General features: G+C 39.3%; 4 protein-coding genes, 3 long non-coding RNA genes and 3 other non-coding genes across 10 annotated transcripts; 5 read left to right on the forward strand and 5 right to left on the reverse strand.

Annotated features, from left to right (window-relative positions):
* Positions 1 to 10771: 10771 nt before the first annotated feature.
* Positions 10772 to 13041, reverse strand: LOC112845615 (zinc finger protein 782-like). The gene is made up of 2 exons (XM_025905036.1): positions 12547 to 13041; positions 10772 to 11709 (listed from the first exon to the last, which is right to left on the reverse strand). Exons 1-2 carry the CDS (start codon positions 12676 to 12678, stop codon positions 11029 to 11031), a joined length of 813 nt encoding a protein of 270 aa, XP_025760821.1. The 5' UTR covers positions 12679 to 13041; the 3' UTR covers positions 10772 to 11028.
* A 3390-nt stretch (positions 13042 to 16431) lies between these two features.
* On the reverse strand, positions 16432 to 23212 carry LOC109200568 (sterile alpha motif domain-containing protein 3-like). Its single transcript, XM_019356162.1, has 7 exons — positions 23179 to 23212; positions 21907 to 21963; positions 20899 to 20993; positions 18403 to 19466; positions 18148 to 18303; positions 17152 to 17241; positions 16432 to 17063 (listed from the first exon to the last, which is right to left on the reverse strand). The coding sequence occupies exons 4-7, from the start codon at positions 19456 to 19458 to the stop codon at positions 16773 to 16775; spliced, it is 1593 nt and encodes a 530-aa protein (XP_019211707.1). The 5' UTR covers positions 19459 to 19466; positions 20899 to 20993; positions 21907 to 21963; positions 23179 to 23212; the 3' UTR covers positions 16432 to 16772.
* Positions 23213 to 29688: 6476 nt separating this feature from the next.
* On the forward strand, positions 29689 to 29777 carry trnat-agu (transfer RNA threonine (anticodon AGU)). Its single transcript is given in 2 exon segments — positions 29689 to 29726; positions 29742 to 29777. It is a non-coding gene; the product is annotated as a tRNA-Thr (tRNA).
* A 7843-nt stretch (positions 29778 to 37620) lies between these two features.
* Positions 37621 to 42706, forward strand: LOC102078083 (uncharacterized). Its single transcript, XR_002060726.2, has 3 exons — positions 37621 to 37709; positions 38956 to 39060; positions 42652 to 42706. It is a non-coding gene; the product is annotated as an uncharacterized LOC102078083 (long non-coding RNA).
* Positions 42707 to 50142: 7436 nt separating this feature from the next.
* On the reverse strand, positions 50143 to 50767 carry LOC112845617 (uncharacterized). The gene is made up of 3 exons (XR_003218476.1): positions 50670 to 50767; positions 50493 to 50592; positions 50143 to 50392 (listed from the first exon to the last, which is right to left on the reverse strand). It is a non-coding gene; the product is annotated as an uncharacterized LOC112845617 (long non-coding RNA).
* Positions 50768 to 54256: 3489 nt separating this feature from the next.
* LOC112845616 (oocyte zinc finger protein XlCOF19-like) lies at positions 54257 to 55762 on the reverse strand. Its single transcript, XM_025905037.1, has 2 exons — positions 55482 to 55762; positions 54257 to 55130 (listed from the first exon to the last, which is right to left on the reverse strand). Exons 1-2 carry the CDS (start codon positions 55611 to 55613, stop codon positions 54450 to 54452), a joined length of 813 nt encoding a protein of 270 aa, XP_025760822.1. The 5' UTR covers positions 55614 to 55762; the 3' UTR covers positions 54257 to 54449.
* An 8731-nt stretch (positions 55763 to 64493) lies between these two features.
* Positions 64494 to 64565, forward strand: trnap-ugg (transfer RNA proline (anticodon UGG)). Its single transcript has one exon. It is a non-coding gene; the product is annotated as a tRNA-Pro (tRNA).
* Positions 64566 to 68537: 3972 nt separating this feature from the next.
* Positions 68538 to 68626, forward strand: trnat-agu (transfer RNA threonine (anticodon AGU)). The gene is given in 2 exon segments: positions 68538 to 68575; positions 68591 to 68626. It is a non-coding gene; the product is annotated as a tRNA-Thr (tRNA).
* Positions 68627 to 73226: 4600 nt separating this feature from the next.
* On the forward strand, positions 73227 to 87638 carry LOC106097637 (zinc finger protein 271-like). Its single transcript, XM_025905035.1, has 4 exons — positions 73227 to 73312; positions 74342 to 74446; positions 77986 to 78582; positions 86761 to 87638. The coding sequence occupies exons 2-4, from the start codon at positions 74429 to 74431 to the stop codon at positions 87394 to 87396; spliced, it is 1251 nt and encodes a 416-aa protein (XP_025760820.1). The 5' UTR covers positions 73227 to 73312; positions 74342 to 74428; the 3' UTR covers positions 87397 to 87638.
* Positions 87639 to 93713: 6075 nt separating this feature from the next.
* On the reverse strand, positions 93714 to 94968 carry LOC109200567 (uncharacterized). The gene is made up of 2 exons (XR_002060724.2): positions 94382 to 94968; positions 93714 to 94261 (listed from the first exon to the last, which is right to left on the reverse strand). It is a non-coding gene; the product is annotated as an uncharacterized LOC109200567 (long non-coding RNA).
* Between the last annotated feature and the right edge of the window lie 11720 nt (positions 94969 to 106688).

Here is a 106688-nt window from a genome sequence, read left to right on the forward strand (position 1 = left end):
TTGACCCCTTCCAGTTTGCCTATAGAGCAGGAAGAGGTGGGGGATGCCTTGGAGGATGCTGTGTCACACTCCTGCATTTCTTGTATAAGCATCTTGAGGGTCCGAACACCCATACAAGATTATTATTTGCTGACTTTTCGTCAGCATTAAACACAATTCAACCCTTCTTACTTGCGGAAAGGCTTTATAAGCATATTAAACTTGATACTAGTTGGATCAGTTCGTTGCTTGACTTTTTGACTAATAGGTCACAGTGCAAGATGGTGAATCGTGTACTTTCTGATGTGCATCCCCTCTTCTACTGGATCTCCCAGGGTTGCTGCCTCTCACCCTTCTGTTCCTTCTGAAAACAAATGAGTGTTGCAGTAATTTCACGAACAGACACATCCTGAAATTTGCTGATGACACAGTGATCGTCAGACCTCTTGTGGGCAATGTGTTAGGCCATAGGCAGGTTGTAGAAGATTTTGTGGCTTGGTGTAATGAGTCCTTCCTTTCACTGAATGTTTCAAAATTAAAGACAAGATTGTTGTTTTTGGGAAGTCCTCTTATAGCTCATCATCTACTATTATTAAAACTGCTGATGTTGGGTTTGTGGAGAGTTATAAGTATTTAGATGTGGTGCTTGACCATGAACTGTGCATGAACCTAATGTGATTCCACTACTAAAAAGTTCAGCAAAGGCTGTTATTTTTAAGAAAATTAGATCCTTAATGTCTCATCTGAGATGTGTTCTTTGTTTTATAGAAGTTTTATTGAATCTGTGATGTCTTTTTGTATTGTTGCCTGTAGAGTTGGATGTCGTCTCAAGACCACTTTTACATGGTCTTGGTCTCGTCTTGGTCTCGACGGACTTTTGTCTTGGTCTCGTCTTGGTCTCGACGGACTTTTGTCTTGGTCTTGTCTTGGTCTCGACTGACTTTGGTCTCGGTCTTGCGTTCTCAATCGACATAGTGTTCGGAGATTTGGAGTCAACCATCAGCGGAGCGGGGGGTGGCTTACTGTAGTGATGTTCGATTCGTGAACGAATCATACAATACTCAAGAATCACTTTACTGACTCGTGAATCATGATTCACAAGCGCAACTGACTCACTGGCTCATCCCTGTTGCTGTTAGCAAACTAATTCCATTAGTAGAAATATATCTAGCTTATAATTAAAATTGTGGGGAAAAAAACAACAGCCAGTATCTTAACAAAAACATTTCTGCTCTGAACTGGAAAAAAAACCCTGAGTAGAAGCTCACATCAAGACAATAGCTCCTCAGTTCACAGTAGCATCGCTCAGCTAGCATGCTAACAGCACATTTGAGTTACTCACCCCCTCCCTTGCTGTGCTGAATCATAGCATAAGCGAATCACTCAGGACTCACTAACCCCCTCCCTCCTGGATCACAGCTCAAACGAGTTGAACGAATCACTCACTCACTCACTCACCCCCTCCCTCCTGGATCGCAGCTCAAACGAGTTGAACGAATCACTGACTCACTCACTCACCCCCTCCCTCCTGGCTCACAGATTCTTCTTCTTCTTCTTGGTTGGCAACCAATGTTAAGGCGCTTTACCGCCCCCTGGCTCACAGCTCAGTGGACATTTAGATGAGAAAATATATATTTGACACATTTAAGGAAAATACCAATAAAATGAAATAATAATAAATAAATGTTCCCTTTAGAATTTTTTTGCTCTTTTTTGCTCTAAAGAAAATAGTTGTTTCTTTTACAATCATTCATCTTAGCAATAGGATTTACATTAAAGAGAAACAAATTAAGTTGAGTGAAAATATACACTTTGCACTCTAGTCAACTGACTCAGTGACTCAAATGACTCAAGAAACCCGATTCATTTTGGTGAGTGACTCATTAAAACTCGATTCAGTAAAAATAATCGAATTTACCATCGCTAGCTTACTGGGCTTACGCCTGGGTCATTTTTTCAGAAGCATGGGGTCTTTTGGAGTGTAATTTGCTAGTTAGATGCCTGACTGACAACTGTATAAAACAAAAACAACACACGAAGCACAGAGTGCACCGTCGTAAATTCCCCCTAATTTTGGTACGATCCGAGCTCAGGCACTAGGCGACTGAGCACAGCACCCATGCAGTAGTGGTTTTTGATACGGGCGACACGGGCAGTTGCCCGGGGCGGCATCGTGGTGGGGGGCGGCATCAGGGGCATCGGCAAAAAAAAAAAAAAAAAAAAATTGCTCGTGCTCATGCTGCTCCAACATCAGCCAGCGCATATTGGAATGCATAGGCACCGATCGGTTTTCTATCGCCCATTTGCTGGGAGTAAGGGTTTGCGAGGTGCGCCTGCTGCTTGCGGCACAGGGAGGAGAGGGCGGGGCGGTGGGGGATTCTCTGGCTGGCTGGAGCGGCATCCAATAACCAACTCGCAAAATAAAACAAAATAAAAACAAAACAACAAACACGAAAATACCAGACATTATGATACAGATTTATAATTTGCACCGATGTTTTTTCGAAATTCTATACGCGAAAAGTGAGCGCGGGAGCCCTCGGTGCGCCTGCTTGCTGCTGAAATCAAAGTAAACTTTATTGGCATCTCCGCTACATACAGTCCAGTATATAGAGAGATGAGACGACGAGGCTCCAGTTACAGCAGTGCAAGTAAACAAACAATAAATATAAGAAGAGTAAGAAAATAAATATACACTTTAGGACTCGGGGTAAAGGGATCAATGACAATTTATAATTTATAATTTACAGTTTGATGATTTAAAGTCTCACACACAACCTGTTGACAGGGGAGGAGGGCCGGCTGCTTCCAAATAGAGCACATTTCATTCATAATGTTGTAAATCCAAGCCCATTATGTATTCATGATTTGAATCCTGGGTTGTGTGAAATCCCAGAAATACACCTTAGACAAAGTGAATCTGTGAACTAAGGTGTAGGTCTGTTAGGTTATGTTGTGGCGATCCTTGAGTTGGGGGATTTGTGTTCATACTGGAGTGCAAAATTAAAACCAATGGAAGATGGACAAGAAAAGTTCAAAGCCATCAGGTGCTCAGTTTAGAAAAAATAGAAAAGAAGAGGAGGAGAAACGAGCAAAAGATACAGGTAAGCAGATGTGTCATTGGATAATGGCAGGTCATCCTGAAACAATCAGAATCAGAATACTTTATTAATCCCTAAGGAAATAATGTGGGTTACAGTTGCTCCAAAAAGAAATGGTAAAAATAGTAACAGTAACAGACTAAACTCCAAAGAATACATTATGTTACAGATTTTAATATTAATTAGTCAGTGTCAATTGTTGATTTGTCCTGTTCTCATTGTATGACGAATTATGATGGCTGTTTGGTAGCCGTTTGCATACAATGCATACTCTCTCTCTCTTCATGTGTGTCTGTGTGTGTTTCTCTGGTGAAATTCAGCATGGTTCCAACAACAGTTTTATGTTAATGTACAATCCTTAATATGTTTTATGTGTGTGTGTGTGCCAGAGGGGCGCCAGAGGGAGTGTTCGCCCGGGCACCAAACAGGCTAGGACCGCCACTGCATTCATGACTACCTAATGAGATAATCCATCCACCATATCTAGTCCTCCACTTATCATCGTCAGTCTTCCCCGTGTGCCCTCTGACAGCTGAGGTGAGCAGCAGTCTTTCACATCACAGCGTTTTCAGCTGTAAAGAGGAAAAAACATTCCAACTGCAAGTTTCAATCCTGCTGCTGTAGGACACAAACACAGGACGTGTAGCATCACACCGGGCACACTGTGTGCGCTGTCCTGTACACTTATCATCTTGGCCACATCGAGGTATTTGACAAGCAAGCACTTATATGTTATTGAGCCATGAGGTCACAGAGGAGTTTTTCTGCCAGCGAGGCACCATCTGGTTCAGTCATTTGTGACTGTTATAGACAGTGTTGTTGTTAATGTACGTTTGGGGGCGTTGCACCCCGGAACCTTCAGAGGTTTTTCAGGGTTCTCCCTGCCGGAATGTTTGTGTGGGACAGTTTCCTGTATGTGTTGCTACTAGCTGTGGTTGTTTTGAAAAGTGGTCAGTAAACGTCCTTAAATTGGCACCTGAGTTTCCGAGCATTTTTATCCTGGGGTTATAACAGTGACCTTCAGACATTTCAGTCATTTCTATATGCAGCATGTTTCTACAGGATATGCAGAATCTGAAAGAGAGAGACTGATCTGTGGGCTACTTATTTTCTCAGTGGCTCGTCATCGTATGACAAGGAAGAGAAGTCCAATCCTTTGAGATGCAAAGAATAAGTAACATTTTATTTAAGTGTTTAAAGAGCTAAAATTTAACATAGCAGTTACAAATTGTATAAAAGTGGAGTTAAAAATATACTACTAATAACACCACTCATTCCAAACTGCAACACTCTCTGTCTAAACACCTGAAAATATAATCATATAAGCAATAAATGTGAATCACATGAGCAGGATAACATTTTAAAAAATATCCTTAAAAATACTGAATTTCCAAGCATAAAAACATGAAACATTGTTTTGTTTTGTTTTATAAAATAAGGCTCATGTTAATTAAAAGTCATTCACATAAAACTGAATTTGTGTTCACATGAGCTGAGTCTCTACTGGGTTTTAGCTGGATGCTGCAGGTGTGTTCAGGCAGCCATCGTGAGCTTAGCAGAGCTTATGGTGATGCTGCTTTAGGGCTCAGTTTGATGTACGGTCACCTGACCAGCAAACAGGAGCTCTGTTGAAAGGAAGTGTCACAGAATAAAATCATTAAACATGTTAAAGATACCACGCTCTGCGACAGCCTTTGTTACTGTACAATGCGGGGAAGTTTGTCAAAGGTCAGCTGTAATGACACATTCAATTTCAATTTCAATTCAATTCAGGGTCACCTGGTCCAGCCCTAACTATATGCCCTAACTAAAAGGAAAGTTTTAAGCCTAATCTTAAAAGTAGAGATAGTGTCTGTCTCTCGAATCCAAACTGGAAGCTGGTTCCACAGAAGAGGGGCCTGAAAACTGAAGGCTCTCCCTCCCATTCTACTTTTAAATACTCTAGGAACAGCAAGTAGGCCTGCAGTGCGAGAGTGAAGTGCTCTAATAGGGTGATATGGTACTACAAGGTCATTAAGAAAAGACCGGGCCTGATTATTTAAGACCTTGTATGTGAGGAGCAGGATTTTGAAATTAATTCTGGATTTAACAGGAAGCCAATGAAGGGAAGCCAATACAGGAGAAATCTGCTCTCTCTTTCTAGTCCCTGTCAGTACTCTTGCTGCAGCATTTTGGATTAACTGAAGGCTTTTCAGGGTGTTTTTAGGACATCCTGATAATAAAGAATTACAGTAGTCCAGCCTGGAAGTAATAAATACATGAACTAGTTTTTCAGCATAACTCTGAGACAGGATATTTCTAATTTTAGAGATGTTGCGCAAATGGAAGAAAGCAGTCTTACATATTTGTTTAATATGTGCATTGAAGGACATGTCCTGGTCAAAAATCCCTCCAAGGTTCCTCGCAGTGTTACTGGAGGCCAAGGTAATGCCATCCAGAGTAAGAATCTGGTTAGATCTCTAATATTTTCAGGGCCGAGTACAATAACCTCAGTTTTATCTGAATTAAGAAGCAGAAAGTTAGCGGCCATCCAGGTCTTTATGTCTTTAAGACATTCCTGCAGTTTGACTAATTGGTGTGTGATACCTGGCTTCATGGATAGATAGAGCTGAGTGTCATCTGCATAGCAGTGAAAATGTATACTATGTCTTCTAATGATACTGCCTATAAGGCAGGCATGTCCAAAGTCCGGCCCGCGGGCCGTCAGATTTCACATTGCCCGCAGCTTCAGTCTAATTATGTATTATTTATGGCTCACTTTCTAAGTCTGAATAAATAAATCTTGACTTTAAAAGTGTAATTCCTTTTTTCACCACATCGTGGCAGCACATTTTTCTCTGCTACCTGCACCTGTGCTGCGAGCCCGCCTTTCTCTGCTCATTTCTGAAATGGCGACTGTACAAAAAAACCCCCACCAGGACCATCTCTGAATTGTGGCCACCCCTTACATCTTATATACAGAGAAACAGACAAAGAACATTCCTCAAACTCTTACACGCTGGCCCCTCTCACGGGGGCGCTATACCTCTTCCCTCACAGAGAGAATTATGACCTTGTTTTCTGCTTGGCCGTCACCTAAGGATTTACATCCCTGATAAGCAGAAGGAGTCCAACTATCTGTTTAACGTCTCCCATTACTATGGCCTCACTGTGTTAACATTCCACATGCAACTGGTGACAGGAGTGCTCTTACTATAATGAAGTGATATTACTATAACTAATGTGATATGATTAAATATGTGATTAATACATGAGAAAAGAAATCTGCCACCACAGTGCGCTGAAAAAGTGAAGCAACTCCGAGCTGCTCTGGCTTTGAAACAGCGATTTTCACGCGGGCCTGTGAGACACATGAAATATCACGAAAGCCAGCTACGAAGTGGCTATGTTAATTGCTAAACATGGCAAACCTTTCACTGAAGGTACGTTTGTCAAAGACATGTGTCATGAAAATGGTGGAGAACATTTGCCCCGAGAGGAAGCAAGAATTTCTGAATGTTTGCTTGGCACGCAACACTGTGGCACGAAGAGTTGAGGATATATCGTCAGACATTCACAGACAGCTGGGGGACAGAGGAGTGGATTTTGATTATTTCTCATTAGCCTGTGATGAAAGCACCGATGCATCTGACACCGCGCAACTGCTGATTTTTTTTACGAGGAGTCGACAACAAGATGAACGTGACAGAAGAGCTGCTGGAGCTCAAAAGCCTTAAGGGTCAAACCAGAGGAATGGATTTATTCATTTCTGTTTGTGAAGCTGTTGATGATATGAAGCTACCATGGAGTAAAGTTTCTGGGATCATTACTGATGGTGCACCTGCCATGGCTGGTGAGCGAAGCGGATTGTCCACACTGATCTGAAATAAAGTCAGCGAAGAAACAGGTAACGCTGTTAAACTTCACTGTATCATTCATCAGCAGGCTTTCTGTGCCAAACATCTCAAATTTGATGATGTTATGAAACCAGTAGCAAAGACAATCAACTGTATTCGCTCTAAAGCTCTGTACCACCGACAGTTTCAGCAGTTTCTGCATGACATCCAGGCTGAATATGGGGACGTAATTTATTACAATGATGTGAGGTGGCTAAGTCGGGGGTCTGCACTACAGCGATTTTTCTCTCTGAGAGAGGAAATCAGACAGTTGGGGACAACCAATGGAAGAACTGTCTGATCCTGTATGGCTGGCAAATCTGGCTTTTTTGGTTGACATTATGAAGCATCAGAATGCGCTGAATGTTAATCTTCAAGGAAAAGACACAGTGGTGAGCCAACTATACGCTCACATCAAGGCCTTTGGAGCCAAACTGCAACTTTTCCAAAGACACTTGTCCCTAACAGAGCCCTGTACCGCACACTTCCCAGCTTTGAAAGAGGTTATTGACAGTTTCCCAGTGGACATTAATGTCCAAATGAAGAGTTACGCAACAGCTATCGCGTCTCTTTCTGGGGAATTTAACAAACGCTTTCAGGACTTTGCAGCTATTGAAAAAGACATGTTGCTTTTCTCATCTCCCTTCTCCGCGGACCCTGATGATGCTCCTCCGCAGCTTCAGCTGGAGCTCATTGAGCTGCAGTGTGACGATGAGTGCTGCGGAAAACACCAGCAGTGTTCTGTTGTTGACTTTTATCGGCAGCTAGACAAAGACAGGTTTCCTAAAGTGCGGTAACTTGTCTGTCCCGTATTCAGCAAGTGAAAATAAAATAAACAATAAAAAGTTGAATCAAATGGACCATTACGGCAAGGCTGGGATGGTCCATTTGGTAAAGTAAATCCGTTGGGCATCTTTCTTCGCCTTTAGACAATAATTCTGATGGCAAAAGAACCAAACGGGACAGGTTAAAAAAGAAAAAAAAAAAAAAAAAAAAAAAAGTGCGGTCACTTGCTAAGAAAATGCTGAGCTTATTTGGTTCCACATATTTGTGTGAGCAAACGTTCTCTGTCATGAACTTAAACAAGAACCAATTGAGATCAAGGATGAGTGACTCCCACTTGCGTGATATTTTACACATCTCAACCACTGGCCTCAAACCAGACCTGATTGGTTTACTAAAATCTAGATCTCAGTATCACCCCTCTCATTAGTCCAGGGATGTCCAAATTCTGTACTGGAGAGCTGCTATGCATGTTTTAGTTCTTTCTGGTTTAGCACAGTTGAATCAAATGAAGAGCAGCCCTCCAGGAGTGACATCCCTCCATTAGTCATGTGTTCCTGAACAGTAAAAAGCATAAAGCACACTAATGCAATCCACAAAAGGATGCGTATTTTGTTAAACTCTTATGATTTGGTTTTAACTGTTGATGTTATGCTCTTAATTCATAGTTGAGTGTGTTGTGTACATATTGTGTATATTTAGAAATGTGTTTATTTCTTGTGGCAAGTGAACTTCCAGTTGTGCAATCTTCCTGTAGATGTGAAAAACTTTGGCTTCCTGAAAGATCTTGTAAATGTCAAGGGCAAAATTCACTTTTTGTAAAAAAAAAAAAAACTTTATTGAAAACAGAACACTTTTCATTACTTATAACTCCTGTTTAAAATGTTCATTAGGCAAAGATATTGCAAACTCATGGAAATTTAGGGTATTCTATACAGTTTGTTCAATGTTGTCTGACTCTTCAGATATAAATGAAAGGCAGAATTGTGTCTTTAGAGTTGTAAATGCTTGCCTGAGTGTCTTTTATTTAGGTACATTTCCATTTTAAAAATAAAGGTTATTGTGACTATTAAAATTGTTCTTCATTATATTTTCATGTAACTTTGTTATGGAAAGAAATGTCAAAAGGAACCATTGGCCCCCGGGTATCTTCACTTTATAAAATTTGGCCCTCTTTGCAAAAAGTTTGGACACCCCTGGCCTAAGGGAAGCATGTATAATGTAAACAGAATTGGTCCTAGCACTGAAGCCTGTGGAACACCATAGTTGACCTTAGTGTGTGAAGACGACTCTCCATTTACATGAACAAATTGGAGTCTATTAGATAGATATGATACAAACCACTGCAGCGCAATACCTGTGATGCCTACAGCATGTTGTAAATCAGCTCAGCTACTTTGAAAATAGCTTCTAACTGGTTCCTCCTTTAACAGGAAGGCTTCTCGGGGGTAAGGCCGTCAAGCACTCCAGCAACCTTTATGGTTCTTCTTTGATTCAACAGGAACTGTTAGAAAAGCCTTTCAGTGCCTCCAGCCTCCTCTGAAAGACACAGGCATAAACACAAACATGAAGCTGAAAGCTGCCTTACCTTTTCTTCAATGGCCGCTCCAGATGGTTATGGTCCGTTCTGTCGCATCCCAAGGCGTCTCCTGGATCCTGTTTTCTTCTGTCTGGTTCCTGTTGTGGGCTGAAGTGTCCATAACCCGGTTCGCCACTGTTTTTTGCATCTTGGGGGTCGTGGAATAAACTTTTTGAAGTTGCACCAATTAACGTGGGCTACACAGACAACGTCTACCCAGGCTCCACCTCCAACAAGGATGACTCTCATAAATGTGTGGTTTTATAAATGATTTTTTTTCTTCCAGTGGATTGGATCTCCTGTTTGTGACTGAGACACAGATGAGAGTTGGTGAGCCTAGCATTATTTCTGAACCGTTACCCTCTGACTGCTCATTTCTTAATGCTCCAAGGAGATCAGGTAGAGGAGGAGGAATACTGACTGTTTTTAAGAAAAAACTTTCACTACAAACAACTCCATGTACTGGTTTCCCCTCCAGCTTTGAACTTCTCATATTTGAACTGGGACGCTCTCAACTGGTTGTGTGTGCAGTAATCTATCGGCGCCTAAGTTTAACAAAGATTTTTTAAATGACTTTTCATGTTTTTTGGCTGAAATTGTGCCTAAACAGGATCAGATTATAATAGTTGGTGATTTTAATATTCATGTCTGTTGCCCTGATGGACTGCTTGATCAGGAGTTTTTAAATCTTATTCAGTGTTTTGACCTTGTACAGTCTGTAGAAGGCCCTACACATCAGCAGGAGCACACTCTTGACCTGGTGTTATCATATGGTTTATCTGTTTTATATTTGGAAATGCGGGATTCAGTGTTCTCTCCTCACAAACCTGTTTCTCTTGTGCATGAATTTAAAGCTCGAGCTCCACCCCGCCGCTGCTCTCTTCTCCTCCACTTTTATAAAGAAAATCTTTACCGACTCTGACATTACTTATTGGGCCCACCCCAGATGAGCTGTTTTTGCAGTTCCATTAAACCTGTACTCAGACCCTAAACACTGTGAACACATTAAAAACCAGGCGCCCAAAACGTATTCCACAGCCCTGGTTAAATGAATCCACCCGAGCAGTCAGGCGTCAGTGTAGGAGAGCAGAGTGAAAGTGGAAGAAAGACAAATTGCAGATTTCTTTGAAAGAATTAAAAGAATGTTGGAAATTTGATCAGAATACAGTGAAAATGAGAGAAACAGATATTTTTCTCAGATCATTGTGTTAAATTGTCATAATCCCCGTGTTCTCTTTAACACTATCAGCTCTACTCTAAACAACCCTGAAAGCCTCTGCTGACACATGTAATCAGTTCCTTTCTTTCTTTGTAAACAAGGTCGAGTCTATCAGGTCAGCAATAGTACTTCCTACATGTGACCCATCGGTGTTTATTCCATGACTGTAAACATGTTTCCATTTGTCACTTCAGTCTTTACTCTGAAATACAGGAAATGACATCATGGCTCAAAATCTTTGTCGTTAAACCAATTCTTTATTTAACATTTTTTTTTAACTTTATTTAAGAACTTAAACAAAAAGAACTCAAAAAGAACTTTAAGAACTTTAATAAAATACATTCAATAAAATCTTGAACAACAGGAAACTGATTTTTCATCCAACCACTGAAAAAAAAAGGTAACCACTGAACACAAACACTACAGAAGAACAGTTTATAAAGATTAAAATGGAACTACAGGAACATTTTGATTTATAGCCTCATTAGAACTTTAAGGAGAGCCGATCTGAACTCTGTGGAGCCTGATCTCCAGGGTTTTAAGTTGGACCCTGAAACCAGAAGAGGATGTTTCTCTCTCTTCAGATTCGCTGTCATCCTGTGATGGGAACGATTTCAGCCCTGCGTGATCACGCTGATGTTTGCACAGAGCAGATAATGAAGTGAATGTTTTGGCACATTGGTAACAGTGAAACAGTTTATTAGTAACGTGGGATCGTTTGTGTGCGGAGTATGAACTGAGATTACTGAAGCTCTTGTCACACTGCTCACAGCTGTAGTTTCCTTCCATGTGTGTACGTTCATGCTCGTTACGACTACTTGAACGTGAGAAGCTTTTGTCACAGTGCCTGCACTTGTATGGTTTCTCTCCTGTGTGGACTCGTTTGTGTGTTTTAAGGTCACTTGCAGTGGTGAAGGATGACCCACACTGATCACAGAGGTGCTTTTTGACCCCACTGTGAGAGAGTTCATGTCGTTTTAAGTCACGTGATGTGGGGAAGCTTCTCCCACATTCTTTGCAGTATTTCAGTTTGTCTCCAGTGTGTTTACGTTGATGTATTTTTAGGCCGGCTTGCTGACTGAAAGTTTTTCCACAGATGTCACAACGGAAGTCTTTCCCACCACCACAGCGATGACAGGGTTGAGAAGTGGATCCATCTGTGTCGCTCTGCTTCTAAACAAAGACACAAAGACAGTGTAAGTCAGTCCTTCAACACTTTTATCCTGAACATCGCCTGAAATAAAGAGCATCTCTGCAGACGTCCAATTACATTTTACTGTTTCAATTAACACTCAGTTTACTGGGCTACAATAACTACAATACTACCACCATAATACTACAGGAATACTTATTTAATATTACAGTAACATCTGACTTACACTTAAGTACTACCACGCTACTGTTTTTAGGGTACCCATGCTAAACTACTGTAACACTGCAATAATAGTAATTTAACAGTGCATTAATAACACTGTAATTGTGCAGTTATAACACTCAGCTGAAAAACACTACTACCCCCAATGACACTGCAATTATAACATTAAATGGGTATTTTAACACTAATGTTTAAAAGTACTAAAACTATTAAGAAGCACTGATTCTACAGCTACAATACTACAATACCATTACGTAATGATACAACTTTGTTAACCATAAGAGAAGATTACTGAATGGTTTGGTTTTGTACTTATTTTATGTTTTATTTTATTCCATTTACACCTGACAGAGGAATGAGCCGCTGTAAACCAAAGGCCATTTATGCAGGAATAATAACAACATGATATACCACGAAGCTGCCTGAAGATTAAATAACAGCAACATATCAATTTTCGGCATTTTTAGTTTTTCATGATCGTGTAAACAAAAATCATAACTGAAATGAAAATCTGAATAATGGCTCAGAGCTACTCTTCGGTGCAGTAGAAGTGCTAACATGCTAACACAATTTAATGAGCAGACTTGTTCCAAACAGTCAGACTGAACTTACAAGATAAAAATAAAAATGCATACCTCACAGTAACTGCACTTGTAGAGTCTCTTTCTGGTGTGGATCTGTTGGTGTCGTCTCAGGTGACTCGGAGCTTTAAAAGTCTTCTCACACAGGTCACATTGATAAGGTCTCTCCTCAGTGTGGGTAAACATGTGGCTTTGTAAATGTGCGTCTGTTGTAAAGTATTTGCCACACTGATCACACCAGTACACATTTTCTCCGGAGTGAATGCGTAGGTGTGTATTTCGGCTCCATAGCCGGCTGAAAGTTTTTCCACAGATGTCACAGCTGTATGCCTTAATTCCAGAGTGGGTAACTAGATGTCTCTGTAAGTGGCTACTTCGAGTAAAAGCTTTACCACACTGATCACAGCTGTAAGCTTTAACTCCACTGTGGAGGATTTGGTGTCTTTTTAGGACATGCTTCCTGGAAAACGACTTTCCACACAAGTCACAGCTGAACGGTCTCTCTCCAGTGTGGATGAGCTGATGTTGTTTTAGTTTAGACTTCAAAGTAAAATCCTTCCCACACTTGTCACAGGTGTATTTTTTCTCTCTCTTTCTCCTGTGAGGTTTGTCGGCCTCCTGAGAGCGCTGACTTCTTGGTCCATGTTGGTCCTGCAGTGACAGAGATACAAACAGAGGCAGTGAGTGAAATGCATTCATTAAACAAACTGAAGCTTCAAACTCCCTCCATTAACACTAGTTTTAAACCTGAAGGTGGAGTGTGGCACCAAACACCTTAAAGGGCTCTTATCCCCACCTACTGGTAGTAGTAACACATTACATCCAACCTGGTGTTAAAGATAATTAATCATTGTTCAAACACTCTAAAATCATGCCCATCCCTCCTGCTTGTACACAAATATTAAAGCTAACAAACTCAGAATAGTAATAAATGTTTACCAGGTCTGCACTTTTTTATATTTCCTGTTGCTGTTTCCTATTATATATTTCTATAATTGTCTAATTTATTCAACGATAATAAATCAAATGTAACAGTTACTAGCTTGGTTCAGTGAAGGATGATGTCAGAGTCTGACTGTAACCTGAGGGATTTTTTAACTTTTACTCCCTACATAAAAAAAATACAAAAAGTTTGATTTAAAGCCTGCAGTAAAATCCTCTGCAGGTTAGTGCAGGACAAGCAGGTAAGTTTACTGTACTGTGATGGATTTAAAGTAAAGAACAGTGTGTGACTGGTGCACAGAGACTGTGGTGCTCATGTCAGAGTTAGGTTACATCAAGTGTAGCAGAAATTAACTTAAACTTAAGCTCATGATGCTGACATTCATTCACTGAGCTCCACCTTCATACCAACAGTTTAGTGTCTAACATAAAGACAGTGTACTGTCAGTGTAGAGAATGGAAATCAGCCAGGACAACTCATGAAACATCTGCTGACATCTGGTTGAATTCACAGAGAGCAGCAGGTCAGCTGATCACAGCCTGTACATTAAAAACATCTACTGGAGCTCTCAATAGAAATTATTGTGAGCTGTGATTCTTTTCCCCACACTGAGCCACTACAGCTGAGTTTAGGGTTGAATCCTACTGAATCCCACTTTAACATCTTCCCTGCTCATTTTGATGTTTAGAGGCAAAGTCATGTAGGCACTGTATACCTTACTTTTACATTACATTAATATAGCACAAGGTTCCGTGTAGTTTAGCATAAAACATATATCAGTACTTCAGCTTTTAATGGAGTATTTCTTAACACTAGTATCTGTCACCTTCTGTGTTGAGCTCATTGTTTTCTCCACAGTGGCTGAGCTGAGTCCAAGTAGCTGAAATTTCCTCTGCTGCTCCGTCAGACTCTTCTCCTCCTGCTGATCAGCTGGGACACAAAACAGAACTTTGTTAGGCTCCACACTGCACCGAATATACTCCTCTTATATGTTATTTATTCTTGCTTACTCACTATTTCTATTGTTTTCCACACAATAGAAATTTTGTGGAAAACACAATTGAGCACCCACAATTTAGTTGAATATGTACAATGACAATAAAAGACTATTCTTTTAAAAATTAGCAGTACTTTTAAACGTGATAAAATTAGAACACAGATCCCCTCTTCATCATTATTATTTTGATAACAGTTAATCAGGCTCACTTACTGAATACTGATCAGAATATATCAAATCATCTTTGAAATGATTCTAATAACAGGCCTCTCAGAGTGAGGCCAGTTTTTACAATCACATGCCCTGTGGGCCGAAACAACTTGCAATAGAACAACTGAGCTGATAGAGGCAGCTGTGTTTCAGCCTGGAATACATTTATTTTTACCTTTCTCATAAATGGATTTCATTATAGCACTTTTAATGCCAACATGTTGGGTCTTTTGGAGCCGGAAGTGACCTTATATGGATGAAAGGTGGTGCTAGAATTACTGAGCCTTTTTTCCCCTGGTGCAAGTCCCTACTACTAGATTTACTAGCCCTGCGCAAATTTGCGTAAATTCCCCCGACCCTAACACCTCTTGGCACCCCGCTGAGATTTTCACAGGTCTTCAGCACCATTGTTCTCCTGCTTTTGTTGTGCAAACACACCCTCCCCCAACCCCCAAACATGAGAGATTCAGGTCTTTCCTTCCCTGCAAGGCTACTTTCCTTCCTTACCTGCAGCGTACAATACACCATGGTAGTTTCTATGTGCAATATTTCTCTTCTCATATGAAATATTATTTCTTGTCAATCCTTGTCACTACATTGCATGCCTGTCCATAAACATATATACACAGAGTTGTACATATATTTATATAGCCACACCTTATATAATATGCATAAAGTCTAGTTATACACACACACACACACATATATATATATATATATACATACATACATGCACACACACACACACAGATAGACAGATAGATAGATAGATAGATAGATAGATAGATAGATAGATAGATAGATAGATAGGTATATATATGTGTGTGTGTGTGTGTATACACACACCAATATTTTTGAATACATGTGTCCATATTTATGTTTCCAGATTGTTTGTATAGTGCACTTTCTATACCGTGCTCTTTGTACAGTTTTTATTTAGCTGCTTTTGTCTTGCACTGTCCACTTTTTTGCAATGACAATGCAGATTTTCCACTTGTGGGACAAATAAACGCAGATTTGCTGTGTGTGTGTGTTTGTGCAACATTGGCATTTGTTTACTCAGATCCAAGGCAGGCCAAACCTCTGTGTTACAACCTACATACAAAAGAGAAACATTCACGATATATGGGTACACAAGTCTGTTTTATTTCAAAGTGTTTCAAACTTTACAGCGTTTGCAGACCCAGTGTCCATCATCCCTGCATTTGGCGCAGGTGAATTTCTGACATGTTGCACAGGTAAACCTGCTGCGATTCCTGTTGCAGCTCTCTTGCACCTGGCACTGCGTTGTCTGTACAGTCCCTGGCACAGCAGCTGCAGCAGCTTCAGCAGCCTGCCTCTGTGCTAATATTTCCTTGTACTGCTTGGTTGCAATATACTGTGTGAATGGACAACGAACCTTGGTACACTCTAAAAAATATTTTGTTGCCTCAACTTAAAAAATTGAGGCAGCAATTTCCACTCAGCTTTTTAAGTTACAAATTTTGCATATTATTAAGTAAATCCAGCAAGTAATTTTTAGGTTTGGCTAACTCAATTTGTTTAACAAACCAACATGATTTACTTTGACCTCCAAAAGCATAATTAAGTTTATACAACCTAATATTTTACGTTTATACAACCTAATATTTTAAGTTTATACAACCTTAAAATTTCTGGTAATATTAAGTTGAGAAATTACATTAGTTGAGTTACACCAACTAACTTTTTTACAAATATCATACTCACAATTATCCATGCCAATTAGTTTAGGTTTCTATAGTAACTTTTCTAAAATCACACAAAGCCATTTCACTTATTCCAATTTATTATTTTATTACAAAACTTTTTCAAAGTAATACACTTCTGTGTCAATACAACATAAATGAAACATTACGCAGCCCTTTAATTATAAATGACTAAGCAAAAAAAAGTTCTTCATGTACATTAACATTAACTTAAATTGGTATCAACTTAGTCAACTTGTCACAGAATCAAGGAAATGAAAAAAGATTTTAATGTTCAACAATGGAACAATCCAAAGCTAAGGTTATATGTAATACGAACTTCTCTCAAAACTACATTCATGTAGGACTGCATACAAAAACGTAAGAGGCACATCGGAATGCTACACTCCAATTCACATTCGTTTCACAACAGAAGTTTGCACTTAAGAGACATTACCCGTGGACTGGCTTTAAGCCCATCAAGTTCCAGAAATACCTTCTGGAATACCTCTAGAGTGTTCTTTACTTGTTTTGGGTAGCTCAGATTGAGAGCGTATATAAGCCCCATCATTAAGGCACACGCTCTGGGCACATCAAGGTCTTCCAGGACTGCTGTTCCTTCAATCACAATTTTAGCGATGGCTGGGAGAGACACTGCTGCACGTCTGGTGACTACAATCTTTACCACTTCTTCTGGGAACTGTTCTTCACCATCCTGGCAAGTAAGTAGGTTAAATGGAAACATGTCAGTATTTTATGTGCCATTTAAAAATAAAACACAAAAGAATGCGAGATTCACCTACCAGCTGTTCTCTGAAGAGATCCTCTTCTTTCTCTTTCAGATACACCATCAGGCAACGGATTGCGACCTCTCTCTTTATTTCCACTGAACTCTGGAGAATAAAAAAAGCAAAACAAAACTTAAACTTACAGTTTATTAGGTGAAAAGTCAAAACTGTTACATTTATGTGACTTGCATTGTGCCAAATATTGATTTTAAATATGTTTTTAAAAGAATTAAAGATTTCATCTTTGTAACTACAATTTAAACTGTTTTAAATGCTGCTTTAAATGCACCCTTTGCTAGCAGTAGGATAAGGTGAGTAAAGTAAATGTAACCTAAATGTAGAGACTATTTTAAACTGTTTTTGTTGAGTTGTGTTCTAAGGATTAAACTATAATTGTTAGATGTAAAATATGTGCAAAAGTACCTGTGGACGAGTCTTGCAATGATGTGATAAACCAATAAAAGCTCCTATCCACCCTCTTTAATGTGTTTGTGTAACTTGTCTTCCTCATAAACATTCATTGTGCAGTTGATGAAGATACTTGTAACACTCCAAATTATTAACTCAGGTTAGTCTCCTCAGGTTATCTGCAACATGACCAATACTTACATTAATGTATTCTCAAGTTACCAAGTCACCTTACATGAAAAGTACCTATTTAAATTTACCAACCTCAGTTTGCAATAATGTGACCAAAAGTTATATTAAAGGCCTTTTAACACACTTATGAGGTGCAAGTTTTATTTTTTCTCTCAAAGCTCAGTTAACCATTAAGTTACAAGTACATCACTGTAATCTTGACTTGGACAACCCAAAAAACAACAAAAATAAAAAATAAAAAGCATGTTTTGAGTGATGTGCATTTTAGCAAATTTTTACTCTGTCCACCTCCGATTTTCACTTATTCACTCTTCAATAAAAGATAGCCAACAATGCTCCTAAGATAATGAATTAGATAATTAACTTTTGTTGTGTAAGATTATCAGTTATATTCACTTTTTTGATTCTTACCTCTTGCAGCATGTTCCTGATGCGCTCGATCTTAATTTTTGCAGCACCTGCTTTTGAAGAGGCCAGGGACATTATTCTTGCGGAATACTGGTCCAGTTTTGCCATGAATGTTGTTTCCAAGTTAACAGTGGTGATCCTTTGGAACTCGTCATTTATCTAAAAAAAAAAAATTCACGAGACAATCAGTACAACATGATAATGTAATACACAATTTCCCAATTACAAGTTATACTCTAAATTATTTAATAAAATCACCTGTGTTGCATCAAAAAGTGCAGGCCATCTACTTTTGAAGTCACTGACAGGTGGTGCCAGATTAACAACTTCCTGTCTGCGACTCGAGAATGTTTTGGCCATTTTTTCACTGATGATCCGATAGTTGTTCCTCTTCTTCACTTCATCAAGAAGTTGCAATCTTTCCTTTTCCAAACTTTCCTCTGTTTCTCCTTGTGGGTTAGGTGGCAAATAGTTCACCTCAGCCTTTCTTGGCTTTTTAAGATTCTTTGAAGGTGTCTTCTCATGTGCTTGCTTTCTTTTGAGAGAGTTCACATCCAGCTCAGGGCACCCAAGCCCTCTGAGTTTACTTCTGTAATTGCCCATTTTATATTTTAGTCTTTGTTGCCATCCATAGCATCCATTATAGGATCCTGGTTCTTTAAGGCATGGATGCTGTCGAACAAGTGCTTCAGCTACATCTGCTAACTGTGCAGATGTTGGGTAGGCAACATACTGAAAGATCGTTTCAGCCAATTTCTCAAGGATATCTGGAAGAACTGGAATAAAGTTGAGTTTAGTTCCATCCTTTTTGAAAGTTTCATTTCCTGAAGCAAGTAAAAGCTCAGTGTCATAAGCAAAGCGAGGAACAGAAAAACTGGTAGGCCAGCGCTGTAAACGCTGACTCAGATGTTCAGGTGAGGAAAGAATTACTGTATCCTGAGATCCAGATGAGCAACTGGTGCCACAGGACACACTGGAAGTCTCTGACATTGCTGAAGCATTGACCAAGGTCTCTGATGCAGATATAAAGGAACTGTCTACATCACTAAATGTCAGAGTAACTGTGGGGGGTTCAATAATCTGAACCACCTTGAGTGTGTCCTTGTCCTTGATATCACCTGTTGATGTCAGAGAAAAATATTCTTCTCCAAAGTCAGCATCCTTATAGTGCAAAGTAAACTTTCCATCAACCTCAAAAGTGTCTTTCACAATAGATTCAAGTTCCTCCACTGTTCCAGGGATTCCATGTGGTAAGTCCAATTTTCGAATGTTATGGTCTTTGAGTATGATCCGAAGTTTAGCAGGATGAGACATTGAGATACCTACATAAAAAAGGAAAACAAAAAACGAAACAGAATTTGAGACTTCAGGCAGAGCAACAGACTTGAGGCAGAGCAAGGTAGTTGTACTACTAAATGTCTAATTATTGATTGAACATTACTATCCACAAAATTATACCATTTGAGCTATAGTGAAAAACTAAAATAAGGAAGACAAAGCAGCTTTGACAATACTGTATTGAAATGGCTACTGTGCCTTCTACGGCACATAGATGTGGTGCTTTAGGGTCACCATACGCTTCCCTGCTACAGTGTATGCTGCCAGTGGGATGATATCAGACAGATCACTGGGCTCAATAACTTTAACACTTCTTGTGTTTTCAAGCTCAAAGCTCCTGAAATGTTCAGAATACCATGCATTTAAGCATTTCACAATGAAGCCAACATTTCCATTAACTACAACCATCTGAGTCAGTTCCACAAAATCTGGCAGACCACCTGTTGATCCATGTGCCAGGATCATTCCAGTGGTGTAACTGGTGCCACTGTAAGACACAGTATTTGCCATCTGGACATTTGACTCCCCAGGGAACTTATTTTCCACTGCTTTCCTAATGTCTTCTCTTAGCACAGTCAAATTCACAGTTAATAGTTTTGTTGCCTGTAAAGAGGGCTGGGCTGTTTGATTTCCATGTAGATGGTAGGCAATCATTAACTGATGCTTCACTGATAAAGACAACAGAATGTTTCGAAAACAGTGGGTATGCCTCACCACACGCTTAAAAAAGCTGTGCTTGGCTTCAAAACGCATAGTCCACAGAAAAACAAGTGGACCAAAAGCTTTTATGAGTTGTGGATAGTGCTCTAGGAAATGATGTTTTGGTATCAGTCTTTCCTGTGGGAAAACTTCCTGAAATCTTTGCCGATGCTCAAAAATCTTGCTGTCAAGAAAACAAATTGTTGAATCTGTATGAACAGATGAAAGGACAAGTTCAACTATATCCTTAAGGTTGAGAAGCAGCAGCCATGCTGGCTCACTCTCTGGTATTCTTTCCCCAACTATAAGGGGAAGGAGGCGAAGCAAAGCCCAGTTTTCATGCGCATTCCCTCCAACTGTTTTTTTTGTTGCAAAATTCAATGGAACTGGTTGTGGTGCATCAGTTTTATCAGCCCATCTGTATGGAAACTGTTTAATTGATTTGTTGAGCTCGTCTAGAGTAAAACACTTTCCCTTGATTAAGGTACTAAGGCAAAGTGCTAATTCCAAAGGTACAATACCTTCAAAGAGATCATGTAGCAAATCCGGTGGATAGCCAGATAAAACATCAAAATGTTTTAGGTTTTCGGTCAGTGGGCACAGTTTTTTTACTCCATAACAGTGAGACTCATTTTTATCTCCTTTTACAGTGTCAACATGTACCCTGTGTTCTTGTACTGTTCTTTGACTAAATGCTCCACTTCGAACATCACTTACTTGGATTTGGGACCGTTCTCCAAGACAAAACCTGCAGACATACGCACTTGAGAAACTCTCCACAAATCCTCCAAGAGAGTGTGCACCAAGGTTGTCTGCAACAACACAAAACACAGTTCCTTTGACACATATGCCTAATGAGGGAATGTAAAGTCCTTCTTCTTCTAGGCATGCAAGATCTTTCAACAGTGGCTCAAAGACAGCACTGTAACCAAATTGTTTTATATCATCAGATTTGCATAGAATGGCTAGGTAGATTGATGTCAGTGAGGACCTGAGCAATGGTGGTACATTAGCTAAAACCCAATATACTGCTGTAATTTTGTGCTTTTTTCTTGAGGTGCCAAGTGGATTACACACTTCAAACTCATCCACATACAAAATGAGGGAAATGGCTGGACTCTCTTCTGATAACAATTTATACGAAATGAGGTGTATTGTGTTTCAGAGCTAGTATCTGTTTCAGAGGCCTGTGTGAGGAAATCTTGGATCTCCTTTTTTTTCAAGACTTCATTCAGGGACTTTAAAACAGGTACATACTGGAAACTTCTCCGGTCCCCAACACTAAGCAAATACTCAGTGGGTTCCACCAAACAAAAATGCTCCTTGAAATATTTGCTTCTTTTGTAAGAGGTAGAAAGAGGACCTTTATTTCCAAAAGCCAATGTGATTGGGTTGCACTGACAGAGGTCTGCCACCATATCTGAAATCACTAAATCATCAACAGCACAATTATGCTTTTTTAGGCTTAACTGTAAAATCTGTTTTAGAATAGGACCTGAAGCAGAGGAAGAAATGAATTGTAACTGTTCAACTAATTCATCAATACACCTGCGAGGTACATTGTATATACTTTCCAATTTTAGTAGTAGGTGGGCTAAATGTTTCTCAATTAAATTAGGCAATTCACCAATTTCTTCATCCTCTGCATTTGCTTCATCTTCACTCAATGGATTTTCAATATGTTCCTCAAGAGGATCATCTCCTGTATTCAAACGATTGACACACCTCTGTATCAGCTCAGGCTTGAAGTCATCCAATGAGTGAGGAGTGTGTTTTCGGTTCCTATGAGAAGCATATGTTCCATGAACATTTGCTCTGAAGTTACAGTTTTCAAAAACACAAGCAACAGTTTCCAGTTTTTTTAAATGGTGCCCAATATGCTTAAAATATTCCCTTTCAGTCGAAAATGTCCTTAAAGAGCAACATGGACATTTGAAAGATAAGACCTCTGAAAATGTCACTATATCAGAGGATGAATGGCTTCTTGATAAATGGCTTCGGAGGCTACTCCATGTTTTAAATGAGCAGTAACAATCCCAGTATAGGCAAGGCATAAACAGTCCACCATGGCTATGTCTAAGCCTGTAATGCTTTAAGAGCTCACTCCTTCTTGATGTTTCAAATTTGCAAATTTTGCAAGTCCAATGCATTTTGAAATTTACTGCAAGCTTTTGTAATGCAAAGAATTATTGAAGCTTTTGAGTTAACAAGCTATTTTAAGTATAAACCTTCTCTAAAACACTACAATGCAACACTGAAAAAAAATTAATCATAAAGACTGAACAAAATTGAATTTTAAAATGTACATCTACAGACTTCAGTTTAAACTTGTAATAAGGTGTCAAATCCAAATGTGTAAGAGAAATTTCTTTTAAACTATTTAAATACCACTGTGGACATGCCACAATCCCACACTTTACATTATGCTTACAATTACAGAAAGCAAATGCAAGTCGTATGCACACAAACGCAAAATATTATTTTGGGGGGTTTTTTGCTAGGTCAACCAACTTTAACCTCAGGCAGAGTTCCCAGTCGAGCTTAGAACATCAGCACAATTGATATAAATACTTTTAGTCAAGGATAAATTCACCACATTTTACTCTGTCAGTAATTAGTTACTTCACCTGAGACCATCTTGTGGAAACACGAATTTACTCTGACACCATGATAAAAATGCAGACAGCTGCTGACTGGTTAATTTGAACATATACGGGTTCAAATTGAACATGCTCTGCTGTCGGCATGGTCTATCAGCTAACCAAATGTACCCTGACAAGTCACATATTTTAATTGTATCTGTACTCTTTTATTTGTGAGGAACGTTTGCTAGCTAAAAGAAACGGCTAGCTAAACTTAAAAAAAAACAACAACAACTCTACTCTGCTAAATTATGATTAAAACCATCAAATTTCAGTTTTTTAAAGATGACATTTTAAAGTGTACAAATATAACTTGTAATTCATCCATTTAAAATTCAGTACTTACTTAACTCACCGAACACAGTCAAGGGCAAACACACCTCTTCTCCCACGAGGCCACAAGAATCCGGAAACTGTTGTGCACGATACGAACATATGCTACGGGGTTGCCCTCTGCGGTCTGAACGGTCTCAATTCAAACAGGAAGGATGTTGAAACTCATTTTTACATGTTACACAAACTTAATATTTTCTGTTGTTGATTGATGACAAAAGTATTTTATTCAATATACTCAAACATTTAAGTTAAGGAGCTGTTTTTTAATTTTTGTGTTGCACTGACTTTTAACATTGATTAGTCAACTCACTGAAACGTGTACATGTAGACAACTTACTTTTTTTAGCAGAAAAGTGGTTTTTTGTTAAGTTCTACCGACAAACACAAAGAATATTTTTTAGAGTGTAGGGAACAGCTGTTCATCTATGGTCATGTGTTCTCCTGGAGTGAAACTCTTAGCACAGTTCTCGTTGAAGCGTGTCCAGATGTCGGAGATCGCCGCAAATTTGTCTGTTTTCACCCGTTCTGCCCGCGTGTCCCTGTCATCAAATCGAAGGTGTTGCATAATTGAAATGAATCTATCTTGGGGCATTGTCTCTTTGATTACTGGTACCAGAAATCTTTCTGACAAGCAATCCACAATGGCACCAACAGGACACATGATTGCTCTTACAAACAGGATTGAAATGAATGCCATCAGTTCATGAACTGACAAATTCCAGTGCGGCTCGGTTCTGTGGGATTGATGTACCGTGCACTCTCTGATGGTCTGCAGCATTCCCACGTCTAACAGGCAAAGGAAGCTTTGGAGCACACTTGTAATCTTATGCTGTCGGAAGATAAACAAATAGAGAATGGTAAATTTACATGAACCTCACTCTAAATGGGTTTATATAAATATCATATCTACTATGGCAGTGACAAACCTTAGCAGACTCTGTGGGTCCAGCTTGCGCAGTGAAGCACGAACGATTTGCTACTGCACTGGGCATTCCAATGTCCTCCTCAACCCACACAGTGTCGTCTTTTGCCGTGTGGCTCTGGCTGGGCTTCCCAGTACCACGGGGCCTCTTCCGTGGAGGCAAGTTGGGTTCTTGTTCCGTCTCCTTTTCAGATTCTTCTGATGAGGTATCAGTGGCCTGCTGGACAAATGAAACCTCTCCTCCATCAGAATCTGCTTCGTCCATTTCCTCAAGCAAGGCCAAAGCCTGTTGCGCGGAGAGGTTCTTCCTGCGTGGCAGTGATACGGAGGCCATCCTGATGTGCGTTCTCAGAAATGCGAACAAGAAATGATTCTCCCGCCTGGGTCGGTCTGCTTTTATGCACAGCACTGTGCTGTAGTCAAGCAATGCCACTTCCTCACATACACAGTCACAATGGAACAATGGAAGATCTGTGCTGAGAGTCAAGGAAGGTGTGAATGTGTGTCTTTCATATTTGCAGGTCAGTCAATGTGTGGGATATTTTGTATAGGTATGGCAGGCATTTCTGAAAGTTGTAACACAGAGGTTTGGCCTGACTTGGATCTGAACAACTCTGATTGAGCAAATGCAAATGTGCCAGGCCTCAAGGATAATGGGTGGTTTGCACAAGAAAAGCTGGAGGAGAAACGAGCTGACGACCTGTGAAAATCTCAGCAGGGGTGCTTAACACCTCGGGACTTGCACCAGAAAATAAAAAACCCAGTAATTCTAGGGGGTGTTGGGTTTAGGGAAGTTACGCAAATTTGCGCAGGTTTAGTAAACCTAGTGTTAATGCCAACATGTTGGGTCTTTTGGAGCCAGAAGTGACCTTATATGGATGAAGGGTGGCGCTAGCTAGCTTGGTTAGCAGGCTACATTCATAAACTGTGCAGGTCCCACAGAGATGCTAAGTAGCGCTTAATAACAGACTAATAAAATAACAGAAACTCTGATTACAATGAGCTCATTTAAAAGCTTTCTTCTAATAAAATTATTTTCTTCTCTGTGTTTCATAATCTTTTGCTGATATCTTTCTGTGAATTAGTTTAAAGCAGCTTGAGTCAATTTAGTCAGATTTTTTTTTCAACTGGTTCACAAAAACTTGAGAACAGACACCGAGGAGAGCAACAGAAAGCCTCATTCAGGAGCTAAACTCAAGATTAACTAAACTCAGATTAACATTAGCTCGTGCTTACCTTTAAATCAGTCTTGACAATAAACTGAGAGAAAAACACCATAAAGCGGGAACTCGGCTTCTTCTTCTTCTGCTTTTGGATTTTTGGGCGGTTAAAGCTTTAAGGCGCATTACCGCCACCTGCTGGACTGGACTGTTCATATCCTAAACGTTATCAATTGGCCACAAATTTGTTGGAGTTTCTGTTAATAAAAAAGATGGAATTCAGGGATCTTGTGATTTGGTTTCTTTGTTTTCACCATTTACTCTACAATTTTCTGCCAGTGTATAGCAAACAACACAGCTCAAATCAATGAAGAATTTAGTATTTTTAAAATATTGCTTAAGCTGGAACCAGCAGCTATGTAGGCCTAATTTTTAATCCAAACATGTGATAGAGGTTTACCACCAGGAGAAGCCAACCCGTTCTCACTCCCGACGCGTAAAATACTGACGACCCACTTGTTGTCTATAGAGCCTCTCCGCTGCCACATGTTCCCATAGTACCTCATACAGGGACAGCTAACAGATCTGATATGAATGATGTCATTGTCCTTGTTTTTATCTTTTACCATTTGAATTCTCCAACAAGTTTTTCTAAGATAATTATTTGTTATTCATGTTGGCCTAACAAGATAACACAGAGTTTTATTTTAGATTGAATAAGCGGATTCAATTCAAACTTGTACACAGAACTACTACAATACACAGTTATGTATCATATATTATAAATGTGTAACTCTCTGACACGACATTAACAAAATGCATGTAGAAAAACGCACATCAGTTTTTACTGATACACAAAAGGGCCAAAAATAAACATCAGTAAACATTAGTACTTCAGTACCACAAAGAAATCTCTTTCAGTGCATTATACACACATGTAACTTATGTACCAAGTGAAATAAAATATTACAAATAAAAATTATGTGATGATTTCCACTGCAAAATTCAGATTTTAGGGTCAAAATTTGACTCAATTTGTGGTGTAAGGTTTCTGGTTATAAAGCTTGACGCTGTCATGCTCATCTGTATGACTATATGCTCATGCCACTGTGTTGATTGCAGGTGGGTGCATGCTCCATGTTGCAGGGTTTTTCTTCAGGTACTCTTTTTTGTCCGCCATGATCTAAACACAGGCACCTCATTGGAAGCTCTAAATAACCCACCTAAATTGGTTCTTAATTTAAAATTAAAAGTGATCATCTGAAAATTAGACGGAAGCTTATTTGTGACAATCTCTGAAACATGTGTAGTTGAAGCTGCTCCTCTTTGCTGTGGGCAGGTTTGAGAGCAGCCACCTGGGGTTCGCTGGAGAGCAGCAGGAGCAGCCTCAGCACCTCACTCCTCCTCGGCCTGCGAGCACACCTCCGCCGTGACCTGGAAAATGCCTAAGGAAGCTTTTCCCTTTTTACTTTGGGTGTAAGCGGTCCTGGGTTCAAATCCCTGATGAGCCTGTTTGGTTTTGGGGGCTTTGCTGTTGAACTGTTCATGGAAGTCCTGGGCAACTGTAATTTGCTATTTTTCAGATGTCATAAAAACTCCCTCAAAAGCCTTCAGCTGATCCAAAATGCTGGAGCGAGAGTACAGGCAGGGCCTAGAAAGAGACAGCATAACGTTCAAGACTCAAGATTTTTTTATTTGTCACATGCATAGTCATTAAATTACAAAAAAACACAGTGAAATATCTCCTGAACTGCTCCTTTGACTGTGCAAAAAAAGACATTATATACAATAAGTAAATTAATTTTAAAAGTCTGGAAATTTTAAATCAAAAATCTGAAAATGTACATTGTGCAAATGGAATGTTTAAGTGTCTTGTGCCATATTAGCACAGCAACATATTGACAGAGCAGTGCAAGTAAACAAGTGACCAGAGTAATATAAACAGAGCAATTCAACAGAGTGACCAGTGAAGTGTAAACGGTAATGCGACCAGGGTAGTGTGAACAGACTGATATAAGGTCCTGTTTCAGTCACTTATGGATGCTGTGAGGGGAGTGGGGGCATGTTCTGATTTAGGACTCGGATGGCCTGAGGATAGAAGCTCCTCCTTGAGTCTCTCTCTTTTTGCCCCGATGGTGTGGAACCTTCTGCTTGATTGCAGAAGGTGAAACATTTTGTTACTGGGATGGGACGAGTCCTTTAATATCTGAGCTGTACTGGACCAACATCTCCTGGTGTAAATGTCCTGTAGGGAAGTTATATTTGTGGATCATACTGTATGCATATGTAACGCAGCAGTGTTCTGAGGCACGGATCACTCTGCTTTTCAATCCTGGAGACAGCTATTCCCACACCAGGATGTTATGTTCTGTGTGAGGATGCTCTCCACAGCGCCTGAATAGAAAGTTCTGAGGACCACTGGAAAAACCTGCTAACTTCCTGAGTTGTCGGAGACGGTACAGGCGCTTGCCTAGCCTTTTTGGACTGGACGTGAATGTGAGCAGACCATTTCAGGACTGAGGAGATGTGAACACTGAGAAAAAAAAGGAAGCAGAAACTGCTAGAAGTGGATTCAAACCCAGACCTCGACCTAAACACAAGACATTAGACCACTCAGCCATGCTGAAACAGATTGAATGGTACTGATTTTCTGATAAATCCAGAATCCAGTTTAAAATCCTTCCCTTCACATAAAAAGTCTTGAATGAACCTTTGGTCTAACTGTTCTTCACACCTGACTGGTAACAAGATGGCGCCGGTGTGTGTGGTTGCTCGTCTGTCACTCCCAAGTTTGTTTCTGTTTCTATTATTTCTGACCTGTGTCATTCAGCAAACAAAGTCTCTGCTGAGGTATGATCGCCAGACATGATGATCGCCTTTTATTGAAAAGGTCGGCACCACCAGGGCTCTTATCACAGCTCCTGACTCTGAGCCCTCTGTCTCTGTGCCTTGCACTGCTGATGTTGCTCAGTTTGAGCTTGTGACTCTCTCCATTTCAGAGGATGTGGGGCGCCATATTAACCCCGCAGGTTCCCCCCAGGATCCTTTCCCTCCACGATTGTTAAAAGAAATCTTTCCTAGTATAGGCCAGTCTGTCCTTGACATTATTAACAGCAGTCTGTCTTCTGGTGTGTTTCCTGCAATTTTCAAACATGCAGTAGTGCAGCCACTGCTTAAGAAACCTGGGCTTGAACACACAGTTTTAGCTAATTATAGACTGATTTCAAAGCTGCTTTTTCTTTCCAAGTTTTAGAGAAAATAGTTTTTTGTCAACTGAAATATTTTAGAGAAGTTGCCTGAAGTTTAGAGTGTCGTGGAGAGTTAGCAAAACAAAACCACCGTCCCACTTTTAACCCCTGACTTTGATTGATTGATTGATTGATCATACTTTATTCATCCCGAGGGAAGTTGGGTTAAGGCTGCCAGCCGTCCCAGCGCCATCTTACCCTTCAGACCATACATACATTACACAAACATCACATGGGGAAGACAGGTCAGAGAGGTATAACAGTGGAAAATATGCAACATGAGGAAAGACGAGGAGAAAAAAGAACTCCCCCCAGACTGAGCTCCAACAGGGAGAACAGTTTGATAACAGAAAAAACACCTCAGCACAAAAAGCACATGACTGTCAACACACCATAGAAACACAAGACAAGCAACAGGGGCGGGTAAAGGGTAATAGAGAGCCGGAGTAGACAGCGCATCCGGTCCTGCAGCATGTCTGCGCTGGTCCAGTCGACCGCCATCTTCCCCGGGAGGGGACAAGCATGGAAGGCGTTTGGAAAGGGAGGGGGATGAGTGTGTATCAGTGTATGTGTATGAGTGTGTGTGTCCAGAGTTCAGCTGAGACAGTGTCCTTCGCCCTGCCAGGCTAAGTAAACAGTCTTCCAGCCAACCCAGGCGGCCTTAGAATAGGAAGAAACAGTCTAAGCACAGTCTGTTATCAGGGTGTTTTTGTTCAGCTCCAGCCTTGAGACCACAGCTGGTGCCGAAGTGGTAGCCGCATGAAGTGATGGTGCTTTTTACTTTAGTGCGAACAACTCATATGAATTTCAAAGCTCTTCTAACAGTCTGACACTGGTCTCTCAATCTCCTGTTGGAGAGCCGTGAGCTTCTCCATGATGTTATCAAACTTACGCTCAGTGATGTTGTCCTTCTTGTGCTCAAAGAGCAGATTCTGAGAACTCACGACCGCAGTGAGCTTCTCCAAGATGTAATCCAATTTTCGCTCAGAGGTCTTATTCTGAGTGTTCACGGCAGCCGTAAGCTTCTCCAAGATCTTATCCGTGCTGACAGGTGTCGTCTCTTTTGATGCAACAACCTCTGGTGATTAATATAAGAAACAAGATTACCTTTCATGTGTTTCTGTTTCGGCTCAAATTGGTTTGATGTTTGGAGGTTTTCTCAGTGTTCATCAGGTACTCATCCGTGTGGTAGTGTATGTGGCACTGTGGCTTAGTTGGTTAAAGTGCCTGTCTAGTAAATGTAAATCTAGAAAACAGGAGATCCTGGGTTCAACTCCCAGCAGTGCCTAAAAGTTAATAGTTTTGTCTGTTCTCAGTCATCCAGGGCCTGTTAGTCTAAGGAGCTTTGAAAGATGAGTGTCTGGATTCCTTTAAGGGACACATCCCACTGGTGTTTAAATACCTGGGACTCTCCGCTTACCTCGCTCCTACTTGCAGCCCGTATATTGACCTGAAGAAATATAATGCTATTTGACCGTTGAAGTTACTTTTGTTGTTAGGCAGGATTTGTTTGTTGTTGAGTGCAATGTTAAAATAAGTTCTTTAAAAAGCACAAAATTATTTAATATGAAGGCAATATGAGCAGAGAGCACAAACCTGTTGAGTGATTGGCTGTTAGTTCAGTGAGAGAGTTATTTGTAAAGAAAACAATTTTCACTAGCAGTCAAAACTAATGTGCACACTTATGTCTGCATTTTTATTGTGTTAAATATGAACAAAAGAACTGAAAGTATAGAGCCACGTGATGTGGATCGGCGCGAGCACATCACGATAATGACTGGGTAACAGACGTCTCCGAAAACGTCGGAGCACTTTTGCAAATATGCGATGTCTTGATAAACAAAATAGATATTTGAAGTTTATACGGCTACTTTCTCACCTGAAAATATGTTAAAAGTTTATTTTGTGACGCAGAAAGATAAATAAGAGTAATATTTAAACTTAGTAGAGGCCGCCATTGTTGGAAACTGTTGCACTGAAATGTGAGATTTTAAAAAGGAGAATGTGGCTATTTCCTGTGACTTGTTGGTTTTTGGGGATGATCCTCAGTTTGAGTTTCTTATGTTCAAATCCCAGATGAGCCCATTTGCTGTTTAAGACTTTGCCGCCTCCCTGTTACTGTAATTTGTTACTATCAGGATGTCCTAAAAACTCCATGGAAAGCATTTAGCTTCAGAGAAAAACTGGCAGGAAACAGAAAGACAGAGCATTTTTCTCTTATATTGACTTTTCTCCACTGGATTCCTGTTAAATCCAGAATTGAATATAAAATACTATTTTTATATGACTACTTTTACTTTTAGCTTCTACTTTTTTACATCACACTGTGCACAATCTCTATGGAATTAATCCTAGAATAAAAACCAGAATCAAACACAGAAACTTGACTTTCTGAGCTTTCAAAACAATCTTTCATACATGCTTCTTCATTTTTTTTTACTCTGATGTGTGACTTTGGGAAAATGACACAAAGAATTGTTTGGCTTGTTGGTCTAGTTTCAATGGGAGAAATGTCCCTGTCTCCCTTGAAGGGAGTCGTCCCTTGGAAGAACTCGCGACACGGGTGGAGAGTGCTCTTGAAAAGGAGCTGAGCAACAAAACCGGTGATACTTCTGAGGCTGTTTCCAGCTCTGTGTCAGAGCAGAAACAGGTTTTTGCTGTCCCAAGAAGCCAATATGGTAACATCACTGCCACTCTGCACAATCCCAGCACTGCTCCAGAGAAACCTACAGGAAAGGCCCGGGTGGTGTTCACAGAGAGACAGTTAAATATTCTTGTCTTTAATTTGAAACATTACCATGAGCAAAGAGAGATTAAATAGTTGGAAGAGATGACAGGACTGACCTACAAACAGGTGAGTGTTTTTCAGCTTACTGAACATAAGAAATTGAATTCGTGTTCAATCTTGTCTCCATTGTACCGATTAGATGTTTTCTATTTTCTTCCATCTTTGGGTAAAAACTTGGTTTAAAAACAGAAGGAGAAAGTTTAGGAGGAGTTCACATCCTCAGCATCTCAATCAGGGCGTCCCATTTCATGTAAATATCTCCTATTATTAAACTTTGATTCAGACATCTGGGTAATTCATTCATTAATTTCATTTGAAATGTATTGAGTATAATTTGAAACAAGAACTTTGTATTGTACTTTTACTGACTGTGCTGTCTGTGATTCAGTTTCAGGGAGAGGGACAGCCCCCACTCAAGCAGCAGTACACCCAGCACCTGGAGATCAATTTAATCAGAAGTGGTGCAAATTATCAGGCTGTGGGCAATTTTGCGGCTGGACCTCAATGGACCTTCCCCACCTCACCCCAGTTGTTTGGCTGGTCGATGCCACCAGGCAACGGCAATTATGAATTCAACCCTGTTGCCGGTATGAACAACAAAAACTTGGGTTTTCACAACACAAGTTTTGAAGGAGCAAGTGGAGAGCCTTGCCAGCAGCTTTTTCTCCTTTAATTACAAATATTGTGATTTATATCAGACTTTTTGTATTAAGTTTGAATCTTCTTGTCTTCATGTAGCTCAACATAACAGAGTCTCAGATTTGATCTCTTCCAGTAAATGGGGGGTGAATTTTTGGCCCTTTATTTTTAACCGTTGGATTTAAGAAATATTTGGATTCAGCAGACTCTGGCTATTGTAAATACATTTTAGTCGATCCAAAACACATACTGGGAAATCAGAGAGAACACATTCAGAAGTTTTGTATATAACATCAAGAGATGAATTCATGAAAATGTGTTTTGTTTCAGTTTGTTGTTCTTCCAGTATTTGTAAAAAATAATGTACATGAAGAATATTATCTGCCTTGTGTTTGAGAAACTGTAAATAAAATATTTGTTTCACCAATTCAAAACTAACTTTGTACATGTCTCCAAACCTTCTGTCAGAGACTGAACATCCAAAGGTTTTAGAGACCTTAGACCTCTTTCTTTCCATGTTAACTTGAGCTACAATCCTCTATACTCACAAAGTATGAGACCCCATGTCAAGCTTGTTGTCACAGTCTACGTCTCACTATGTCTCTTGATTTATTTTTTACGAATATGTTTTACAAATAGAAAAACTCAATGTATCGACAACCGCTGCACATGTGAGATAAATCCACAGATACAGTGGCTTGCAAAAGTATTCGGCCCCCTTGAACTTTTCCACATTTTGTCACATTACAGCCACAAACATGAATCAATGTTATTGGAATTCCAGGTGAAAGACCAATACAAAGTGGTGTACACGTGAGAAGTGCAACGAAAATCATACATGATTCCAAACATTTTTTACAAATAAATAACTGAAAAGTGGGGTGTGTGTAATTATTCAGCCCCCTGAGTCAATACTTTGTAGAACCACCTTTTGCTGCAATTACAGCTGCCAGTCTTTTAGGGTATGTCTCTACCAGCTTTGCACATCTACAGACTGAAATCCTTGCCCATTCTTCTTTGCAAAACAGCTCCAGCTCAGTCAGATTAGATGGACAGCATTTGTGAACAGCAGTTTTCAGATCTTGCCACAGATTCTCGATTGGATTTAGATCTGGACTTTGACTGGGCCATTCTAACACATGGATATGTTTTGTTTTAAACCATCCATTGTTGCCCTGGCTTTATGTTTAGGGTCGTTGTCCTGCTGGAAGGTGAACCTGCGCCCCAGTCTCAAGTCTTTTGCACACTCCAAGAGGTTTTCTTCCAAGATTGCCCTGTATTTGGCTCCATCCGTCTTCCCATCAACTCTGACCAGCTTCCCTGTCCCTGCTGAAGAGAAGCACCCCCAGAGCATGATGCTGCCACCACCATATTTGACAGTGGGGATGGTGTGTTCAGAGTGATGTGCAGTGTTAGTTTTCCGCCACACATAGCGTTTTGCATTTTGGCCAAAAAGTTCCATTTTGGTCTCATCTGACCAGAGCACCTTCTTCCACATGTTTGCTGTGTCCCCCACATGGTTGTGGCAAACTGCAAACAGGACTTCTTATGGTTTTCTGTTAACAATGGCTTTCTTCTTGCCACTCTTCCATAAAGGCCAACTTTGTGCAGTGCACGACTAATAGTTGTCCTATGGACAGATTCCCCCACCTGAGCTGTAGATCTCTGCAGCTCGTCCAGAGTCACCATGGGCCTCTTGGCTGCATTTCTGATCAGCGCTCTCCTTGTTCAGCCTGTGAGTTTAGGTGGACGGCCTTGTCTTGGTAGGTTTACAGTTGTGCCATACTCCTTCCATTTCTGAATGATGGCTTGAACAGTGCTCCGTGGGATGTTCAAGGCTTGGGAAATCTTTTTGTAGCCTAAGCCTGCTTTAAATTTCTCAATAACTTTATCCCTGAACTGTCTGGTGTGTTCTTTGGACTTCATAGTGTTGTTGCTCCCAATATTCTCTTAGACAACCTCTGAGGCTGTCACAGGGCAGTTGTGGAGCTGTTTTGCAAAGAATAATGGGCAAGGATTTCAGTCTGTAGATGTGCAAAGCTGGTAGAGACAAACCCTAAAAGACTGGCAGCTGTAATTGCAGCAAAAGGTGGTTCTACAAAGTATTGACTCAGGGGGCTGAATAATTACGCACACCCCACTTCTCAGTTATTTATTTGTAAAAAATGTTTGGAATCATGTATGATTTTCGTTCCACTTCTCACGTGTACACCACTTTGTATCGGTCTTTCACGTGGAATTCCAATAAAATTGATTCATGTTTGTGGCTGTAATGTGACAAAATGTGGAAAAGTTCAAGGGGGCCGAATACTTTTGCAAGCCACTGTACATAAATCATCAATCATCTTGCGGCCTGTCTGTTAGAGAGAGTATGAGTGTGTGTCTTTGTCACAATTGTATTTGATAATGAGGGTGGGAAGCTGCAATAATGGCCCCCAGGAGCCCCAGATGGGGCTCCCCCAAACGAAGGCTGAGAATCCCGGAGAACCACAGGCCAGGGGCAGCTGACTCCACTAGTGGCCGACCACCCCTTTGTACGAGCCTGCCCCAGGCGCCCAAGAACACCTGCCTCCATGACCATGTCCCACAGGACCCAGGCCATGCACGATCACACACAGGCTAGTCATTTTCACACACGCCCACCCACTAATGACCAGTGTTGGTCAAGTTACTTGAAAAAAGTAATCAGTTACTAATTACTGATTACTTCCCCCAAAAAGTAATCCCGTTACTTTACTGATTACTTATTTTCAAAAGTAATTAATTACTTAGTTACTTAGTTACTTAGTTACTTTTTAAAAACACAATTTACAACCTGAATAGGTAATAAAGCGATAGATCTTTCAGCCCAATTCTACTTTTTCTGCATAATCTATCATACAAAATGTAATCAAATGGAAAAGTCTCTTTTTAAAACTTGTTTTATTAGTTTTAATCTTTTAACTTAAATTATATGCAACATTCTCTGACTGGAAGAAATTTGTTTAACATTTAAACCTATTTTCTGTACATTCCAGCACATAAAATAAAATATTTTTTTTGTGTTTACACTCACTCTTTCAAATAGATGCAAGTAAAACACAGCAGAAAATAAATAAAGTCAAAGACTAGTTGCTCTATTTTCACCTGTAAAGCAGGAGGTTGAGGCGGAGGTTTGCCCTGGTGCAGGTGTGCCGCAGCGGTCAGTTGAAGACTCCGCGAGTTTCTCTGTGAATTTCCCATTACGTCGTAGCGCATTCGGTGCTTGCTTGGAAGTTTAGGGGGGTTTTTTCGCTGTAAAAAGAAGTTTTCTTCCCACGCACAACGGACACTAATGTTTTTGTCACTTTTTATGGAATCAAACTCAAAATAAGGTCAGTACTTCCACGCTTTAAACGCTGCATGCTCATACTTTCTCCCGCACTCGATATATTATCCATTGTTGATCTGCAGACAGCTGTTGTCACGAACGTCGCACTCGCTTACGTCACTGTCATGAGACATTCTCGCAAAAAACTCACGGTTTTAGTAACGCAGTAACGCAGCGTTCCTACGGGAAAGTAACGGTAATCTAATTACCGTTTTTGCAATGGTAATCCCTTACATTACTCGTTACTTGAAAAAAGTAATCGGATTACAGTAACGCGTTACAAGTAACGCGTTACTGCCCATCTCTGCTAATGACACACAAACCGACACACACCAGGACGTAGCCTGAGCGCCCCACGAAGGTGTAGAAAGATACCGCACCACCAACTCAGTGTTAAAGGTGTTGTGTTGGGAAAAAGAGTGCTCAGATTTTCAGCTCCTTCCTCTTAGAATCAGCTGAAATCAACAAAAACTGAAGGAACTGATCTCACTTAATGGATTTAAGGTGATTTTAAACTTGACTGACTTGGATGCAGATACTTCAGCTTGCAAATGTTTGTCCTGAATATTATTACATTTGTTTCTGACATGAAACACTTTTCATCACGTTCATGAAGGTTTTCATTCTTTTTAGATTCTAAAGTTTAATAAGTTTTGGTTGTTTTAGCTTCGAATGTTTATCGCCTGTGTTTAATGTACTTAATTTATATATTTGTTTGTATATATGTGTTACCAGTTTATGCAGCTTCATCGGTTGTTTTGCTTGAGGTTTTCAATCTGATGCGTTTTAATTTTCACACTTAAAATAAAATAAATAGATGAATTCAAAAATTAAAATAAATAAAATTCTTCGAGCTGACACTTCCTGTACTGTGGCATAAAGAGGAAGTGTGATGGCTCGCCTGGTAGTGGTGTGCCACACTGCAAAACATGAAATATAAATGAGTTTGTCTGAACAGCACTTTGTGCAGGGGTCTGGGTCTGTCTGAGAGGTTTCCCTCCTCTTCACTGAGTTTGTTTTGCTGCTTTTTCTGGAAAGAAAAAACTTTTCTTTGTCATCTCTTTTTCTTTATAAACTGGTGGTGTTGCCACAGTAGAGTGTCTCGCGGTTCGTGGGCTCAACTAAAGGTAAGCACCAAGCAAACTTTAATGTGAGTTCAGTTAATCTTGAGTTTAGCTCCTGAATGAGGTCTTCTGCTGCTCTCCTCGGTGTCTGTTCACAGTTTATTGTGAACACGTTGAGAGAAGAGTGAGCGAGTGTTTGGAGAAAAACACCAACTAATCATTAGCTCAACACGCTGGGAGAAGTTGAGCATTTGCTAGCAGAAAGTTTGTGCAGAAAAGTCTTTTCAGCAGCCCTGCAGCTGTTTTTCTGCACGCACCAAACCTCTACAGCCTCATTTCTATTTGAAGTGATAACAGGAAATGGATCAGAGAGATCTGCTGCAGTATCAGGGTCACAATAAACTTTATTGTCCAGCTGCTGTGGATGAACACAAGCGTGGAATTCAATTGTTAATTAATGAATTGATTATATTCATATCTCTGATTCCCAACGAGGATAAGGACATGACAGGATGTGGGGAATATAGACCAATGTGAAATTGAAAACTGAAAACTATTGTGCTGATGAAAAGAAGCATTACAGTTGGTTAGTTTGGGGTGTGAAACTGGAGCTTTGTGGTTTCAGTTAGTATCAAAACAAATGAAAGAAAAATCATTTTCTTCTAAACATTTGTTGGAGAATTCTTATTGTAAAAAGTGAAAGTTATACAATCTATAAAGGAGAATTAATTGGATGAGATTTTTGGAAAATTCTTATCAAAACTCTTAGTTGCCTCAACATTGCAGCTGCAGGCTTATTGTTCAGGAGTTGAATGTGGTTTTAACTGAGAAATATGTAAGATCTAATGTCTTCATAGAGACAGAATGCCATAGAATTACAGGCAGTTTGAATGCCTGTAATTATCAGGCTGTACTCAAGCCCATTAATTAATCAGAAAACTGCTGTGACTCCAAACCAATTACCCTCCTGGGAAATTATGGCTAATGTCACACTTGGATCTGGTGATAGAGAAGTGAGTCAGTGTAACCTTTATTAAATCAGGCAAAACAACACAAACTTATTTACTGTGGCGACCTGCAGAAAGCAAAACCTCTTAAATAAATGGGGGTAAGGGTAAGCTGAAGCCATCTGATGTTTATGTTCATGAATATAACACACTGACACATTTTGTCTTCGTTTTTATTGTTAATTAAAATACTTTTAAATCTCTAGTTTTAGTTTAAGAACCATCTAGTCCAGCAGGTGGCGGTAATGCACCTTACAGCTCTAACCACCAAAGAAAAACCCAAAAGAAGAAGAAGAAGAAGACGCAGAGTTCCCGCTTCATTGCGTTTGTGTTTTAGTTTATTTTTCTTCCTCATCTAAAGTGAAGCACTAAGGTAACTTTGATCTGAGTTCAGTCAAACAGTGTTATTATTAGAAGAAAGCTTTCAAATTAGCTAAGTGTAATCAGAGTTTCTATTATTTTATTAGTCTGTTACTAAGCGCTAGTTAGCATCTCTGTGTCACTGTGTGGCACCTGCACAGTTTTTGAATGCAGCGTGCTATCCAAGCTAGCTAGCTAGCGCCACCCTTCATCCTTATAAGGTCACTTCCGGCCCCCCAAAAATCCCAACATGTTGGCGGTAAAAGTGCTATAATGAAATCCATTTATGAGAAAGGTAAAAATTAATGTATTCCAGGCTAAAACACAGCTGCCTTCATCAGTGCAAAGTTGTGTCGGCCCACAGGGCATGTGATTGTAAAAACTGGCCTCACTCTGAGAGGCCCATCATTAGAATCATTTCAAAGATGATTTGATATATTCTGTTCAGTATTCAGTAAATGAGCCTGATTAACTGTTAGCAAAATAATAATGATAGGCCAGAGATACCAGAGATGCATTTTTAAAACAAATACAGCCTCGAACCCTAAGAGGGGATCTGTGTTCTAGTTTTATGACATTTAAATGTACTGCAGATTTTTTAAAGCTCCAAACAAAACTGAAATGGAGGAACAAAGATAAATAGAATAGAATAGAATAGTCTTTTATTGTCTTTGTACATATTCAACTAAATTGTGGGTGCTCCACACCAACTGTGCATGGAAAACAATAAAAATAGTAAGACAGTAAGAATAAATAACATATAAGAGGAGTATATACAAAGAGGAGGAAGGCACACATTAGAGGACAGGTGGACAGAATGCTTGAAAGTAGTACAATGGACTTGATACAAGTATAGAATCGGAGTGTGACTGAGTGATGAGGGTTACTCAGATCATGGCTCAGATTTCTACACCCACTCAGATGGGATAATCTTCCACGGCACACCTGATCATTTCTCACGGCACACGTATGTGCCGCAGCACAGTGGTTGGGAAACACTGTACTTGTTTATGCAGCTCATTGATTGTTCTGTTTTTGTTCTTGGGCAGGGCCTTTTTTAAAGAGGAATTGCTCTCCTGGTACTGGTGTGCCATACTGCTGAATTTGGTATCGGTGCTCAAACCTTTTGTGTTTGTTTTAAACAAGTTGCCCACCCAAGGAAGCTAAAATTTGTTGTTTGTGCTCTCAGATGAACATATGAGACACTTTGACTCTTCAGTGCAGTGTGGAGCCTAACAAAGTTCTGTTTTGTGTCCCAGCTGATCAGCAGGAGGAGAAGAGTCTGACGGAGCAGCAGAGGAACATTTAAGCTACTTGGACTCAACTCAGCTACTGTGGAGAAAACAATGAGTTCGACACAGAAGGTGACAGATACTAGTGTTAAGAAATACTCCTTCAACCCTTTAAGGCCTATTGGAGCAGGAACGCTCCGTTTTGCGTAACAATTTTAAAATCCCAGTAGAACTGCACTTAAGCTAGCACAATTATTTTATTTAGGAGTTGTACTTACATCTTATGCCATCAGCTTGCCCTAGGTCACAGTTTCCTTCCACATATGTATTTGCAAAAATTGCATAAAAAGCACTTGCAGCAAAAAAACATAATATTCCAAAAACACGCTTTGCCGATCCGATCAGCTGTTCATAACACTTCCTACGTTCGAATAGATGTCAGCGTGAACTATCGCATGTCCGACTTTCCCTGCCAAAACCTGCCTTCAGGGATACCTATACTGGTGTTTTTAAAAGTCATGTTTGACTTTATTCTTTTCTGTATTGTTTCTGTGATGCTTAGAACTTAAATTGCACTGTTGGCAATAGTTTATTTTGATGCACATGCTGTTTGTTTTGCAAATTTGCATTATAATATTTATCTTTGTTTTTCCTGCAGTATATAAAAATCTCAAAAATACTCAAAACAAATTTCCTGTGGTTGGAAACAATGTGTAACTTTTTTGCATTTACAGTTTTGAGGGATAAACCTCTGAAATTTCTCTAACTAGAAATATGTGTAAAAACAAAACAAACAAAAACGATTTTAAATTTTTTGTATTTTATTGCAGTTTTTTTTTGCACTTTATGTATTTACTATGGACTTAATGCATACATAATATTAAAATTTGGGATATAATGGTCATATTGATGTATAGCAACTTGAAATGCTCCCAAAAATGGCATTAAGGGCAGGTAAAAATATAAAGATGAGCTCTGGCGAACTTGGTTCTATGGTAGGTCTTAAAGGGTTAAAAGCTGAAGTACTGATATATATTTTATTTAGATCTGGGCAATATAAGATTTTTTCATATCACGATATGTTTTTTCATTTCAGGCGATAACGATATATATCACGATATAAGCCAAATAACTATATTTGTAAGATTTAAATGTGCCGTTGCTCACAAGTAAAATGTGAAATAATTAGCAGCTTGTTTTAATTAAAATATTTATTTCCCATAATAAGTTCAACAGGTTAGATGTACTTAAGGAACATGAGACTTCAGTTTCAGATAAATAAAGGCAAATATTGCAAACTACACAAAAGGCAGCCGCTAAAGCGTTTAAGTTTCAAAATAGAACAAACAAAACAGACTACTAAATTGTCAATTCCACTTAGAAACAAAATATTAATTCTAAAAATAAATCTTAGGTCGTTTTACAGAAGAACAGACAAAATTGACTAACTTTTGTCAATATCAAATAAACTGAGAACTAAAAGGAAATTCTCAATCTCTCCTTGTTGTATAGCTTAGCTTTTCAAACAGTTTTAACAGTTACTTTAGTCTGACAAAAGCCGAATGACGAATTAGCGCTTTCAGTCAGAGATTGAGCATGCACCGCTTTATTGTATTTCCAGACTTGCTTTCGGCACAATTTACAGTGCGCGCTACTCTGTTTTTTGTCAGACTTGAAATAGCCGAAATACCTTCACACTACGGAACTTCTGTGGCCCTTCCATTCGACAAGCTCTCCGGCATTGGAACCATCATCTGTTTTTTCTTCGGTAACCTTCGCTCACGCTCTCGGTTGATTTTTCTCTAGTCGGCAAACTCATTTCCTTCATTACCCGGGCTGCACGGCTGCAAAAACAAATACACATGTGCGCCTTGGCGCTTGTGCTGTACGTAACAAGTCACATGACGTGACGCTGCGGCTGTGATTGGTTCGGCTCTGCGCTACTTAATTTGGATTGGCTGTTCTTTTTTTTTATTTTTTAAGCGGACAAGAGAGATGAGGCCTATCGCAATAGTTTAATTTTTCTATCGAGAAAAAGTTATTTCGCAATACATATCATTATCGTTCTATCGCCCAGCTCTAATTTTATGCAAAACTAACTGAACCTTGTGCTATATTAATGTAATGTAATAATCATGTTATAATACAATGCCTACATTGTAGAGGGTGACTTTGCCTCTAAAGAGGAAAATGGGCAGGGAAAAGGTTAAAGTGGGATTCAGCAGGTGGGGAACCCTAAAATCAGCTGTAGTGGCTCAGTGTGGGGAAAAGAGTCACAGCTCACAATCATTTCTATTGAGAGCTCCAGTCGATTTTCTTAATGTACAGGCTGTGATCAGCTGACCTGCTGCTCTCTGTGAATTCAACCAGATGTCTGCAGATGTTTGATGAGTTGTCCTGGCTGATTTCCATCCTCTACACCAGGGGTGTCAAACTCAATTGCACAGGGGGCCAAAACTCAAGGCACACTTTAGGTCGCGGGCCAAACAAGACAAACATTTATTGAACACACTAAATCAATGTTTTTTTTAAACATAAATATGAATAAAAACAGACAGGAATATTATTCCAGAATAAATAAACTTTAAAACAAAAATCAACTTTATATGTTTTGCTCTTCATAAAAATATATCCTGTCAAAATTATGCAAGTTAGAAATATGAACATGCTGCCAAAAACCCCAGAAAAAAATAAATGAAAACATACACAAGGTTCGAGCTGCATGTAGACGGTGCTGGGGCATTGCTGCAGGAATGGAACTAATAAACTGTGCGGGCCATTCAGTGTCATACTTTGCCTTGAGTGTACCATTACACTGCAGCTCCATCTGAATCTGCACAGGTGCAGTTTCCACGTGAATGGGTTGAGAAGCAGCTCGAAACTCTCTTTTTGTGCTTCCCAGTCACCAAAGCGCCGTGCGAACTCAGTGCGCTCAGTTTATCAGCAAAGTGCGCCGACTTGGTTCAACATTACTTTAAATCACATTTGTGAGACAAACTGCACACAAACAGTTTGTGTGTTTGCTGATGTTTGTTGGGCTGATAGAATCGCTGCATGTGAAATTAACTGCCACATAAAAAACATTACTCCATTTATTGTCACTCGTGTTCTGTATTGCTAGCTAGATGTTGAAATACTGACAAAGGCCCACTTTAACCCCTAACTAAGGTGATGAAATAACTCCCCTCAAATGCCTTAAACCAGAAGTAACAAGCCTGTTTTGAAAATGTAAGGAATAAAAAATACAGATATATTTTTTTAATGTAACGAGTAAAAGTAAAAACAACCCTCAGGTTACAGTCAGACTCTGACATCATCCTTCACTGAACCAAGCTAGTAACTGTTACATTTGATTTATTATTATTGAATATATTCGAAAGTTATAGAAATATATAATAGGAAACAGCAACAGGAAATATAAAAAAGTACAGACCTGGTAAACATTCATTACTATTCTGAGTGTGTTAGCATTAATATTTGTGTACAAGCAGGAGGGATGGGCATGATTTTAGAGTGTTTGAACAGTGATTAACTATCTTTAACACCAGGTTGGATGTAATGTGTTACTACTACCAGTAGGTGGGGATAAGAGACCTTAAGGTGTTTAGTGCCACACTCCACCTTCAGGTTTAAAACTAGTGTTAATGAAGGGAGTTTGAAGCTTCAGTTTGTTCAATGAATGCATTTCACTCACCGCCTCTGTTTGTATCTCTGTCACTGCAGGACCAACATGGACCGAGAAGTCAGCGCTCTCAGGAGGCCGACAAACCTCACAGAAGAAAGAGAGAGAAAAAATACACCTGTGACGAGTGTGGGAAGGATTTTACTTTGAAGTCTGAACTAAAACAACATCAGCTCATCCACACTGGAGAGAGACCGTTCAGCTGTGACTTGTGTGGAAAGTCGTTTTCCTGGAAGAATGTCCTAAAAACACACCAAGTCGTCCACAGTGGAGTTAAAGCTTACAGCTGTGATCAGTGTGGTAAAGCTTTTACTCAAAGTAGCAACTTACAGAGTCATCTAGTTACCCACTCTGGAATTAAGGCATACAGCTGTGACATCTGTGGAAAAATCTTCAGCCAGCTACGGAGCCGAAATACACACCTACGCATTCACTCCGGAGAAAATGTGTACTGGTGTGATCAGTGCGGCAAATACTTTACAACAGACTCACAGTTACAACAGCACATGTTTACCCACACTGAGGAGAGACCTTATCAATGTGACCTGTGTGAGAAGACTTTTAAAACTCCGAGTCACCTGAGACAACACCAACAGATCCACACCAGAAAGAGACTCTACAAGTGCAGTTACTGTGAGGTATGTATTTTTATTTTTATCTTGTAAGTTCAGTCTGACTGTTTGGAACAAGTCTGCTCATTAAATTGTGTTAGCATGTTAGCACTTCTACTGCACCGAAGAGTAGCTCTGAGCCATTATTCAGATTTTCATTTCATTTATGATTTTTGTTGACACGATCATGAAAAACTAAAAATGCTGAAAATTGATATGATGCTGTTATTTAATCTTCAGGCAGCTTCGTGGTATATCATGGTGTTGTTATTTCTGCATAAATGGCCTTTGGTTTACAGCGGCTCATTCCTCTGTCAGGTGTAAATGGAATAAAATAAAACATAAATTAAGTACAGAACCAAACCATTCAGTAATCTTCTCTTATGGTTAACAAAGTTGTATCGTTATGTAATGATATTGTAGTATTGTAGCTGTAGTATCATTGCTTCCTTATAGCTTTAGTACTTTTAAACATTAGTGTTAAAATACCCATTTAATGTTATAATTACAGTGTCATTGGGGGTAATAGTGTTTTTCAGCTGAGTGTTATAACTGCACAATTACAGTGTTATTAATGCACTGTTAAATTAGTATTATTGCAGTGTTACAGTAGTTAAGCACGGGTACCCTAAAAACAGTAGTGTGGTCGTACTTAAGTGTAAGTCAGATGTTACTGTAATATTAAATAAGTATTACTGTAGTATTATGGTGGTAGTATTGTAGTTATTGTAGCCCAGTAAACTGAGTGTTAATTGAAACAGTAAAATGTAATTGGACGTCTGCAGAGATGCTCTTTATTTCAGGCGATGTTCAGGATAAAAGTGTTGAAGGACTGACTTACACTGTCTTTGTGTCTTTGTTTAGAAGCAGAGCGACACAGATGGATCCACGTCTCAACCCTGTCATCGCTGTGGTGGTGGGAAAGACTTTCGTTGTGACATCTGTGGAAAAACTTTCAGTCAGCAAGCCGGCCTAAAAATACATAAACGTAAACACACTGGAGACAAACTGAAATACTGCAAAGAGTGTGGGAGAAGCTTCCCCACGTCAAGTAAATTAAAACAACATGAACTCTCTCACAGTGGGGTCAAAAAACACCTCTGTGATCAGTGTGGGTCATCGTTCACCACTGCATTTCACCTTAAAACACACAAACGAGTCCACACAGGAGAGAAACCATACAAGTGCAGACACTGTGACAAAAGCTTCTCACATTCAAGTAGTCGTAACAAGCATGAACGTACACACATGGAAGGAAACTACAGCTGTGAGTAGTGTGACAAGAGCTTCAGTAATCTCAGTTCATACTCCGCACACAAACGATCCCACGTTACTAATAAACTGTTTCACTGTTACCAATGTGCCAAAACATTCACTTCATTATCTGCTCTGTGCAAACATCAGCGTGATCACGCAGGGCTGAAATCGTTCCCATCACAGGACGATAGCGAATCTGAAGAGAGAGAAACATCCTCTTCTGGTTTCAGAGTCCAACTTAAAACCCTGGAGATCAGGCTCCACAGAGTTCAGATCGGCTCTCCTTAAAGATCTAATGAGGCTATGAATCAAAATGTTCCTGTAGTTCCATTTTAATCTTTATAAACTGTTCTTCTGTAGTGTTTGTGTTCAGTGGTTACCTTTTTGTTTTTTCAGTGGTTGGATGAAAAATCAGTTTCCTGTTGTTCAAGTTTTTATTGAATGTATTTTATTAAAGTTCTTAAAGTTCTTTTTGAGTTCTTTTTGAGTTCTTTTTGTTTAAGTTCTTAAATAAAGTTAAAAAAATGTTAAATAAAGAATTGGTTTAACGACAAAGATTTTGAGCCATGATGTCATTTCCTGTATTTCAGAGTAAAGACTGAAGTGACAAATGGAAACATGTCTACAGTCATGGAATAAACACCGATGGGTCACATGTAGGAAGTACTATTGCTGACCTGATAGACTCGACCTTGTTTACAAAGAAAGAAAGGAACTGATTACATGTGTCAGCAGAGGCTTCAGGGTTGTTTAGAGTAGAGCTGATAGTCTTAAAGAGAACACGGGGATTATGACAATTTAACACAATGATCTGAGAAAAATATCTGTTTCTTTCATTTTCACTGTATTCTGATCAAATTTCCAACATTCTTTTAACATTTCAAAGAAACCTGCAAATTGTCTTTCTTCCACTTTCACTTTGCTCTCCTACACTGACGCCTGACTGCTCGGGTGGATTCATTTAACCAGGGCTGTGGAATACGTTTTGGGCGCCTGGTTTTTAATGGGTTCACAGTGTTTAGGGTCTGAGTACAGGTTTAATGGAACTGCAGAAGCAGCTCATCTGGGGTGGACTCAATAAGTAATGTCAGAGTCGGTAAAGATTTTCTTTATAAATGTGGAGGAGAAGAGAGCAGCGGCGGGGTGGAGCTCGAGCTTTAAACTCATGCACAAGAGAAACAGGTTTGTGATGAGAGAACACTGAATCCCAAATTTCCAAATTAAAAACAGATAAACCATATGATAAAACCAGGTCAAGAGTGTGCTCCTGCTGGTGTGTAGGGCCTTCTACAGACTGTACAAGGTCAAAACACTGAATAAGTTTTAAAAACTCCTGATCAAGCAGTCCATCAGGGCAACAGACATGAATATTAAAATCACCAACTATTATAATCCGATCCTGTTTAGGCACAATTTCAGCCAAAAAACATGAAAAGTCATTTAAAAAATCTTTGTTGAACTTAGGCGCCGATAGATTACTGCACACACAACCGGTTGAGAGCGTCCCAGTTCAAATATGAGAACTTCAAAGCTGGAGGGGAAACCAGTACATGGAGTTGTTTGTAGTGAAAGTGTTTTCTTAAAAACAGTCAGTATTCCTCCTCCTCTACCTGATCTCCTTGGAGCATTAAGAAATGAGCAGTCGGAGGGTAACAGTTCAGAAATAATGCTAGGCTCACCAACTCTCATCTGTGTCTCAGTCACAAACAGGAGATCCAATCCACTGGAAGAAAAACAATCATTTATAAAACCACACATTTATCAGAGTCATCCTTGTTGGAGCTGGAGCCTGGGTAGAAGTTGTCTGTGTAGCCCACGTTAATGGGCGCAAATTCAAAAAGTTTATTCCATGACCCCTGTTACACCCCAGTCTAGGGGTACAGGAACATAACACAAGGGTTAGAAAGGAAGTGACCCCACCCTGGTCCCCAAAACCACACCCAGAAGCCAATTTCTTAAGTGAAAGGTGATTTATTGTCTAAACTGAAGCTGAGCTCTGGGGTGAACAAAAGCCAAAATTACAAACAAAAGCCTATGTGAAACAAAAACCAAACAAAAGACAAATGCTACACCTAACTCTCTAACTGAAATAAACAGGAGAAAACAGTACAAGAAAATAATAAGGCAGCTCACCACTTCTGCTTCAGTGCCTATTTACAATGTACTATTTCCAAGTGAAAATGTATCTACACACTATGTACAAAGCTCAGTAGGTCTCAAGAATCACACAGACAAACGTCACAGAGTTTGGAGGCCAAGGATGGGTCTGCTGCTGTCAGTTGCTGCCGCTGACAACTACTGGTGAGGGATCTTTTAAAACAGCCACCTGATGAGGGGACCAATCAGCCGCCGCCAGTTCTCCAATCAGGAAGGACCTGTAGATTCTTAAAGACACAGACAGAAACAAATTCTAGACGGCCAGGGCCGTAACACCCCCAAGATGCAGAAACCAGTAGATGGAGGCACTGAAAGGCTTTTCTAACAGTTGAATCAAAGAAGAACCATAAAGGTTGCTGGACTGCATGACGGCCTTAGCCTTCCTGTTAAAGGAGGAACCAGTTAGAAGCTATTTTCAAAGTAGCTGAGCTGATTTCATCTCAAGTAAGTGATGAACTGTTTGTTCATTTGTTCTGCCACTTAAAGCACATTTAAGGTCGTATTTTGTCTAGTCTGTCTAGTTGAATTTAATCTAGTGACTCTCATGAACATTTGAAATGATGGACATGTTTTTCTTGTTTATCCAACTATTTAGTAATTTCAATATCTGTCAGCTATAAAATATAATATATAAAATATATAAAAATATAATATAAAATATAATGCTGTTTTTATACATTCTGACTGTAAACAGCTTGTACAGCTTTGATATTCTTTGACACCAGATATGAGGTGATGGGACTGAATTTAAAGGTTTCTATGTCCCAGTGAGACATTTACACTAACCAGTGACAGTATAACTGTAATATGTTTGTAATTTACATCCAACATTTCTGAGAGAAATAACTGAATTTTAAAAATGGCAGACCTCAAGCCAGATTTAATTGATAGAGATATATCCATGCATCATTAAATGTATGTATCCCAGATAATTGGTTTTCATCTTGTCATGGGAGACCCACCCCTTTCTTCCAAGTTAACTGCAGCCAAAGCTAACTAGTGGGGGTATTTACACACTCACAACCAGTGGGGTAAAAACAGCTGCCAAGAAACTGGCAGCCTGCACGGCCACTGATGTGCTAGAAGAGCTAGAAGTTCTGGTCATGGAGAAACTAAGAGGGGACAGGAAGTTAAATGACTACAAGGATCAAATCATAAAAGCCACCAGTACCCACACTGGAGTTCCCTGACACAAGAGCTCAATGACCATTAATGTGTACGTCCTCATCACTGAAAGAGTGGCCACTGACCTGTAGAATCAACTTTTTGGGATTTCCTTACCTGGATGATTGAGCACGCATCAAGGTATTTAAAGAAGCTACAGATTCTATTGAATTCTAATATTTCTCTTATCAACAGGTTTTATGATAAAGGGTCTAATATTCATCCCATGCCCATCATTTACTAAAAGTACAGAAAACAGATCAGAATCCTGATATCCTGTCAGCTGATATTAGCTGCTATTTACAATATCTGTGATATTGAGCATTAGCTGTTGGTAAGGCTCTCCACCTTGGCTGATGTGTGTAGGAGAAAGCACACACCCACCTGTGATGAGAAACTAAACACAAGATTTCATTTCATTTTTTAATATCAAATATATTTGAGACTCAAGAAAAGTGAAAAATGGAGAAAGTATTTCATTTTAGCAAAGTGTTCACTGACAGGTGTTGCCAGCTTTGGTGGCTCGTCTCCCACTCAAAGAGGACCAAGAAGAGAACAATACAGTGTTCAGCTGCCTGGCTGTGCTCTACACACACAGCCCTGCTCTGGTACAGTCAAAACCACATTTACATCTGTTTACATTTCCAATGTAGAGGATGAGTTTAGATCACTGTGGTCCAAGCTCGTTGTCAACTGTAGAAACAGTAAAGTGTGTTTCCTTACATTTATTTTGTGTTGAAAGAAGCCTTCGATTCACATTGATTATTAAAGAGCAGCTGTTCACATGTTTAGAAAGATGCTTTGTAAGGAAAAACTTCCGACTAATCATTTCTTTTATTAAATGTTAAATCATTTATTCTTACAATCCAACACATGCAGAAACTTTGACATGCTCTGATGTAAATCTTGAACTTCCTCACATTGTGCATTTTGTCCCTAAATTTTAAAAAATATTTTTAATTACACTTTTTTTTCTTAAATGTTTTTATTTATTTTTTTTATCTCTATCAAGTCGTGAATTTAATGAAACCCATAGTTGCTGCTTCCAGTCATGTCGTGGGCAACAAGGATGTTGATAAAGGTGAAGATTTCTATGGCCACATGCAGAATAACTTATCAGATTGCATGTTAAAATTCCCTTGAATAAACCTCGTGACTCAGAGCTCAGATGTCTCTTAGCATCCTGCACAGCACTCTCATCAGTATTTGGTTCTTTTGTAGTGATCTGTCTCCAGTGTTGACCTCTAACTCTCAGTTTGTTTCTCCTCCACAGAAAGCCAGAACATTTCAGCAGCACTCATGAGAAAGTTTGAGCAGAACCACAGTGCTGAGGTCCAAGCAGCTGTGACCTCACTTCCTGCAGAGCAGAGACCCTTGTTAACGTGCATGCTGTGTTTACTTTTTCTTATGTTAGGAGTTCGGGTTCACCATCCTGTGTTTTGTATTTTGATTTCCTGCTTCACTGTAAAGCGCTGCTGCTGTTCTTTACACAGTTTGGACACACTTCTTTCTTTGTTCTCAAGAGTGTGAAGTAATGGATTTAATCTGCTAAGGAGAGTTTTTCATTCCCATTGTCCTTTGGGAGTCAGCGGGCTTTAACCTGTGGAGAAACATGTGTGTTTTTGCTCCTTCAAACTGTTTTTAATCAGAGATTTCTCACTGTTTGTACACATGCTGAATGGTTAGTTTTGAAAAGACTTACTTTACCTTTAGTACTCTGCTCAGAAATGCAACCTGTGACCTTACACAGCCCAAGAACTTATCCCAAAACATAAATTAACAAGGACAGAAGCTTTTTACAAATGTTTCAACAGTGTAATTCTAACAAGGTATGCAATGCAGCTAATGTCAGTTCAGAAGTATGAAGTGATAACACTTTGACATCACTAAATCAAAGCAGTCTTGTCATAATAAGCTTTGCTGTGAACAGTTGGAGCGTTCATGTTAAACTTTTCATACAAAAAAAGGTAATCAGATGTTAAGTTTGTTCATTTTTAGTTGTACTCATTGTGTTGCTCCTCAGATCTCCTGTTGTCCCTGAGCCTGACTAAAGCCCGGCAGCTTGTTTTCAGTGTCCAGCACCATAATCATCTGCATGGGTGTCAGTCCAAGAGTAAATGAATAATTGTCATTTTGAAAAGTGGACCTGATTCCTGACAGCACTGAGGAGTGAAGTTTTATTTGGACGCTGACGTAATGTTTGGTACGATTTTTTTATCATTGCCTCAGGCTGTGGCACACCACTGTGATCCACATGAGTCTGACAAGTCACCCGTTATCTGAGAGGTCGCTGCACACTGCAGGGGGAGTGGCTTTTATGGAGGGCATGGCGATGCAGAGCTAACAGTGACACAGCAAAGAAAAATCAGAATCAAGAAACCCTGAGCTGACTTTAATGGCAGCAGACGTGACATTAAGAGCCTCACAGATCAAAAAAGTATGGGATTTAAACTGCTTCCAGACCTGCACACGTCTGTTTCTGGGGCAGGATATCCATTCAAGTGCAGCAGAAGGAGCGGTCAGTGTGGTCCTCGGTGCTGTACAGGACCTCCTGGAGCTGTTTGTCTCCTGGCTTCTGGGCTTTCACTCGTATCTGAAGGACAAAATAGGAAAATCAAGTTGCTCTCACTGTCACCTGATTTCCACAGACTGCCATCACACCACATGCCTGCAGTTGGATCTCACCGCCGTACCTCTAGGATGGTGATCTCTTTCTCCTCCAGCTTCCCTGCTTTGTTCTTCACCTGGGTCTTCTTGGTGTCAACCCAAACCACCCTCTCCTTCACCTCTGACCTGAATATATAAATACAATTGCTTCTTAAAAAAACAAACAAAAACCAAAAAACGTGCCCACACGGAGTGAGACTCACTCTTGGATGCCCAGATCAGCCAGTGTGGTGTCCAAGAAAGGGAAGGGTTGGTTTGCCAAGTTGGGCTGTACCTCGATGGGCAGTGTCACCAACATGGGATATCCTGCTCCAGTCTGACGCACAACATCTTGTTGTGGGACCCCGGGAGCTTCCTGTCTGCCGATCCGCCTCTCCGTCGGCCTGCTCCACAGTCGCCGCCTCCTCCAGAGAGCGTTTCGTGTCGTCTGCTACCAGTTTGACTTGCTGATCTTTATCTCGGGAGGCAGTGGGTTTTTACCCTCTCCCCCTTTGGTCCTGTGCGTTATCTTTTAAAACTCGCTATCTGCACCTTTTGGCTCCAGCACGTCTTTATTGTTAGATTTGTTGCTTGCTGTGTTCTTCTGCGGGGTGCTGATGATTCGGTGTTCTGCTTCTTCTGATGGTAAACGCCTCTGGAAAGCCTGAATATGTGAGTGCGTCTGATTGATACAGAGTTCTGCTCTGCCCTCCGGGCTGATATATGCAGCCAGTGTGAATGTGTGTTATGTGTCACTCACATGTTAGGTTCATTAGACTGTCACAAGGGTGATGCACGGATGGTGGTGTTGTTAGGGCCAGGTGTGAGCAGGCCAGCCTGTTCCTTTAAATCAGGTAGACTGTGACCTCATCTATGTGCAGTGTGTTATATATTTAATCTTTTTAACTGATTGGTGATTTCAGGCTAAATTAGTGAACTCTGTGACAAGAAAGGAAGTGAAAAAGCTACAAGGTCACTTCAGGTTCAATGTAAACAACACATTCATGACTACCTAATGAGATAATCCATCCACCATATCTAGTCCTCCACTTATCATCGTCAGTCTTCCCCGTGTGCCCTCTGACAGCTGAGGTGAGCAGCAGTCTTTCACATCACAGCGTTTTCAGCTGTAAAGAAGAAAATGCATTCCAACTGCAAGTTTCAATCCTGCTGCTGTAGGACACAAACACAGGACGTGTAGCATCACACCAGGCACACTGTGTGTGCTGTCCTGTACACTTATCATCTTGGCCACATCGAGCTATTTGACAAGCAAGCACTTATATCGTTATTGAGCCATGAGGTCACAGAGGAGTTTTTCTGCCAGCGAGGCACCATCTGGTCCCGTCACAGACAGGAGATAAAGCCTCTGTAACATTTCACATTTCAGTCATTTCTATATGCAGCATGTTTCTACAGGATATGCAGAATCTGAAAGAGAGAGACTGATCTGTGGGCTGCTTATTTTCTCAGTGGCTCAGTCATCGAATGACAAGTAAGAGAAGTCCAATCCTTTGAGATGCAAAGAATAAGTAACATTTTATTTAAGTGTTTAAAGAGCTAAAATTTAACACAGCAGATACAAATTGTATAAAAGTGGAGTTAAAAATATTAAAAAGGATAAAAATTCACAGAGAAGATTAAAAAAAAACGCTCTAATAACACCACTCAGTCCAAACCTCAACACTCTCTGTCTAAACACCTGAAAATATAATCATATAAGCAATAAATCTGAACCACATGAGCAGGATAACATTTTTAAAAATATCCTTAAAAATACTGAATTTCCAAGCATTAAAACATGAAACATTGTTTTATTTTGTTTTACAAAAAAGGCTCATGTTAATTAAAAGTCATTCACATAATTATCTTCATATGTTATTGATTAAAAACTGGATTTGTGTTCACATGAGCTGAGTCTCTACTGGGTTTTAGCTGGATGCTGCAGGTGTGTTCAGGCAGCCATCGTGAGCTTAGCAGAGCTTATGGTGATGCTGCTGTAGGGCTCAGTTTGATGTACGGTCACCTGACCAGCAAACAGGAGCTCTGTTGAAAGGAAGTGTCACAGAATAAAACCATTAAACATGTTAAAGATACCACGCTCTGCGACAGCCTTTGTTACTGTACAATGCAGGGACGTTTGTCAAAGTTCAGCTGTAATGACACATTCAATTTCAATTCAATTTAATTTTATTTATATAGCGCCAAATCACAACAACAGTCGCCTCAAGGCGCTTTATATTATACAGTATATCGTACAGTAATAGATACAGAGAAAAACCCAATAATCATATGACCCCCTATGAGCAAGCACTTTGGCGACAGCAGGAAGGAAAAACTTTAATCCATTCTACTTTTAAATACTCTAGGAACAACAAGTAAGCCTGCAGTGCGAGAGCAAAGTGCTCTAATAGGGTGATATGGTACTACAAGGTCATTAAGATAAGATGGGGCCTGATTATTTAAGACCTTGTATGTGAGGAGCAGGATTTTGAAATTAATTCTGGATTTAACAGGAAGCCAATGAAGGGAAGCCAATACAGGAGAAATATGCTCTCTCTTTCTAGTCCCTGTCAGTACTCTTGCTGCAGCATTTTGGATTAACTGAAGACTTTTCAGCGAGTTTTTAGGACATCCTGATAATAATGAATTACAGTAGTCCAGCCTGGAAGTAATAAATGCATGAACTAGTTTTTCAGCGTCACTCTGAGACAGGATATTTCTAATTTTAGAGATGTTGCGCAAATGGAAGAAAGCAGTCTTACATATTTGTTTAATATGTGCATTGAAGGACATGTCTTGGTCAAAAATCCCTCCAAGATTCCTCGCAGTGTTACTGGAGGCCAAGGTAATGCCATCCAGAGTAAGAATCTGGTTAGATGCATATTTCTAAGATTTTCAGGGCCGAGTACAATAACCTCAGTTTTATCTGAATTAAGAAGCAGAAAGTTAGCGGCCATCCAGGTCTTTATGTCTTTAAGACATTCCTGCAGTTTAACTAATTGGTGTGTGATACCTGGCTTCATGGATAGATAGAGCTGAGTGTCATCAGCATAGCAGTGAAAATGTATACTATGTCTTCTAATGATACTGCCTAAGGGAAGCATGTATAATGTAAACAGAACTGGTCCTAGCACTGAAGCCTGTGGAACACCATAGTTGACCTTAGTGTGTGAAGACAACTCTCCATTTACATGAACAAATTGGAGTCTATTAGATGGATATGACTGGGTCCACCCCAGATGAGCTGCTTTTGTAGTTCCAGGAAACCTGTACTCAGACCCTAAACACTGTGAACACATTAAAAACCAGGCGCCCAAAACGTATTCCACAGCCCTGGTTAAATGAATCCACCCGAGCAGTCAGGCGTCAGTGTAGGAGAGCAAAGTGAAAGTGGAAGAAAGACAAATTGCAGATTTCTTTTGAAATGTTAAAAGAATGTTGGAAATTTGATCAGAATACAGTGAAAATGAGAGAAACAGATTTTTCTCAGATCATTGTGTTAAATTGTCATAATCCCCGTGTTCTCTTTAAGACTATCAGCTCTACTCTAAACAACCCTGAAGCCTCTGCTGACACATGTAATCAGTTCCTTTCTTTCTTTGTAAACAAGGTCGAGTCTATCAGGTCAGCAATAGTACTTCCTACATGTGACCCATCGGTGTTTATTCCATGACTGTAAACATGTTTCCATTTGTCACTTCAGTCTTTACTCTGAAATACAGGAAATGACGTCATGGCTCAAAATCTTTGTCGTTAAACCAATTCTTTATTTAACTTTTTTTTTTAACTTTATTTAAGAACTTAAACAAAAAGAACTCAAAAAGAACTTTAAGAACTTTAATAAAATACATTCCATAAAAACTTGAACAACAGGAAACTGATTTTTCATCAAACCACTGAAAAAAAAAGGTAACCACTGAACACAAACACTACAGAAGAAAAGTTTATAAATATTAAAATGGAACTACAGGAACAGTTTGATTCATAGCCTCATTTGAACTTTAAGGAGAGCCGATCTGAACTCTGTGGAGCCTGATCTCCAGGGTTTTAAGTTGGACTCTGAAACCAGAAGAGGATGTTTCTCTCTCTTCAGATTCGCTGTCGTCCTGTGATGGAAATGATTTCAGCCCTGCGTGATCGCGCTGATGTTTGCACAGAGCAGATAATGAAGTGAATGTTTTGACACATTGGTAACAGTGAAACAGTTTATTAGTAACGTGGGATCGTTTGTGTGCGGAGTATGAACTGAGATTACTGAAGCTCTTGTCACACTGCTCACAGCTGTAGTTTCCTTCCATGTGTGTACGTTCATGCTTGTTACGATGACCTGTACGTGAGAAGCTTTTGTCACAGTGTCTGCACTTGTATGGTTTCTCTCCTGTGTGGACTCGTTTGTGTGTTTTAAGGTCACTTGCAGTGGTGAAGGATGACCCACACTGATCACAGAGGTGCTTTTTGACCCCACTGTGAGAGAGTTCATGTCGTTTTAATTTACTTGATGTGGGGAAGCTTCTCCCACATTCTTTGCAGTATTTCAGTTTGTCTCCAGTGTGTTTACGTTGATGTATTTTTAGGCCGGCTTGCTGACTGAAAGTTTTTCCACAGATGTCACAACGAAAGTCTTTCCCACCACCACAGCGATGACAGGGTTGAGAAGTGGATCCATCTGTGTCGCTCTGCTTCTAAACAAAGACACAAAGACAGTGTAAGTCAGTCCTTCAACACTTTTATCCTGAACATCACCTGAAATAAAGAGCATCTCTGCAGACGTCCAATTACATTTTACTGTTTCGATTAACACACTCAGTTTACTGGGCTACAATAACTACAATACTACCACCATAATACTACAGTAATACTTATTTAATATTACAGTAACATCTGACTTACACTTAAATGAAATGAAAATCTGAATAATGGCTCAGAGCTACTCTTCGGTGCAGTAGAAGTGCTAACATGCTAACACAATTTAATGAGCAGACTTGTTCCAAACAGTCAGACTGAACTTACAAGATAAAAATATAAATACATACCTCACAGTAACTGCAGTTGTAGAGTCTCTTTCTGGTGTGGATCTGTTGGTGTCGTCTCAGGTGACTCGGAGCTTTAAAAGTCTTGTCACACAGGTCACATTGATAAGGTCTCTCCTCAGTGTGGGTAAACATGTGCTGTTGTAACTGTGCGTCTGTTGTAAAGTATTTGCCACACTGATCACACCAGTACACATTTTCTCTGGAGTGAATGCGTAGGTGTGTATTTCGGCTCCGTAGCTGGCTGAAAGTTTTTCCACAGATGTCACAGCTGTACGCCTTAATTCCAGAGTGGGTAACTAGATGACTCTGTAAGTTGCTACTTTGAGTAAAAGCTTTACCACACTGATCACAGCTGTAAGCTTTAACTCCACTGTGGAGGATTTGGTGTCTTTTTAGGTTTTTCTTCCAGGAAAACGACTTTCCACACAAGTCACAGCTGAACGGTCTCTCTCCAGTGTGGATGAGCTGATGTTGTTTTAGTTCAGACTTCCTCGTAAAATCCTTCCCACACTCGTCACAGGTGTATTTTTTCTCTCTCTTTCTTCTGTGAGGTTTGTCGGCCTCCTGAGAGCGCTGACTTCTCGGTCCATGTTGGTCCTGCAGTGACAGAGATACAAACAGAGGCAGTGAGTGAAATGCATTCATTGAACAAACTGAAGCGTCAAACTCCCTCCATTAACACTAGTTTTAAACCTGAAGGTGGAGTGTGGCACCAAACACCTTAAAGGTCTCTTATCCCCACCTACTGGTAGTAGTAACACATTACATCCAACCTGGTGTTAAAGATAATTAATCACTGTTCAAACACTCTAAAATCATGCCCATCCCTCCTGCTTGTACACAAATATTAAAGCTAACACTCAGATTAGTAATTAATGTTTACCAGGTCTGTACTTTTTTATATTTTTTATATTTCCTGTTGCTGTTTTCTATTATATATTTCTATAATTGTCTAATTTATTCAATGATAATAAATCAAATGTAACAGTTACTAGCTTGGTTCAGTGAAGAATGATGTCAGAGTCTGATTGTAACCTGAGGGTTTTTTAACTTTTACTCCCTACATTAAAAAAATATATATCTGTATTTTCTACTCCTTACATTTTCAAAACAGGCTTGTAACTTCTGGTTTAAGCCATTTGAGGGGAGTTATTTCATCACTGCGGGCATCAAAGATCAAATCGATTTGAGCCTAAACAGTAACACATGAAATCCAATCCTGATCATGTACTAATCATAAGAGATTAAAGAGGCAAAACTGTGTGCCTTAGTCAGGGGTTAAAATGGGCCAGCGTTTATGTTTTTTGGCACAGCACCTGAACGACTGCAGGTGCTGATAAGTTGCAGTCGCAGTATTTCAACATCTAGCTAGCAATACAGAAGCCAAGCGAGAATAAATCGAGTAATATTTTTTATGTGGCAGGTAATTTCAAATGCAGCATTTCTATCAGCCCAACAAACATCAGCAAACACACAAACTGTTTGTGTGCAGTTTGTCTCCCAGTGTGATTTAAAGCCTGCAGTAAAATCCTCTGCAGGTTAGTGCAGGACAAGCAGGTAAGTTTACTGTACTGTGATGGATTTAAAGTAAAGAACAGTATGTGACTGGTGCTCATGTCAGAGTTAGGTTACATCAAGTGTAGCAGAGATTAACTGAAACTTAAGCTCATGATGCTGACATTCATTCACTGAGCTCCACCCACATACCAACAGTATAGTGTCTAATATAAAGACAGTGTACTGTCAGTGTAGAGCAGCGGTCCCCAACCCCCGGGCCTCGGACCGGTACCGGTCCGTGAGTCGTTTGGTACCGGGCTGCGAGAGTTGAGGCTCAGGTGTGAAATGTATGTTTTTCAGGGTTTTTATCAGTTTTCAACGTTATTTTGTTATTGTTTTTATCGTTAACTCGGTTTTCCTGGGTCTTTTCACGTGTGTTATGAATAAATCTTCTTTTTTTCGGTACCGGTACTAGTTTTATTTTGTTGTATTTATCCGTGACACCTTAAAGGCCGGTCCGTGAAAATATTGTCGGGCATAAACTGGTCCGTGGCGCAAAAAAGGTTGGGGACCGCTGGTGTAGAGGATGGAAATCAGCCAGGACAACTCATGAAACATCTGCTGACATCTGGTTGAATTCACAGAGAGCAGCAGGCCAGCTGATCACAGCCTGTACATTAAAAAAATCTATTGGAGCTCTCAATAGAAATTATTGTGAGCTGTGATTCTCTTCCCCACACTGAGCCACTACAGCTGATTTTAGGGTTGAATCCTGCTGAATCCCACTTTAACCTCTTCCCTGCCCATTTTCCTCTTTAGAGGCAAAGTCACCCTCTACAATGTAGCCATTGTATTATTACATGATTATTACATTACATTAATATTGCACAAGGTTCAGTTAGTTTAGCATAAAATATATATCAGTACTTCAGCTTTTAATGGAGTATTTCTTAACACTAGTATCTGTCACCTTCTGTGTCGAACTCATTGTTTTCTCTGCAGTGGCTGAGCTGAGTCCAAGTAGCTGAAATTTCCTCTGCTGCTCCGTCAGACTCTTCTCCTCCTGCTGATCAGCTGGGACACAAAACAGATCTTTGTTAGGCTCCACACTGCACTGAAGAGTCAAAGTGTCTCTTGTGTTCATCTGAGAACACACAGAACAAATTTTAGCTTCCTTGGGTGGGCAACTTGTTTGAAACAAACACAAAAGGTTTGAGCACTGATACCAAATTCAACAGTATGGCACACCAGTATCAGGAGAGCAATTCCTCTTTAAAAAATGCCCTGGCCAAGAACAAAAACAAAACAATCAATGGAGCTGCATAAACGAGTACAGTGTTTCCCAACCACTGTGCCGCGGCACATACGTGTGCCGTGAGAAATGATCAGGTGTGCCGTGGAAGATTATCCTATCTGAGTGGGTGTAGAAATCTGAGCCATGATCTGAGTAACCCTCATCACTCAGTCACACTCCGATTCTATACTTGTATCAAGTCCATTGCACTACTTTCAAACATTCTGCAACCTGTCCTCTTTGTATATACTCCTCTTATATGTTATTTATTCTTACTGTCTTACTATTTATATTGTTTTCCATGCACAGTTGGTATGGAGCACCCACAATTTAGCTGAATATGTACAAAGACAATAAAAGACTATTCTATTCTATTCTATTTATCTTTGTTCCTCCATTTCAGTTTTGTTTGGCGCTTTAAAAAATCTGCAGTATATTTAAATGTGATAAAACTACAACACAGATCCCCTCTTAGGATTTGAGGCTGTATTTGTTTTAAAAATGCATCTCTGGTATCTCTGGCCTATCATTATTATTTTCCTCTCAGTTAATCAGGCTCATTTACTGAATACTGATCAGACTATATCAAATCATCTTTGAAATGATTCTAATGATGGACCTCTCAGAGTGAGGCCATTTTTAACAATCACATGGGGCCGACACAACTTTGCACTGATGAAGGCAGCTGTGTTTTAGCCTGGAATACATTAATTTTTTCATTTCTCATAAATGTATGTCATTATAGCACTTTTAACGCCAACATGTTGGGTCCTTTGGAAGTGACCTTATATGGATGAAGGGTGGCGCTAGCTAGCTTGGTTAGCAAGCTGCATTAATAAACTGTGCAGGTGCCACAGAGATGCTAAGTAGCGCTTAATAACAGACTAATAAAATAACAGAAACTCTGATTACAATGAGCTCATTTAAAAGCTTTCTTGTAATAAAATTATTTTCTTCTCTGTGTTTCATAATCTTTTGCTAATATCTTTCTGTGAATTAGTTTAAAGCAGCTTGAGTCAATTTAGTCAGATTTTTTTTTCAACTGGTTCACAAAAACTTGAGAACAGATACCGAGGAGAGCAACAGAAAGCCTCATTCAGGAGCTAAACTCAAGATTAACTAAACTCAAATTAACGTTAGCTGGGTGCTTACCTTTAAATCAGTCTTGACAATAAACTGAGAGAAAAACGCCATAAAGCGGGAACTCGGCTTCTTCTTCTTCTGCTTTTGTATTTTTTGGCGGTTAAAGCTTTAAGGCGCATTACCGCCACCTGCTGGACTGGACTGTTCATATCCTAAACGTCATCAATTGACCACTAATTTGTTGGAGTTTCTGTTAATAAAAAAGATGGAATTCAAGGATCTGTGATTTGGTTTCTTTGTTTTCACCATTTACTCTACAATTTTCTGCCAGTGTATAGCAAACCCCAAAGCTCAAATCAATGAAGAATTTAGTATTTTTTAAAATATTGCTTAAGCTGGAACCAGCAGCTATGTAGGCCCTGTATTTTTAATCCAAACATGTGATAGAGGTTTACCACCAGGAGAAGCAGACTGTAAATAAAAGACTGTGCTACTGAAAACCGTTACTCTGACTTTGGATTGTAAATATGTTTCCATATCACTTCTGTATTAATTATATGGCTCAAACTATTTGTTATAAAAGGAAAACAAACAAACTGATGTTGTATAAATTGATTCAGGATTATTTACTTCGAGTCCAGAAATCACAGCTGTCTCATTGGTTCTGTATGACAGCACAGCTTTTAGGTTGAATTCAAGGGCTTGAGTACAGCCTGATAATTACAGGCCTGCAAACTGTTTGCTGATGAACTTTGGAGGTAAAAGTACAGACAGCTTTAGAAGACACAGGACACGAGATGGGTTCAACACTTATTTTGAGTTCCATGTAATAATCCCTAACTCTGTAATTAAAGAATGTGCCATCTAATCTTGGATGGCTAAAATGGGGCGGCTGCCGTTCAGGATTTAGCACAAGTCAGCTTTTGATCAGAAAGTTTTCTGGTTTGATCCCTGGCTGCTCCAGTCTGCAAGCCAAATATCCTTGGACAAGATTATAATCCCAAATTGCTTTCTGATGCATCCATTGGAGTGTGAATGCTTTATAGAGTTTGTGAAACAGTTGTACGTCTGGTCAGATTGTTTTGTATTTGTGTGTGGATTGAAGCACATTCCTGAAAGCACATCAATCACTGCACATATTTTTTAAATCTTAGTTTATATTTGTGGATCATACTGTATGCATTTGTAACACTTTTGAGACAGATTTCTCTCCACATAAATGACCGATGTTCCCTGAATGCCTCACATACAGCTCCAGGACATTTCAACACAATCTTTCATACGTTCTTCTCTCGTGCTTCATCGATTTGCTCTGACATTCAACATTGTTAAAACTGCTTCTTACCTGTGGCTCGTTGGTCTAGGGCAGTGGTCTCAAACTTCAATGAGCTGTGGGCCACTGCTGGCACTGTCATCTCATGTGTGGACCACTTTAGTGTTCAAGTAGTACAAAACCCCCCAAATAAACAAAAAAGAAAACACCCATATTTCTGAAAATGTGGTGTTGAGTTTGTTTTACATTTCAAATCTTATAACAATCGTATAATTGTATAACAAGACAAAAGACTTAGAACTTTTGTTGTTATTCTACAGTTGCTTGCACAATTAAAATATGTAACAAGACCACGAGATGCAAAAGTAAAAGACAATGTACAAAGGAAGAAGAGAAAGAAAAACAACGAAACCTTTCATTGAACTACAAAATAATCAAATTGGTACTCTCTTTCTGACCAGACACATGGCAGCACTTCTGCTATAATTTTGTTCATATTTAAAAATAAACATGCAGACATAAGTGTACATATTAGCTTTGTTTTCTTTAGTTCAGTTCAGTTCAGTTCAGTTCATTTTTATTTCAAACATTTCAAACATGTGTCTTCGCAATCATTATAAAATATCATTTCATTATTTGTTTGAAAAGGAGTAGGCAGAAGTATTTACTTATTTGTCCCTACCCCCTCAAGTTTTACCTCTCATTCATTTAATTTTCTTTTAGTCTTAAATTAAACAATCAACATATGAAACAAAAGTTAAAAAAAAAAGCAAAACAAAATAAAACGTAAATAAATCAAAAACAAGAAATAAGCAAGCCCCACCACAGTATAGTTTCTTTCATATGAAAAATACAGAATGAGTATATTTGCAGATACACAAGTTATGGAAAAACAAACAAACCAAAAAAAACAAACAAAAAACCCAAAAAGAACCACAACACCATTTCCAGCGACATTACCGTCCTGGGTTAACCCCGTTTTCTTCATTCTTATAGTTATTTAAAATTTGTTTTTTATATTTTATTTTAAACTGATTTATGTTTTTACTTTCTTTTATTTCTTCTGTTAGACTGTTCCATATTTTAACTCCTGCAATTGAGATAGACATAGTTCTTAAAGTTGTTCTAGCACTTTGTATTTTTAAATTCCATTTCCCTCTTAAGTTATACCCACCTTCTCTTTCTATGAACAATTTACAGATTTCTTTTGGAAGCAATTTATTTCTTACTTTATACATTATTTGCGCTGTTTTAAACTCCACCAAGTCTTGGAATTTAATAGCTTTCATTTTGACAAAGAGTGCATTTGTATGGTCCCTGTACCCCACATTATTTATTAATCTAATGGCCCTTTTCTGTATTATAGTTATTGTTTGTGTGTTACTTTTGTATGTGTTTCCCCAGACCTCTACACAGTAGCTCATATACGGCAGTAGTAAAGCACAGTATAAAATGTGCAGTGCTTTCTGATCCAACATATGCTTTGCTTTCCCCAGGACGGCAATGCCCCGTGCCAATTTCCCCCGAACATAAGTAATGTGTGGCTTCCAACAGAGCTTGTGGTCAATGATCACACCAAGAAATTTTATTTCATTTACTCTTTCTAAATATACATTGTCAACACATATTTCTATTTTGATGTTTTTCTTTTGGTTTCCAAAAAACATAAATTTGGTTTTATCTAGATTCAATGATAATTTATTTATATCAAACAACTTCTTTAATATTGTTAATTCCTGTGTGATCATCTCCAAAACCTGTGGCAATTCCACACCTGAACACATTATATTTGTGTCATCCGCAAATATTACAAACTTTAAAATCTGCGATACTCTGCAGATATCATTTAAGTACATAATAAACATTTTTGGACCCAATACTGAACCTTGGGGTACTCCACAAGCTATATCCATCAAATTAGATTTATATTCATTTATTTGTACATATTGTTGCCTATTCCCTACATAGCTTTTTAACCATTCCAAAACCACTCCCCTAAACCCGTACCTTTCCAGTTTTTTTAATAGAATTTCATGATTAACACTATCAAACGCCTTCTTTAGATCTAAGAAAACGCTAAGCGCAAACCTCTTATTATCCATACATTCCGTTATCTTTTCCATTAAATCTATCAATGCCAAAGCTGTTGATCTGTTGCTTCTGAACCCATACTGACTATCTGTCAGTAATTCATATTTTTCCACAAAACTGTCAAATCTTTTTATGAAAAGTTTTTCCAGTATCTTAGAGAACTGGGAGAGTATTGACACTGGTCTATAGTTTGTAAAATGATGCCTTTCACCGGTTTTGTAAATGGGAATAACTTTAGCAACTTTCATTTTTTGTGGAAAAACCCCTTTTTGAAATGACAAGTTGAATATATATTTTAATGGTTTTACAATACCATCAATAACTGTCTTTACTGTTACCATATCAATATCATTAGAGTCTGTACTCTCTCACTAAACTAACACAGACAATCCCTCAACAGGTTTGTGCTCTCTGCTCATATTGCCTTCATATTAAATCATTTTGTGTTTTTATTATTTATTATTTTAACATTGCACTCAACAACAAATAAATACTCCCTGACAAAAAAAAGGAACTTCAATGGCCAAACTGCATTATATTTCTTCAGGTCAATATATGGGCCACAAGTAGGAGTGAGGGAAGCCGCGAGTTTGAGACCCTTGCTAAAATGAAATGCTGCAGAGTCCCAGGTATTTCTACACCAGTAGGAGTTGTCCCTCAGAGGAACCCAGGCACTCATCTTTTCAAGCTCCTTAGACTAACAGGCCCTGGATGACTGAGAACAGTCAAAGCTTCTATCTTTTAGGCACTGGTGGGAGCTAAACCCAGGATCTCCTCTTTTCTAACTTTCCAGTTACAAGACAGGTACTTTAACCAACTAAGCTAATGTGCCACATAAACTGCCACTCAGATGAGTAACTGATGAATGCTTGAATGAAACAACCAGAGAAGGAGGTTCAATGAAGAACATCTGACACATATCTACTTGACGTGAAAGCAGTACAGTATCATTTGTTATTAGAGGAAGTCAAAGAAGTGTGTCAGTGAGAAATATCCATCAAAATTATTACTGTGGGTAAAAGCCTTGCTGCTTCATTTTGGACCGCTTGAAGACGATTTAAGGTAGCCTTAGACAGACAGGAAAAGAGTGCATTACAATAGTCTAACCGGGAGGAGATGAAGGCATGGACAAGCATCTCCATTTCACCTCCATGGAGACAATAGTCCTAAGTTTAGCAGTATTTCTTAAATGAAAAAAGCAGGAGCAGGTCACAGACTTGATATAAGCATCAAAAGTCAGAGACTGATCAAAATTTATCCCAAGATTCTGAGCAGTAGCTTTTGTCAAGGAGTTGTCCAGGAAAGCACAGGATTTAGTCCCAATGATCTTGTTTTTGTTTTTGCACACCCAGCCTCCCAGACTGGGTGGTCCTGGACTAAATGATTGTAGTGGTGAATGGGTAAGTAAAAGTTGTGGCCAAACAAGATGTATGTGAGACATTTACATACAGTTGTAACACAGATTATATTCTTCATGAATAGAATAATACAGAGAAGAGTAAACACAGTCAATAAGCTTGTCACTTCAGGAACTCATTAGGAATTTGAACCCAGGGCCACACGGACAAGATGAGGGAATCATATACCTACAGTTGTGAATGTGTCCTTACAGTATATCCAATAAATCTCTACGGAATTAATCCTAGAATAAAAACTAGAATCAAGCACACAAACAGATGATTCTCTGAGCATTCAAGACAATCTTTCACACATTCTTCATCTAGTTGCTCTGATGTGTGACTTTGTGTAAAAAGACTTGCTTGAACGTTTGTGTGGCTCGTTGGTCTAGGGGTATGATTCTCGCTTTGGGTGTGAGAGGTCCCGGGTTCAAATCCTGGACGAGCCCACTTGTTGTCTACAGAGCTTCTCCGCTGCTGCATGTTGTTTAGGCTCCATATGAAAGAATCTCTACAGTTCCACAAATGTTCCCATAGTACCTCATACAGGGGCAGCTAAGAGATCTGATATGAATGATGGGCTTGTTCATATTTTTTTACCATTTGAATTCTCCAACAGGTTTTTCTAAGATAATTATTTGTTATTCATGTTGGCCTAATAAGATATTTTAGATTAAATAACAGGATTCAATTCAAACTTGTACACAGAACTGCTACAATACACAGTTATGTATCATATATTATAAATGTGTAACTCTCTGACACGACATTAACAAAATGCATGTGAAAAAACGCACATCAGTTTTTACTGACACACAAAAGGGCCAAAAATAAACATCCGTAAACATTAGTACTTCAGTACCACAAAGGAATCTCTTTCAGTGCATTATACACACATGTAACTTATGTACCAAGTGAAATAAAATGTTACAAATAAAAATTATGTGATGATTTCCACTGCAAAATTCAGATTTTAGGGTCAAAATTTGACTTAATTTGTGGTGTAAGGTTTCTGGTTATAAAGCTTGACGCTGTCATGCTCATCTGTATGACTATATGCTCATGCCACTGTGTTGATTGCAGGTGGGTGCATGCTCCATGTTGCAGGGTTTTTCTTCAGGTACTCTTTTTTGTCCGCCATGATCTAAACACATGCACCTCATTGGAAGCTCTAAATAACCCACCTAAATTGGTTCTTAATTTAAAATTAAAAGTGATCATCTGAAAATTAGACGGAAGCTTATTTGTGACAATCTCTGAAACATGTGTAGTTGAAGCTGCTCCTCTTTGCTGTGGGCAGGTTTGAGAGCAGCCACCTGGGGTTTGCTGGAGAGAAGCAGGAGCAGCCTCAGCACCTCACTCCTCCTCGGCCTGCAAGTACACCTCCGCCGTGACCTGGAAAATGCCTAAGGAAGCTTTTCCCTTTTCACCTTGGGTGTAAGCGGTCCTGGGTTCAAATCCCTGATGAGCCTGTTTGGTTTTTGGGGCTTTGCTGTTGAACTGTTCATGGAAGTCCTGGGCAACTGTAATTTGCTATTTTTCAGATGTCATAAAAACTCCCTCAAAAGCCTTCAGCTGATCCAAAATGCTGGAGCGAGAGTACAGGCAGGGCCTAGAAAGAGAGAGCATAATGTTCAAGACTCAAGATTTTTTATTTGTCACATGCTTAGTCATTAAATTACAAAAAAATACAGTGAAATGTCTCCTGAACTGCTCCTTTGACTGTGCAAAAAAAGACATTATATACAATAAGTAAATTAATTTTAAAAGTCTGGAAATTTTAAATCAAAAATCTGAAAATGTACATTGTGCAAATGGAATGTTTAAGTGTCTTGTGCCATATTAGCACAGCAACATATTGACAGAGCAGTGCAAGTAAACAAGTGACCAGAGTAATATAAACAGAGCAATTCAACAGAGTGACCAGTGAAGTGTAAACGGTAATGCGACCAGGGTAGTGTGAACAGACTGATATAAGGTCCTGTTTCAGTCACTTATGGATGCTGTGAGGGGAGTGGGGGCATGTTCTGATTTAGGACTCGGATGGCCTGAGGATAGAAGCTCCTCCTTGAGTCTCTCTCTTTTTGCCCCGATGGTGTGGAACCTTCTGCTTGATTGCAGAAGTTGAAACATTTTGTTACTGGGATGGGACGAGTCCTTTAATATCTGAGCTGTACTGGACCAACATCTCCTGGTGTAAATGTCCTGTAGGGAAGTTATATTTGTGGATCATACTGTATGCATATGTAACGCAGCAGTGTTCTGACGCACGGATCACTCTGCTTTTCAATCCTGGAGACAGCTATTCCCACACCAGGATGTGATGTTCTGTGTGAGGATGCTCTCCACAGCGCTTGAATACAAAGTTCTGAGGACCACTGGAAAAACCTGCTAACTTCCTGAGTTGTCGGAGACGGTACAGGCGCTTGCCTAGCCTTTTTGGACTGGACGTGAATGTGAGCAGACCATTTCAGGACTGAGGAGATGTGAACACCGAGAAAAAAAAGGAAGCAGAAACTGCTAGAAGTGGATTCAAACCCAGACCTCCAGGGGAGACCGTGACCTAAACACAGCACCTTAGACCACTCAGCCATGCTGACACAGATTGAATGGTACTGATTTTCTGATAAATCCAGAATCCAGTTTAAAATCCTTCCCTTCACATAAAAAGTCTTGAATGAACCTTTGGTCTAACTGTTCTTCACACCTGACTGGTAACAAGATGGCGCCGGTGTGTGTGGTTGCTCGTCTGTCACTCCCAAGTTTGTTTCTGTTTATATTATTTCTGACCTGTGTCATTCACCAAACAAAGTCTCTGCTGAGGTATAATCGCCAGACATGATGATCGCCTTTTATTGAAAAGGTCGGCACCACCAGGGCTCTTATCACAGCTCCTGACTCTGAGCCCTCTGTCTCTGTGCCTTGCACTGCTGATTTTGCTCAGTTTGAGCTTGTGACTCTCTCCATTTCAGAGGATGTGGGGCGCCATATTAACCCCTCAGGTTCCCCCCAGGATCCTTTCCCTCCACGATTGTTAAAAGAAATCTTTCCTAGTATAGGGCAGTCTGTCCTTGACATTATTAACAGCAGTCTGTCTTCTGGTGTGTTTCCTGCAATTTTCAAACATGCAGTAGTGCAGCCACTGCTTAGGAAACCTGGGCTTGATCACACAGTTTTAGCTAATTATAGGCCGATTTCAAAGCTGCCTTTTCTTTCCAAGTTTTAGAAAAAATTGTTTTTTGTCAACTGAAACATTTTATAGAAGTTGCCTGAAGTTTAGAGTGTCGTGGAGAGTTAGCAAAACAAAACCACCGTCCCACTTTTAACCCCTGACTTTGATTGATTGATTGATTGATCATACTTTATTCATCCCGAGGGAAATTGGGTTAAGGCTGCCAGCCGTACCAGCGCCATCTTACCCTTCCGACCATACATACATTACACAAACATCACATGGGGAAGACAGGTCAGAGAGGTATAACAATGGAAAATACACAACATGAGGAAAGACGAGGAGAAAAAAGAACTCCCCCCAGACTGAGCTCCAACAGGGAGAACAGTTTGATAACAGAAAAAACACCTCAGCACAAAAAGCACATGACTGTCAACACACCATAGAAACACAAGACAAGCAACAGGGGCGGGTAAAGGGTAATAGAGAGCCGGAGTAGACAGTGCATCCGGTCCTGCAGCATGTCTGCGCTGGTCCAGTCGACCGCCATCTTCCCCGGGAGGGGACAAGCATGGAAGGCGTTTGGAAAGGGAGGGGGGATGAGTGTGTATCAGTGTATGTGTATGTGTGTGTGTGTCCAGAGTTCAGCTGAGACAGTGTCCTTCGCCCTGCCAGGCTAAGTAAACAGTCTTCCAGCCAACCCAGGCGGCCTTAGAATAGGAAGAAACAGTCTAAGCACAGTCTGTTATCAGGGTGTTTTTGTTCAGCTCCAGCCTTGAGACCACAGCTGGCGCCGAAGTGGTAGCCACATGAAGTGATGGTGGTTTTTACTTTAGTGCGAACAACTCATGTGAATTTCAAAGCTCTTCTAACAGTCTGACACTGGTCTCTCAATCTCCTGTTGGAGAGCCGTGAGCTTCTCCATGATGTTATCAAACTTACGCTCCGTGATGTTGTCCTTCTTGTGCTCAAAGAGCAGATTCTGAGAACTCACGACCGCAGTGAGCTTCTCCAAGATGTGATCCAATTTTCACTCAGAGGTCTTATTCTGAGTGTTCACGGCAGCCGTAAGCTTCTCCAAGATCTTATCCGTGCTGACAGGTGTCGTCTCTTTTGATGCGACAACCTCTGGTGATTAATATAAGAAACAAGACTGCCTTTCATGTGTTTCTGTTTAGGCTCAAATTGGTTTGATGTTTGGAGGTTTTCTCGGTGTTCATCAGGTACTCATCCGTGTGGTAGCGTATGTGGCACTGTGGCTTAGTTGGTTAAAGTGCCTGTCTAGTAAATGTTAAACTAGAAAACAGGAGATCCTGGGTTCAACTCCCAGCAGTGCCTAAAAGTTAGTAGTTTTGTCTGTTCTCAGTCATCCAGGGCCTGTTAGTCTAAGGAGCTTTGAAAGATGAGTGTCTGGATTCCTTTAAGGGACACAGCCCACTGGTGTTTAAATACCTGGGACTCTCTCCACTTACCTCACTCCTACTTGCAGCCTGTATATTGACCTGAAGAAATATAATGCTGTTTGACCGTTGAAGTTACTTTTGTTGTTAGGCAGGATTTGTTTGTTGTTGAGTGCAATGTTAAAATAAGTTCTTTAAAAAGCACAAAATGATTTAATATGAAGGCAATATGAGCAGAGAGCGCAAACCTGTTGAGTGATTGGCTGTTAGTTCAGTGAGAGAGTTATTTGTAAAGAAAACAATTTTCACTAGCAGTCAAAACTAATGTGCACACTTATGTCTGCATTTTTATTGTGTTAAATATGAACAAAAGAACTGAAAGTATAGAGCCACGTGATGTGGATCGGCGCGAGCACATCACGATAATGACTGGGTAACAGACGTCTCCGAAAACGTCGGAGCACTTTTGCAAATATGCGATGTCTTGATAAACAAAATAGATATTTGAAGTTTATACGGCTACTTTCTCACCTGAAAATATGTTAAAAGTTTATTTTGTGACGCAGAAAGATAAATAAGAGTAATATTTAAACTTAGTAGAGGCCGCCATTGTTGGAAACTGTTGCACTGAAATGTGAGATTTTAAAAAGGTGAATGTGGCTGTTTCCTGTGACTTGTTGGTTTTTGGGGATGATCCTCAGTTTGAGTTTCTTATGTTCAAATCCCAGATGAGCCCATTTGTTGTTTAAGACTTTGCCGCCTCCCTGTTACTGTAATTTGTGACTATCAGGATGTCCTAAAAACTCCATGGAAAGCATTTAGCTTCAGAGAAAAACTGGCAGGAAACAGAAAGACAGAGCATTTTTCTCTTATATTGACTTTTCTCCACTGGATTCCTGTTAAATCCAGAATTGAATATAAAATACTATTTTTATATGACTATTTTTACTTTTAGCTTCTACTTTTTTACATCACACTGTGCACAATCTCTATGGAATTAATCCTAGAATAAAAACTAGAATCAAACACAGAAACTTGACTTTCTGAGCTTTCAAAACAATCTTTCATACATTCTTCTTCATTTTTTTTACTCTGATGTGTGACTTTGGGAAAATGACACAAAGAATTGTTTGGCTTGTTGGTCTAGTTTCAATGGGAGAAATGTCCCTGTCTCCCTTGAAGGGAGTCGTCCCTTGGAAGAACTCGCTACACGGGTGGAGAGTGCTCTTGAAAAGGAGCTGAGCAACAAAACCGGTGATACTTCTGAGGCTGTTTCCAGCTCTGTCTCAGAGCAGAAACAGGTTTTTGCTGCCAATATGGTAACATCACTGCCACTCTGCACAATCCCAGCACTGCTCCAGAGAAACCTAAAGGAAAGGCCCGGGTGGTGTTCACAGAGACACAGTTAAATATTCTTGTCTTTAATTTGAAACATTACCATGAGCCAAGAGAGATTAAATCGTTGGAAGAGATGACAGGACTGACCTACAAACAGGTGAGTGTTTTTCAGCTTACTGAACATTAGAAATTGAATTATACAAATATTGTAATGTATATCAGATTTTTTGTATTAAGTTTGAATCTTCTTGTCTTCATGTAGCTCAACATAACAGAGTCTCAGATTTGATCTCTTCCAGTAAATGGGGGGTGAATTTTCGGCCCTTTATTTTTAACTGTTGGATTTAAGAAATATTTGTTTCAGTTTGTTGTACTTCCAGTATTTGTAAAAAAATAATGTACATGAAGAATATTATCTGCCTTGTGTTTGAGAAACTGTAAATAAAATATTCGTTTCACCAATTCAAAACTAACTTTCTACATGTCTCCAAACCTTCTGTCAGAGACTGAACATCCAAAAGTTTTACAGACCTTAGACCTCTATCTTTCCATGTTAACTTGAGCTACAATCCTCTATACTCACAGTCAAAGTATGAGACCCCGTGTCAAGCTCGTGTTGTCACAGTCTACGTCTCACTATGTCTCTTGATTTATTTTTTACGAATATGTTGTACAAATAGAAAAACTCAATGTATCGACAACCGCTGCACATGTGAGATAGAATAGAATAGAATAGAATAGAATGCCTTTATTGTCATTATACAGCTGTACAATGAGATACAGAGCATCTCCTACTCAGTGTAAACATGTTGGGGGGGGGGGGGGTAAATAAAGCCACAGATACATAAATCATCAATTATCTTGCGGCCTGTCTGTTAGAGAGAGTATGAGTGTGTGTCTTTGTCACAATTGTATTTGATAATGAGGGTGGGAAGCTGCAATAATGGCCCCCAGGAGCCCCAGATGGGGCTCCCCCAGACGAAGGCTGAGAATCCCGGAGAACCTCAGGCCAGGGGCAGCTGACTCCACTAGTGGCCGACCACCCCTTTGTACGAGCCTGCCCCAGGCGCCCAAGAACACCTGCCTCCATGACCATGTCCCACAGGACCCAGGCCATGCACGATCACACACAGGCTAGTCATTCTCACACACGCCCACCCACTAATGACACACAAACCGACACACACCAGGACGTAGCCTGAGCACCCCACGAAGGTGTAGAAAGCTACCCCACCACCAACTCAGTGTTAAAGGTGTTGTGTTGGGAAAAGAGTGTTCAGATTTTCAGCTCCTTCCTCTTAGAATCAACTGAACTCAACAAAAACTGAAGGAACTGATCTCACTTAATGGATTTAAGGTGATTTTAAACTTGACTGACTTGGATGCAGCTACTTCAGGTTGCAAATGTTTGTCCTGAATATTATTACATTTGTTTCTGACATGAAACACTTTTCATCACGTTCATGAAGGTTTTCATTCTTTTTAGATTCTAAAGTTTAATAAGTTTTGGTTGTTTTAGCTTCGAATGTTTATCGCCTGTGTTTAATGTACTTAATTTATATATTTGTTTGTATATATGTGTTACCAGTTTATGCAGCTTCATCGGTTGTTTTGCTTGAGGTTTTCAATCTGATGCGTTTTAATTTTCACACTTAAAATAAAATAAATGGATGAATTCAAAAATTTAAATTAATAAAATTCTTCGAGCTGACACTTCCTGTACTGTGGCATAAAGAGGAAGTGTGATGGCTCACCTGGTAGTGGTGTGCCATTGCTGCAAAACATGAAATATAAATGAGTTTGTCTGAACAGCACTTTGTGCAGGGGTCTGGGTCTGTCTGAGAGGTTTCCCTCCTATTCACTGAGTTTGTTTTGCTGCTCTTTCTGGAAGTAAAAACTTTTCTTTGTCGTCTATTCTTCTTTGTAAACTGGTGGTGTTGCCACAGTAGAGTGTCTCACGGTTTGTGGGCTCATCTAAAGGTAAGCACTGAGCAAACTTTAATGTGAGTTCAGTTAATCTTGAGTTTAGCTCCTGAATGAGGTCTTCTGCTGCTCTCCTCAGTGTCTGTTCACAGTTCATTGTGAACATGTTGAGAGAAGAGTGAGCGAGTGTTTGGAGAAAAACACCAACTAATCATTAGCTCAACACGCTGGGAGAAGTTCAGCATTTGCTCGCAGAAAGTTGGTGCAGAAAAGTCTTTTCAGCAGCCCTGCAGCTGTTTTTCTGCACGCACCAAACCTCTACAGCCTCATTTCTATTTGAAGTGATAACAGGAAATGGATCAGAGAGATCTGCTGCAGTATCAGGGTCACAATAAACTTTATTGTCCTGCTGCTGTGGATGAACACATGCGTGGAATTCAATTGTTAATTAATGAATTGATTATATTCATATCTCTGATTCCCAACGAGGATAAGGACATGACAGGATGTGGGGAATATAGACCAATGTGAAATTGAAAACTGAAAACTATTGTGCTGATGAAAAGAAGCATTACAGTTGGTTAGTTTGGGGTGTGAAACTGGAGCTTTGTGGTTTCAGTTAGTATCAAAACAAATGAAAGAAAAATCATTTTCTTCTAAACATTTGTTGGAGAATTCTTATTGTAAAAAGTGAAAGTTATACAATCTGTAAAGGAGAAATAATTGGATGAGATTTTTGGAAAATTCTTATCAAAACTCTTAGTTGCCTCCACATTGCAGCTGCAGGCTTATTGTTAAGGAGTTGAATGTGGTTTTAACCAAGAAATATGTAAGATCTAATGTCTTCATAGAGACAGAATGCCATAGAATTACAGGCAGTTTGAATGTCTGTAATTATCAGACTGTACTCAAGCCCATTAATTAAATCTGAAAACTGTGCTGTGACTCCAAACCCAAGTACCCTCCTGGGAAATTATGGCTAATGTCACACTTGGATCTGCTGATAGAGAAGTGAGTCAGTGTAACCTTTATTAAATCAGGCAAAGCAACACAAACTTATTTACTTTGGCGACCTGCAGAAAGCAAAACCTCTTAAATAAATGGGGGTAAGGGTAAGCTCAAGCCATCTGATGTTTATGTTCATAACACACTGACACATTTTGACTTTGTTTTTATTGTTTATTAAAATACTTTTAAATCTCTAGTTTTAGTTTACGAACCATCTGGTCCAGCAGGGGGCGGTAATGCACCTTAAAGCTCTAACCGCCAAAGAAAAGCCCAAAAGAAGAAGCCGCAGAGTTCCCGCTTCATTGCGTTTGTGTTTAAGTTTATTGTTCTTCCTCATCTAAAGTGAAGCACTAAGGTAACTTTGATCTGAGTTCGGTCAATCTTGAGTTTAGCTCCTGAGTGAAGTTTTCTGTTGCTCTCCTTGGTCTCTGTTGTCAGTTATTTGGGAACCTGTTGAAAGAAAAAGCCTCTACATCAAGTCAAGCTGCTATAAACTAATTTACAAGAAGATATCAACAAATGCTAATGAAACACTGAGAAGAAAACAGTGTTATTATTAGAAGAAAGCTTTTAAATTAGCCAAGTGTAATCAGAGTTTCCATTATTTTATTAGTCTGTTACTAAGCGCTAGTTAGCATCTCTGTGTCACTGTGTGGCACCTGCACAGTTTTTGAATATAGCATGCTATCCAAGCTAGCTAGCTAGCACCATCCTTCATCCATATAAGGTCACTTCCGGCTCCAAAAAAAATCCCAACATGTTGGCGGTAAAAGTGCTATAATGAAATCCATTTATGAGAAATGCAAAAATAAATGTATTCCAGTATAAAACACAGCTGCCTTTATCAGTGCAAGGTTGTGTCAGCCCACAGGGCATTTGATTGTAAAAACTGGCCTCACTCTGAGACGCCTGTTATTAGAATTATTTCAAAAATGATTTGATATATTCTGATCAGTATTCAGTAAATGAGCCCAATTAACTGTTAGCAAAATAATAATGATAGGCCAGAGATGCATTTTTAAAACAAATACAGCCACCCACTCAGATAGTTTAATCTTCCACGGCACACCTGATCATTTCTCATGGCACACGTATGTGCCGCAGCACAGTGGTTGGGGAACACTGTACTCGTTTAAGTAGCTCCATTGATTGTTCTGTTTTCTTTCTTGGCCAGGGCCATTTTTAAAGAGGAATTGCTCTCCTGGTACTGGTGTGCCATACTGCTGAATTTGGTATCGGTGCTCAAACCTTTTGTGTCTGTTTTAAACAAGTTGCCCACCCAAGGAAGCTAAAATTTGTTGTTTGTGCTCTCAGATGAACATATGAGACACTTTGGCTCTTCAGTGCAGTGTGGAGCTTAACAAAGTTCTGTTTTGTGTCCCAGCTGATCAGCAGGAGGAGAAGAGTCTGACGGAGCAGCAGAGGGACATTTAAGCTACTTGGACTCAGCTCAGCCACTGCAGAGAAAACAATGAGTTCGACACAGAAGGTGACAGATACTATTGTTAAGAAGTACTCCATTAACCCTTTAAGGCCTATTGGAGCAGGAACGCTCCGTTTTGCGTAACAATTTTAAAATCCCGGTAGAACTGCAATTAAGCTAGCACAGTTATTTTATTTAGGAGGAGTTGTACTTACATCTTATGCCATCAGCTTGCCCTAGGTCACGGTTTTCTTCCACATTTGCAAAAACTGCAGCAAAAAAACATAACATACCAGAAACACGCTTTGCCGATCCGATCAGCTGTTCATAGCACTTCCTACGTTGGAATAGATGTCAGTGCGAACTATCGCATGTCCAACTTTACCTGCCAAAACCTGCCTTCAGCGATACCTATACTGGTGTTTTTAAAAGTCATGTTTGACTTTATTCTTTTCTGTATTGTTTCTGGGATGCTTAGAACTCAAATTGCACTGTTGGCAATAGTTTATTTTGATGCACATGCTGTTTGTTTTGCAAATTTGCATTATAATATTTATCTTTGTTTTTCCTGCAGGATATAAAAATCTCAAAAATACTCAAAACAAATTTCCTGTGGTTGGAAATAATATGCAACTTTTTTGCATTTACAGTTTTGAGGGATAAACCTCTGAAATTTCTCTAAGTAGAAATATGTGTAAAAACAAAAAAAAAAAAAAGATTTTAAATTTTTTATATTTCATTGCAGTTTTTTGGCACTTTATGTAGTTACTATGGACTTAATGCATACATATTATTATTAAAATTTGGGATATAATGGTCATATTGATGTATAGCAACTTGAAATGCTCCCAAAAATGGCATTAAGGGCAGGTAAAAATATAAAGATAAGCTCTGGCGAACTTGGTTCTATGGTAGGTCTTAAAGGGTTAAAAGATGAAGTACTGATATATATTTTATGCAAAACTAACTGAACCTTGTGCTATATTAAGGTAATGTAATAATCATGTTATAATACAATGCCTACATTGTAGAGGGTGACTTTGGCTCTAAAGAGGAAAATGGGCAGGGAAGAGGTTAAAGTGGGATTCAGCAGGTTGGGAACCCTAAAATCGGCTGTAGTGGCTCAGTGTGGGGAAAAGAGTCACAGCTCACAATCATTTCTATTGAGAGCTCCAGTCATTTTCTTAATGTACAGGCTGTGATCAGCTGACCTGCTGCTCTCTGTGGCTGTACACAATGGAATTCAACCAGATGTCTGCAGATGTTTCATGAGTTGTCCTGGCTGATTTCCATCCTCTACACCAGGGGTGTCAAACTCAATTGCACAGGGGGCCAAAACTCAAGGCACACTTTAGGTTGCGGGCCAAACAAGACAATCATTTATTGAACACACGAAAACCATGTTTTTTAAACAAAATTATGAATAAAAACAGAAAAGAATATTATTCCAGAGTAAATAAACTTAAAAAAATGAACTTTAACTTTAAATGTTTTGCTCTTCATAAAAATATATCCTGTCAAAATTATGCAAGTTAGAAATATGAACATGCTGCCAAAAACCCAGAAAAAATAAATGAAAACATACACAAGGTTGGAGCTGCATGTAGATGGAGCTGGGGCATTGCTGCAGGAATGGAACTAATAAACTGTTCCGCTATTCAGTGTTGTACTTTGCCTTGAGTGTACCATTACACTGCAGCTCCATCTGAATCTGCACAGGTGCAGTTTCCACGTAAATGGGTTGCGAATAGGGCTGGGCCATATCATACCGTTTACGGTAATACCGGTATAATGCCGGGCAACGATAGGAAAATGAAATATCGCGATAGAATATGGGTAAAACGCGCATGCGCAGTGCCTTTGTTTTCATACGCACATGGAGGAAAAAGCGTGCCGGCGACAGAGACTGAGAAGGCTGCAACTTCAGTGGTGTGGAACTGGTTTAGCTTTCGTCCATCAGATACACAACAAAGCACTATTTTTGGTAGCAAATGCTAGCGGGCCGTCGTTATTATCGTGTTTTTTGGAAAATACGGCACACTTAAAATCAATCCTTTGATTTTTCTGAAAATCGACAGTGCCCCTTATAATCCTGTGTGCCTTATGTATGAATTCTGGTTGTGTTTACTGACCTCGAAACGATTTCATGTGGTACACAGCACTCGAAATGTTTAGTTTTAGTACGACTTTGCTAAGCTAAGCTACGAAGCCGCAACTCTTTATGGATTGTTGGAGCATTACGGCTATCGTAGGCAGGAGCCTCGCGGAGTGATACGTACTGTGCTTCAACATAGTATCACCGTATTGTGTGTGTATAACCTCTTTTTAAGTTTTGTGGATATTATACATGGTTATGCTGAGGATATTTATATATATATTTTGGTTAAACTGTCAGCAAGGAATTTGCATCTGCACTGTTAAATTTTTATATAAATTTAATGCACATAAAAAATAACTGCTTGTTTAAGTGAAAATACATTATTAGTACAAAAAAAAAAATCAAAGTTGTGGAGTTGTAAAGTATTTTGTCTAGTGTCAATTATATCATCAGTTATATTGTTATCGCAAATTTTCAAAAGTATACCGTGATAAATATTTTTGGTCATATCGCCCTGCTCTAGTTGCGAAGCAGCTCGAAATTCTCTCTTTGTGCTTCACAGTCACCAAAGCGGCGTGCGAACTCAGTGCACTTAGTTTATCAGCAAAGTGCGCCGACTTGGTTCAACATTACTTGCAACATTACTTTAAATCACACAAACAGTTTGTGTGTTTGCTGATGTTTGTTGGGCTGATAGAATCGCTGCATTTGAAATTAACTGCCACATAAAAAATATTACTCCATTTATTCTCGCTCGTCTTCTGTATTGCTAGCTAGATGTTGAAATACCGCGACCATAACTTATCAGCACCTGCAGTCGTTCAGGTGCTCCCCCCCCAAAAAACGGGCCCACTTTAACCCCTGATTAAGGCATACAGCTTATGATTAGTACATGATCAGGATTGGATTGCATGTGTTAGTGTTTCACTTTGATCTTTGATGCCTGCAGTGATGAAATAACTCCCCTCAAATGCCTTAAACCAGAAGTAACAAGCCTGTTTTGAAAATGTAAGGAGTAGAAAATACAGATATATTTTTTTTAATGTAGCAAGTAAAAGTAAAATAAAAAAACCCTCAGGTTACAGTCAGACTCTGACATCATCCTTAACTGAACCAAGTTAGTAACTGTTACATTTGATTTATTATAATTGAATAAATTAGACAATGATAGAAATATATAATAGGAAACAGCAACAGGAAATATAAAAAAGTACAGACCCGCTAAACATTTATTACTATTCTGTGTTTTAGCATTAATATTGGTGCACAAGCAGGAGGGATGGGCATGATTTTAGAGTGTTTGAACAGTCATTAATTGTTTTTAACACCAGGTTGGATGTAATGTGTTACTACTACCAGTAGGTGGGGATAAGATACCTTTAAGGTGTTTGGTGCCACACTCCACCTTCAGGTTTAAAACTAGTGTTAATGGAGGGAGTTTGAAGCTTCAGTTTGTTCAATGAATGCATTTCACTCACTGCCTCTGTTTGTATCTCTGTCACTGCAGGACAAACATGGACCGAGAAGTCAGCGCTCTCAGGAGGCCGACAAACCTCACAGAAGAAAGAGAGAGAAAAAAAACACCTGTGACAAGTGTGGGAAGGATTTTACCTGGAAGTGTAAACTAAAACAACATCAGCTCATCCACACTGGAGAGAGACCGTTCAGCTGTGACTTGTGTGGAAAGTCGTTTTCCTGGAAGAATGTCCTAAAAACACACCAAGTCATCCACAGTGGAGTTAAAGCGTACAGCTGTGATCAGTGTGGCAGAGCTTTTTCTCGAAGTAGCAGCTTACAGAGACATCTAGTTACCCACTCTGGAAATAAGGCATACAGCTGTGACATCTGTGGAAAAACTTTCAGCCAGCTATGGAGTCGAAATACACACCTACGCATTCACTCCAGAGAAAATGTGTACTGGTGTGATCAGTGTGGCAAATACTTTACAACAGACTCACAGTTACAAAGCCACATGTTTACCCACACTGAGGAGAGACCTTATCAATGTGACCTGTGTGAGAAGACTTTTAAAACTCCACATTACCTGAGAAAACACCAACAGATCCACACCAGAAAGAGACTCTACAAGTGCAGTTACTGTGAGGTATGTATTTTTATTTTTATCTTGTAAGTTCAGTCTGACTGTTTGGAACAAGTCTGCTCATTAAATTGTGTTAGCATGTTAGCACTTCTACTGCACCGAAGAGTAGCTCTGAGCAATTATTCAGAGTTTCATTTCAGTTATGATTTTTGTTTACACCATCATGAAAAACTAAAAATGTTGAAAATTGATATGATGCTGTTATTTAATCTTCAGGCAGCTTCGTGGTATATCATGGTGTTGTTATTCCTGCATAAAAGGCCTTTGGATTCTCTTATGATTAACAAAGTTGTATCGTTACGTAATGGTATTGCAGTACTGTAGCTGTAGCATCATTGCTTCCTTATAGTTTTAGTACTTTTAAACATTACCCAGATAGCAAGACGACATTGAATCTATGTTGATTTTTCATCCGAACCGTCGTATATGGTCGGGGTTGAAATGCCAATGTTGTAACAACATTGAAATACTGTGGTAAACCGACGGTCTTACTATAGAGACGTTGTAACGATGTTGATTCACCGTTGTTTTTTTGTCATTGATATTTGATCTATTTATAGTCGACCAGGTGACAACAACAACGTCAAGAAAACGTCTATTTATAGTTGACGATCATTCGGCTCCGGTCACCATCAAAAACCATCGATTTGTAGTTGAGCATTAAATTGCACTGCAACTGATCGGGTTTAAAGTACCAGAGAAAGTAGATTTATTGTTCATTTGTTATCAATGACTTGGTCTAGTTCACCAGCTTTAAAAAATCGTGTCTACGTGCAATTTATCTATAGTTGACCGGGAAATTAAAGCAGCGATCACTTGGACTATTCCGCAGCACCCCTCTCACATTGGTACATCCCCCCAGGTATTCATTGTCTTCTACAGTCGAGCGGGACATTTGATTTACTCTCAGCGGAATTGACCGGAGAAGGCATCAGTTCATGCACTGCACTGGCCTGCACCACGATTAGTATAAGGTAAGAATGAATGATTTTTTTTCCCTACTCGTTATTTCCATGTTTGCATTTGAATAACAGTAAAAAACTCGTTAATGTTGTACATTAACGAGTTTTTTTACTGTTATTTACGTTGCCCCGAAATTGTGTCTACTTCTTACAATCTGGCAACAAATAAATTGCACTGCGAACAAAGTATATCAACAAAGAAAACATTTTTGTTTCATAATTTCTTCGTTATATTCCCTTACAAAGCTAGCTTTAACGCTTCGAGTTTTCCTTTGTTCTTGCCGTCGCCTCGGCGCTTGACCCAGACTTTCGCTCTGTAGTTGCTTAGTACTACAAAAAATTCTAAATCTGTGATATATGATTGATAAACGTAAAGTTAACTGTATAAACGTGTTCAATGACTTTGTTACTTTTGATGATTGGAGAGCACTCGCTTCAATTTGCACACGAAAACTTTAGACTCAGTTTGAATGCTCACGCAGCATGCCCACGTGACTGTACGTTGCACGGTCACCTAACTTTACGTTGCACGCGTACATGACTTTCCGTTTGTGCCTTGAATAATGAATAAGGCTACGTCCACACATACCAGCGTATTTTTGAAACCGCTGATTTTTCTATGCGTTTGCACCTTTTGTCCACACGTAATGTATGTCTGACCGTACATTGTGTTTGTATTTCCAGGCACATTTCACGAAGCAGAACGCAGTCTTCAGAGATATCCACGTGAACGCTGTGATACGTCTGACCTTCAGTCCGAAGAAGAAACCCAGACCAGTCTTAAAAGAAAGCACAAGTAAAACCTTTTTATTCACAAACATATCTTTGATTGTTAAGAATTTATGATCTTGTCTTTTATACATATCTGTGGTGCTTGCATACTGCAATATCACCACATAATATAGTCCAAAAAGTGGAAGTTTGTAAACTTTTTAAAAATGCAAAGCAGTGTACACTTGTGCACTTCAAAAATTCATTGTATACTGTACCTTCTTGCACGTCTCTGTTTCCTGTGTGTGTTGTTAGAAATCAAACTAACTTTAGGAAACAATATGCCAAAAGCATATTTACAATTACTTAAGACCGTTTTTAATTTCTTTTCTTTAGACCAAATCCCCTGTACACATATACGGACTCAGAGGATGAGCAGCCTACAAAAAACCGTTTTCCCCAGGCCCCTCGAGTGAAAATACCAGGTAATAAAATACTGTCTAGTGTCTGTGTACATATCTGTGTCTGACACAAGGAAACTTTTTTGACAAGTTGTCTGTATTCTTAAATACTTAAAAAATTATCTTTTTCTAAACAGCCCTCATCACTCCGCAGTCTGCCCCCCAGCCCACTGATAGCAACCATCATAATGCCCCACCCAGCTTCCGGCACCTTTCGCTACTCCGGCACAAACCGACACAGCTTTGCGATCTCGCCAGCATGCAGAGTCTGATGTCTTCCCTATAGATGGTATGCTTTTAAAAAAGCTTTAAAGCTGCATCACAATGTCATTGTACTCTTATCTAAAAAAAACCCCCCAATTTATACTCCTGAATGTCATCTTGTTGTGATTTTTTTTTTCTGTAGATTCCAGAGACTCTGTGAGGCCACTATTACAAGGCAAGTTTGAAAATCTTGGAATTTCACAGTTTACATGGTATAACAAATATATGTGACAGGCAAAAACTAGTAAACACTTTTAGCAGTTACAAGAACTAACAAATGAATATCCAACAAAAGGGAATAGAAATACATTGTACTGCCAATACTTTGGTTTATTCTTTGTATGACTTGAAAATCAGGCTTTAGGGAAAACTAAATGACATGTTTCTATCATCAATTACATGAAGTAAACACACAAGCACTTGCATACACATTTAAGACATGAGACACGCTAATTCCATCTCATAAAATGTGTCTATAGGTGAGACGCTTTGCGTTGATTGGTGCTGCTGGACCACACTGGAGGTGCGAGTCCGCCGTGTAATGGTTTATGCCATTACAAACGAGCTGGCCTCTGTACTCAACTGGGCAGGGGAAAAAAACCAAGGACCAGACAAAGCAAAAAAGGGCATTTAAAGAGACAGCGCTGTGCAGATGCATATTTGGTAAGTTTTAACATTTATTGTAGTTTTATGAGCCTAAAGTGAACAATAAAGGGATCAATTGATGTGCTGGGTGCGTTTCACATTTCCTATGTCTGTTTTTTGCTATATTACTTTGTCTTTCTTAATAACAAGACTTTCATGTCCGGTTAATCTGGAGATGGAGTCTTTGGTCTTCGGCTTGTTTTGTCCTCGGGTTGTACACTTTGTACAGCCCGAGGACCCCATGTTTTCATTTTTTTTTTTAAAGGATACACGGCACACCATGCTAAGACATATCACATTTTCAGCTTATAGCTCTTTGGGAATCAAATGCGGCAGTTTGCTGATTTCCGCCTGGTGACTTTCATGTTTATCAGCCTAGGAGTTTACATACTTTCTCCCTGCTGAAGACAATTAACAAGAGCTTACCCAGATAGCAAGACGACATTGAATCTATGTTGATTTTTCATCCGAACCGTCGTATATGGTCGGGGTTGAAATGCCAATGTTGTAACAACATTGAAATACTGTGGTAAACCGACGGTCTTACTATAGAGACGTTGTAACGATGTTGATTCACCGTTGTTTTTTTGTCATTGATATTTGATCTATTTGTAGTCGACCAGGTGACAACAACAACGTCGAGAAAACGTCTATTTATAGTTGACGATCATTCGGCTCCGGTCACCATCAAAAACCATCGATTTGTAGTTGAGCATTAAATTGCACTGCAACTGATCGGGTATAAAGTACCAGAGAAAGTAGATTTATTGTTCATTTGTTATCAGTGACTTGGTCTAGTTCACCAGCTTTAAAAAAATCATGTCTACGTGCAATTTATGTATAGTTGACCGGGAAATTAAAGCAGCGATCACTTGGACTATTCCGCAGCACCCCTCTCACATTGGTACATCCCCCCAGGTATTCATTGTCTTCTACAGTAGAGCGGGACATTTGATTTACTCTCAGCGGAATTGACCGGAGAAGGCATCAGGTCATGCACTGCACTGGCCTGCACCACGATTAGTATAAGGTAAGAATGAATGATTTTTTTTTCCTACTCGTTATTTCCATGTTTGCATTTGAATAACAGTAAAAAAACTCGTTAATGTTGTACATTAACAAGTTTTTTACTGTTATTTACGAGCCCGAAATTGTGTCTACTTCTTACAATCCGGCAACAAATAAACTGCACTGTGAACAAAGTATATCAACAAAGAAAACATTTTCGTTTCATAATTTCTTCGTTATATTCCCTTACAAAGCTAGCTTTAACGCTTCGAGTTTTCCTTTGTTCTTGCCGTGGCCTCGGCGCTTGACCCAGACTTTCGCTCTGTAGTTGCTTAGTACTACAAAAAATTCTAAATCTGTGATATATGATTGATAAACGTAAAGTTAACTGTATAAACGTGTTCAATGACTTTGTTACTTTTGATGATTGGAGAGCACTCGTTTCAATTCGCACACGAAAACTTTAGACTCAGTTTGAATGCCCACGTGACTGTACGTTGCACGCTGACCTAACTTTACGTTGCACGCGTACATGACTTTCCGTTTGTGCCTTGTATAATGAATAAGGCTACGTCCACACGTACCAGCGTATTTTTGAAAACGCTGATTTTTCTATGCGTTTGCACCTTTTGTCCACACGTAATTTATGTCTGGCCGTACATTGTGTTTGTATTTCCAGGCACATTTCACGAAGCAGAACGCAGTCTTCAGAGATATCCACGTGAACGCTGTGATACGTCTGACCTTCAGTCCGAAGAAGAAACCCAGACCAGTCTTAAAAGAAAGCACAAGTAAAACCCTTTTATTCACAAACATATCTTTGATTGTTAAGAATTTATGATCTTGTCTTTTATACATATCTGTGGTGCTTGCATACTGCAATATCACCACATAATATAGTCCAAAAAGTGGAAGTTTGTAAACTTTTTAAAAATGCAAAGTCGTGTACACTTGTGCACTTCAAAAATTCATTGTATACTGTACCTTCTTGCACGTCTCTGTTTCCTGTGTGTGTTGTTAGAAATCAAGCTAACTTTAGGAAACAATATGCCAAAAGCATATTTACAATTACTTAAGACCGTTTTTAATTTCTTTTCTTTAGACCAAATCCCCTGTACACATATACGGACTCAGAGGATGAGCAACCTACAAAAAAACTGTTTCCCCAGGCCCCTCGAGTGAAAATACCAGGTAATATAATATTGTCTAGTGTCTGTGTACATATCTGTGTCTGACACAAGGAAACTTTTTTTGACAAGTTGTCTGTATTCTTAAATACTTAAAAAAATTATCTTTTTCTAAACAGCCCTCATCACTCCAGTCTGCCCCCCAGCCCACTGATAGCAACCATCATAATGCCACACCCAGCTTCCGGCACCTTTCGCCACTCCGGCACAAACCGACACAGCTTTGCGATCTCGCCAGCATGCAGAGTCTGATGTCTTCCCTATAGATGGTATGCTTTTAAAAAAGCTTTAAAGCTGCATCACAATGTCATTGTACTCTTATCTAAAAAAAAAAAAAAAAAAACCCCAATTTATACTCCTGAATGTCATCTTGTTGTGATTTTTTTTTTTTTTTTCCTGCAGATTCCAGAGACTCTGTGAGGCCACCATTACAAGGCAAGTTTGAAAATCTTGGAATTTCACAGTTTACATGGTATAACAAATATGTGACAGGCAAAAACTAGTAAACACTTTTAGCAGTTACAAGAACTAACAAATGAATATCCAACAAAAGGGAATAGAAATACATTGTACTGCCAATACTTTGGTTTATTCTTTGTATGACTTGAAAATCAGGCTTTAGGGAAAACTAAATGACATGTTTCTATCATCAATTACATGAAGTAAACACACAAGCACTTGCATACACATTTAAGACATGAGACACGCTAATTCCATCTCTTAAAATGTGTCTATAGGTGAGACGCTTTGCGTTGATTGGTGCTGCTGGACCACACTGGAGGTGCGAGTCCGCCGTGTAATGGTTTATGCCATTACAAAGGAGCTGGCCTCTGTACTCAACTGGGCAGGGAAAAAAAACCAAGGACCAGACAAAGCAAAAAAGGGCATTTAAAGAGACAGCGCTGTGCAGATGCATATTTGGTAAGTTTTACTGTTAATTGTAGTTTTATGAGCCTAAAGTGAACAATAAAGGGATCAATTGATGTGCTGGGTGCGTTTCACATTTCCTATGTCTGTTTTTTGCTATATTACTTTGTCTTTCTTAATAACAAGACTTTCATGTCCGGTTAATCTGGAGATGGAGTCTTTGGTCTTCGGCTTGTTTTGTCCTCGGGTTGTACACTTTGTACAGCCCGAGGACCCCATGTTTTCTTTTTTCTTTTTTTTTTTAAAGGATACACGGCACACCATGCTAAGACATATCACATTTTCAGCTTATAGCTCTTTGGGAATCAAATGCAGCAGTTTGCTGATTTCCGCCTGGTGACTTTCATGTTTATCAGCCTAGGAGTTTACATACTTTCTCCCTGCTGAAGACAATTAACAAGAGCTTATTCATGTGCTCTAATTCCCTTTTTTTTGTCTTTGTTTTTTTTTTGTGTGTGTGTGTCTATTTTTGTCCTAGATGGCCTGGCGTAGCAGGTAGGGGCGAACTCTATGTCTGAGTTGGTCTTTGCTCAAGCAGTCCAGAAATGGCTCAGATATGCTCCAGATCGTACGGATGGCGCGCAGGACACACATCATCCATCCCCATCCCGGAGTAAATAATAAAAAGTGACGTGAAACATAGAAATGTAAATAGGAAACTTTGTCTTTTAATAAAGTATTTTGCAAATGATACATGTCTATTGACCTTTTTTGTGTTTTTTTTTTTTGTTTTTTTTTTTCAATAAAAAGCAACTGTGCAAAAGAGGTGGAAAATTAACACCTTAGCTCAACAGTGTTTCAATATCAGAATCTGACATTGTTTCAATGTCAACAGTATTCGAAAATATAACGTCGAATCAATGTCAGGTTTCAACATTGATTCAACATCAAAACCTGACGTTGTTTCAACGTTAAAAATGGGTGCAAGAGTGACGTTGGGTCAACGTCACACTTCAACGTTGCTTCAATGACGTCGCCTGATATTGACTCAACATTGTTTCAATGTTTCCTTGCTATCTGGGTATTCATGTGCTCTAATTCCCTTTTTTTTGTCTTTGTTTTTTTGTGTGTGTGTGTCTATTTTTGTCCTAGATGGCCTGGCGCAGCAGGTAGGGGCGAACTCTATGTCTGAGTTGGTCTTTGCTCAAGCAGTCCAGAAATGGCTCAGATATGCTCCAGATCGTACGGGTGGCGCGCAGGACGCACATCATCCATCCCCATCCCGGAGTAAATAATAAAAAGTGACGTGAAACATAGAAATGTAAATAGGAAACTTTGTCTTTTAATAAAGTATTTTGCAAATGATAAATGTCTATTGACCTTTTTTGTTTTTTTTCAATAAAAAGCAACTGTGCGAAAGAGGTGGAAAATCAATACCATAGCTCAACAGTGTTTCAATATCAGAATCTGACATTGTTTCAATGTCAACAGTGTTAGAAAATCTAACGTCGAATCAATGTCAGGTTTCAACATTGATTCAACATCAAAACCTGACGTTGTTTCAACGTTAAAAATGGGTGCAAGAGTGATGTTGGGTCAACGTCACACTTCAACGTTGCTTCAATGACGTCGCCTGATATTGACTCAACATTGTTTCAATGTTTCCTTGCTATCTGGGTAGTGTTAAAATACCCATTTAATGTCATAATTGCAGTGTCATTGGGGGTAGTAGTGTTCTTCTTCTATCCCAGTCAGCTGTTATAACTGCACAGTTACAGTGTTATTAATGCAGTATTAAATTAGTATTTTTGCAGTGTTACAGTAGTTTAGCACGGGTACCCTAAAAACAGTAGTGTGGTAGTACTTAAGTGTATGTCAGATGTTACTGTAATATTAAAGAAGTATTCCTGTAGTATTATGGTGGTAGTATTGTAGTTATTGTAGCCCAGTAAACTGAGTGTTAATTGAAACAGTAAAATGTAATTGGACGTCTACAGAGATGCTCTTTATTTCAGGCGATGTTCAGGATAAAAGTGTTGAAGGACTGACTTACACTGTCTTTGTGTCTTTGTTTAGAAGCAGAGCGACACAGATGGATCCACTTCTCAACCCTGTCATCGCTGTGGTGGTGGGAAAGACTTTCGTTGTGACATTTGTGAAAAAACTTTCACTCAGAAAACCGGCCTAAAAATACATCAACGTAAACACACTGGAGACAAACTGAAATACTGCAAAGAATGTGGGAGAAGCTTCCCCACATCAACTGAGTTAAAACAACATGAACTCTTTCACAGTGGGGTTAAAAATCACCTCTGTGATCAGTGTGGGTCATCCTTCACCACTGCAGGTCAACTTAAAACACACAAACGAGTCCACACAGGAGAGAAACCATACAAGTGCAGACACTGTGACAAAAGCTTCTCACATTCAGGTCATCGTAACAAGCATGAACATACACACATGGAAGGAAACTACAGCTGTGAGCAGTGTGACAAGAGCTTCAGTAATCTCAGTTCATACTCCGCACACAAACGATCCCACGTTACTAATAAACTGTTTCACTGTTACCAATGTGCCAAAACATTCACTTCATTATCTGCTCTGTGCAAACATCAGCGTGATCACACAGGCCTGAAATCGTTCCCATCACAGGACGACAGCGAATCTGAAGAGAGAGAAACATCCTCTTCTGGTTTCAGAGTCCAACTTTAAACCCTGGAGATCAGGCTCCACAGAGTTCAGATTGGCTCTCTTTAAAGTTCTAATGAGGGAGGTATGAATCAAAATGTTCCCATAGTTAGTTAATCTTTATAAATCTTTATAAACTGTTCTTCTGTATTGTTTATGTTCAGTGGTTGGATGAAAAATCAGTTTCCTGTCGGTCAAGTTTTTATTGAATGTATTTTATTAAAGTTCTTTTTGAGTTCTTTTTGTTTAAGTTCTTAAATAAAGTTAAAAAAATGTTAATTAAAGAATTGCTTTAACGACAAATATTTTGAGCCATGATGTCATTTCCTGTATTTCAGAGTAAAGACTGAAGTGACAAAAGGAAACATGTTTACAGTCATGGAATAAACACCGATGGGTCACATGTAGGAAGTACTATTGCTGACCTGATAGACTCGACCTTGTTTACAAAGTAAGAAAGGAACTGATTACATGTCTCAGCAGAGGCTTCAGGGTTGTTTAGAATAGAGCTAATAGTATTAAAGAGAACACAGGGATTATGACAATTTAACACAAAGATCTGAGAAAAATATCTGTTTCTTTCATTTTCACTGTATTCTGATCAAATTTCCAATAAGTATCTTTGGGTCGGTAAAGCTCTTCTGTATAAAAGTGGAGAAGAGAACAGCGGCGGGGTGGAGTGTGAGTTTTAAACTCATGCACAAGAGAAACAGGTTTGTCATGAGAGAACACTGAATCCCCAATTTCCAAATTAAAAACAGATAAACCATATGATAACTAGGTCAAAAGCAAAGTTCCCTCTAATTTTTCATGTGTGTGAGTGAACACACAAGCTCCCTGAGCGGTCCCTTGGACCACTGTGAGCAACGTTAGACATGTACACTGTGGTCACGTCAGTATCGAATCCATCCCAGTTACATGGTTTATTAATATAACCAAATTACAGCATTTACATTTATGTTAGACTGCTTTTAAGTAACTGCTTTAGCCCACTTACAATGAAAATTAAAAAACAAAACAAAACATCTTGTTCATGACCAGTGTAGTATGTTAACACTATTGGAAGTAAAAAATAACTTGAATTCTAATTTTGAAAACACAACTTTCTCTCTCTCTCTCTCTCTCTCTCTCTCGAAATATATATAAATACACACACACACACACATATATATATATAACTTTTGTTGTTTCAATAGGAAGAGTCAACGCAATTGTCAATGCAACCCTCTTCTCCCACTCTTCACACACTGATAGCAACACCGCAGGAGAAATGCCAGCACAGGCATCCAGTATCCGTAGTTTCAGGTGCTGCACATCTCGTATCTTCACACCATAGACAATTGCCTTCAGATGACCCCAAAGATAAAAGGCTAAGGGGGTCAGATCGGGAGACCTTGGGGGCCATTCAACTGGCCCACAACGACCAATCCACCGTCCAGGAAACTGTTCATCTAAGAATGCTCGGACCTGGCACCCATAATGTGGTGGTGCACCATCTTGCTGGAAAAACTCAGGGAACGTGCCAGCTTCAGTATATAAAGAGGGAAACACATCATCATGTACCATCAAATATCCAGTGGCCTTGAGGTTTCCATTGATGAAGAATGGACCAACTATCGTTGTACCCCATATACCACACCAAACCATCACTTTTGTTGTTCCAACAGTCTTGGAGGGATGATGTTTCTTCATTAGTGACAGTTTTCTTGCGTCCACATTTTGGCAAATCCAACACTGAACCAGTTTCACAAAACTTAGCAAGCAGTTTGCTAACTGGTGTCAACCCAAACCACCCTCTCCTTCACCTCTGACCTGAATATATAAATACAATTGCTTCTTAAAACAAGAAACAAAAACAAAACAACGTCGCCACACGAAGTGAGACTCACTCTTGGATGCCCAGATCAGCCAGTGTGGTGTCCAAGAAAGGGAAAGATTGGTTTGCCAAGTTGGGCTGTAGCTTGATAGGCAGTGTCACCAACATGGGGATAGCTTGCTCTAGTCTGACGCGCAACATCTTGTTGTGGGACCCCGGGAGCTTCCTGTCTGCCTCTCCGTCCGCCTCTCCGTCTGTCATGGCCCTGGGTCATGTGACCCAGTATTCTGAGTTTCTTGGTGTTTTTGTTATTCTTTTTAGTCTAGTTTCATTTCAGTTTATCTAGTTACATTCTGCCATGTTTCATGTCCAAGTTTTCTTTGTTTGTCAAGTTCAAGTCATGTCTGGGTCTCCTTATGTTTCCTGTTTTATTTTGAAAGAGCTTTGTGTTTTGTGTTTATTGTATTTAGTTTCACGTGTCCTGTAATTATGTTAATTGTTGTCAGCTGTTTTCCCCATGTGATTCTACTTCCTTTGATCATTCCTTATGTGTATTTAGTCTGTGTGTTTCCACTCAGTCAGTGTCAGGTCGTCTGTTAACCTCACCACAGTTTTCATAGGTTTACTCCATTGTTTCTCTGTGTTTCCTAGTTTACTCAGTGTTCATAGTTTGTCATAGTTTTTCACTGAGTGTCACAGCCTTCTGTTAACACAGTGTTCATAGCCTCCTTAGTTTCCCTAGTTCCATGTTTTTCTTCTGCAATCAGCCAATAAAGGCTCACTTTATTTTTGAAACTACGTTTTTGTCTCCACCGTGTCTGCATCTGGGTCTACCTCCTTGCTCACACCAGCGCACCCCGCCGTGACACCGTCGGCCTGCTCCACAGTCGCCGCCTCCTCCAGAGAGCGTTTCGTGTCGCCTTCTGCCAGCTTGACTTGCTGATCTTTATCTCGGGAGGCAGTGGGTTTTTACCCTCTCCCCCTTTGGTCTTGTGCGTTATCTTTTAAAACTCGCTATCTGCACCTTTTGGCTCCAGCACGTCTTTATTGTTAGATTTGTTGCTGACTGTGCTCTTCTGCGGGGTGCTGATGATTCATTGTTCTGCTTCTTCTGATGGTAAACGCCTCTGGAAAGCCTGAATATGTGAGTGCGTCTGATTCATACAGAGTTCTGCTCTGCCCTCCAGGCTGATATATGCAGCCAGTGTGAATGTGTGTTATGTGTCACTCAGATGTTAGGTTCATTAGACTGTCACAAGGGTGATGCATGGATGGTGGTGTTGTTAGGGCCAGGTGTGAGCAGGCCAGCCTGTTCCTTTAAATAAGGTAGAACTCTCTTTCTAGTCCCTTTCAGTACTCTTGCTGCAGCATTTTGGGTTAATTGAAGACTTTTCAGCGAGTTTTTAGGACTTCCTGATAATAATGAGTTACAGTAGTCCAGCCTGGAAGTAATAAATGCATGAAATAGTTTTTCAGCATCACTCCGAGGACAGGATATTTCTAACTTTAGAGATGTTGCGCAAATGGAAGAAAGCAGTCTTACATACAGGGAGTGCAGAATTATTAGGCAAGTTGTATTTTTGAGGAATAATTTTATTATTGAACAACAACCATGTTCTCAATGAACCCAAAAAACTCATTAATATCAAAGCTGAATGTTTTTGGAAGTAGTTTTTAGTTTGTTTTTAGTTTTAGCTATTTTAGGGGGATATCTGTGTGTGCAGGTGACTATTACTGTGCACAATTATTAGGCAACTTAACAAAAAACAAATATATACCCATTTCAATTATTTATTTTTACCAGTGAAACCAATATAACATCTCCACATTCACAAATATACATTTCTGACATTCAAAAACAAAACAAAAAAACAAATCAGCGACCAATATAGCCACCTTTCTTTGCAAGGACACTCAAAAGCCTGCCATCCATGGATTCTGTCAGTGTTTTGATCTGTTCACCATCAACATTGCGTGCAGCAGCAACCACAGCCTCCCAGACACTGTTCAGAGAGGTGTACTGTTTTCCCTCCTTGTAAATCTCACATTTGATGATGGACCACAGGTTCTCAATGGGGTTCAGATCAGGTGAACAAGGAGGCCATGTCATTAGTTTTTCTTCTTTTATACCCTTTCTTGCCAGCCACGCTGTGGAGTACTTGGACGCGTGTGATGGAGCATTGTCCTGCATGAAAATCATGTTTTTCTTGAAGGATGCAGACTTCTTCCTGTACCACTGCTTGAAGAAGGTGTCTTCCAGAAACTGGCAGTAGGACTGGGAGTTGAGCTTGACTCCATCCTCAACCCGAAAAGGCCCCACAAGCTCATCTTTGACGATACCAGCCCAAACCAGTACTCCACCTCCACCTTGCTGGCGTCTGAGTCGGACTGGAGCTCTCTGCCCTTTACCAATCCAGCCACGGGCCCATCCATCTGGCCCATCAAGACTCACTCTCATTTCATCAGTCCATAAAACCTTAGAAAAATCAGTCTTGAGATATTTCTTGGCCCAGTCTTGACGTTTCAGCTTGTGTGTCTTGTTCAGTGGTGGTCGTCTTTCAGCCTTTCTTACCTTGGCCATGTCCCTGAGTATTGCACACCTTGTGTGCTTTTGCAGCGCTGAAATATGGCCAAACTGGTGGCAAGTGGCATCTTGGCAGCTGCACGCTTGACTTTTCTCAGTTCATGGGCAGTTATTTTGCGCCTTGGTTTTTCCACACGCTTCTTGCGACCCTGTTGACTGTTTTGAATGAAACGCTTGATTGTTCGATGATCATGCTTCAGAAGCTTTGCAATTTTAAGACTGCTGCATCCCTCTGCAAGATATCTCACTATTTTTGACTTTTCTGAGCCTGTCAAGTCCTTCTTTTGACCCATTTTGCCAAAGGAAAGGAAGTTGCCTAATAGTTATGCACACCTGATATAGGGTGTTGATGTCATTAGACCACACCCCTTCTCATTACAGAGATGCACATCACCTAATATGCTTAATTGGTAGTAGGCTTTTGAGCCTATACAGCTTGGAGTAAGACAACATGCATGAAGAGGATGATGTGGACAAAATACTCATTTGCCTAATAATTCTGCACTCCCTGTAGTTTTGATGCTTTGTTTTTTGGCGGGATTCTCTCTTACTTTTCTCCCCAATTTTCCCCATGATGATGTTTGCAGATCAAATCTCAGCCAGCCTGACGGTCAGAGAAACAGAAACGTGCTGGATTGTGGATCTCTGAGCTGCACATCAAAGATGCACCTATGCACAGATCAAATCTCAAAAGTGCAATGTACCTCATATACATGTTGATGCGAAGCACCACCAGAGCAAACGTTTCCACTTCATTTGCAGAGGTGTTTTTATTTTGGATTGTGTATTTATTGTTTGCAGTGTATATATATTAGTTTGCAGCTCTTTGCACATATTAATAAAAGGTTCAACTAACTGGTCAAATAAAGTCTGTGCGGTTTAGTTGTTGCACTCATATTAAACCAAATGATGGTGTGGCGGCCTGTTCTAGTGTGAACTAAGAGAGGGTTTGAATGTAAGAGAGAGAGAGGGGGGGGGAGGAGACCTAAAATGTAACCCCCTGCAGCTCGACTGAGGAGGTGAGTTACATTAGTGCTTCCTCTTTATTAGAAAGCGGTTTGAGTGAATTAGAAGTCTGTTGGGGTTTTTTTTTTGGGGGGGGGAGATATCTACTCATTAGTCATGCTAGGCATCCATCTGAACTCTATCAAAATAAAGGTGTATTTTAACTCATTTCAATTTTTTCTAATATCAGGGATATAGGATTATACAAAGTAGCTGGTGACATCTAAAACAACAGCACACTTAATGTGTCTTTCTTCACCTCATCACTTTTTTCTGTGTGTGTTTGTTTTTCCACTGATGCCTTTCAAACAAAACTAGCCATGATATTTTCCCCCTCTGACAATTAATATCAGTTAACCCCGCCCCCTTTCAGATTTGTTCACCAAAAGAAAAGGAGAAAAAAACCGTCATTAACGCTGTACATTACTTGTCAGACCGGTTTCATTTTCATACTTTGTAAATATCTATGTTGTATGGAGCTTGAACTAAAATGTAAATATGTTTACTGTATTTGTAATAATTATAATCCATTCGCTGTACAGCATAGATGTGTCATGCAGATATCCTAATTGTGTGTATGGTAATCTTGCACCATTGAACTGTTAGTGAATGAGACAACAATAAAAGTGCAAAACGTGCATTAGCAGATGAAGTGCTGCCTGCTTATTTCCTGCTTTATGTGAGCTTCTGCTGTAGTTTATTATGTGCTTTTAATCCCAAGAAACCACCCTTACTGTGGCGCACGATAACATCTGATGTTTGGTGTCATCTTCCTGTGATCTCCTGTGAACAGGTGGATTCATTCACTTCAAGTTTATGTATGTAGCACCAAATCACAGCAGTCGCTGAGCACTGTAAAGACTCTAGAATAATTATGGAGGAACAACATTTAAAGGACTGACACAGACAAAGAATTAATCATACAATGAAGCAATGTCATTTTTAAATGTTTATTCATAAACAGGATAAAACTATTCAAGTATTGAGTGACAAATAAAACAGCAACCTCTGATCTGCTAATTGGGAAACAGAGGATGTCAGTGTATTTTTTAGTGCTAGTTGTCCAAATTGAGTGAGATGACTTTACATTTGAATAGATTTGATTATAAGTTATATTTGGCTTTAATTGAATGCAGTTCAATTTGATTTAAATCAAGCCAATTCACAACAACATTTTTCTCAATATACTAAAATTCCCTCCGAGACTAGATAAGATTATTCTAAAACTGGTAAAAATACAATTCTCTTCATGCACAGAAATCCCACCCAGTCCCACAACCCAGGATGAATATTCCTTGTGTGTTCTTGAGCTGGACAGAAATTCCTCTTGCTGAGCGGGCTCCACGCCAGCCTCGTGCCAGGCAGACGAGGAGCCTCCTGTCCCAGTCTCGTCCGTCCACTGGGCCCATCACATCCCAGCCCAGTTTGCATTCTGCATTGGAGTCCGTCGCTCGATACCACCGTGGCTCCCCTCACGCCATCACCTGTAAGTTAAAACAAATAGGAGCCAGAACCATCATCCCGGAAGCTGCCCTGGCTTATAGCCATGGCGACCCTCTCCCAACACGGCTGCACCCAGTGAACAACAGTGAGATACTACTCACAAATGCAGGCAGTGGAATACATCTGCCCTGATGTCAATCACACACGTTGTCTCCTACTGTCGCCGTTCCTGCTGTCGGGACTGGGTGACCACATCACGCTGACGGGTCTCCAGATGAGGCGTCACATCCCCACGATCACACAGCGGCTCCCTCTTTTCCACCTGGCCTTCGTGCGTTCCTCTTCCAATCTAGGGCCTCTCTCCTTCCAGTGCTCACCTTGCTTCCTTTTAATAAGGCCTTTAAACAGCTGAAAGGACACCACTGGACACACACATGCCTCAGCAGGTGATCACTATCAGCTCATTTGTCCCATGCCCAGCCAATCCACAGTGGATTAAAACAATGTAAAAATAAAAGACTAAAAACATGTGATACAAACAGAGTAAAACTGTGCAAATAAAAACAACGCTCACAAATAAACACTAAACTCAGAATAAAACCAAAAAAAATGGTGAACACACATTGCTAATGTGTGAAATTTAAATACATCACCAACTGAACCTTTTATGTAAACGTTTCAAATTGCAGCCTAACCTCATTTAATTTCGCTTAGCAAAGTACTTTTCAACTCTAATAATTAGTAAGAGTATATTTCTTATCATCTATTGGTCATCTCACCTGATAAACTTCAAGTAACATTATAACACAGGAGTGATTGTCTCTAAAAATGGGCTCCTGCACGCTTGCAGACATTTTTCCATCACAACTTATGGATGATGAATGATTTGATTAAAGCTGTGAAAACATTACTGATAACCTTCATGTGATGTTACATTAAAGCCAATTTTTTATTAAAATCAGAGACTTTTCTAACTGACCTCCAACCCTTGAGCAGCAGTGTGTACTGTATGTTTGTATGTAACTGTATCTGACCTGGATTTTATCACCAGTTTTAAATAAGAATTTTCTTTAAAGTTTGTCTTTAAATACAAATGAAGTTCAACTTTAGCAAGGCTGGTGGTAAACTGGCCCTAACAAGTCCACTTTATTGCGTGCTCATTGACTTTCTCCTATCAGAGCTTTTTAACAAGCCCACTTGATACATGCTGATTATTCTATCACGCGTATCAGTGGCTCATGGTTGCTTAAAGCCTATGTCTGAACTTGAGCACAGAGGCAGAGCATCATTCAAACCTTGAATCCCATCATTCAAGGATGACAAACTCCACTTTCTCTGCATCAAGACAGCTCATAACTTTTTAACAGTCTCTCCTGATGGTCTCATATCATCTGCTCTAATCAATAACCATACACTATCATTACAATGTAGAGCACAGCTCAAAGGTCTGAGGTGAATTAGAAATGTCTTGTTTTCTGAATAATAATAATAATAATAATAATAATAATAATAATAATAATAATAATAATACATTTTATTATTATTATTAGATTAGACTCAAATTTGGTTTCAGATTGAATCACAGCAATTAATCAAAAGCTTAAATAATCATATAAATGCTTAATATTAACACTGATCACAAATCATGAATGATTTTTAATAGAATATCTACAGAGGTGTTCAGAGACCCATTTTCAGCAAAAATCCCTCCTGTGTTCAGTGGTACATTGTCTTATCTAATCACGTTTAACACATTAAAAGCCTAACTTATCACTCAAAACAGCTTTTTAAGACATTTGAGCACAAACTCAAACTATTGTGGGGATTAAAGAAAGAATAAATGTGTCTGGATCATCCCAGTTTCTGGTTTTAACCTCATTAAACCAAGTTTACATTTTCCTCTAAAGGGGCTGCAACACCCAGCTGCACAAAACCTTCACTTTTCCAACAGTTTCACTCTTTGAATAATTTTCACTTCTTACAATCAGAATTCTCCAATAGATTTGTAGAAGAAAATTATTTTTCTTTCATGCATCACCAACTGAGTCTTTTATGTAAACGTTTCAAGTTGCAGCCAAACCTCATTTAATTTTCCTTAGCAAAGTACTTTTCAACTCTAATAATTAGTAAGAGTATATTTCTTATCATCTATTGGTCATCTCACCTGATAAACTTCAATTAACATTATAACACAGGAGTGATTGTCTCTAAAAATGGGCTCCTGCACGCTTGCAGACATTTTTCCATCACAACTTATGGATGATGAATGATTTGATTAAAGCTGTGAAAACATTACTGATAACCTTCATGTGATGTTACATTAAAGCCAATTTTTTATTAAAATCACAGACTTTTCTAACTGACCTCCAACCTTTGAGCAGCAGTGTGTACTGTATGTTTGTATGTAACTGTATCTGACCTGGATTTTATCACCAGTTTCAAATAAGAATTTTCTTTAAAGTTTGTCTTTAAATACAAATGAAGTTCAACTTTAGCAAGGCTGGTGGTAAACTGGCCCTAACAAGTCCACTTTATTGCGTGCTCATTGACTTTCTCCTATCAGAGCTGTTTAACAAGCCCACTTGATACATGCTGATTAATCTATCACGCGTATCAGTGGCTCATGGTTGCTTAAAGCCTATGTCTGAACTTGAGCACAGAGGCAGAGCATCATTCAAACCTTGAATCCCATCATTCAAGGATGACAAACTCCACTTTCTCTGCATCAAGACAGCTCATAACTTTTTAACAGTCTCTCCTGATGGTCTCATATCATCTGCTCTAATCAATAACCATACACTATCATTACAATGTAGAGCACAGCTCAAAGTCTGAGGTGAATTAGAAATGTCTTGTTTTCTGAACAATAATAATAATAATAATAATAATACATTTTATTATTATTATTAGATTAGACTCAAATTTGGTTTCAGATTGAATCACAGCAATTAATCAAAAGCTTAAATAATCATATAAATGCTTAATATTAACACTGATCACAAATCATGAATGATTTTTAATAGAATATCTACAGAGGTGTTCAGAGACCTATTTTCAGCAAAAATCCCTCCTGTGTTCAGTGGTACATTGTCTTATCTAATCACGTTTAACACATTAAAAGCCTAACTTATCACTCAAAACAGCTTTTTAAGACATTTGAGCACAAACTCAAACTATTGTGGGGATTAAAGAAACAATAAATGTGTCTGGATCATCCCAGTTTCTGGTTTTAACCTCATTAAACCAAGTTTACATTTTCCTCTAAAGGGGCTGCAACACCCAGCTGCACAAAACCTTCACTTTTCCAACAGTTTCACTCTTTGAATAGTTTTCACTTCTTACAATCAGAATTCTCCAATAGATTTGTAGAAGAAAATTATTTTTCTTTCATGCATCACCAACTGAGTCTTTTATGTAAACGTTTCAAGTTGCAGCCAAACCTCATTTAATTTTGCTTAGCAAAGTACTTTTCAACTCTAATAATTAGTAAGAGTATATTTCTTATCATCTATTGGTCATCTCACCTGATAAACTTCAATTAACATTATAACACAGGAGTGATTGTCTCTAAAAATGGGCTCCTGCACGCTTGCAGACATTTTTCCATCACAACTTATGGATGATGAATGATTTGATTAAAGCTGTGAAAACATTACTGATAACCTTCATGTGATGTTACATTAAAGCCAATTTTTTTATTAAAATCAGAGACTTTTCTAACTGACCTCCAACCTTTGAGCAGCAGTGTGTACTGTATGTTTGTATGTAACTGTATCTGACCTGGATTTTATCACCAGTTTCAAATAAGAATTTTCTTTAAAGTTTGTCTTTAAATACAAATGAAGTTCAACTTTAGCAAGGCTGGTGGTAAACTGGCCCTAACAAGTCCACTTTATTGCGTGCTCATTGACTTTCTCCTATCAGAGCTGTTTAACAAGCCCACTTGATACATGCTGATTAATCTATCACGCGTATCAGTGGCTCATGGTTGCTTAAAGCCTATGTCTGAACTTGAGCACAGAGGCAGAGCATCATTCAAACCTTGAATCCCATCATTCAAGGATGACAAACTCCACTTTCTCTGCATCAAGACAGCTCATAACTTTTTAACAGTCTCTCCTGATGGTCTCATATCATCTGCTCTAATCAATAACCATACACTATCATTACAATGTAGAGCACAGCTCAAAGGTCTGAGGTGAATTAGAAATGTCTTGTTTTCTGAATAATAATAATAATAATAATAATAATAATACATTTTATTATTATTATTAGATTAGACTCAAATTTGGTTTCAGATTGAATCACAGCAATTAATCAAAAGCTTAAATAATCGTATAAATGCTTAATATTAACACTGATCACAAATCATGAATGATTTTTAATAGAATATCTACAGAGGTGTTCAGAGACCTATTTTCAGCCATAATCCCTCCTGTGTTCAGTGGTACATTGTCTTATCTAATCACGTTTAACACATTAAAAGCCTAACTTATCACTCAAAACAGCTTTTTAAGACATTTGAGCACAAACTCAAACTATTGTGGGGATTAAAGAAACAATAAATGTGTCTGGATCATCCCAGTTTCTGTTTTTAACCTCATTAAACCAAGTTTACATTTTCCTCTAAAGGGGCTGCAACACCCAGCTGCACAAAACCTTCACTTTTCCAACAGTTTCACTCTTTGAATAGTTTTCACTTCTTACAATCAGAATTCTCCAATAGATTTGTAGAAGAAAATTATTTTTCTTTCATGCATCACCAACTGAGTCTTTTATGTAAACGTTTCAAGTTGCAGCCAAACCTCATTTAATTTTCCTTAGCAAAGTACTTTTCAACTCTAATAATTAGTAAGAGTATATTTCTTATCATCTATTGGTCATCTCACCTGATAAACTTCAATTAACATTATAACACAGGAGTGATTGTCTCTAAAAATGGGCTCCTGCACGCTTGCAGACATTTTTCCATCACAACTTATGGATGATGAATGATTTGATTAAAGCTGTGAAAACATTACTGATAACCTTCATGTGATGTTACATTAAAGCCAATTTTTTATTAAAATCACAGACTTTTCTAACTGACCTCCAACCTTTGAGCAGCAGTGTGTACTGTATGTTTGTATGTAACTGTATCTGACCTGGATTTTATCACCAGTTTCAAATAAGAATTTTCTTTAAAGTTTGTCTTTAAATACAAATGAAGTTCAACTTTAGCAAGGCTGGTGGTAAACTGGCCCTAACAAGTCCACTTTATTGCGTGCTCATTGACTTTCTCCTATCAGAGCTGTTTAACAAGCCCACTTGATACATGCTGATTAATCTATCACGCGTATCAGTGGCTCATGGTTGCTTAAAGCCTATGTCTGAACTTGAGCACAGAGGCAGAGCATCATTCAAACCTTGAATCCCATCATTCAAGGATGACAAACTCCACTTTCTCTGCATCAAGACAGCTCATAACTTTTTAACAGTCTCTCCTGATGGTCTCATATCATCTGCTCTAATCAATAACCATACACTATCATTACAATGTAGACCACAGCTCAAAGGTCTGAGGTGAATTAGAAATGTCTTGTTTTCTGAACAATAATAATAATAATAATAATAATAATAATAATAATAATAATAATAATAATACATTTTATTATTATTATTAGATTAGACTCAAATTTGGTTTCAGATTGAATCACAGCAATTAATCAAAAGCTTAAATAATCATATAAATGCTTAATATTAACACTGATCACAAATCATGAATGATTTTTAATAGAATATCTACAGAGGTGTTCAGAGACCTATTTTCAGCCATAATCCCTCCTGTGTTCAGTGGTACATTGTCTTATCTAATCACGTTTAACACATTAAAAGCCTAACTTATCACTCAAAACAGCTTTTTAAGACATTTGAGCACAAACTCAAACTATTGTGGGGATTAAAGAAACAATAAATGTGTCTGGATCATCCCAGTTTCTGGTTTTAACCTCATTAAACCAAGTTTACATTTTCCTCTAAAGGGGCTGCAACACCCAGCTGCACAAAACCTTCACTTTTCCAACAGTTTCACTCTTTGAATAGTTTTCACTTCTTACAATCAGAATTCTCCAATAGATTTGTAGAAGAAAATTATTTTTCTTTCATGCATCACCAACTGAGCCTTTTATGTAAACGTTTCAAGTTGCAGCCTAACCTCATTTAATTTTCCTTAGCAAAGTACTTTCAACTCTAATAATTAGTAAGAGTATATTTCTTATCATCTATTGGTCATCTCACCTGATAAACTTCAATTAACATTATAACACAGGAGTGATTGTCTCTAAAAATGGGCTCCTGCACGCTTGCAGACATTTTTCCATCACAACTTATGGATGATGAATGATTTGATTAAAGCTGTGAAAACATTACTGATAACCTTCATGTGATGTTACATTAAAGCCAATTTTTTATTAAAATCAGAGACTTTTCTAACTGACCTCCAACCTTGAGCAGCAGTGTGTACTGTATGTTTGTATGTAACTGTATCTGACCTGGATTTTATCACCAGTTTTAAATAAGAATTTTCTTTAAAGTTTGTCTTTAAATACAAATGAAGTTCAACTTTAGCAAGGCTGGTGGTAAACTGGCCCTAACAAGTCCACTTTATTGCGTGCTCATTGACTTTCTCCTATCAGAGCTGTTTAACAAGCCCACTTGATACATGCTGATTAATCTATCACGCGTATCAGTGGCTCATGGTTGCTTAAAGCCTATGTCTGAACTTGAGCACAGAGGCAGAGCATCATTCAAACCTTGAATCCCATCATTCAAGGATGACAAACTCCACTTTCTCTGCATCAAGACAGCTCATAACTTTTTAACAGTCTCTCCTGATGGTCTCATATCATCTGCTCTAATCAATAACCATACACTATCATTACAATGTAGAGCACAGCTCAAAGGTCTGAGGTGAATTAGAAATGTCTTGTTTTCTGAATAATAATAATAATAATAATAATAATACATTTTATTATTATTATTAGATTAGACTCAAATTTGGTTTCAGATTGAATCACAGCAATTAATCAAAAGCGTAAATAATCACTTTCTCTGCATCAAGACAGCTCATAACTTTTTAACAGTCTCCCTGTCCTCATATTTTTATATATTCTTCTGTAATAGATAACTATACGCTATCATTGCAATCTACACTACAGCTCAAAAGTTTGAAGTCAATTTTTACCTGGTTTATAACCATGTGATCAGTTCACACATCAGTGTCTAAAAAACGCTCATTTTTTAGCTGTGTCTATCATCAATAATTGAGTTGATTGCAAACTCTCCCTAACAAGTTCACTTTATTGCGTGCTCATCAATCTCCTCTACAGCCCAAAAGTTTGAAGTCAGTTAGAAACGTCTTTTTTTCTTAAAAAAAAACAAGATTCTTTTCATATTTTGTAAATTAGTTGTGAATGCAAATAAATATTATTGCTTAAAACTTGCATTGATCACCAATTATGATTGATGGTTGATAAAATATTACCTGGTGTATGGATACAACAATAAAGGAGGTGTATGGATTACAACAATAATAGCGATTGTGTAGATTATATTACCTATCCTCAGTTTATCACATTAAATCTCAGCCTACTGGTGACCCACCAGTTTTCAAAATACAGCCGCGCTAACCAACATCATTTTTTCAAGTAATATAAAAATCAATTTTATATATTACCTTTTTAAACATCTGATTTTTCTTTCTAATGTCATTAAAACAAGTTTGCACATTTGTATAACAACAGTTAGACCTCCAGATCTTTTTAGCTTTCAGGTTTTTTTCTCAGTGTGACACATAGATTTGTTTCCGTCTCTTTCAATAAGAAAGTCAAATCTTCAAACCCTAAAGCAATCTTTGTTTCTTTCAATCATTCCAATATTTTTCATCTCCTGTTAATCGCAGTTAACCAGGGCTTAGCTACTCCGATCTACAGTGATTTTGGGGGTGTGGATACCTATTTTTTTCACAGGTGCAGAGCCTTTTTCTACAAAATTACGAACAAACTGCATTTTTAAAAATTACCATTAACATTAATGTAGACTGACAAGTAACTCAACATGTGACACAGTGATCAGTAGAGAAGAAAGAAAATAACCCATTTCAAAATTTCTAGTTCAGATCAAAATTATTGTTCTGATTAAGGAAACAGTAAATTTGGCCACGTTATTGTTCTGATCCTCCAATTTTCCCTTTCCAATGTGAATAAATAAAATTCAACTTTTGTTGTTGTTTTTTTAAATAAAAGCAGATTTCTTACAGTAAGAATCCTCCAACAACCTTTCAAAAGAAACATTTTTTGTCTTTCCTCAAGTTTGAGACCAACTGAATCCACAAACCTGAAGCTCCAGACCCCAAACTAACCAAATTTAATGTTTCCTTAATCAGCACAGTCATTTTTAACTCTTTGTGTGTTATGTTTACTCACAGTTTTGATGCTTGCTTCTTCGACTTGATCCATGATTAGCTCTGCACCGTCGCTCTGCTGTTTTCTCCTCATGCTTCTCCTTCATGCGTCCTGTCCTCAAATATAATCCAACCTGCCTCCTTGTTTCCTCCTTGACTTGTATTAGCAAAATTTCCAGGTAAATTAAGAGAAATCCAAAAAAGTTTTCCTGCTTCAAAAGCTCTTCCAGTTGCCTGTCTTCTTGTCCTCCTTCAAATGTGCATTTTTCTACATTTGTATGTATTTGACTTCATATTGCCATGACAACATAACACAGAGCATCATGGTAGTTTAAAGCAGGTGGTTCTCTCCTGTGCAGAAATGCTGGTGTTCCATAGTGATGTAAAAGTATGTTAATAATCTTTAAACAGACACTCACTGATCCTGTAAGAGCAGGAATTTAACTACAAACCCTCACAGTCCCCATCAGTATCATTCATTCTGCTCTGCAGCAATGGTCACAGTGGCTGCTTTAAGTACGTTTGCCCATAGAAATCCACTGATGTTCAGTGAGTCCCTTTGACACATATTTAGACCTTCATAATTTTCAGGGTGCATGAGTGTTATATCTCCAGCTCATCCTAAACATTTTACCAACATGTAAAAGGCATACGTCCACAAGATTCTAATGTGTTTGTGCTGAAATTCAGTTTTTTATATTCTAGTTTTTTTCTTCAATCAGCAGGCAGCTTAAATATCTTGAATGACAGTTGCTCATTATCAGAGCTCACATACATGTGTGTTTGCTTCTTTAACATGTTTTCATTTGGATGTCTTAATATACACAAAGTGAAAATCCAGGTCAAATATAGAATTTGTAACGCTGCGATTTTTATGGACAGCTGTCTGCACTGATGTTTACTGGGTACTTGTACACATTATGTTGACATCCTCCACGACACAAACAAAAAAAACTGTTTTATTCTAAATAAATGTGTGAGATGGTCCTCAGGCCTCCAAATCCACATCCAGGTTTGGGTGACTACTTGGATTAGGGAGTATTATTTAGAGCAATGTTTGTCACTTTAGTTAATGGCTCAACTAAGGCTGTTTTGTTCAGTCTTTTTCTGACTGAACTTTAACATTTAACACGCTAACTGAAGCCTGTAGAGTCTGAGGTGTAGCTCTTTTATTTTCTGTATTGTACAGTCTGACTTAGGGGTGAATTTGCTGGGATTTCAACTCCTAGAAAGATTGGTGCCTCTGTTGAATGTTTTGAAGAATCTTCTTCAGAGTAGACCTTTGGTGTAAGTTGATAGTGAATGAAAAAAAGCGTAAAAAGCTGCTGTAGTTTTAATTTTCCAAGAGAGGTAATGCACACAATGCAGAGACAAGCGCACAGGGGATATCCAAATTCTAGGAAGGCAGCCTGCTGCTGTACACAGGCAGATTCTTCTCAGTCATAGTTGTGAACAACTTGACTGTTTACTCAAACCACACAAAGAGCGCTGTTCCCATTCTGGGAGGTCTACTCATTGGTGTTTGTACCTCTTAAAATTATAAGTAGCTATATATAAACAGCTATATTAGCTTTGGCTTCACATAGGTTAAATAGTATATTTCCTGTTTTAACATTTATGATGGCTCAAAATTAAAACCTTACAAATTAAAACCCTGAATCATCACTACAACCCTTGTGTGAACTTAAGGGTGCCATCTTTTTTCTTTTCAATCCATTAAGTACCACACTGAGCAAGAAAGGAATTAAGCTCTTCATGTTGACCCAGAAATTTTAATGTATCACTTTGTATTCTTAGTTACACTGTAGCAGGTGACAGTAATTAAAAGCTACACTTTAGCTGTGGTGTGTCAAACTTATTTTAAACAATACAGATGTACACTACACTGTTATTGACTGCAACCACTTACTTATCTGCATGGCTGCAGTCAATGACAGTGTTTCAAACATCCTTTGTATGGAAGACAGTGGACCAAAGCCCACCTTTCTTTTCCAGCCCTGGTTGCAGTGACATGGCTCTGTTATCAGGGTGTTTTTGTTCAGCTCCAGCCTTGAGACCACAGCTGGCGCCGAAGTGGTAGCCGCATGAAGTGATGGTGGTTTTTACTTTAGTGCGAACAACTCATGTGAATTTCAAAGCTGCTCTAACAGTCCGACACTGGTCTCTCAATCTCCCGTTGGAGAGCCGTGAGCTTCTCCATGATGTTATCAAACTTACGCTCCGTGATGTTGTCATTCTTGTGCTCAAAGAGCCGATTCTGAGAACTCACGACCACAGTGAGCTTCTCCAAGATGTAATCCACATTGCGCTCAGAGGTCTAATTCTGAGTGTTCACAGCAGCCGCAAGCTTCTCCAAGATTTTATCCATGAGCCCATTTTGAGAACTCACGACTCGTCCCATCGTGTCAATCCCAGCGGGCAGCCTTGTGGGGTTTTGAACAGCTGATTCCGCTTTCTTTAATCTTCGATAAGCCAGGGCCAAGCCAGCTCCGATCAGCAAGAACCCTGTTATCATGGTTCCGAATAGGTAGATATTAGTGGTGCAGCGGATCACGGTTGATCCGTAATCCGAACCGATCCCACTCCACGGTTCGGCACGCACGTGATCCGAAGATTCGAAAAAGAAGAAAAAAAAGTATGTGTATAGTGGGTCTGTCAAGCGATAGTTATGGTCAACACTAGCGGCATCTTCTGTTGCCCTAACTACTACAAATGGGTGGACCTCCAGGGCAACCGAAAATTGATCCGAACCGTGAGATTTTTGATCTGTTGCACCACTAGTAGATATCTTCAGCGTCTTTGATCGACAGTCCCACCAGGCACACGACCTCCAGTTATGCCACCCGTCCATCGTGTATCCGGCAGGGAAAGTACCTCCAGGACACGCAGGCTCACCCGAGCCCAGGCTTCTCGTTGAGAAAAGGGTGTCATTGCATTCAGGGACCAGTTGATCAAATCCATAATTCCTCTTTAGGTTTTAGAGAACAGACTGTGATAGAGTGTTCCAGGGAAAAGTAATACAAAAATACACGAGACTAGACAAGACACAAGAGGCTAAGCAGGAAGATAAGGGAGAGAGGAGAGGAGAAAGTGTGACCGCCTTCTCCAAGAGCCAAAGAGAAAGGAGATGGTGTGGTTTTCATGTTAAGTCTGTTTAACTTCTAGCTTCACCTGGAGCCTGCATCCTAGAAAACAAAATCTATAAGTTAATACAACTTCACATTGCAAGCAACTGTAAGCCATAGGAGTAATAATGCATCCAACACCACAGACACCAGTGTGCCGTTTATTTCCCCAAATCATTAAAAACACTACTGTTGCCATAATTTCCCCAAATCCTGGATCATCCCATGTGTTTATTCAAAACTACTGTAACCAGTGACTTTCTTCAGTAATGTCACTCACTTATTTTTAACACTATGAGCTCTTACTCGCAGAAAGCTCCACCCGTGCCAAAGCGCTCACGGGTGGAGGACAGTCCTCCCCCAGCTGCTATCAGGGCAGGAGACGTTCACACCTATGCGTCCAAACAGCAAATGAATTGCGCATGAGCGAAGCCTCTGCTCCAGCACTGACTGTAACGCAGCCAGTTCTTTTTTTACTGTTATGCTGTTTCGTGGATCACAAGGTTTAAAACTAATTATAAACACACACTCTCACACACAAGTAACTCCACCAGAGTGCCAATTCGGGCCACTTTGCCGGTCCAAGCCCAGATAAAGGAGCAGGGTTGGAAGGGTTAGGGTTAGGGTTAAAAAGTACTTGGTAAGCAAAATTAAATGAGGTTAGGCTGCAACTTGAAACGTTTACATAAAAGGTTCAGTTGGTGATGCATGAAAGAAAATAAATTTCTTTTGAAAATCGCTTCTAACTGTTCCTCCTTTAACAGGAAGGCTAAGGCCGTCATGCAGTCCAGCAACCTTTATGGTTCTTCTGTGATTCAACAGGAACTGTTAGAAAAGCCTTTCAGTGCCTCTAGCCACTGTTCTTGCATCTTGGGGGTGTTACGGCCCTGGCCGTCTAGAATT

The sequence above is a fragment of the Oreochromis niloticus genome, unplaced genomic scaffold, assembly GCF_001858045.2.
Source record: "Oreochromis niloticus isolate F11D_XX unplaced genomic scaffold, O_niloticus_UMD_NMBU tig00008121_pilon, whole genome shotgun sequence".
NCBI lineage: Eukaryota > Metazoa > Chordata > Actinopteri > Cichliformes > Cichlidae > Oreochromis > Oreochromis niloticus.

Excerpts from the sequence above, each read along its gene's own strand:
- LOC112845616 (XM_025905037.1), bottom strand. The coding sequence starts at position 55,613 with ATGTTTACCCACACTGAGGAGAGACCTTATCAATGTGACCTGTGTGAC. Across the intron at positions 55,131-55,481 it reads ACAACTGCAGTTACTGTGAG|AAGCAGAGCGACACAGATGG; the intron begins GTATGTATTTAT and ends GTCTTTGTTTAG.
- LOC109200568 (XM_019356162.1), bottom strand. The coding sequence starts at position 19,458 with ATGTCTCATCCTGCTAAACTTCGGATCATACTCAAAGACCATAACATT. Across the intron at positions 18,304-18,402 it reads CACTTTTTGATGCAACACAG|ATAAATGACGAGTTCCAAAG; the intron begins GTGATTTTATTA and ends TTTTTTTTTTAG. Across the intron at positions 17,064-17,151 it reads ATCTCTTCAGAGAACAGCTG|GATGGTGAAGAACAGTTCCC; the intron begins GTAGGTGAATCT and ends CTTACTTGCCAG.
- LOC106097637 (XM_025905035.1), top strand. Across the intron at positions 78,583-86,760 it reads ACAAGTGCAGTTACTGTGAG|AAGCAGAGCGACACAGATGG; the intron begins GTATGTATTTTT and ends GTCTTTGTTTAG.
- LOC112845615 (XM_025905036.1), bottom strand. The coding sequence starts at position 12,678 with ATGTTTACCCACACTGAGGAGAGACCTTATCAATGTGACCTGTGTGAG. Across the intron at positions 11,710-12,546 it reads ACAAGTGCAGTTACTGTGAG|AAGCAGAGCGACACAGATGG; the intron begins GTATGCATTTTT and ends GTCTTTGTTTAG.